Here is a 128,158-nt window from a genome sequence, read left to right on the forward strand (position 1 = left end):
GTGCATGGAGGTTAAATTAGTGGGCTTCAGAAGCACAGTCAGAAAGGTAATGCATGTCAACAAAATTAAGAAGGGCATGCAAAGGCTTATCTGATTTTCATATATATGTTGTATGTGTATGATATATTATTTTATTTCATTTGATTTCCAGGCCAACTCAGAGTGGGGGTGGGTCTTAGCTAATTTTGTAGATTGTATGCTAAGTTTGGTTGAAACCTGGTGGGTGATGTAATGACAGGCAATGAGATGGGGTATATCTTGGTAATGTAGAATAGGCCTATTGACAAAGCTGGGGGACAGGGTTTCTGCCTCTCTGAGTTTCTACTTCTCTTTTTAGGAGAAATATCCTGCCTTTTTAATATTTCCTAAAATATTTCATTTTCTAGGAGAGGGGTAGGTTTTAACTTCCTGCAGTACCTTTCTCTCTAGAGGACATGGTGGTACCAAAGCCTGAGTCTCTTTTCCTGCTTGTCAGCTGATCTGGAGAAGAAAGTGGGGTGGGAGGGAATGAAAGGCAGGTGATTCTGTTTTTTTTTTTTTTTGAAAGATTATGTTATTCTGCAACTATAGAAAATTTATCTTATGACAATGAGATATTTCCAGTCTGAGTGTTTTTGAAAGTAAAATATTGATTATGTAGTTATTTCTCTCTGTATTTTTGTTCTTCGGTGCAAGTTCTGAAATTAAGATTGAATGTTGCTCCTTTTGTTTTGAAACAAGGAATTAAAGAGCATAATGTTGTCCAAACTCCATTACATTTTGATAGAACAGGTAGAATAAGAGGCATAAAGTTTCATTCTTAAAACTGTTGCTGAGACAAGGTTTCTTTCCATCCAGGAACGCTGACGTTGCCAAAATGCTCAGAGGCTCTATTATTAAGCTTATATTTTTCAGTTTCCCATATCCACACCTATTTAAAAATGCAAACAAGTATTTGGTTGTAAAAGACAATAAAAGCAATATGTTGATTGGATTTCCCCCACTCCCCCAGTCCTCCTCGCATGCTGCAGGCCAAATCTTTCCATTAATCGAATGAAAGTAACCTTGTAAGTCAAGAATATTTCACCACACAATTTCAGTTAAGAAATCAATTACTCTCAGACTGATCATGCAGCAAACCATGTGGAAATGTATAAGATTTAACTAATTTGGTAGATGTATTCTTACACACTGGCTAGGAAGAAAGTGCTGCAAATCAAATGATAATTACTGATTGCAGTATGCTGAAAGGATTCTTTAATAGTGGAGTCCTTGGCCTGAGCTACAGATATTCCTTTCTATGCTTTAATAGTTTAGCATGATTAGATACTTAATGGAGATAGTGTACTGCTGATTAAAATAAAGTTCCAATTGTCAGAACTGTTTGTTTTCTCATGCTCTGAATCAGTGGTGGGATCCTGCTGGTTTCACAACCAGTTTGGTTATTGTGTGCTTCGCATCAGGCGTGCTCTGCAGATGTACATAGCTTTAACAAAACTTAGCTTCCATGTTACTTCTGGGGAGTAACACAGATGAGGCTCAGCAATCCGTTCTCCCGCACAGATCAGCTGAGAGGTTCTAGGTAAATAAAGCCCAGGGGTGGGTGGGCGGCCCTACCTGATCATTGGAGTGAACTGGTACGCTCCCAGCTGATTGTCGGAGCTACCAGTTTGCCTGAATCTGTCCAAACTGGCTGAATCACGCTCCTGCTCTGAATGGGCGAAATTCAGTCACGCAAATAGAAATCTATTATAGGACATTATTTTCCTTTCCTTTTCCATGTTGCCCTCAACATTCTTACCCAATGTCCAAAGTATCCCCAAATCTCTAGAACAGATGTTGAGAATGCAACATGGGAATCACTCAGCCCCATTTCATTGATGGATGTAGCTATGCTAGCATAAGAACCGCTTAATTGGAAAGCACTGTTTATGTACATCAGAACATCCAAAAATATTCCCAGAGAGACTAAATCAAGGGCATATGCTAGAAAGGTCAAGAACCAGTTCTTAACTATTAATATTTTGCAATCTGTCACTCTAAATACTGGATATGATTTTGACGCTTTCTCTTTAATAAAAATACATTTTCTCTGTATATTTGCCAAAGAAATTCAGGTAAAAAACATGTGCATATTATAGTTATTGGTAGCAGCATCTGGGTGCCAATGCAACAATAAACCTTTCCAAGATAATGCATATGCCCATGTCTTATAGGAAGTATATTTAGCTTTAAATCGACTGTGAAAAGTTATAGTGGCATGGTTATAAAAAGGGTGTAAAATTATTAATAACACATTTTAAGGGAATGAGATAATGGTCACTGATGAGTATCAAAGATTTATCTTTTTCTGCAAAATCAATAGCCTCTACCTTCCTTTTAAAGGGACAAATCTTACACTGAGCTGACTCGTTGCTTTGGCTAGATATATTGACATAAATTATAGGTTATAGGTTATAGGTTTATTTCATTTATATGCCGCCCTATTCCCGGAGGGACTCAGGGTGGCTAACAAACCCAGGGGAGAGGGGTAATACAAACAAGGCAAAAACAACAAACAGGATACAGAGAAAATTTAAAAACAATCAACAGTCACACAGTTCGAGCAGGGAAGGGAACTCATCAACCCCAGGCCTGCCGGAACGGCCAGGTTTTAACAGCTTTACGGAAAGCCTGAAGGGAGGTGAGGGTCCGGATCTCTGCGGGGAGTTCGTTCCAAAGGGCCGGAGCAGCCACAGAGAAGGCCCTCCTCCGGGTGGTCGCCAATCAACATTGGCCAGTAGATGGAATCCGGAGGAGGCCTAATCTGTGGGATCTGATGGGTCTTTGAGAGGTAATTGGCAGCAGGCGGTCTCTCAAGTACCCAGGTCCAATACCATGAAGGGCTTTATAAGTGACAACTAGCACCTTGAAGCATATTTTAAAGCCATGGATGCTTCGGCATTGCCTCTTGGGTCTCAATATCGATACATGAGACTGCATTGGCTGCAAGTCATGGAAAGTTCACATAACATTTTGATTTGTACATAACTTGAAGACATATTTGAATTCACAAAAATGGGTTGAATTTATACTGAGTGGAACTCTGAGTGGAATGATGTTTGAACCTTATCAGAAATTCATGATGGTCCAGTTTGGTACATCAAAGCAGCTATGGAAAGTTTGGAAGATGCTAGTTCCTCTGGTTAAAGTAAAGCCTAAAACAGCTTTCTCCAGCTCACTGACCTTCAAAGAAGGCAACAGTAGTATATAGAAAATTTATGTAAGTTGCAGTTCCAGTGAGATGAAAGATACTACAGCAATCAGTTTGTCTACCTATTGGAAAAACTGATTGGAACTGCCTGGGGGAGTAGAGAGGTGTCAGGGAATTAACATTTTGGTGCTTAGTTTAGAATGTCAAATTAATTTGATGAATTGTCCTCAATAATGCTTTCATTGTTGTTGAAATCAAGACCATCCTTCTGGCCATCCTATTTCTTTCCACTTTTCCCAGCATTGTGGTCTTCTTGAGGGAACTGGATCTTTGCGTAATGGGTCCAAAGTATGATCATTTGAGTCTGATTATTCATGCCTTGACTGAGACTTGTGCATTGATTTGTTCTATTGCCCATTCATTTTTGAACTCTCCATGGTATTCTTCAAAAGTCTTTTCCAAGGCTAAAGATTAAACATATCAATACACTTTTTCTTCTGCTATTTCAAAGTACAACTTTTGCATCCATAGAGGTCACAGGGGAAACCATTTCTGGTCAGTTCTAATCTTTGTTATGTATACAGATATCATGGCATTTGGATATTGAGCTATCCTTTACTAAAATATGTATTTATTTAAAATGGTTTGCATCCCGATTAGGAACAGCATGAGGAAATGTAAGATAATAGCCTAATTAATAACCAAAATGCTATTTGGAATCACCATGGGATGTAATTGCCACTAGACCCGATAGTCTAGATTCACCATATTGCCTCTTTCCCAAAAGAAGAAACTGCAGAGACAGAAATATACATCAGTATCTACCCACTCATATCAGAATATGTTAGAATGTATGTGCATGAATGCAGGATGTCCATATAGAACAAGGAAAAATAAAAGACATAATGTCATTACCTGCATCCATAGTCAGTCAGTTAGTATATAGTCAAAGGGAAAGGCAGAGTTAAAAGGTGGAGTTAAATGGAGTAGAAAGACATATCCATTAGATCAGCAGCCCCCAAACTTTTAGGTATCAAGGACCAGTTCCATGGGAAGAGGTTTTTCCACAGACAGAAGGGGGTGTGATTTCACGTGCTGCCTGCATCTGTAGATGGGACTGCTTATTTACATGGACCAGTTCTGGCATGCTGTGGACCGGTGCCAGTCTATGGATCGGGGGTTGGGGACTCCTGCATTAGATTTATCAAGTTTACATTGGTATACAATACAATACAATACAATACAATACAATACAATACAATACAATACAATACAATACAATACAATACAATACAATACAATACAATACAATACAATACAATACAATAGCAGAGTTGGAAGGGACCTTGGAGGTCTTCTAATCCAACCCCCTGCCTAGGCAGGAAACCCTATACCATTCCAGACAAATGACTATCCAACATCTTCTTAAAGACTTCCAGTGTTGGAGCATTCACAACCTCTGGAGGCAAGCTGTTCCACTGATTAATTGTTCTAACTGTCAGGAAATTTCTCCTCAGTTCTAAGTTGCTTTTCTCCTTGATTAGTTTCCACCCATTGCTTCTTGTTCTACCCTCAGGTGCCTTGGAGAATAGTTTGACTCCCTCTTCTTTGTGGCAACCCTTGAGATATTGGAACACTGCTATCATGTCTCCCCTCGTCCTTTTTTCATCATCTTGTGGATCTTCTTGTGGATCTTCTTGTGGATCTTCTTGTGGATTGCGTGTTTTGCTATTATTGATAGTAATACCTAAAGTACAGAGCCCATCAGGTTTAGTGTGGCATCAGACTATGGCATCAGACTAGACACTGGGAGTCCATGAGTTCTAGTCCTGCCTTAGCCACAAAGCCAGCTGGTTGATCAATGCAGAAGTGTATGGGTATGTACTGGACTGGAGGCTTCTACAGCTCTAGAAACAACCGTGGTTTCCTATTTACTTTCTGGTGTCCATTGGATAAAGAGCAAGAATATGTTATTTCTTGCTCTAAACTAAAGCCTTACTTCTTTTGCGAAGAAGACAAAACTGAAGAAGTTTGGGAAAAGCTTATCTTGCAGAGGGAAAAGAAGCAAACATAACAAAACAAAAGCAAATGTAACGGAAGAAAAGTAATAGAAAACAGATTATAAAGCTTCTAGAAATAGGAGGGCATGAGCATAAATTACATGACATGATGTGAATGGTGGTTTTCTACAAGATGTGTGATGTTCACAGACATTGCAAATGCAAACCAATCCTCAATCTCTTAATTTAAGGAATAATAGAATCCAATCCAGCCAGCTGGAAATTTCAGGAATGAAAATGAGGACATGTCCTAGAAAAGCTGCATTATATGATAACTGCGAGATAGCTAGGAAATCTAAAAACATTAAAAAAATCCTCAAGGGCAGTAAAAGGAAAAGGGATGCATGAAAAATTTAGCATCAGCGATAAGTCAGAATTGGATAATTTATCTCTCTCTCTTCTGGCCTATTTAGAAAAATACAGAATAATTAAAAAAAAAAACCCTCACTGGCATGATCCATGTCCTGAATTGGACTCCTAAGTTATCATTCATAATAATTCGCTGAGGAAGTCTGGGCAGTGTTCTGTCATTTCAGTGACCATCTGGCTTTCTGCTGCCTCAAAGCAATGTTCCTTAGTAAATAAAATAGAAATTATCCACACAGCAGGCACCAGTGTCCCGGCTTGTATGAAATCTGGGATTCCTTGGTAGAGTCTTATGAAGTCATCTGGGGCAAATGCCAAAAGAATAATAACAGGGGGGAAAAAAATAAGAGCAAAAGCCCAAGCTGTCAGCCTTTGTTCAGCTGAATCCTTATATTAGATCTGAATCAGTCAAGTCAGTCAACCTGAGCCAGTCTGTTTGATAACTTTGTGCTTTCATAGCATCCTAATGGACAGCAGTGTACAAAACAAACCTACATTGTTAAAAGAAATTCCACTCTCATATTCCATTTCAGAAAGACAGCATTATTTGCTTTTTAAAAGCTGTCATTTAGAGAGCAAGTTGAAATCTCCATACAAGATCACTTGGAAAGCTTCCCAACGATGCTATAGCATGATGTACTATTATGCTGGTTGGGAATAATAGTTATAATAATAGTTTTATATTGGTGAACATTTTTTGGGGGGGTCCTTGATTCTCTCTGAGCTTGGTTGTATTCTTGCAGACGTTTCATTACCCAAACTAGGTAACATCATCAGCAATGTAATGAAATGTCTGCTAGAAAGCAACCAAGCTCAGAGAACACCAAGTACCTTTCATTTTGACCCCAAGCTACAATTATTCTCCTTTATTGGCATTATTGTAAAACTCAAAGGCCTAGCTTAGCATTCTACTTTAGACCCTACACCAAGTGTCTTGGATAAGGGGCTAGAAAATGTGATGATCAGCTGCAGTGGTGGGATTCAATTTTTTTTACTACCGGTTCTGTGGGTGTGTCTTGGTGGGCATGGTGTGGCTTGGGGGTTATGGCTTGGTGGGCGTGGCAGGGGAAGGATACTATAAAATACCCATTTTCCTCCCGATCTGCTGGGACTCGGAAGGAAGAGAATAGATGGGGGCAGAGCCAGTCAGAGGTGGTATTTACCAGTTCTCCAAACTATTCAAAATTTCTGCTGCTGGTTCTCCAGAACTGGTCAGAAGCTGCTGAATTCCACCTCTGATCAGCTGTGTAGATGATACAAAGATATAGGATGTAGCAAATACATAATCAATAGTATCAAGACCCAGGAGGAACGTGATAACCTGGAACAAGGGGCAAAACCAGCAAAATGAATATATTCCAATAGTGTTGAGCTTTATGACAAGTGCAAAAAAAGATACTGAAAAACAACTTGGTTATTGTATTTCTTGCAGATTTTTAATATGAATTATCTAGTTTTTACAATCCACACTGGTGTAATATATCAACCAAAAATCAAAACAAAACCCTGCCTTGAATTCAATTTTCTCTGAGTGCAATATTTGCAGTAAATTTAATCTTCCATTGGTATACCCACTGTGGCATATCAGTAGTCCTGCTTAGATTTGCCATTCATTTAATCATTATATCTTTGACTTGTTCAATTTCTGAATCACACTTCAGCAACAGATAACAAATAAACCCCAAGAGATGTTCTCAATTTTATAAGCTTTTCAAATTTAGTCAGATATTTGAAAGTTCTATCTTGTAGTTTCTTTTAACTTTGCTATTTATTTGAATACTTCATAACTGGGGAGGCATTTTTGACCCTTCTGAGGGTGGGGTCTATTGTTTTATTAAATCTTGCTATCTATATGAATTATTAGCAGCAGCAGCATGTCCTGGTTAAGAAGAATATCAATAGGAAAAATCACCATTCTACCAAGGATTTACTTTCTATAACAAATGAGTTCAGTACAAATTGAAGAAAAGATACTGGTGTGTACCAAGGACCCGTGGGTAGCCAGAAGAACTGAGGCAGAGACAGGAATAAAAGGCTAACAAGTTTATTCCCTTAAAGTACAAGCTAACACTTCAGAACCGGCTTAGATAGGAACGCGCGCTGCTCGTTTGGACAGCTCCCTATTTATAGAGGAGCTGTCAAACGATCAGCCAATCGGCTGTCGAGCGCTTTCCCGCTCAAACCTTTAGTCAGCGCAAACTCAGAACACAACACTCCTCCCCCCTTAAGTTCGCGCAGGCGTAGTCCTGCAAGTAAGCTGGACGCCGCCTGATGCGGCCTGATGCCCTAGGCCCTTCTGCTTCGCTTGGAGGCTCTGGCTGTTCGACCGAGGACTCTGCATCGGAGGACGGCGATCGCCTGGGCCGCTGGAGAACGCAGGATGGTGCTGGCCCACCAGGTAAGTCGCCGCTTCGGTTTGGGACTGAGGCTGCCGGATCGCGGTTGACCTCCTCGTTTCCTGGCTCTGCGTTGGTTGTCGTGCCCGTCTGGGTTGGCAGGTCGGTTGACTGCTGCTGGCTTGTTGGAGGTTGGTGCCTGCTCCGCAACTGGTCGCAATGGCGCTTCCAGACTCTGCCGTCGAGGAGCCTGACCCTGTAGGAGCAGGGCCCGGTCTGATCGGTTATTATGCCCGGTAGCCACAAGGGATGTCCTACATAATTCCGGGCATACACTGCCTCCCCCTGGCTGAAGGAACGGGGTCCCCCCCGGGAATCTAACGGGGTGGCCACGGAGTAAGTGGGGTGCAAACGGTCTAAGGTTGTCCGCAGTCGGCGTCCCATAAGGAGCTCGGCCGGGCTAGTGTTAGTCTCTGGCGAGGGAGTCGTATGTTGGGCGAGTAAAAAAGCGTCAATCCTTTCCTGCCAGGGAAGGTGGTCTAGCTTGGCCAGAGACTCTTTGACGGAGCGGACAGCGCGCTCCGCCGAGCCATTGCTAGCGGGGTGGAACGGGGAGGTGAGGGCATGTCGGATGCCTTGGGAAGCAAGGAAGGCTTCAAACTTGGCAGCTGTCAGTTGCGGTCCATTGTCGGACACCAACACGTCGGGCAGGCCATGGGTGGCAAATAAGCGACGCAGGGTCGCTATTAGCGCATCTGCAGTGGTAGTGGACATGTGGACGACCTCGAGCCATTTCGAGAAAGCATCCACAACGACAAGGAGCATGTGGCCGTGAATAGGGCCAGCAAAATCAATGTGAATGCGGGACCATGGAGCCGAAGGTGGCTCCCACGATCGCGGCTCAGCTTTTGGTGGCAGCGCCTGGGCACTTTGGCATTTCAGGCAGCCGGCGACATGGTCGGCGATGCCTTGGTCTAGCTTAGGCCACCATACATAACTTCTACCTAAGGCTTTCATCCGGACAATTCCCGGGTGAGCGTGATGAAGCTGCCGCAAGACAGTAGTCCTCAGTGAGGCAGGTACGACAACCCTATGGCCCCATAGCAAACAGCCGCGCTGAACGGAGAGCTCCGCTAGGCGAGATTTAAAGGGAAGGTAAACGGTGTCTACGGGGTCCTTTGGCCACCCCCGCTTAACCCAGTCTAGCACCCGGGAAATTACCTGATCCCTTGCGGACTCCCGGGCGATGTCGGCGGCAGAGAGAGGAAGATTGAGGTCGTCGATTAGGAAGACCGGCGCGGCAGCAGCAGGGTCGTCCACGGCCTCTGGCAGGGGGCAGCGGCTGAGAGCATCAGCGTGGGCGATCTGCTTCCCTGGTCTGTAGTTCAGCTGATAATCGTAGGAGGCCAGGAACACAAACCAGCGGGTCATGCGTGGGGAGAGAACCTGTGGGGCAGGGCGATCTCCTGCCATCAGCCCTAGCAGGGGCTGGTGATCGGTGACAATTTGGAATGGGCGGCCGTACAAGTAATGGTGGAACCGGCGCACCCCAGCCACAATGGCAAGAGCCTCTTTATCAATTTGGGCATAGTTACGTTCAGCGGCAGAGAGCGTGCGGGAAAAATAGGCAACTGGCACCTCTGCTCCGCTGGGTAACTGATGGGATAGGACGGCGCCCACCCCATAGGGTGAAGCGTCACAAGCGAGCACAAGGGGCAAATGCTCGCTGTACTGCACCAGCACATCGTTGGAAACAAGCAGGTGCTTGACTGCTATGAATGCGGATGCTTCCCGGCGGCCCCACACCCAAGGGGCACCCGAGTCAAGGAGGCGATGCAGTGGCTCAGCGACTGTCGCCTTGTGGGGAAGGAAGACAGCGTAAAAATTAAGTAGGCCTAAAAAGGCCTGTAATTCAGCTCTGTTTTTCGGAGCAGGGGCCTCAACGATGGCTTTGGTTTTGGCAGCCGTGGGGTGGATGCCCTTGCCATCGATGAGGAACCCTAAGAATTCTATCTGGGATACCGCAACCTGGCATTTGTCTCTCTTAACCTTCAGGCCCACTTTCTGGAATCTTTGGAGAACCATGCGCAAACGTGCCATGAGTTCCTCCATGGAGGTGGCTGAAACAAGGACGTCGTCGAAATAGGGGACGACGCCTTGTAGTCCTTGGAGCAGCCTCTCCATTAAGCTCTGGAACAGTCCCGGGGCAATGCTGACCCCAAACTGCAGTCTGCGGCAACGGAACGCACCTCGGTGCGTGACAATTGTCTGTGCTTCAGCGGCTTCATCGTCCACGACCAGCTGTTGATAGGCTTGGGCGAGGTCGAGCTTCGCGAACACAGTCCCCTCGCCCAAGGTGTGCAGCAGATGTTGAACCACCGGTACTGGGTATGCGTGGGAAGGCAAGGCACGGTTGATGGAGCAGCGGTAATCAGCGCAAATCCTCACGCTGCCATCCGGCTTGATGGGTAGCACAATGGGTGTTTCCCATCTGGCATGGTCCACTGGCTCCAAAATGCCCTGAGCCACTAACTTGTCCAGTTCAGCGTCCACTTTTGGTTTGAGGGCGATGGGCACCCGGCGAGGCTTCATCCGCACCGGCTGTACGGACGGGTCGAGGTTAAAGGAAACCGGCGTGCCCGTGTACTTGCCTAATCTGCCATCGAAGACTTCGGGGAACTCGTTGACCAGGCAGTCGAGTGCGTTGGAGCTGAGGTGGTGAATTCCGTTGATCTGCAGACCCAGGGACTGGAACCAGTCGAGGCCGAGAAGGCTGGGCAGCCGTCCGTCGACTACGATGAGGGGTAGGCGGCCGTCAAACCCCTTGAACTGCACTCTGACCTTGCGGGTGCCAATTATTGGGATCAGGTTGCCCTGATAGTCTCTCAGTGTGATATGGCAATCGTTCAGCTGGCGTTTCGAAAGCTGCGGCACGATGCGTTTGATGGTGCTCCATGACACGATGGATGTGGCAGACCCAGTGTCGAGCTCCATCTCGCAGGGCTTCCCCTCGACCATGACTGTCAGTTGAATTTTCTTCTGAAGTTGGTTGCACGAGAGACTATGGTGAGAGTTACGGAGAATGGAATGGCAGTCCACTCTCGCTTTCTTAGGGCCCTCTGTTCTGGGACGATATGGCCGCGACCTCTCAGTCTGTGACTCGGACGAGGACATGGGCTGTGCGGCTCGGCACACTCGAGCGATGTGACCTTTCCTGCCACAGCGCTGGCAGAGGGCTTGCCTGAATCTGCACTCAGCTCTTTCGTGGTTACCTCCGCAACCACTACATGCAGATTTAGGCCTGCCCTTTTTCCGTTGCCAGCTCTTTCTGCTCGCCTCATCAAGGCGGTTGATGTCCTCATTATCTGCTTCAGCATCGGAATCTTCGCTTTCCGAGTCTGGCTGACTGGTTACTGTGTTAAAGGCATTGGCAGGCTGCGCGGCGTTGGCGGCCCGGGCTTTCGCGATGGTGGCTAGGGAAGCAGCAGCTATTTCGGAGGCTCGAACTTCTTCGAAGGCCTTCTGGAACGACAAGTCTGATTTTGTTAGCAGCCTCTTCTGTAATTTGAGGTCGCGGAGGCCACACACTAAACGGTCGAGAAGGGCTTCATCTAAGTCCCGGAACTCGCAGTGCAGGGCGGCGGATCGTAGGGCAGCAACGTAGGCACTCACAGACTCCCCCTCAGCTTGGCTGCGCTGATGGAAGGCGTGCCGGCTGGCTATCTTAGACGGGGACGGAGCGTAATGGCTCTTCAGTTTGGCCATTAGCTCAGGCCACGGAACGGCCTTTATCGGGTCAGGAGCTGTCAGAGCTCTGGCTGTGTGGAAAACGTCTGAGCCACACACCGACAAGAAAAACGCACATTTCCTCTCATCTGTCAGCTCGGTAAGGTCGTGTGCGACCAGGAAGCATTCAAATCGAGCCGTGTACGACTCCCATGTCTCGGCTCCATAGTTGAATGGCGCGAAATTTAACGTGGCCATTCCTGTCAGAACCAACGACGTCTCGTCGCGGTATGATTAAGCGCGGTTCTAGTGACTCAGCGAGTGACTTCAGCTATCAGTGACTTCAGCTTCTCGTACCTCAGTTTGGCAATCCCACCCTCGTCGCCAGTGGTGTGTACCAAGGACCCGTGGGTAGCCAGAAGAACTGAGGCAGAGACAGGAATAAAAGGCTAACAAGTTTATTCCCTTAAAGTACAAGCTAACACTTCAGAACCGGCTTAGATAGGAACGCGCGCTGCTCGTTTGGACAGCTCCCTATTTATAGAGGAGCTGTCAAACGATCAGCCAATCGGCTGTCGAGCGCTTTCCCGCTCAAACCTTTAGTCAGCGCAAACTCAGAACACAACAGATACCATATTGAATGAGTGACTAAGATAAATTACTAGCTTTATTTGAATAAAAGACTAAGGATTAAATTAAGGATGTTTCAAGTTGTGAAACAAGGAGGACCACTGTTATAATTTATACATACGTATGTATGTATGTATGTATGTATGTATGTATGTATGTATGTATGTATGTATGTAAGTAAGTAAGTAAATAAATTGCCATATTGCTGGGGACATTGTATTGAAGGAACTGGACTCTCAAAAGGATTGCATAAATATCTTTGGGTAGATAAAAAGAGAAGTACCCAGACTTTTAAGATATTATTTAGTTATAAACAGTATTATATATCATATTTATTAAAGATTTTAATTAAGTAATAAAACTAAATGTAGAGAAATGAAAGTAAAAAGAGAGTAAAAATTGCAAATAAAGGAAAGTAAAAAAGAAGAAACACCAAAAAAAAGAGTGAAATAAAGAAAAAAATATATAAACAAGTGGCTTTCAATATTCGTCACAATAAGTATAAACATATTTGGTAGCTCTTCTCCCCTATAAGATTCCAAACAGACCCCTCTTTTTCCCATAGCCCATTCCTTATCTACAAGCAAATCCATAACTTTCCAATCCTGGCATCAGCAAAAAAAAGTCCATAAAAAGTTTAACAAATCTCTTTTGTAAATCCAATATAAGGCCATTCTTATATATAGGGGCTCTATAGTAAAGTTTATCTGCATTAGATAGGGTGTTGGACAAGATATTTTCATTTCCCTTCCAATCCTTAATTCATATGATTCGATGGGACATACAGAATGCAAGAGATTAAGGAAAGTCCACAGGTTTTTGGTCTCATCTTTTTCCAGAAGGTTCATGCACATCCTGCACCTGGAAAAAGCCAGTGCCATTTCCTCATGTTCTATATATAACAAAAGTAGTACTGTTTATCTGACATAAATATTTATAGTTGATGACACTTTAAGGATTAATATGTTCCTTTGGAAACTACAGGTATCACTTCAATTTCAGGATGTGTTAGCCACAAATGGCACATGTCCACTTCAACCTCCTGAAAGATTATGAAATCAGATTCTAACAGCACCACAAATTTATGAAGATATTGTCAGCCAGCAATCGGTAGTCTGAGGCCTCCTTTATGAAAAACCTTTAAAAACAAATATCTCCCTTTGATCGCATAAATGCATGCTGACAAAAATAATGGATTCTCAAACACAACCCTTTTCCTCTATGGAAAATTTAATTTCAAATTTATCACAGTAACAGGTACAAATAAACACATTTAGATACATGTTTAGCAGATTGTGATTAGCATAACGAAAACTAATTGGTTTTTACTTTAAAATTACAGTGTCAAGAAATAACAACTAGCAGCAAAGAGAACATTTCCAAACTGTAGGTTCTCTGTGGAGGCTATTTGGTTCAAATAAGCATAAAAATATTAAGGTATCACTTATTCAGATTAACTACTACAGTGTACTATTATTTTTATATGACAACCTTTTAATTATTTTGCAACACCACTGTACATAAATATTGGAAGCATTATTGTGACTATTTTTAAAAAATCTGGAATCATTAAAATAGAGCACAGTCTCTCTGAAAATATATTCTAATACAGTTACAATAAGTTAGGTGAAAAAACATTTATCAGCAAAAGCTATGAATTTTAATTGCACTGACTCAGTGGGAGAAGGCTGATTTCTTGTGAGAGATAAATTGAATGCAAACTTGCAAGGTGTCTAGTTTTAAGGCAGCCAGAAGATTTGGTGCCCCCTCCCCGTGTGTGTGTGTGTGTGTGTGTGTGTGTTTAACTTCTTTTTTTGAGCTCATTAATATTGCAGGAAATTTTCCTCTACAGAAATATGCAGGTGTTCAGATTTTGTAAGATGAAAATGTATAAAAAATTGACTTCCTTAATTTCTTTGTCTCCCCCTCCCTCTTGAATTGAGTATTTTTGGTAAGTTATGCATAATAGTTATATGTGAACTAAAATTATAAAATCACAAGACTTGTTCGGACATTGTGGGTGCCCCATCTATGGAGGCTTTTAAGAAGAGACTGGACAGACATTTCTCAGAAATAGTATAGATCACCTGCATCAGCAAGGGGTTGGGCTAGTTGACCTCCAAGCAGTGGTGGGATTCAGCCAGTTCGCACCTATTCGGGAGAACCGGTTGGTAACTTTCTAAGTAGTTCAGAGAACCGATTGTTGGAAGAAATCTCCTTTTGTTTTTTTCCACTTTACAGGGCTAATCCTGTAAGGAAGGCAACATTCTAATGTTGTTTCTAGCCTAATCTTTATTGACCTCCTTACAGAAACTGCCTCCCCAGTTAACCCTTATTACATTGTAACAGCTAAGGTGAAGGGCCCATTGATCTGAGTGACTTGAGTTGACCAAGCCTACCCAGTCACATGACTACTGAGCCCCAGCTACCCAGATGGTCATTAGGGCAGATAACTGGTTGTTAAAATTATTTGAATCCCACCACTGCCTCCAAGGTCCCTTCCGACTGTTACTTTTTAAAAAGTAACTGTAAATGCAACACGCATGTATGTAATTGTGCCATGTAAATAATACAAAATGGATTGTTCAGTGGATGCTGTCTGTAGGAAAGAACAGTGTTGTTAGTTATTTTAACTAAGGATCCATTGTTTTTATTGTCCCTTGCAATTTAATACTTGGGGGGTGGATGATGGCATCAAATCCAAATTTGGCTACCTTGAGCTGCAAAGGCAGCAGAGAAGTTCATTTAACGTGAGCAAAACACTGTATGCTTCTGGACTCTTCCCCAGTTTTGCAACAAGCTCATGCAGTCAAGAACTGAAATAAAAGTCCTCTGCACCTTGTGGTATAGGAAGACTGGTGTGCATCATATATAAGGAGTGTTGGAAAGAAATCTTATCAGGTTCTTGATATGTGATGTCTCACGTCCTGAGATGGCTCATGGTTTTCTTCCTCAGTGATGGTTTTTGGTACCCATAATTACTTTTTCCAGAAGTCCCAGATTGCTAGATTTCCTATGCCCCCTCCCCGCATTGTATTGTCAGAAAGAAACAAATCTTGTCAGTTTTATTTCTGAGCCAGGAATAAAGAATACAGACAGTTGTTTGAATCAGAGGTGAATGTCTATGGAGATTTCCAGTCGTCCAGGTCATGGTTGTCCCATAGGTGCTTTTTTCAAGAGGCAACTGGACTTTCTGGTTTTTTTTTTCTTTGAAGATGTTTCGCTTCTCATCCAAGAAGCTTCTTCAGCTCTCTTTGAAGATGTTCCACTCTCAAGAAGCTGAAGAAGCTTCTTGGATGAGAAGTGAAACGTTTTCAAAGAAAAAAAAAACCAGAAAGTCCAGTTGCCTCTTGAAAAAAGCACCTTTGGGACAATCAGAGGTGAAGTTTATTCTCAGAGTGCAATATACAAAATCAGCTGTTCAAGGCAGTTGCAAGTCTTCTTCAAAAATCCATTATATAGAAAACTGTCCCCATCATGATCAAAATGATTGTAAATGATTGTAAAATGAGTCAGTAACATGGCCAACTTGTTTTCAAGACTTTTTTTTTGGCAGTGATTGTTAAGTGAACCAATGATTTGCTATGGCATGCAGAAAACTGGAAGTAAATACCAGTTTTTGGCAAAGCCGTTGTAAAATGCAGTCACGTGATGCTGCAAATAGCTGTAAATGAGGCCTGGTTGCCAAGCACCTGAAGTTCAGTCACATGACTGCAGGGATGGGGACTGTCAGACCTTTGAATCCAGGTCATAAGTAGCCCCCAGGTAGGTCCGTGATGACTTCAAATGGTTGCTAAGCGACTGGTCATAAGTTGAAGACTAATAAATGAAACGTTTGTTTGATTACATTTGTGTTTCCCATTGCATTTAATCCTTGTCTAGACTCATTCTAATTTGTGATTTTGATCCTTTTATCCTGTTATGGTGGGAAGAATGTATGGTGGGAGGACTTGATTTCCGTCTCACAGAGGCTAAGACAGCATACGAAAGTTCATCCACAGTTTTTGCCCTACTACTTTCAGATGCGTTTGTTGAGTGGATTAAACTCTTTACTTGTTTAGGATTCCGAAGTTAAAAGCATGTTTATTTCTATTGCAGCTGAGGCCCAAAATTCTACAGTTGAAATGTCAATGGTTGATTTTTTTTTTAAGTAGCATTTTTCAACTGGTTGCATCCATTTAATTTTAATGCCTAAGATTTTCTTTCACTGAACAGGAAATATCTACACTGGAGCTTTGTGTTAGCCCCAGATTAGCTCAGTATCTGTATGCTCTCTGTTTGGCACTAACTTGATTTAATTCTGATTTAGCTGAAAATTGTATTTGCTGACACTTGAGATTCTGAAGTTTTAAAAAACTAAGGGGCCAGCTGCTTTCCCACAATGGGACCTCTTACATCACCCCAGCTTCTGTTCTTAGCTCAGCATTTCCCTACCTGCTCAAGCTATTCACCTGCCATAACTTCTCCCGAACACATAATTATTCAACAGGAAGAAGTAATATATTAATGGTTTGAAGCTTCATTCCCTAATAGAAGGCAGCGTGTTTTGGATGTGTAGGAAGTTAGCACCCACCCCTCTCCTAGAAAAATGAAATATTTTAGAAAATATTAAAAGGGCAGAATATTTCCCCTAAAAAGGAGGCAGAAACTCAGCCCCTCCCCCACCTTTGTCAATGGGCCATTAAGGTCTGAGCCAGTCTATTCTACATAACAAAGATCTACCTCCTTTAGGCAGAGCCATTATAGAAATATCAAAGCCCTTTCATTACATCATCACCCAGCAAGGCTCAACCAAGCTTGGGATCAAAACCTACAACCTACAAAGTTATCCCTGCATGGCCCCATGGGTGTCTGACAACCAATCAGAATACAAGCTCAAATTCAAAAGCCCAAAGAGAGCAAAAAACCCAGGCACTCACAGCATTTCTTCCCTTTTTTGCCCAGGATCTCAAACCAAGTGGTCCTGCCCACCACCATTAAACCATCTTTCCAAGCAGTCTCCATGTTTCCAGTGTCTTTCTTCCCACTTGGAACTGAACCCAGATAAACATTTCTTCCAACAGAAGGAAAGTAACTAAGCAAATGCCCATAATATGAAATAAAATGTTAATGGAAGGAGGAAGGACACTGCTTTGAATGCTGTATTTTGCATATTTTGATTGCTCTAATGGGGAGAGTGCACTGATTAGGTTTCTCCTCTTTTCAAATTATTAGTAGCTTAGATAGCAATAGCAATAGCAGTTAGACTTATATACCGCTTCATAGGGCTTTCAGCCCTCTCTAAGTAGTTTACAGAGTCAGCATATCGCCCCCACAGTCTGGGTCCTCATTTCACCCACCTTGGAAGGATGGAAGGCTGAGTCAACCTTGAGCCAGTGAGATTAGAACCGCTGAACCGCAGACAACAGTCAGCTGGCCTGCAGTACTGCACCCTAACCACTGCGCCATCTCGGCTCTAGATGATGGGAAGTCAGTTGCTTTGCATGAACTGTTGCTTTGCTTGAACCGTTGGGCGATAACAAAATCCCATAAGAATTAAAGTTACACTTGCAAAGTGTAAGACCTAGAATTGGTGTTTCCTAAAAAATAATGCCAAAGAAATGGTCAACTATCTTAGTTACTGGGGCTGTGTACCATTTTGGAGTGGGAGAGGGGGATGGCACAAGCATAACACTTGTCTGTAACTTCTTAAGTTCCCCACAACCTTTCCTGGGATCACTGCCACTGCTTGATTCTGAGAAAAGACAATTTTATAAGGTATCAAAAACAAATGCTATTTGTGTTCCTATGCACTCTGAAGCACCTACTTATCTTTGAATCCAACATGCTGCCCTAGCCATATTTTTTGGACTATAAGACGTACCGATCTATAAGATGTACCTAAATTTACAGAAGGAAAACAAGAAAAAATAGTTTTTGACTTCCACATGTCGTATTTTCGCCCTCCCTGGTCCCCAGAAGCACTCTGCAGTGCTCCACATGCCATGTTTAGCTAAAAACAGGCCCATTTTTGCCTAAAACAAGCCTGTTTTTTTGCCTACGGAGTGCTTTTTGGGGAAATGTGAAAATGAAATGCACAGAGGGTTTGGGAAGCCAAAAATGCCCATAATTGGTCTACAAGATGCACCTAAATTTCCACCCACTTTTTTTTGGGGGGGGGGGGGAAGCATGCCTTATACTCCAAAAATATGGTAGTTTCCCAAACCATTGAATGTCCCTGGGACTAACTGACTGACTTATTTATTGTATAGGTTGGCTACTTGTAGAGCAACTGTGGATGGCTAACAGGATTGAAATATCTTACAAAACAACAGTAAGGGAATAAAATGCACACTGCATTTGTAACACAATTATAGTATCTTATATGGAGAGAATGCTTACATGTCAATCTGTCCCAATAGTTGGGAGAAGTTGTTAGTCTACCGTGTAGGCCCAGTCAGATGACCTTGTTTAATTGATGGGACCCAGAGTTTCCTAGCCCTGTTAGATTTTGTAGGACAGGCAGAAATAATTGTAGAGAGACAGTTCCTCAAATATGTAGGTTTTCTTCCTCTAACACTAATTGATCTGAGAAAGTCTTGCTAATTCTGTCCCTCACTAAAATCTGTCAAAATGATTAAGACTTTGTTTCCAAGGCCCATACTTAAAGCAAACTGAAATGTATTTAGACATTCCATCTTTGCTATAACTAAATGAACATCACGTTGTTCAAAAAGGAATATTAGAATGGGCTGGGGAATACAGAATAACAGTTAAGGGACCTTTGAGGTATACTAGTCCAACTCTTTGCTCAAGCAGGAGATCCTATACCATTCCAGACAAATGGCTGTCCAATTTCTTTTTAAAAACCTCCAGTGATGGAGTACTCACAAAGTCTGAAGGCAAGCCATTCCACTGATTAATTGTCCTCAGTGACAAGAAATTTCTCCTTAGTGCTAGGTTGGATCTGTTTGATAAGCTTCCAACCATTACTTCTTGTTCTGTCCTCCGGTGCTTTGGAACCTCATTTATATTTAAATAGACAGAAGTAAAACAGGAACTACCAGTCCCGCCAAAGTGGTATGCATTCAGGAATACCTTTTGTCCACTCTGTTAGTCTTTCTTTACTAGATCTAATCAGCCAAAATGATCAAAAGCCATATCTACATTTGTGGAGAGACCTAATTTTAATTGGGCTTGGGGATATCTTTTTAACTTTTGTAGTATGTGTTTCTTTTAATGTTGTACGCCGCCCTGAGTCCTTGGGAGAAGGGCGGCATATAAATTGAATAAACCTCAACCTCAACCTGATTCAATTGTAATGTCCACTTCCTTAGGTTGAAACAAATGAAACTGATCTCCAAATCCTCTCATGGAAGGGGTCTGTACTACAAGTTCCTTGAGATGGATCTCTACAGTTTTTGCCACCTGAAACAACTTTTGTGGATAACCCTTAAGTATATAAAAATAAAATAAAGCTATAATAATAATAAACCCCTTCATTGTCATGTAGTGAGAAAACCATAGTAATATATACTGTTGTTGATCAAATCTGTTTCCTGATTAGTGTTACTTATGCTTGGGGTTGGGTTTTTTTTTTTGAATAATGGCCTTCCTATATCCTTTGAAATATGGCAGCAGAGCAGTGGTGGGTTTCAAAAATTGTTCGAACCTACTCTGTGGGTGTGGCCTCCTTTGTGGGAGTGGCTTGCTGCCCATGTGACCGGATGGGAGTGGCTTGCCGCCCATGTGACCGGATATGAAGATGCTGATGACACTTGTCAGAATCACCTTACATTACCTCACACACAGCACTGGCATGCATAAAAATATGATGTAAACTTGTTTTTTTTAAAGGCATCTTTGGTTTGCATTAAAACAACTTCAACACACGCAATGTTCTGATTGCACCACAAACGCAGTAGTCATTCTTTCCTTTCACAGAGGCACTGAGTTTTATAAATATGAGCATGATAGTGTAGAATAATCATATCCAAGGACCAGTGGTGGGTTTCAAAAATCTTTGGAACCTCTTCTGTAGGTGTGGCCTGCTTTCCGGGTCCACTGGTGGAACCTCTTCTAACTGGTTTGGTAGATTTGACGAACCGGTTCTACCAAATAGGTGCAAACTGGTAGGAACCCACCTCTGCAGCAGAGGGGGATAGCTCAAAAAGTAAAGGGGATGAATATTCTTTGAATTCTTGTGATCTAAATACTGAAACTGAACCCTTCACCTTCAGAGACCATGTGTCAGGCTTCACACTAGGACTTGCCAGTAAATCACAGCATTTCCATCAATGCTTAGCCCCTTGTTCAGTTTTTGGCTTGACTCAGGAGACTCTCGGAAGTGATCCAGCTAGATTAGAATTCTTATTGCAGACAGGAATAAAGCCTCAACATAATAATCAATTACCTGCTGCAGCGCAAAGAAGAGTTCAAACTTATTTTTTTTCTTTTTTCTTTTCAGAGTTAGTGGGCAGTGTTCTGGAGGGCCAAGAGAGGTTTTCATAATGACTTCTTGTCTTGGAATTGCTGCCTCCTGCCTCATCCACTTCAGCCATGAGATTATGAGTTGAAGACATTGGACAGACACGACCATGGGAGCCTGGCCAGTTGACAAACAGGAAATTAGACTAGATGCACTTCTAATCATCAGGTCTCTCATTTTATTCTTGAACTGTGTGATTGAAATCTTCAGGCAGATCTTCCAGTGTTGGGGCATTCACAACTTCTGGAGGCAGTGGAACAGCTTGCCTCCAGAAGTTGTGAATTCCCCAACACTGCAAGTCTTTAAGAAGATGTTGGATAGCCATTTGTCTGGAATGATATAGGGTTTCCTGCCTAGGCAGGGGGTTGGACTAGAAGACCTCCAAGGTCCCTTCCAACTCTGCTATTGTATTGCATTATAAATATAGACATCTCTTTCTCCAGAGATGTTCATGGGACATTCATTCTTTGGTACCCCAAAAGCACAGGGAACACCAGATACTTTTCAAGAACCAATTTAAATTAGGACAATTCCAGTGAACTTTTGACTCTTCGTTTGGTTTTGATGACCACCCCTGGTAGCCAAAAATTTCAAAATGGAGTTTACAATTGCAGAGTTCATTTTTGAGCCTTCCTCCAATAATGGCCCTGATTTTTATTACTTACGTAGTTGTTTTATTGCATACTGCAACACTGTGTTTGGTCAAGTGGTTAAGGCACCAGGCTAGTATTGTATGTCAATCTTGATTTAGCATTTGTGCGTCTGGGAGACTTTTCCCACTTCCATTTAGTATTGTATGAAGGAATATGAAATTTATAAGAGTGACCTTCTCAAATACATGACTCTGAGTGACTGACAATTAAAAATAGAATAAGTAAGCAACAGGATTATAAATCACACAAACAGTTGAAAAATTAACTCACAACAACACTGATAAGCATCCTAGTCAGCACATCCAAGAAACTAACTCACCCACACAATCATAGTTTCCTAGTAAATTCATGACTTTGGCTTCATATTATCCCCAACTCATAATGACATACCTTAGAGCAGGGGAAGTCAACCTTTTTATACCTACCGCCCACATTTGTATTTCTGTTAGCAGTAAAATTTTCTATCTGCCCACTGGTTCCACAATAATGGTGATTTATAAAGTAGGGAAGTAACTTTACTTTATAAAATTTATAAAGCAGAGTTACAGCAAACCCCTACCACCCACCATGAAAGCTGGAACGCCCACTAGTGGGTGGTAGGGACCAGGTTGACTACCACTGCCTTAGAGTTTTCCTGAGCTGTTTCAACTTTCTTTTATAAAGAGTGAGGAAACCATGACAATTTTTCCATAAGTGCAAACTCATATGCTTTATTCACCATTTGGTTAATTTCTAGAGGTGAGATCCACCAGATGACTGTTAAATATTTTTGGCTAAGATGTTATCTCTCTCTTTCCCATATAGGAAGTTATCATCCAGCCCTCTCGCAGAAAAATGAAATATGGAAAAGGCAGAATATTTCTCTGGATGTGAAAAGGGAGAGACATATTTTATAGACAGATGCCCAACCCAGTCCCTTTACATAATAAAGAGTTCTCCCCTTCAGCTCAGCTCCCCTTCAGGCATGATTAGCCTTCACCCAGTCAGCACATGGCATCTGAGAACTCAATCAAACCTGGATTCAAAACACAGCCTAGAAAGTTACCCCTGCATGGCCTCATGGGCATCTGACAACCAATCAGAATACAAGCTCAAGATCAAAGGCCGGAGAGGGCATAAAACCAAGGACTTTCAGCATCTCAGCCCTGCCTTCTCTTCTTCTCCACTAACATTGAAGCATGTGATCACCTTTTCTGTTCAGGACTCAATCCATGTGGTTCTGTCCACCAATAAACCATCTTTCCAAGCAGCCTCCATGTATCCAGTGTCTTTTTTCCCACTTGGATCTGAACCCAGAAGGACATTTCTTTCAACACCCACAACTGCTGGTGCTTGGACAATGTTCTACACAAGGTCATCCTTTGAGCAACGATACTGGGCTCTTCCTTATACGCTTATAGACAATTCCACTAGTAAAGTAGGAGAACCTCAGCTGTTTTATTGGGCAGATCTCCTCCTTAGCCAGCCTTGACTGATCTCAGATCATCAGAATTGCAATTAAGGGATAGTTTCCAACCAGTTGCTGACAGAAAGGGGGCAGAAAAGCTGGATGGTTTGATCACTTAACATTCCTGCATATCCTGAATCAGGAGATCATCATCCAGTAGCAGGCCACAATAAAGTTTTTTAAAGGCAGATTAAAGATTGGCCATATTGGTACAGCAAATGTTATAACAGTATAATTTTCTGAAAAGTGTAGCTAGAGAGTACCTTAACATGGTAGTGTGGAAAGCCACTTTCTGGAATATTACTACAGAATAATTTGAAGAATTACTAAAATAATGTGAATGAAAAAATGTTGCGTATAGGTTTATTATTTGGTGTATTTTATTAAGATTATTTATTGAACAAAGTCCTGCAGATTTACTATAATGGGCCAGGAAGGCTTCAGGTTAGAAAACAATGATTCTTGAGGCTGGAGTTCTGTTTTAAAAGAGTCTGAACAAACTCCTACAGTTGTCACATCACCTGATTATTCTTTTTCATGTTTCCTTTGCTCCAGGGGATGCAGAACACATTGCAGAATCTATAATAAGTTATTCCAAGGCAGCCTCCATGCTGATACCATGGATTTCAATTTCCATACTTTCCCCTCCAGACTGTTTCTAACTAATATCCTCATTTTTGCAACACCCCTAAGGGAATACTTTCACACTGTTCTCTCTCCTTCTGGGATTAACAGAAATTCAGTTTATTAATGGAAAACAATTTCTGAAACTGTCAGTAGTTTTCAGAGCAAGTTTCTTTCCTTGTAGCAAAATTAAACAGTTGGTGAAGAAAAATGTAATTTAATTCATTTTAATAGACATGCAGTACTTTGTGGTCTTCAGCCATCAACCAAAAGGTCTAAGAGAACTTTTTTTTGTGTAGTTTATCCTCAGAAATCCCTGTACAATATTTAAACTAGAGTAGGGAACCTGTGGCAAAATATGCCTTTGTCCAATGTTATGTGGTTTTTGTGCCATATTGTAGATTCCAATAATTTTAACTTTGGCTCTATCCAAACTTGATTGTCATCCTGAAATACACATCCAGCTGGTTTTTATCAAATAATCTGGATTTCTGCCTGGAAAAATTGTCCATTTGTATATCGAATTCAATGGCAAATGCAGAACAATTATACAGGTAAATATCTTTTTTTGGCAGACAGGTTCATTTTCAGCCCCAAGGCTTGTCTGCCAGAAACCATCCACTGAATCTTTAAACTAGGAAACATTTATGTCTGTTCCTTCTCCTCCATTATCCTACCCAACTGTCATTTCCCACCCTTAATCATTTTATATAGTTTTTATTGGCCCTTTGAATCCAAAGCGTTACATGGTTAATTATAAACTGCTCAACTGTAATATTGAAGAGATTCCCAGGAAATAAATAGAGGAGTCATAAAGGTTACAAATTTATTTGTAACTAAGACCATCATGCTAATGCCAACATAAAAGCAAGCATGAAGTGTTTGTTACTTGGGTGGGGCAATGAGAAACGATCTACAACCGAAAATCTGCATTTTTGGGTTGGCATTGTGAATCAATATAAATGTCTTGGGAAATATAATCTATAATGCTTAGGCAGTTTGTGAAATATGCAAATGAAAAGAGAGCAAGACTATTTGTTAATATGTTTTTGGACTGCCAAATTCAATTTTGTAGAGGCACCCATTCAACAATTTATCAAGGATTGTCAAAACATGCTTTTATAAACTGCCTTAGTTTCAGATTGATTAGTGAGGGAGATGGAATTATATGGAACCGACAAGCAAAGATACGGCAAGAAATAACCAAAGCTATTAATACACCAATAATGGATTCCTAAATGATATTGTTTAAAAGAGCTTGTTTATTCAAAACAGAAGTGATGTTTCATTAAACCCACTTATCTTCAAGAGGATTCATTTGGGATATTTTAAACATCACCATAGTCAAATCTAGGCTTGCAAGCAATGGTTGTATCAGAAAAGTAGCCTTACAGGAAGCAAAAGCGATTGGACTTTAATTTGTTGCAAAAAGTACTGTAGTACTTTTCAGATGTAAATAGGGCATAATGGATATATGGTAGGGTAGGAGATGGGTTTCAGTTACAGCTCTGACCACCATATGTTCAAATAGACTACTTTGTATATCATGAGTAACAAGTATAATCAGCTGAACCTGTGATCAGTGTTTGAAGCTGTCGTGACACTAGACTACAGCATCCAAAGTCAACACTGTACAGATGGGTTTAAAAACTGGTTAGGCATTTCTCTTCCTCCCCACTGACTAAAGTTTCACAAATACTGATAAGGGTTTATATCTATTTCTGATGGGAGGAAATTGTCCTTTTCTGCTTGCTCCCCAGCCCCAACCCCAAAGTCTTTTTGCCACACTTCTGCAATTTCATTTCATTTCATTTAAGTTTATTTATAGGCCGCCCTTTTCCCTGAGGGGACTCAGGGCGGCTTACAACTCATGTAGGAAGGGGAAACATATAATGACATTTAGGACAATACATAATTAAAAAGAATAAAGCAACATTCATCATTCGGGCGGGGATAGATTATAATCTTTAACCCCAGGCCTGACGGGATAGCCAGGTCTTGAGGGCTGTGCGGAAGGTCTGGAGGGTGGTGAGGGTACGAATCTCCATGGGGAGATCGTTCCAAAGGGTCGGAGCTGCTACTGAAAAGGCTCTCCTCCGCGTAGTTGCCAGTCGACACTGACTGGCAGATGGAACTTGGAGGAGGCCCAATCTATGCGATCTAATGGGTCGCGAGGAGGTAATTGGCAGGAGGCGGTCTCTCAAGCAATGAGGTCGGGAAAGTTGCTGTCTGCACAGAGAGTAATCAGGATTACTTTCTGGATAGTAATTAGTTAAATAGCTCTCCCATTGCCTTCCCTACTATGGCCACTATAGATTCTCATTGCTGGTTTAAGGGCAATCCTGTGTGCTCTTTATCCTAGATATCTGCTGCTCCTATCTTTGAACAACCAGTATTGCCAAAATATGTTTAGAAGTGGCTGGACTGTCAAAAGAACTAGCCACATAGCCAGGCGAGCAGGATCCGCCCACCTGGGAGGAACCATTCCAGGAGGTTTCCAGCTTCTCTTCCAATTTTAGGTGGGGAAACCACATTCTTAAAGTCCTACACCAGTCACACAAATCTTAGCTAAAGGGAAATGTGGTCCTCTAATTTTGGCTTTAGGTGTGATCTTAAAAAGAGTCACATTTGACTTAAAAAAATGGCCAGATGGGAGAGGCAATCCTGGAACAGGCTGGTGGAAGGTCTACAGAATGCCAATCTTAGGAAGAACTCTTCTTCAGATGACACAAAACACTCATCTAGATTTTTTTCCTTGCTTTTCTATGGGGAAAACACTTTCCTACAACAGTAGATCACCTTGATCTGGCTTCAGCTTGCCTCAGGGCCAGGCTGGTACCAAATGGAATCACAATTGATGTATCCTCAATAAGTTGAAAGTGGATTGTCTTGGGGTAGAAGGAAGGAGGTTGTGTTGATGGGACTTTAGGAATTGTCTGGAAAATCTGGGATTTACTTTACTTTGCAATGTATTTCAGATTCTATCATATATTAAACAAAACAAGGTAGAAGAATATAAGTGCAGTTGACTATACTGTACCTGTGCATTTTGTTTTTCTTTCCTAAATGTAGAACCTTACTCTTTTCACCATTGAATTTCATTTTATTAGATAGTGCCCAATGTTCAAGTTTGTCAAGATCCTTCTGTATCTTAAGCCTCTCTTCTGGAGTGTTGGCTATTCCTGCCAGCTTGGTGTCATCTGCAAATTTGATGAGTTCCCCATTTATTCCGTCATCCAAATCATAGATGAAGATGTTGAAGAGTACTGGGTCTAAAACAGAGCCTTGGGGTACTCCACTGCATACTTCCCTCTATGTAGATGCAGCTCCGTTGAGGACTACACGTTGAGTGCGGTTGGTCAGCCAGTTACGAATCCATCTGGTGGTGGTGATGCTGTCCAACCCACATTCGTCTACTTTATCTAGTAGTAGGTTATGGTCTACCTTATCAAATGCCTTATTGAAGTCCAAGTAAACTATATCGCCTAAATAAAGGTACTTCATGTGGAAGTACAAATCCAACTGGTGCTGGACCTGACCGAATGTGAGCCCAAATATTAGGAGACATTGGTGGAAGGAAAAAGCCCAGGATGAATGCTGTAGGCCATTTTGAGTGTGGAGTTAGTTTGCCCCCTGTGGTGCACTCTGGATAGCAGGTGAGTGTGAACCGAACAGACTAGCAATTTTAGGCAGCCAAACAACTATTTTGTATTAACACTGTAATGTCCTGACTAATGTAGCATCACCATATGCTAAATAAATAAACTTGAATGATATAAAACAAAATGGGCCACTTCAAAGGTTTCTTTTGAACAGGTTTCTTTTCTTATGTGCTTCTTTCCATTATGGCTCAAGTACAATAGAAATGTCAGACATTAACATGCCACTTGGTAATAAAACATATATCTCAACTATACAGAACATGCTGAGCCTTTTACAGAAAAACTGCAACATGCAGAAGGATCCGTGACAGAAGAATTCCAGTCTTACCTCCAGGTGCAAATGAGGGGAACTGGGGGAAAAGAGTGAGATGTATGAAAGTCTCCAAAGTGAAACTTGGAGATGGATGTGGAGGAGAACAAAATAAAAGGCAATGTTCCAAGTTTTTGGTGAAAGCATAACTAGAAAATTTCTCTACAATATTTCAATTTGTGGCTTAATTCATAGAATATTTTACTGTATAAGAATGGACCCAAGGGCCATGTTTACAAACCAGCCTTCTCCAATGTAGTGCCCTCAGATATATTGGACAACAACCAGCTTTCCCAAATTGTCATTTAAACAAGGACACCAGGTTGGATAAGCCTGTTGTGGACTAAAGTTAATTAAAGGATCTATCATTGGTGACATTTTATCACAAGTTTTAACGATTACTACTGTTATGGCCACTACTTTATTTCCAGTTGTCTTTTCTTCCCATTCATTTTTGTTCTTGACTATTCCCAATTTTTATTTTTTTCATCTCCCCAGTCCCTGAACATCTTTCTCCTGACCTAGCAATGTTTAGAGTCCTTTTATCTTTGGGACATCATTCAATTATTTTCTAGCTGATGCCAGCACTTCCAAATTTCATATAGATGGGAGTGTTGAACCACTATTCAAAATTAAATCTCTATGGCAGCCCTTAGCACTTATTTATTAGTGTGTTCATTTCCCTGAATTGTCTAAAAGACTCACTAGAAGCATAAGAAAAACATCAGTGTTCTTAATTATCATCCTTTGAGTGAGTTAACAAACAAAATACATCTACTGTGTAAGTTTTGGGAGGAAACATAATCAAAGATATATCCCTGAAATAAAAGCAACTATTTCTTACTGATTTTGCACATTTCTTATACTGTACATCTGATCCTCCCAAATTTAAGCCGACAGTTATCTTCTATACTTCAGTAACTAATAACACCCTCAAGGAGGGAAAGACAGAATTAAATTTTCTGCCCCAGGAAATGAGAGTTCTTGGTTTCAGAAGGATAAGTAAAATTAAACACTTGTGTTTTGTGGACATACTTAGAAATGTACTTCACAATGAAACAACATAGGTTGGGGAAAAATATATAGCTTGAATTAATTATTACCCCTAAAGGAACATGTTATTTTTTGCACATTGTTTCTCAGTTCAGAATCCAGTTTGTTGTTTACTATCTGCCTTGATGATGGAAGCTTACATACTTACTTTTATGTTACAATTGTTACACTATCCATCTCTAAGAAATTGGGGCAGTTTCCAAGCACATTAAAACATTTAATAGTTGAATTATCAATAATAAAAAAAGGAGAACACACATTCTTTTTTTAAAAAAATGCACTGTACACATCTTTTACTATCCAGTGATTGCATGAATAGAAAAGGCTTATAATATTTTCAAGAGGTCTGAAGATTAAAGTATAGGCGGGCTGCTATTAAAATAAATCCTGCGTGAAGAGCAAGCTGATTTAGAGAAAGTCATTCTGCCTAATATAGATGACCATGATTTAACTATGACATACTCAACTTCTTACCATGAGGCTACAGAAGTATCATGGATTATATGAGAATAGATTTTAATATAGTAATCCTAGCACCTTCTATGGCACCCAGAAGCATACTATGTATTACTGGCGCATTGCTAGTGGTGAGCAGGGAAGGTTTTTTTTTTTTAAATCAGCTTTCAAGTTATTTCCATGATATTCTTTTCTTTCAGTCCAAGGCTAAGGGCAATGAGAGATTCAGAATGGAGATTTAAGACACAATAAAAATGGCATTATATTTAACTGGATGCAATGTACTGAGCCTCCCAATACTGAATTATCTAACTAACAAATGTATGCATACTTACCATACGGCGGACCCAATAGAATCCTAAAAATCTCAAAATGAAGAAATAACAAAACTTGATGATTGTTCTTAGGTGTGAAGAGATCACTGCAATATTACCCATATTTGATTTGATTTAGGCTGAGTGTCTGCAATAGCCATAGAAATAAATATCTGGACTTATAAAAACTGAAATAGCAAAAATCTGTATGCAATTTAATTATGTATGTGTCTGTACAACACTAGACACTAAAAGGTTGCCATTTTATGTAGAAATGTTACTGGTGGTTTTAGAACCATTTTTAACTGGACTAATCCCAATAATTGATCTGACCTGTGGGAAATTTTAATACAGGTGTTTCTTATTTAACAATCACTTGTTTAGCAATTGTTATAATAGTGCTGCAAATGGGGAGACTTTTGACTCGGTCCTTGTAGTTGCCACTGTCCCAGCAGTCACATGATCATAATTTGGAAACTTGATGGCTGGTTTGCAACTATAATAGTCACAGTTTCCTCTGTTCATGTCACTATTTGTGACATTCAGTGCCAGCATTCGACAAGCAAAGAAGCCAGCAGAAAGTCACAAATGGTAATCATGTGATGTCATGCTTAATGACCACGCAGGAGTCATTTAACAACAGCAACTGGAACTGCCATAACTGCCAGCATGGCGAAGTGACATTGTGCTTAACAATTGTATTGCTTAGTGATGGAGTTGCTGGTCCCAATTATTGTAGTTAAGCAAGAACTACCTGTTGATTCCATATGATGTCACACAGAATAGAATTTTTATATATGATAAAAAGTAATCATACTGCATTATCTCTTGATGGGTTTTGCATGTCATAATAAAACCTGAAATAATATTAATTCATTCTATTTGATACTGTAGTATGCATCCTAAAACATAATTAAAAAATAGAAGGTCCAGAGGATTTCCCCAAAGCTGTTCAATTAGAATGACTATAATTACATACTTTTTCTGCCTCTTCTTTAAAGCAGGTGTTATGTTATAACTGAAGTGACAGCTGAATATGATTCTTCAAAGATGAATGAGATGACACTGTAGGGAAAATCTGACATAGAAGAGAACTCTAGGTGGAGAGGCAAACTGTATGAGAATGGCTCTGAAAGAGAGCTATGGGGAAAGCTGGCTTTGTATGGTACTCACAGATGAATTGATCTTGTAGCTAGACTTTCTGGCTCAAAATAGAAACATCTTGACAAATACCCTAATGAAAGTTTTTCAATGAACATTCCCCCATTTTCTTCTCTTTTACCGTGTGCTCTGAACAAGACCGGGGCTTAGTCCCAATAGGAAATTGAACCTCACAAATGGCAGATTTAGCTCACAAGTAAATTGGTCTGAGAACAAGCTGAAGACTTTTTTTTTAAAAAAATCCCATTTTCCTCTTTTGTTCTCGGCAGTCTCAAAATCCAGGCTGTTCAAGCATGCACTCATTTTTGCATGAAGGTGTTTTTTTAAAAAATAGCTTGTCAGGCTATAATGCAAAGTAGGTCAGTGTTCATTCAAAAAAAAAGTCTATACAATTCATTTGAATGTGTGTGTGTGTGTGTGTGTGTGGGAGCTCCTTTTCAGTCTTTGTAAGCATGTTGTCCTTTATGGCATTTAAAGCACTTAATCCAGGAGGTTTATCCATTGGGGAAGAATGACATTTTATGTAACAGTCTTTATTATACATGCCCACCTTTAGAAAGGTAAGCAATCAGTGTTACAATCACTCCAACATATACCCCTGTGCCGATGGTAATTGATAGTGCAGCAAGGAAGAGTGCTCGTCGAGAAGCTGAGCTTGCCTGGTGAAAGTCCCCCTTGGAGATGGCCTTACTTGTCTGGAAACAAACAAAGAAATACTTAGGTTACTGTATTGTATATTATTCACTATAACTTGTTATAGTGCATAACATCAGTTGTTTTTCAGCAAAGGAATCTTTCTTGCCTACTGAAAATTAGTTCTGACTGTGGCTGGATTAGATGAATAAAGCAATTTAATTCTATTATAGTCTTAGATTGAAAACTAATGTGAAGTTATGATTCTGGCATAGACCAGAGAAACCCAGGTTCAAATCATCACTCAGCGATAAACTTTATTGGATAAGCTTGAGTCAATCAATATAACTAAGCTGACAGGATTCCTATGAAGATTTTCTCTTTCCACTCATCTCATTTTTAATATACAAATTATAAATCAATTGCAAGATAAATAAACATTTTGCAATCTATCTGTCAATCAATATCACACATCCTGTCCAAGGATTAGAGATTAAAGTCTGGCTATGATTTCCAGAAATGCTGAGAGTTGTTTGTTGGCTGCATTGCCAAATAATATGGAATGTTCAATTCCTCCCTGGTCCAACACTTCTCTATTCCTTCAGTAGTGGTATGTTATTGCTTCTACAAATATTTTATTTGAAATAAATTGATCCAATGTCACCAAAATACTTACACATTGTGTTCATATAAGAAGCATAACCCAGCCAGTTTCTTAATGACAATTCTAGAAGCACATCTTTTAAATGTGCAGGCCTACTCCAATTTGTTTTTTTAAAAAAATAATAATTTCCATTTTCATAACATACACTCACATGTATACTATACATAGCCAGCATCATATAGTATTAAATAATAATTACATCAGTTCCTCTTGTCAACAATGCCCAGAAAAATAAAAACCCATTATAGCTCTTCTGCTCTCCATACACCTCTTTCTTCTACCTCTCTCCAACTTTCTATCTTCCCTCCATCATCCTTTCCTACTCTACTTCCCCTTCCTTTCTCCTTCTCCTCTCTCTACATTCCATTCCTCCTTATCCTCATCCTCCTCATCTTCCCCCCTTACCCTCTCTCCTATCCCTCTCTTCCCATCTTTCTTCTCCCTTCTGTTTCCCACTCCTCCTCTCATTGGTGTACTTCCGCTTTATGTCAATATGCTTAACATATCCTAGTTTTAAAGAAAATAATAATAATAATAGTAATGAAAATATAAGAGAAAACAGTATACATGTAGAGTCAAATTACATTAAAATCTAACATGTCTCGTCAAACCTGATATACATCCCTCCCCCCTCCCCCCCAACTTCCCCCCCCAACTTCCCAGAACCCGTACACGGTATAGATTTTTAACAAAAACAATCTAAAATATATTGGAAAAAAGAATAAAAAAATTGATAACATCTTTACATTGAACTTAGCTCCTCCTTGCTAAACTAACTTTAAACAATTTAAATCATTCCTGATCTTAAGCATAAGCTATCTGGAATTTCTTAGTCCCATATTTATTTTGTATATAATCAATCCATTTTTTCCAGTCTCATTTATATCTCTCGTTTGAGTGGTCCTTAAGATATGCCGATATTTTAGCCATCTCGGCTAAATTTGTGACTTTCAATGTCCATTCTTGAATTGTAGGCAAGTCTTCCTTCTTCCAGTGTTGCGCCACCAACAATCTTGCTGCAGTTATTAAGTGCAAAATCAAATTAATCTCTACAGATGGAATAGGGGCTTGCTCCGTCCACTCCAGCATTGGCCTGGTATTGCAGTACCTCCAGGAACGGCCTACTCCAATTTGTGTGTATAACATGTAACAATTATAGCAGAATAAGGCAAAACCAAGCATCCAGAAAAAAAGCCAACCTTGTGGCCACAACCAACTACTCAAGCCCAAGGCCTGGGAGAAGAACCAGCTTTTAAGGGCTCATTTGAATAGGGCGGGGGGGGGAGGAAATGCAAATCTCAGGGAGGGCATCATTTTAGATGGCAGATACTTCAATCAAGAAAGTCCACTTCCTGTAGTCCATCAGATGACCTTTTTAATTGATGGAACCCAAGGATTACCACTGTATGTTGCTTGATAATATGAAGATGGGCAGAAACCACTGAAGACAGTCCTTCATGTACCATTAGGCTTTATACCATGAAAGGTTTTATAGATGAAAACAAGCACCTGTCGAGAGCTGCCAGCTACCTTGAATTACATCTGGAAGCCTACTAGTAACAGATCAGTTCATGAAGGAAAGGTACTAGGTAGAAATACTACGGCATACCCATAACCGTCCATTCCACTGCATTCTGAACCAGCAGCAGCCTTCAAGTGGCTTTCAAAAATAGCTGCATGTACGGCATATGCAATAGTTCAAATGCAAGTGGCAAAACATCAGTGACAGTTCTAGGTGCCTCTTAGTCCAGGTATGGGTGCAATTGGCAGAATCCATGTGTATGTCTAGTAAATTTTCCACCTGGGAGGTCTTCTGCTGGGATAAGAGAGGAGGTGTTATTTCCCTACCAGAACCTGTAAAGGCAACTTTGGTCTGGAGACGGATGACCCTAAAGTCTATCCTCTTTGTGCTTTAAATGGCTGCTAACTAAATTTTGTGTCTTATGCTAATTGGTCATTGTAAATTATATTTGGCATTTTGGGTGGGAGGTATAAGGGCCTCAGTGTGGGTTCATGCAGAGTGAGCGAGACTGTGTCACATTGATGGGTAGAGCTAAGCTCAAAATTAAGGAAGAATACTGACTTAAGTCTTATTTTGGCTATCATTAGATCTGAGGAAAGAAGTACACATTTGCTCACTACTGAGTCTCTCTTTCCTGGAGCAATTGGGTTGCAGTGTTAAAAGGTTTTACCAGTAGGCTCTTTTATTGCTCCTCTCTAATGCATTTTGTATGTCTGTGTATGTCTATGCATGTGAGTTGGTTCCGGACTCTGCTTCTTATAGATAAAAGGTTTTTTCCCTTCCCCAAGATGTTTCTCATTTAGAGGCTCCATTGATGGAAAGAAGGAGGTGATCTTGACTGAATATTTCCTCCTGTTTCTAAATGGAGGGTTAGAAGAGAGGAGAAGGTAATACTGGGGACTGAAAAGGAGAAAAGGAGGTAAGAAAGATGGTTCTCTCTTTCTCTCTGTTCCCCCCACCCCCAGCCCAGTTCTTGGTACTTTTCTGAATGAACTCTGCATTCAGACAATATGGCAGTAATGCAAAAGAATTTGCATTCAATCTATTGCTTTTTGAAATGATGGTTGTATAGCTTGATTTTGTATTATAAATAATTTTCAAACTACACATTATAGATATAATAAAAATCCTATATAGAAAGTTGAGTTGAATCTTAGCATACCCTATATTTAAATACTCTGAAAGACTAAAACTAATACAGATAATTCTTGTATTTATATATTATTATTTTCCTAGATTTTAATTTCTCCAGGATCAATCTGATAGCATATTTCAGTAGAAACCAATTGGCAAGGACATGTAAAAAGTAACCTTCATATTGCATTTTGCACATATTTTAGAGAGCCAATTTGATCTCTCAATTAGAAGGCAATTAGAAGCAAGAAGACTGAGTCTTAATCCTGCCTCAGCAATTAAAGCCACATTTTAAAAAAAGTAAACAGCAAACCAGCCAGGTCAGGACAGCATCATTAACGGCCATTGTTTGAAGATCTCAAAACAAGCTCTCTAAATTTCAAGCTTAGCGTCCCAAATTTGGAGTCAACAGTTATATTCTGTTGACATCAGTCAACATTTTGTAAGCATCAGAAAGAAAATTACTTCTTAAACTGAATACAGTGGTGGTTAAAAAGCAGCAGACAAACTATTTTACCCCTCTGGTTAAAAAGATACAAGTGCACTTGTTAACAATCAGTCTTGGAACCTATTTAAAAAACCTATGAAACAAGAAGTTGCTAGTAAAATTTGTGAATGGCACCAGGCCTATTAAGTACTGGATATTAAATAAAATGGAATAAAATAATACATTGTGGGACAATGTTACAGGCAGTCATCTGTTAACAATGGTAATTGGGAGAGGAATTCCTGTTGCTCAGCAATGCAATTGTACAGTACTACATCACATGACTTCATGGCTTAGTGATGGCAATCCCTGCAGTGCCCACTGCTATTGTCAGGATTGTGGGTGGTTAAGCAAGGGCCTCCTTGCAACTTCTTGCTAGCTTTCAACCACAAAGTAGGAAGCCAACAGGAAGTTGAAAGTTGCAGGTGCCTTGCAAACGGGCTGGCAGGCAGATGGGGGGGCTGTGCAAGGTGTATCAAGTAAGGGGCTGTGTCAAGCACCCTAGAGCCACAAGTCTGTGGCATGAAACCCTGGAGTTGCAGCACCTTCCATGCTGATCAGATGGTGACCCCGGGAGACAGTAGTCTGGGAAAGATGAGGAAGGTGAGCTCGGGGGTGGGCGGGATTAGGGGGTATGGATATAGATGCAGGCTGGCTCAATTTTTTATCACATGATGATGGGGGCATTGCAATGGTCAAAAATTAAAGATTCAGTCACAACTCCATTTTTTCAGCACTGCTGTAAGTTCAAATGATTGGTGAGCAAGGGCTACCTGCGTATTGATTGATTGATTTGTATCTCATCATTATAAAATATTTTTACAAGGTGGCAAACATTCCAACACACCTTCCTCCTATTTTCCCCACAATAACAATCCTTTGAGGTGAGATGGCCTGGGAGAAAGTGTCTGCACCCACCTGGCTTTCATGGCTAAGCGAGACTTATTTATAGTTTTGAATGCAGAAATATTGATATTCTGCATAGATTGTTGTAGTCTTTTTTGAAAAGCAATTAGCAGTTTTTTATTGCCAGTCTTCAATTTTAAATGGATGCTTCCTTTATGAAAGGCTTGTGATGGAATGTTATTGCTGTGCAAGACTGGATATTTTACTTCTGGTTCCAAATAATTTTTCAGGAATGGGGCTTTGATATGAGTAAGGTAATTATATGAAAAGGAGTATTAGTTCTGACAGTATATTATTAGAATGCTCACCTTTATCATAGCAGCTCTATGGTAAAGAGGTATTTTGTATTTTAAAAGTCCAGTTTTTTGGTCTATCTTTGTTTTGAACACCCTGAGCACAATTGTTCAGAATTCCTTTAATACAACGTAGTGTCTATCCTAGAAGGCTCCAGATTGGTTTAGGACTAGGTGCAGTCCTCAGTGTAAGTTTATGCAGTTCTAGACACATTTCAAAAGTTTTTTTCTATAGCTGTTTCAATTACTGGTAACAGAGATCTATTCTTCTTTCTTGACAGGCAGGGAAGAAAAGAGAGTGAGAAAGATACACGCAGGTGTGTGTTTGAGAAAAAGAGGAAAATAGGTTTAATCACCTTTGGTTCTTCCCTGTCCACTATAGGTTTCATGTCTTTTCCATACCTGCATGTAACTCAGACAGGTAATATTCCTGAGCATGAGTCTCATGAAGAGGCAAGGCGAGCAAATGACAAATACACATCAGGACATTATGACATAAACCTTGCCTCTTAAGTATTTGCATGCAACATCAGAAAGTAAGAAAGAATGGAGTTTGGGTTATGATATACATTAAATCTTTTTGATCTCATGAAGGTTAGATACAGATGGCAATGCTCTTCAGGATATTAAGCCCACAGTGGGGAAAAAAACACATTTCTTAAAGAACAGATGATAATTCGTAAAATTCGTAATTTAATAAACTTATATGGCGCCCAATCCCGTAGGACTCCAGGTGGCTTACAAATACAAAGATAAAACAAAAATAAAAAAATAGGGGAAAGACGAGAACAATTTAAAAGGAACACACCATACACTCGACTTAGCTGGGGGCTGGACCTCATTCATGGGTCAGCAGCCCCAGGTTTTGGTGGCTTTTTGGAAGGCCGCGAGAGTGGGAAGGGTCCGGATCTCTGTGGATAAATCCTGAGTCTCACCTGTTTATTAACTTAAATCCAAGCAGATATCTAGATATCTGCAAAACTGAGAAGTCTAATATTTCTCTCTTGTTCAGACACAGACATTATTCATTAGTCATGAGAAGATCTGAGCTTTCTACAGACAGAAGTCAGTAGAACTACAAGTCAGACGGAAGTAACATAAGAGCAATTATTTCATGTATATATTGTTCACTAGCATAAGTAGCAACATTGTGGCCCCCTCCCATCACTCATTGACTCTAGCTATGTTTTTTTCTTTAAAGAAAAAAAATCTATACAGGGAGCATTTTGTATCTCAGGAAAATCCCAAGTAATTTTAGATTAGATTTATTACTATGAAATAGTAAATAGAAACAATGAGTAGTTAGACTTGGTAGGGTTCATATATAAAGACATTTAGTAAGTCAAGACTAATTTACATACACGCATATTGTATATTAATAGATGTGCAGTCTTACCCCTTGAGAAAAACAGAAGGCAGCAATTCCCAGGGGCCAAAAACAGCAGAGCATTGAGAAAATGGCTAAGCCTAGGTGGTCTCGTGGAGGAAGCATCAGAAAATTATCTTCACTCTCGCTATCACTTGAAGAGTCACTCTGGAAAGTAAATTAATTTGAAAATAATGACCAATAGCAAACTGTAAGATTGCCCCACAAAGCATCCAGCAAGACTAGAAATCCAAACACTATGCATTTTTAATGTTGTTGTCTTGACAACATACTGCATTTCTCCTGATACCTGGTAGGCAAATAATTTTCACCTGGCAGGAAACTTCCCAAATGAGGAATGTAGTATTGTCTCAATATTTTATTTATTTGGATGGATTAGGCAGATATGCCAGACTCTTCTAGACAGATGGAATAATAATAATAAAAGAGATCAAGATCTGAAAATGAATAGTTGAAACATTATGGCATAAATTGGTTTCTGTGACTGGGTGCCATGTAAACCAACTGGGTGCCATGTCAAAAAACCTTGTATGGCACTTAGAAAACCTGTGTATTGATAACATTTCTATCAGTCAATTGCAAAAGGTGACACTGCTTAGACCCACATCTGTACTGTGCTGATACATTGTGATATTGAAGGTTCTTGGGAAGAATTTGATGCATATGATGGGATTTCACATTTTTGAATATACAAGAATAATAAAAGATATGCATCAAGAAAGAACATATAAAACAGAACCAAAACATGCCACACAAAAACTTACAGGAGCTCACCTACCACCCTGCCCTAAGGCCTGGGAAAATAGCTAAGTTTTCAGTGCTTTATGGAACATCTTCAGGATGAGTGTCATATTACTATTCCAGAGGGCAGGTGTTGCAACAGAGAAGGCAGTAAGTCCAGCCCAAACTCAAGGAATAGAGTCAATCTCCAGGCTCCAGGCTCCTTACCTGCCACATAACTGACATTAATATGAATAATCCTCTGAGAACAGAGATCTAAAAGATGGTATTTGGCATAGTCTTCACCACTGGTGTCTGTCTTAAAAATGAAAATACCTGGCATTGCCAGGGAAGTAGTTATGCTATCAGTGGGCTGACTGAGAAATTTCTCCTTGACTTCAGTCCATATCTTATTTAGTTTGAATGTCTAACAGTATTTTATAGATTTTAGTAGGATTTCATTCAGACAATACTACACAAACGATTTTCAACAATTACAGGTAATCCTCAAATTACAACCCAAATTGAGCCCAGAATTATGGTCATAAGTGGTAGAAGTTATTAAATGAGGTGCCAACATAATAACTGCACTTAATGACCATAATGCTGATTTTCTCCATTGTGGTTGTCAAGTGATTACATTAGTTGTTTAGTGGAGCACAGGGTGCCTTGGTGGATGGAGGAGGCTCTGTGACATGGCGTGTAGGCTTGCACTGCCTGAGCTGCCAAAGCTCACACATGGCCTGCCCCAGGCCTCCCAGGACCTCCTCCACCACCTAAGACACTGCTTGCATGGCTTCCCATTCTGTTGGGTTCCACACCCTTGGGCCTCCCCCGTCACACCTTGCTCCACTTAGTTTTCCAAAGATCACCTTTCCCAATGAGAAGCAGCTGATCTACCATGTGGCCTTCTTAAACAGAGGTTGCCTGTTGCCCTCCTGTAGTGGCTGCTTCCATCTGGGATGACACCATGTGGCTTCCATAGGGAAGGTCACATGGTGATTTGGCTACTTCTCTTTCTAAAAGGCTACACAGCAGATTAGCTTACTCTCCTTGGGAAAGATGATCTTTGGAAAAGGTATATGCAGGGAGGCATGATAGGGAATTTTTCAATTAAAGCTGAAAACCTAAACACGATGAAGTAATAGGTTGAATAAAATAAGTAAAAATAATAAAACCTGAGCAGGAAGTTTTCAGGAGAAGCCTGCTTCAGAGTATGATCCTGGTAGAGAAGAATATCAATTTCTTGCTGTTTCCCAAATTTCCTGTTTGGTTAGATTCCAACGTTAGCAGAGAGTGCTGCAGGTATCTGATCAGAGGTGGGTTTCTGACGGCTCGCCCCGGATTGGGTGAACCGGTAGTGGTGGGAGGCTCCGCCCACCTGCCTGGATGCTTCTGCGCATGCACAGAAGTGTTGCACATGCACACGCGCACTAGGAAACTGATAGTAAAATAAATTGAAACCCACCACTGTATCTTATGCCTTGTAGGGTTTTATTGACCAAACTAGGACTATAAATTGTTGTCACAAATTTAGACTGTCCAGTGCAATATCTGCAATGAAGATGCTGGGTTAAAAGGGGGGGCTTTTATTTGCTAACACACAGGTTCCTTTTTCTGCTGAATCTACCAACAGTTGCCTGCTTCTGTCATTCCATGACCAAGAAAAATATCTTCAGGATCAACCTTCTGGTCCTGCCAACCTGCAAATCTTCACTTATCCAACCATATATGTTTGATACTCTTGGGCAAGCATTAAAAAAAACACCACTTAGACTAGCCTTTTTCCCACTAACTCAAGCACCCATATCACTCTCATGCCTCACTTGCCATTCCTTCCATTAATAAGAATCTTTTCAGAAGCTCATCCTACCACTCTACTTTCACTGGAACTGACCAAGATGGATTTCTCTACCTCCCATTTCTTTTACTTGTGAAGAGATGCTTCTTTCTTGCCCAGTCTCTAAAACTGTGCATCATCAACCCACCAACATGTCCTTTGCCCCTCCCTATAATATTAAGTACCACACACCTCACTAACCAAAGTCTTTTCTAGTCTTACACAACAATAGTGGCTAAAAGCATAAAATGTGCCTGTAGGTAAACAAGTAATCAGAATACAAATCTAATCTAGTTCTAATGGTGTGTAAGGAAGGGGGGAAATTTAATGTTATATCAGGAGCAAAGATATTGAAATGCACGTCTTCAAATAATTGATTTCAATTTTTATGGGCAACTCTTTTAAGAAGTCCCATGATTTGAGCAGAAATCTGACCTCTAGGAAAATAAAAAAGGAAGATAATGCTAACAGCTTGAGTTGTACTATATTAGAGGACCTTTATTGCTTTTATAGCTTAGTGTCAAATATATGGGTTAGCAAAAAGTTCAGCTTCCTTCATCTGAACTTGTTTTCTAATTATTCATACTTAGTGTCACAATCTTTTGTTATTAAATAACTCCCTGTGAACTAGTAAAACAAAAAATTACAATGATAATAATAATAGTGATGATCATGGTAATAGCAATACAGAAACAAAGTAATAACAGCATTCACTGCTGTCAGCTTCCACCCCTAATGCAAAGCAGTTGGCATCCTATTGATTTTTGTTTTTTCCCACTGAAACCTTCTTCTTCTGCATTACCTTGCTATAATATTTCTAGGACATCTATTATTACCTTGGCATTTAAGTACAGTAGCATTCTCAGCCTCCTAGTTTTCCTTTTATGAAGTATTTTGCAGTCCTTTCCTTCATACTTTCATTTGACCTTCTTTCCAGCTGCATTTTCATATACTTCCCCCACCCCTTCTTAATACTGTAGTGTCATACTGGGAGGAAAAATGGATTTTATAATTTCTGTAAGCCATATCCTCTCATTCCCCTCAGTTAGAGGCAAAATGCTAACATTAAAAGTTCTTGAATTAAAAGGTATTTCTGTTTTTCCTCTCAAGCTGAATGCTCACTTTATTAGTCGGGGATTTGGGATTTCACTGGAAAATTATTTTTCCTGAGTATTGATAAAATGGAGCCATTTTTCATATTTAAGTACATTCCACGTTTAGATTCTAAGGTCCTAAGCTACTAAAAAAAATATTAGTCATGTTATTCTTAATTAATTATGCTTTAATTTCTAATTCTCTAAAATAAAGACAGATGTCTCTTGGGAAGAAACAGTTATTGTGTTATATATAATCTCTGTTTTGTGTATTATTATTGTTTTTATATTAAGCATTTAGAATTGTTATTTAAAAATTAGTCCTAAGAATGTGTACTCAGAAGTTTCTGAGTGTATATTATGAATGAATCCTTAGAAGTTTACCTCATATTCCTGCAATTCCTCTTCCTCTACTTCATAAGATACTGTCTGGATTTTGATATCATTTTCCATTAGAGATCTTCCCTGTGTTTCTTGCTCATCAGAAACATCAGCAGATGTGTCTTTGTTTTCCATGAAGGTTGTCTCACAGTTGTCACCTTTGTTGTCCTTGACTTTGACACTGCTTTCATCCTTCACCAGAATGAAATTTGGACCATACAGCGCTTCAACAGCTAGTTGAAGAGAACTGGCATCCAACAACTGGTGTGTCCTTGCATTACCTGAATTTTGGAAGATATAGGAATATAATTTGCCATGACAACGATGACCATGGTAATCCTGGTGATAAGTACAGCTACCATGAAGGTGTCCATTGTTCTTGGACAACAGTGGATTCTGAAGTTCACTCACACTTTCCATTTTCCTTTAAAACTCAATGGCAGATGCTTCTAAGATAAATCAGTATTCTGAAAGAAAACAAACAAATAAAAGCCCAGTGATTCATAAACTGTAGAAATGAATTAAAGAATTCAGCAATGATTATATCTATAATAAAGAGAAGTCTGTACTAGTGGAAATCCAAGGACTGCAGTCAGATAGGTTCTAGGTTGTACTTGACCCTTAGCACCTGAGCAATGCTCTTTAGATAAAAATTGAGGAAGCTCCCTATCTAAACTAAACATCAACCTTCCTTTGTTTGTTCCTGTTCAAAAGTATCACTAAAAAGAATAAAATACAGAAGAACAAGTCATGATAAAAAGAAATCAACATGGTTTTCAGAGAGGAAAATCATGTCATACTAACCTTTTTGCTTTTTTGAATGTCAGTGTAGACATGGATGATCAAAGAGTTATATGCTTGGAATTTTCAGAAAGCCTTGGACAAATCTCAAGTACCACGGGATTGTAGAGCATCTGATTAAAAAAACAGAAAGGAGGAATACATGGACACTTTTCAGATGAGATTATAAAGTGGGTTTTCTCATAAAATTATATTGTGGTTTGTTACATTCTCCCTCCCCCTCCCTCCCCCCCCCTCTCTCTCTCGTGTGTGTGTGTGTGTGTGTGTGTGTGTGTGTGTGTGTAAAGTTTAATGGTTTTGGCCTTAGGCTGCTATTGGTTAGCTCCAGATTTGTAATAAGATCACATTTGTTTACAAGCTGATTTTGCATAAATGAGCAGACATGGCATGCATTACCAAAATGTACTAATGCTTACTACCCAGGTATGGCCTTGTCCAAGATTTGCCTTCTGGGTTTGAGGTTCTTCATCAGCCACAGCTCCAAAGCCTAACCAGAGTGCTGTTTGACAAATGATGAAATTGATTACTTTATAGCAAAAGTTAGAGATATTCCTCATGTTTTCCCCCCTCTGCTGCTTTTTAGTTTTATTGCAAATTTATATGCCGCCCTTTTCCCTGAGGGGACTCAGGGCGGCTTACAGCAATAAAGGGAAGGGGGTGCAAGACAAAACTTAAAAAGAAAAAAAAAAATCGTGATTAAAGGAAATTGGTCATAAAAACACAACATTCACTCAACATTCGGGCGGGGTGAGAGTAATCCTATCCCCAGGCCTGACGGGATAGCCAGTTCTTGAGGGCTGTGCGGAAGGCCTGGACTGTGGTGAGGGTACGGATCTCCACGGGGAGGTTGTTCCATAATGTCGGAGCTGCAACTGAGAAGGCTCTCCTCCGCGTAGTCGCCAGTCGGCACTGACTGGCGGATGGAATTCGGAGGAGGCCTACTCTGTGCGATCTGATGGGACGCAGGGAGGTAATTGGCAGGAGGCGGTCTCTCAAATAGTCAGATCCACTACCATGGAGCGCTTTATAGGTGGTAAGTAAGACCTTGAAGTGCACCCGACGATCAACAGGTAGCCAGCGCAGCTCACGGAGGATTGGTGTTATATGGGCGAACCGTGGTGCGCCCATGATCACTCGCGCGGCCGCGTTCTGGACTAGCTGAAGTCGCCGGATGCTCTTCAAGGGCAGCCCCATGTAGAGCACATTGCAGTATTCCAGCCTAGAGATCACAAGGGCTCGAGTGACTGTTGTGAGAGCCTCCCGGTTCAGGTAGGGCCGCAACTGGCGCACCAGGCGAACCTGGGCAAATGCCCCCCTGGTCACAGCCGACAGATGGTGGTCAAAACTCAGCTGTGGATCCAGGAGGACTCCCAAGTTGCGGACCCTATCTGAGGGGAATAGATTTTGCCCCCCCAGCCTGATTGATGGAACGTTAACCAAATTTTTGGGAGGAAAACACAACAGCCACTCGGTCTTTTCCGGGTTGAGTACCAGTTTGTTAGCTCTCATCCAGTCTTTAACAGCCTCAAGGCCCCGGTTCATCACGTCCACCGCTTCATTGAGTTGGCACGGGGCGGACAGATACAACTGCGTATCGTCCGCATATTGATGGTACTTAATCCCGTGCCTCCGAATGATCTCGCCCAGCGGTTTCATGTATATGTTAAATAGCAGGGGGGACAGAACCGAACCCTGCGGCACCCCATAGGTTAGGGGCCTCGGGGACGATCTCTCCCTCCCCACCAACACCGACTGCGACCTGTCCGAGAGGTAGGAGGAGAACCACTGTAAAACAGTGCCGCTCACCCCCACCTCCCGCAGTCGTCGCAGAAGGATACCATGGTCGATGGTATCGAAAGCCGCTGAGAGGTCAAGGAGAACCAGGATGGATGCATAGCCTCCATCTCTGGCTCTCCAGAGATCATCGGTCAATGCGACCAAAGCGGTTTCAGTGCTGTAACCGGGCCTGAAGCCAGACTGGAAGGGGTCAAGATAGTTAGCTTCCTCCAAGGTACGCTGAAGCTGTAAGTTTCTTTACTGAGCTCCTCAATATTATTGCCAATTTCCTTGATGAAGGTGGGGTTTGGCAAGAGTCAAGAATTCATGGCCTCAATGGCAACCATCTGATTGTTCTAGATAATCTCTAGTCTAATCCATATGGATGGCCATATTTGAATCTTATGTTTAACTTGGAGAAGTTGGTCGGTCTGACACATTTAATAGACCTGGATAGGATCTGGAAAGAGTAACTGGAGCAACATCTTGAACCTGGAAGCATTTTTGCTTGTGCAATTCTATCATGTATCAATTGATTCCCTCTTGGGACTTAAGGCAATGCATGATCCAGAATACTTGCCTGCCTTTTTACTTACTTACTTATTTATCTCCCCTAAAAGGTCACTTCTTTGGGAGAAGTGTCTTTCCTAAAGACGCCTTCTTCAGATTCAGCAACTGGAGAACTACTGCTCCATTTCCACTTCCTCTTTTGGGTAAAGTTTGGGGGTGTCATTTGGAAAACATCATGGCTAAAGTGGATTATCTGTTCCTCTTTGAGTTTGGACCTAGACTTGGCACTGAAATGGTTGCTTCGGTAAATAAATGGCTAGGGAAACTCAACTTTATATTTCTTGGCAGTGTTTGATACAGCATCATTCTGGATCACCTATGACAATTGAAAGCAGGGGCACTATTTTGTAATACTTCCGAGACTTCTTGAACAAACAGCATCAGTCACTGTGATTGTCAGCCCTTCAAGGTAGGCCAAATCAAGAAACAGGCTCCACTGAAATTCTAGGAATGTTACTTTATTGGTGTAGGGTATATCAACAGAATCTTGAAAGTCTGTTGAAACCCTTCACTGCCTCCTTTTAAGACATCGGTCAAAGCAGAGCTTTTCTGAGTCTCTTTCTAATGTCTTCTCCTTTCTCTGGATTGAGCAACTGTTTCCCCACTCCCATTGTCAGCCTCTGCTTTGCTACTGCTTCGGCTGCCATTGAAACGGGGAGGGGGGGCATGGTATTTGGGTGGGGAATCATTGTTGTGCTGGAGGAAGTTTCGAGAGGCTGAACTGACCACCTTACTGCGCATGTGGAGGAGTGTTTCCCACCAACGCCAACAGTCCAGCATTCCATCCTGGTGATGCCTTTCGAAGTTATCTCACATCTGACATTTGGGAGAATTATGATTGGACTGTGCACAGGGATGCCAAGGGGAGGGGGTTGAATTATACATTATATTATTCACTTTCGCACCTAATTAACCAGACTTAGCTTAGCTTTGCAACTGTTCATTTATGATTAGTAAAAGTACACCCCTGATTTCAATACAAATGGAGTCCAGTGGTTTTCTTTCCTGATTACTGAATGAAGTGCTGCTGACACCCATCTTCTTCTCAAGGCCAGACTGAAATACCTGTAAAGTGGCAAGAGGGACTCAACTCTCCCATCCTTGCTTTTTAACATCTATGGCAATTCACTTGAAGAAGTCATCCATTGATTTGGAATGAGGTACCATTGATATGTTAATGACAGTTAGTTGCACATTTCTATTCTAGGCCAAACTGGAAATCTAGTAATCTTGTCCTGATGCGTGGAAGATGTGGAGGCCTGAATTGGACAAACTGAAATAGAACAATCTGGAATCCATCACTTCCAATTTTGACTCTAATGGAATTAGATTTCCTCTGAAAGGCCAAATCTATGACTTTGAGGTTCCCCTAGAATGGCTACTGCTGGAGATGCAGATGGGACATAGTAGCCAATTGTTACAGTGAAATTTATGAATATTTCCATGTGTTCCAATGGGCTTCCAGGTCCAATTGAAAAGCTGGTTTTAACTATTAAAGCTTATGTGGCTTGGCTCCCAGAATTGCCTCCAGGTAGAACTGTCATAACCTGTTTCTCCCAGGTCTCTCCCATTTGTGAAGTTTGTAGAGGAGTGGCCCAGATACAATGCCTCTCTGTGTGTAATTCCTTTTCCCTGGCATAATGTCTAGCTAGAGGTGAGGCTGGTGGGTATTCTGCTTTTGTTTAGGATGGCTGTGAAAATTGTGTTCTTTGAAAACACTTTGGGTCTAGGACAGTTGCCGTGAGATTACAGATAGAACTCTTAATATAAAATATACTTTCTATCTTGAAAAGGATATTATAGAGTTAAAAAGGCATCAAAATGGCATCCAAAATATATAAGCACCTGGAACAGCTACCTTACAATTGGCAACTGGAAATGTTTAGTGTTGCATTAAAGAAGACAAGGAGAGATATAAAAGTCAATAAAATCAGCATAGCATAGATAAATACACACAGAGAAGTGGTTTCATCCTTCTCTCACAATGTTAGAATTCAAGGTCGCCCACAGACTAATTACAAGGAGACTGAATCACCCAAAAGAAATCTATTTTCATATAGCACATAAACTATGCAATTCACTGTTAGAAGTTGTGGTAATGGCAGCCAGTTTGGAAAGCTTTATGGAGAATCGGGTTACCATTTCCTACTCATATGGATGCTTATTTACCCTTTTCTGAGTTGTAACAATTATGTAATAAATACTGGTTGCCTACCCATCCATGCATATGAGTTTTCCAAATGGCACAAGGATATGCAGAATGCTAAACAAGTTGGACCTATCTGTTATAGTCTTGTCTGCTACAAGCCCAACAGAACAAAGAACTCCTTTGGCTTGTAAGGTTTAGTTGGAGACAACATATCATAATGCATTTAATCCAAGAAAAAAAATGCTGGAAGTTACTAAAGTCTGCCTGGTGGTAGAACTATAGTTGAGGATTCTGGCATAAACATTTCTACTAATGGTGTAATTTTAAAGTACTATTGGTAGTAGTAGAAGAGCCTTGAAGGTTTATTTGGTGATGGTGGTGGTGGGGAAAGGTTACCTAAGTAGTTAGTGCATTTGGAGATTATGAATTCCTGGCACATCAGTCCTTTTCTTTAATCTTACATTTAAAATGAATGGTTTATTTCTGTTTCCTCTCTTGCATTTCTTTAGATCATCCAATGTCATCCCAGGGCTGTCCAGGTCCTACATAACTATATCAATTTCTTGCAACCACCTTACTTAATATTGTATTAAAAACTGATAAACAGGCTATGAAAATGCTTCAGGGAAACAACAGATCTGAAATGTACGATACTGGAATTCATTATCAAAGTGCTAAAGATCTGGGCTGCATGTTGCATAGTTCTTTGAGAACACAGAAAAAAGGAAAGTATAGTCATTAGAAAGTGGAACAGAGTGTGGACTTACCTTAGTTTTGATAGAAAATGACAGTATTTGGCAGCATAATTGGGCATGAGAGCTTGTACTTCTCTACTCTCTGCCAGAATATTGTCTGAACACTGACTTTATTTGAGTCCTTATGCCAGCCTCATTATGGCAGGTAGTGAAATCAGACTATGAATCATATGAAAATATGAGAAGGTCAAAGCTATCATGATGGTTAGAATGTGTTGAACATTGCCCTTTCTTTTTGGCAGCTTGAGATGGAGAACAGTAGTTGATGTAAATGCATAGTGCATTCTTTATGCTGGATCATAACTTCCTGCAGAGTTACAGTGAATGGCAGATGGTCTCAGCACAGATCTGAGTCTGGCATCCCCTGAAGAAACCTTCTATGCATGATAAACAAGTGAGGAGCACAATGAATTACAGCCCTTTCAGTTGCAATTGGTTCCAGTAAGCGTGATCTATTTTGCATGCTAAAGGACTGCTAAAGAGTTCTTCAGTGCTAATGGACTACTAGAGAGTTCTTCAGTGTTTTGACAGAAACTTGCAAGGAAAGAGTGGAAATCAAGAAAGAAAAAGGAATGAACAGCTGCCTGACATGAAACATCTTCTATCTGTGCCATGCTACATTTATAACAAATGTCCCCTTTGCAGTGACAGTGCATATAAATTATAAGAAACACATATCTGGGGTGCCTTTTAGTTGAGCTTGATGACATCAGCATATTATATTGCATATTATTGTAACATTCTAAGAATTGTAATTCATTGGCAAAGCCAATGTATTTAAGTAGGGCCAATAGCTATATTATTATCTTCTTTTTTTAAAAAAATAGTTATCATACAGGCTCACTTTCTTTTCTAAAAAAAAAGGCAAAATCAAATGGAAGCCAACAGAAAGATAGTTAGATGCACACTAGGGCAAGATTTTGATTATTTTGCACACATTCTGATTAGTTGGATGGCCCACAATTGTTTTGGCAACTTGTGATTTTAAGTATGGGAAAATATTTTGGTAATGGGCAAATGGGAATTTTTTAGAAGAATCGCATCACTAATTTTTAGTCAATTACTAAATTAGTCTATGGGATACAGTTGTTTTTGATATAGCCATGTAAAAAGGTTCCATCAAAATAGGGCTTATACATTTAAAATAGCAAGACCTGCTACAATGAGAGCTTTGTGCTTATCTTCAGCAGGAGCAGAATTACAATTCATGACAATTTACTATTATATTGTCATATGTCCAAAGATATCCAACTGTCAGCTCATTGTAAACAGGTTTCAGAAAGAAAGCAGGAAAGGGATTTAGACAATAACTTTTATATAAATGTAAATTTTATTTTAATAAAACATTAGATCAGCTATTAAGCGAAATTGCTTATCTGTAGCATATGAATCAAAAGAAGTTGGAGAGGAATGCCTCTTGCTCAAACAATTGCATATTTTAACAAGTCCTTGGCAGCTGAGTTTATGACAATTTCCTGCCAGCATTGTCTTAAATTGAGATAGATGGGAAATCATTGTGTGAACTGATGGCTGCCTGAAGGACTGATAAAGAGCCTTCTGTGGAGTTGTCAAAAGTATTTTGCTGGCTACAGCATGTTTGAATGTTCTGTTGGTGCTTTACAGGAGGGCATTGTTAATAGGTTTTTTGGGGGGTGGGGAAAGGCTAAGGCACAAATTAATGAAATCATTTGAATGGAAAAATATTGTCACAAAAAACAATATCAGTAACTGAAGAAAATTAAAATATTACTAGAAGGTTTTGATTAAACACAAAGCAGCTAAAACCTGGGGGGCTGCTGGAGAAACCATTCTTGTATACTTGAAAAGTACGGTAGATGTAGGAAGCCTCTTAACAAAGTTTTCTTCTAAATATACAAAGCAGCAAATCTGCCAGTGCCAATACATTTATATAGGGTTCTTTTTCTTCACCCCTGAATATCAACAAGCTGCAAACAATACTAAAGAAGAAAGTTCCTTAGTTGAGAAGTATTTTTTGTAAACAACTCCATACTTCATGTCTAATAGAAACTCATCAGTGATGGGATTCAAATTTTTTTACTACTGGTTCTGTGGGCGTGGCTTGGTAGGCATGCATGGCTTGGTGGGTATGGTAGGGGAAGGATACTGTAAAATCTCCATTTGCTCCCCATTCCAGGGGAAGGTTACTGAAAAATCCCCATTCCCACCTGATCAGGTGGGACTTGGGAGGCAGAGAATAGATGGGGGTGGTGCCAATCAGAGGTGGTATTTATTGGTTCTTCGAACTACTCAAAGTTTCTGCTACCAGTTCTCCAGAACTGGTCAGAACCTGCTGAATACCACCTCTGAAACTTCTTGCCAGTACACCTTTAAAAAGCTCAAGAAACACCCTATCATGTTAGCTGGCTTCTTAAGTATGGAGCTGGGAACACCTTTTCCATCTTCCTTAGGTAGCACAGAAATGAAGAAGACTTGACATCCATCCCCTTTCCATCAATTATTACTTAAATTTAATATTAGTTTTATGTCAAGTTCAGCTTTTGGGGAATTCATGGAAACAGTCACTTATGTTTCTTTGCAGCAACACTGAATGCAAGTTATCATCTTCCAGGATTCTAAAAAGATTTTTCTAGCAATTATTCCCTCCTGTTATAGAATTGAGCTGAATACAGTATGTAAAGGTGTAATTTTGAAAGAATCAGAAAACAAATGTCTTTAGTTGATCTGACTAAAAATTTGTGCCATACAATATTTCCTTACCAGATAGCAGGTACTAGGAAGCTCAGCAGGTTCAGACCAAATACTTGCATGTGAGAAGACCTTAGAAGATCAGGATTATAGGCTGGTTTGGAAAATTGAAAAAAATGTTTCAACCTTCAGATAAAAGTTATTTATCAAATTTATATCACTCTTCTTGTGGTCAGTGTCACCACTAGAAAGGATGCTTTCACCCTTGAAGAGCTACGGATTTGACTGGAACTATCAGTCTGAAAAGGAGAGATATATAGATTGATCAGAAGATTCTTTAGGATGAACAAATGTGTGGCATCATTGCAAACCCTCTGTCAACTTGGCAAAGGAAGTCCTAATCAATTAAAGAACACTGGTAGATGCACACACAAAACTACAGAATGTCCTTCTTCACTGATGACAGAAATACTTATTTTAGATAATTCTTTAGGGCAAGAATGTCTCTAGATGCAAGAAGCTGCCACTATTACTTTGTTTTTTCTTCAATATGAGAAAAGGTCAGAAATGGCAAATCATTACACATCATTTTCTAAAAAGTGAAGTTGTTGACAAAAACAGCTTATGACATGTCTGAGTTAGGTTACAGGAGGCTCAGTTCGGGGTTTAGATGCCCCCATCCCTCAGATGATAGTCATTTAAAACTTATGATGAGCTACACAATTTAATAGCACATACATTACATACGAAACATCCACATTCCAGCCTCAGGTATTTCCAAAAAGGGCATGAAAATATATTGCTTGAAACTTTAGGAAATTTGCTGCTAATCACTGTTAATGATAATTGGTGAGTGCAATGGCTTAACTCAGTGTAAGGCATTTCCTGGGTTCCTAGCAGAGATGGTATTCAGCTGGTTCTCTCTGGTTCAGGCGAACTGGTAGCAGCGGCTGAGGGAGGCTCTGCCACCCCACCCCAATGTAATGTGCAAGCACTGTGCATGCGCAGAAGGCAGCATGCATGTGCAGGCATGGCATGTGCTAGTGAAGTGAGCATGCACGCATGGTCATATTTGTGAACCCATAGGAAGGTAAGTAAATCCCACTGCTGGTTCCTGGCATATCAGTGCAGAGTAACCTTCTCCAGTCTATGGATCTTGGACTTCTATTTTGCCAAATCCAGCCAGCATTGCAAATAGAAATAACGAGAAATGTATATCTCAGGTTAAAGAATGGCTGTCATGGTGCCTTTTTCATACTTCTGGGGAAAATCTTCTGGTTTTAATTTGATGATAACAGATATTCAGACAGAAATACCTTTCTCGCCAATCATTTTAAAAAAATAGTTTCAAGCTTTTGTTTTCTGCAAAATTTAATTGGGGTGACAGAGAGAAAGAGAGGATGGGCAAGATGGATGTAGTTTTACATATGTTAGTCATTGTACAATTGAATTCTTGAGTAGGTTGCAAAAGGAAAAACACATTAGATATATCTAGGGGAGTCTGTTGTTCAGGAATTAGTGTTAAATTATCCCACAGGAAGTTTGGAGGGGATATAGAGAAGTAAACTGCAAATAAAGAAAAACCAAAGTCCACTATTTTTGCAAATGCAACCTTTAGTAGTCAAAATCCACATTATTTCTGTGCATTATTTCCACATTATTCCCATTATGTGCAAGAAGTATGAATCTCTTCTTAGTGCATAGCAGCCCAGAAATCATCTCTGAAGATTTTATATTTACAGAGCTTTTATATTTACAAATTCTTGGTAAGTTAAAGCCAAATTAATCAATATTATTTAATAATTTATAACGACATTTCAAATCTTGGGAGACTAAGGACCTCACAAAGACACTCGTTATTTACATAGAGCCTGAAACTATGACTGCCAATTCCAGAAAGTTTTATGATCATCAAATACAAGTACCAAGGATATGAAATGCAATGACTGGAGAAGAAATGAAAGATGAGAACATGGCCAACCAGGACTCATACAATATGCAAAGAAACTATGCAGCACAGCTATATCAACATGGTCTCATTAATTAGTGTTTGCAAGCTATACCTAGGAGAGCCATTCACTGTGATGTCCATTTCCCATCAGTGCTGTGGTCAGCCTTATTCTGATGTAAGCCACAGGTGTGCTTCCTGCATTAATATCAGCAGGTTCTCTAAAAATATCCCTCAATTTCTCACCCAAAAGAAACATATTAATGGAGGGAAGGGGAAAAGAAAGAAAAAGATGAATGTGGAGTGGCACATTTCTTTTATTTGTGATAGTTGCCGACTGCTTTGACAAAATGTGATTGCCAAGAACAAAGCTTCTTTTGGGGCAGCAATCCTGCTGGCCTAAGAAAGATCTGATTTAGGCTAGAAAGAGGAATCCTCTGTAGAGGGAATACATGGTAAAGCAGAGATAATGCTGATCATATCACACATGGATCTGCAAAGCAGATTGGACATTTCTTGTGCTAAAATGTATTTTGTTTAAATTGGATTTTATTACTCAACATCAGGCTTTCAAGATATAAAAAATCAAAATCAATTCAAAGTGAAGCAGCTTTGAAGCAGATAAAATTTGCTGAAAGCAGCCACAATCCATTCTCATTTTAAATCCATCTCTGTAAGCCAGCAGAAGGCATTGGTATTCTCAATCCATAGCATTAGAATCTAGAGTGCTTGCAACTAACGCTAGTTCATAGCACAAGAAAAGCTAAATGTACATGCCAAGGGAAAAGCTGGTGTTAAAAATGAATGACACAAACATGGATTGCATTCAGATGAGACTGTGTACTTTTCAATTACTTGGGGATATTACAATGTATCCAATAATGTCCCTTATGACTGGCAACTTATTAAAAGAGAATATGTTGCATTGAAGCTGATACTAGATCTACGAAGATACAAGGAGCTGCATCAGTATATGTTGCATCATTTGCTAGTTTGTTTGATTTGATTTGTTTGTTTGATTTCTATAGCAGCCCATCTCAGCAAATGACTGAGAGGCTTAGATTTAGGAAAGTCTAATATTCCAGTCTAACATTTGACTCATGTTGTGTTAGAATATAATAAAACAAATAAACATTGGACCAAGGAGTTTTTGCTAAGAATCTATCATAGGATAATGTTTTTGCCCAGTAAATATCCAGTTTTTCACTTACACATACTGTTTGCACTGTGTGTATACCTCAGATGTTAGACTCCTTAGCCTCATGAACTTTTGGGCAATAAGGAAATTAAGTGCAAATTAGTTAATCTTGACATTTCAAAAGAATATAACATTCATATTGGGAACATGTTGGAAAAAGTGAAAGTTAATTTGCTTGTTTCAACCAAATTAAACACTCTATCACATATGAACTTCAGAGCTATGGATCCAATTATGAAAGTATTATACAGAAGAAGACAAGGCAAATCTTTGCTTCTATCTGAAATAATTCAAATTATAATTATATTAATATGTATTAATTTACTACATATTATACTTTATACTACATTATATATATACTACATTATATATATATTATATATACATTATACATATTATACTACATTAATATTATATACATATAATATATAGTAGCATGTGTATGTGCCTGCTCTCTCTCTCTCTCTCTCTCTCTCTCTCTCTCTCTCTCTCTCTCTCTCTCTCACACACACACACACACACACACACACACAGACCTCAGAACCTAATTGGACCGTATAGGCTGGAAACATGTGAAAGACATTGATAGGCAATGGCTAAAATGATGATGATGACAATGATTATATTTACATTCATTATTATATAGAGTTTCTGTAATCTATTATGCCTTGATTGGGCAACTTGCAACCTAAGGGATTATATACTATCCTGCTGAAATTTGGCCTGCAATTTCCCACTAGTTTATTCTCCTGTGATACGTAAGTGCTTCAGTTTGTTTACTAAGCTTACTGTATTATAAGGATGCTTTTGAGGCTTACTTTATTGATAGAAGTGAGGAAATAACTGAATTATGAGAAACCCAGGAATCTCAAGTTGATTTATTTGAAAGACAAGAAATCAATAAAGGAGAACACATTCACACATACCACCTTGACAGTAAGTAAACACATCACTGTATTCCATTGATAAAATTCCCTCAAAATCTTCTTTCCTTTTTGAGAGACAAAGCAAATTCCCTTTCATCATAATGATAGGAAAAAATGTAGGATTTCCCCATCCCCTGAATGTGGTGTAGAATGCCACAGGGTGCTTTTATGCTGGGAATGCACTCTTGTCATGATAGCGTGGTGCCAACAGTCACAACTGTCTGGCAACCTGCAGGAATCCAACAATCTGAAGCAGGTTTGCTGAAAGTAAGGAGAAATTATATGCACTATTTCTCTTCACAGCAACCCTGCTCAAAATGATTGGGATCCCGCCAGCAGTAGAAATAAGTGCATCCTTTGAGGGCTAAAATTTTGCTCATCCTGCTTTAATAATCAGACTTCTCACAGTTTGTTGCTTTTCTGATGCTACATAGATAAAATAATTTTTATAGTCCTGGGGAAAATTGCATTACACCACCCTTTTTTCTGGTTATCATAGGCATAGGAGTCATCCTCCCCACACCATTTTATTATTATTGAATAGGCAGACCTAGAAGATGTCATGTATGCTTGCAGTTTCATCCATGGTGTGTACAAAGTAAATCCACAAAAACAAAAAAACAGCTATTTTATTGGGCAATTTATTCTCTTACACATTTTAGAAGGTTTTCTTTTGTTTAACATTGACGATGGAATGGTTTCAGGCCAGGGGTGGGATTCAGCCAGTTTGAAACTACCGATTTGGTGAACCGAATGTAAAATTAATTTTACATTCGGTTCACCAAATCGGTAGTTTCAAGGACTGGCTGGCCCTCCCCACCCCTCTCCTCCCAGGAGTCTCCGTGTGGCCCGTTCATCATGCCAGGTAAGTGGAGGCCTGTGCGAAGGCTCTGGGAGGCAAAAAACGGGGCTCTCAGAAGTCAGAAGGAAACATTTCTGGCCTCTGGAGGCCCTCCGGAGTCCAGAGGAGGCCATTTTTGCCCTCCTGGAGGCTTGAGTAAAGCCTCCGGAGCCTGAGAAGGGCAAAAAACGGGCCTACCAGAAGTACAAAATCAGGCCTCTGGAGGCTGGGGAAGACCATTTTTGTCCTCCTGGGGGCTCAAGGAAACGCTCCGAAGCCTGCCCCCGTGGTGCAGGAGGCCAAATAGGCCACGCCCACTCTGCAACCAGGCAGAGAACCAATTGCTAACATTTTTCAACCCCATCCATTTCAAACTACCTACCAGAGTTGAAATCTGGGGACATTGTTATTTCAGTGACTTTCTTCTTTCTTTTGTGTGTGGTTCTAATTGATAGTGAAGGAGGAGATATTAAGATCTGGGACAGTCCAGTGTGAGATACTCCAGGATTTGGCTTCTTCTCCATTTTACTGATGTGTTTGATTATACAATTTATATGTTTACCCCCTCTTACTATTTTAACTCTTGCGGTTGACACCTCTTGCTCTGATTAATGCTATATTCTTTACCTAGGAACGCTCTTGAAGATGCGACAGAAGTTACAGGTTCTAGTACAGCATAGTGATACCTAGGTAGTTAAGGACTCCATTGGTTAACAAGCAGTTTCAGGGCCTAATTCAAAGCATTGATTATTACTGATGCAATATTTTTGCATTCAATTTTTGGGGGGTGCCTTCATAGCAAAAAATGCCATATAATCATAGGCAGCTGTTTTGAATGGTCACTGGTTGAATAACTGATAAGAGGACTTTTACTAAATGGTATTACTGCTTTATGGAATGTAAGGCAGTAGCAAATGAATGAATGAGTGTAGCCATTCTCTTCTTCCTTTTCCCACATACAAATGAAGCCTATTCTAATTTCTTCAAGAATATAGATACAAATTCCTTAGATATTTGACTATGTGTCTCTAATCAAATGTACTAAGTGGCCATCTGCAGTGGTCTGAAATTGTTCTTCATATGTTGCCAGGGAACAAAATAGAATTTCCTTACCTACATTAATGATTACCAAGAAGAACCATGTTAGAAAAGGATTTTCAATGCAAGAAGAAATGAGCACCTGATGTAGCGGTAATATGAAAGGTGTTGCTAATGCAGGATTAAACCAACAGGAAGATTAGGGAGTTGAGAAGTCTATGGGGGAGTTTGGTTAATTCACCTATGTGAAAGTACTCATTCAACAAAGCTGGGAAAGAATGCCTAGTAATAGCAATAGAATCAACTGCCCCTATGATGGGTTTCTGGATCTGACAGAGACTAAATTGCTTTGAGAATTGGGATATTATGTGTTGTTGTTTAGAGATACACTAGTTAAATTGGCCGATGTTCAGATGGGAATAAAATCTTTATTCTCACTGATAAAAATGTTTTTTTTTGGCAGAGGCATTTTGCTTACTGCCAAGACTTCTCTGTTAATGGTGAAAAACTAAAATGAGGTGCAGAATTCTTGATGAGGCCTAAAGATAAAGTTCCTGAAAGTGCTGGCATCTCAGTGGAGAGTAGTCAAAAGTTTTCTTTTACTGTCATAAATTCTCCAGTTACATTTTAAATATATATATCCTGCAATCTTGCTTGGCTCTTTCTTAGACCTAGCTGAAAACAATTAAAGTTGGGGGATGGAGAGGAGTTATGCCGATTCCTGCAAAACTATGAAGTCATGAGAAAAGATATAGTTACTATACAGTATTTCTTTTCCCAGTTGCAGTCAAGCAAAATTGGAATTCAATTTCTCTACAGTGGAATGAAGGATAAATAAGGCTCCTGCTTGTGCTGCTGCAAGATAGGCCATGGAGAAGTTGACATAGGACAACCTCTATAAAGCCAGAATGTTAAATTTTAGACCAATATGAACTTCAGTACAAAGAAAAGTGTCAATGTTTAAAAAAACAACATGTATTTATAACCTTTCTTTCTTCAGAGTTTAATATATTAGAGTTGCACATATTTTGTAAATGGTCCACTCAATGTAATTCCTGAACAGCAGAATGCAGAAGCCTGAAAAAGATCATACTGCTTTAATGAATAGCATTCTTTGCTGTGTAAGATCAAAAGGATTTATTAACCATTTTCAAAGCACATGCAGACCTTTTTTCCCACTGCCCCATTATTATCTTCAGAGATTTTTAACCATTCAGTGGTACCTGGTAATAACCAGGACTAAGTAAAAACTAGTTTCTCCACCACTTCTCCAATATTATTACTGGCTACATCATGGGTGTCAAACTCATGGACTGCAGGCTGGATGTATCACGTGCTGGCCACCCCACCCCCATTTTAGTGAAGTGGAAAAAGTCGCTTGACATGATGGTGCGAGTTTGTTACCCCTGGTCTACATCATTGGTTTGTTGTTCATTGCAACCTAAATGGGAGTCTGAATTTGGATTCATCAAGTAATTGCATCATGTATCCTGTCCATTGCGGGAAGATCTTTTGGGGAACTGGATGGGTAAGAAATTGGGCAAAACCATAATGGAGTTCACTAATTCTGAATTAATGAATTGTATGAGCCCAATCATTGTGGTTTTTAAATAATCTATGACGTAGTACATGTGAACCTGGGCCTTGAAAAAGGTATTTAGATATTAAGATCAGTGGTGGGCTGATGCTGGTTTAACAACCAGTTCGGTGAGTGCGCGCTTTGCACGTGTACTTGCCTAAAGCATTTGCATGCAGCACTGGAAATAGAGCATTTAGAAGCTCAGCTCCTTACCTTCCAAGTCAGCAATGGTAAGTAGAACAGCGAGGAAGGGGATCAGCTGTGCCGCATGATTGAGATGAACTAGAAAGCAGGAAATAAAGGACAGGATAGGATGGGTGTGAGTGGGTAGGGCCAGCTGATAATCGAAGCTACTGGTTCGCCCAAACTGGTCCGAACTGGCTGAACACCATCTTTGACTAGGTTGTATCTATATGTATAAAGATCAGAATTGTACAATCAGTGGTTTTCCCCTGGTGATCCTTTTATGGGAGCAAAACTTGGATTTTGAAGAACCAGGATAGAAGAAAAACCGATGCTTTAGAACTTTGATGTTAAAGAAAATTCCATAGAATACCATGGATAACCAGGAGAGCAAAAATTACATCATTGAACAAATCAAACTAGGATTTCCACTCGAGGCAAAAATGACCAATCTCAAATTATTATACTTTGGACACATTATATAAAGACCTAGCTCTCTCAGGGAGTCTGCAGTGTTAGGAAAGTTGAAAGGAAAGACAAGATGACCATCGGCAATCTGGATGGACTCAGTTACTCAAGGAGATGGGTGCACCATTGGAAGACCCGAAGAAACAGTTTGGGCGCAGATTGTAATGGAGAAAATCTATTGCCAAGAGTTGACACCGACTTGATGGCACATAATCAGTCAATATGTGAACTGTTTGTCATATTTTAAAAATCATAGTTTAATATCTTGAAGCCAACCATGTGGCATAGTTGGAGGTGAATTTTCATTCTAATCTGTTTTCTAAAGACTTTCAATGAAGTGACAACAGCAGCAGTAGCTGCAGGGTTTCTCTGGAGTTACTGCATCTGTTTAGTTATAAAGCTATAAAGCTGTTCATCTCTCTCTACCTCAATTCTGCAGCCAATCTATTTGCATTAAAAAAAATCTGTATATTAACATATTAATCTTCAGTTCTCCCTTTTCCTGCAATGGAAGTTAGGACCTTAGCAGGTCTTGAAAGTCTTGCAGTGAAGACTTTATAAGAATACAAATGAAGGATCAGGTCTGCAGTGAATGATCTATTGACTCTTTTCTAGGAGATAATGAGCAGCCATAATTGCTGGCAGTCATTGATAGTCTTCTTTTTCATGAATTCGCATAATTCCAACTTAAAATCAGCCACATTGTTTGCTATTTTGCAGCTTTTGAAAATGAATTCTACAGGTTAACAATAAGCAGCTCCAGAATCCCAGGAAAAGAAGCAGCTGCTTTAAAAAGTGTTAGACAGGTGCCGAATTAGCTTTTTGAGGACACCTTCTGAAGTTAAAATTGATGTGCTGCATATCCCAGTTGTGTGAAGGGTAGTTCTTTATTATTTTGAATTGCTCTTGAGTCACTCCTATACAATAATTTAGGTGTGGACAGGCCAAAAGTGGGTTGCTGCTGGTTTAGCCCGGTTTGGCCGAACCGGTGGTGGAATTCAGGCCTGGGTCACAGAACCAGCAGTGACCCAGGCCTGCCACACCCTCGAACCGTTTCCCTCGCTGCCGCTTGTCCACTGCCATTTTGGATTTTAGTGACTGCGTGTGCACAATTCACTAAATTGTTCTTTGCATGCACGTTGCACCCAGGTTGTGAACCGGAAGTAATGCCAGCAGCAAACCACCCCTGGAACAAGTCTTAAACTGGTACAAAGGCATTATAACAATAACATTAAATTCATGGAATAAGATAGAATTATTGGCTTTAAAAATAGTCAAATATTTTCATGAATAGCAAATCTTTAAACAGCCACAAATGACACCCTGAATTATAGAACAGATAATTAATACAATTTCTATTTGTTCACTAGAGGTCTCTGTTGCTCTATATTACCCTCTAGTTTGATTTCTAAAGGAGTTCTGAGTAAGAATAATTTTGTTTTGGAGATCTGGAAGTCAGATCTGCCTGATTCAACCAAATATTGACATTAGAAAACTCTTTGTAAGTACCCTCTCAGTAACTACCTTTCTTACTAACAATTCAATTTCTCAGTGAATACTGCCATTGTTCTACAGCATAATCAGTATAATTATGTGGAGCTTTTACTGGTCAATAGTCACAAAGCTTTTTACAGCATTGGAAAGGAAATATATAGAGTCTGGCAGAATGCTCCTCCAACCCACAATCTGATTCATTGGGAATGTGCCACAGCCTTTTATATATTCTCTGTCTATGGCCTAAAGTGCTGCAATGGACTCTTCCATTAAAATTTTTACCATCTCTTTGAGCTGTTTGTTTAGAAGAAAACCAAGTTCAACTTTTTTTCAGGATTTAAATTAATCTCAGCAAATTTCTTGGTGTTTCTAGTTTTCTGGGACACAAACATTACTGATTTGTGGCAATGCTTGTTCCTCAAATACAAATCTGGATACTTGAGAATAAAACTATTTTGTTTCTAGCCCATGGTAACCTAGTATGTGATCCATGCCAAGAATTATTATAGAAGTCTTGACAACATATCATGAATGGGAGCACAGTAGACATTGAGGGCCATCTTCCACATTGAGGGACAGTGTTATATTTAGCAGTATATTAAAAAAAAAAGGAAATCCAATGCAGACTGGGTTTCAGCATTGAACAGTAAGGGATTCAGAGTTTTAAAAAAGAGATTCAGGGTTTTCCATGACCCACAAATTCTAGCTTGCCCACTCTAATCTAACATTAGTAGTGTAATATCTGGCTTTTATCTAGATGACAAAGGTAATTGATTTGCCATTGACAGACACCCATAGGCAGAATGAGAGTGTTGTCTCAAGCAACAGATTCTACATATTTTCAAAAGACATCAAATTCTTAATTGCTTAGTTGAAGATAGCTAATTTTTCATTCTTATATTTCTATGTTCAAGAGTGGAGTACCAGGAGCACCAAATAACTTAAATGGTTTTGAGTACTGTGCACCTTGACTTAGGAGGCATCTGTTGCTGCTGCTCATACGTTAAAATGTCTGGAAATTCCTGTTGCTGCTGCTCATATGTTAAAATGCCTGGAAATTCCATTATAGTTATTCAGCCTTTCACAAGCCTTACTATTATGGTATTTAATGAAATGGGATAAAATTGTGGGTGTCAGGTTTGTACAGCTAGAAAATTGTTGACAGCAAAGCTCTTGGCTTTAGGGGTTTTTTAAAGTCAAAGGTGAAAGATAAACTAAAGAAGTTGAAATAGTTCTATGCAGAAGTGGGCTGCACATACGTTAACAACCGGTTTGTTGGAAATGTGAGCGTGTGCGCCTTCCTCACTTTCGCGTGGCTTCAAACACATAGCAAATCTTCTCAGGCAGCCGCAGTGAGTGCAGCAGATGAGACAGGGCAATCAGCTGGGCTTTGTGGGCGGGGAACAAAGCCAGAGAGTGAGATAAATAGGACAGGCTAGCACTGGGATGGGTGGGTTCCCACCTCTGGTTCTTTGTGCATATGATAAAACTGGTATACAGTAGGAAAACCCAGAAACTGAAATAAAAAGAAGTTATAAAACTGTTCAGTTTTAATGAGATGTTTTAATAGCATGTATTATTGCTAATGGTGGTCATAGCTAACAACCCACAGATGACTATTATACTTGTGCAATCACATACCACACACTGCTCACTAGTGAATTTTAGGCAGTTGCCTTGCAAAAAGAGTACAACTTCTTGAACTGCAAAATGCTCTATGTTGTAGATTTAGAAAGCATCATATTCCCACAACAAGAGTACAACCTCTGTAAATGATGCAGAATAAAAGAGTAACATATGCAAATTTACTGAATAAAAACTGATAAACTGTAAGCCCATATTAAACCAGAATAATAGATCCATTCTTCAGATTCTGCAGATCCATTCACTTTAGAAATTCAAGCGGGAGATCATACAACCAGGTTGAAAGACAGAATTCCAGTCTAATAGTAACTCAGCTGAGCTGGCAGGAAGGCAGCCCACCAACTGTGTATGATGGTGTACAAAGTACTTAATGAATCTCCCATTTTAGAATGCCTGTAGGGACCTTGAAGCACATAGATGGCCACAGTATCTTTTATATGCACAGGAACATCTGCTGGGTGGCTTTCAAAAGAGATCCAGTGTGGTTTCTTATGCTAGTTAACATAAAAGAACAGTTTGATAATCTGACATTATTGCCTCCATAAAAGCAGCCATACTAAGGCAAAAACAACCATACTATTGACTCCATAAAAGCAGCCATACTACAGATGTAAATTGGAACACAATTTAGAACATTAGCCTGCTTGGTTTATGAACCTAATTAGCAAAACAAACAAGATAAAGCCAACAAAATAACTACAGGTGCATAATTTTTAAAGTGTGAAACTGAAATCAACTGAGTTGAGTAACAAATGGTTGCTAAGAGTAAGCAAACTAAATCCTGACCCTAATACTATGTTTACACACTCAGTATGCATTTACTTTTAAATGAATGTTTTCACCAAGTGCCTTGGACTGAGCCGAATAGTCACAACAGAGGAGGCTATCATTTTTAAATTATGAGCTATACTTTCAGTATTTGCAACCATTTCCTGCTTTTTTTCTTCTTCTTCCAGTCACCATGATTTAAATGCACAAAAGGTCTTAACTGAAGTCAACTGCATATATCTTCCTTATTAAATCAATATGGCTTTTCTTTGTATACACTTATCAATCACATAGTTGAAGCACTGACAGATTACTGTGTCTATATACAAGGCTTGTAGTAAGTCATAATTTACATTATCAAGTTTGGGTTGTGGCTGCAGCTTTCAAATGTGTACCTCTTGGTTCTCATCCAACACCCTATATCACCTGGCTAGCGAATTTTGGGAACTGAAGTCTACACATATTAAAATAGAGAAACACTAACTTACATTTGTTACGCCATGCTGATTTTCCTTTGGATTAGTTAACTCAGGTTTGGGCTCTGGATTTGTGCTTATACTTTCAGCTGTGCCTGTTAAGTCCATATGGTCTTGATTTTTCTGTCTGTATATAAGTACTTTTCCAGAAACTAGAAATTCTATGATTGTTAGTTCTTGAAAAAAATATTCCTATAGGGAGAACCTTTATTTCTCAAAGTAAACTTTCTCAAAGTAAACTGTGAACTGGGACCAGTCTGTGGCATGCCAGAAACCAGGCTACACAACCAAGCGAAGCCCCATTAACGGGATGCAGGCAGCACACAAAACCCTCTTATCCATGGAACCATCCCTAGTGCCAAAAGGTTGGGGAAATTGTTCTAGACCAGGGGTGTCAAACACCCCGGCCTGCAGGCTGCTTAGATTTGGCCCACGGGGCTGCTTGGAAATAGCAAAGGACCAGCCCATGGTACCTCTGCTAGCAAAAATTGGGTGTAGGTGGCTGCCTACGCATATCCCATCCCCATCTCCATCTGACCGCCAGAGTGCTGCAAGAGACCTTCCAGGCCCAAAACGCCCCCCCCCAGTGCTCCAAGAGACCTTCCAGGCTCAAAACAGGGCCTCCGGAGTGCTGCAGGAGAATGTCCTTGATTATAAAAGGGAGGAAAATTAAAATATTTTACCTTTCAGGCTTAAATTATTCTGCTACTATAGCCTATGTCAATAATTGATAGTTCTAGTCTTCCTATGGAGTCAGCTTCTTGATCTGGTTTCTCTTTTATAAAGTGATCAAGTAAGTATTAAAAAAATAAAATCACAGAAATGTACGCCTCTCTATTTTTATAAGTGTATAAAACCATGTCTGCGGAGGTGCGGTCCCATGTCATGCCCACATGTCCACCCCCATCCCCAACCACCACGGCCCTCTATTATCAAGCACAACCCTGATGTGGCCTTCTTCTAGACTTTCCTAAATAAGCATTCTTGCTCTGTCATCTTTACTACCACACCTTACCAATCCAGAAGTCCACTTCAGTTCTGCTTCATACTACTAGTTTAGTGTTCCAATCCTAACACTGGGACTCTTCTGAAGAGATACACAGGATATGTTAAATTTATATACACATATTTGTCATGCTGGCAAAGTGCCTTTGACTTGAGTTGAAATAATACTGCATTATTTTGCCAAGAGCACTGTCCTCATAAAAAGCTTGTTGCTGGGGTTGGAATAAAATTGGCCAGCTGCTCCTAGCAAATGTGAAACAGCTTGTGTTTGTGAGCTGTATGCTGATTGCATGCATTATTCGATATTGTGTGCAAACCTCCCTCAGATATTCATGCCACCACTTATCTCTGAAGTCCATGACATACATTTGATCTCTTGGAGAGCACCATACCTACTTGGAGATCGTTCTGGATTCTTTATTAATAGCAATAGCAGTAGACTTATATACCGCTTCATAGGGCTTTCAGCCCTCTCTAAGCGGTTTACAGAGAGTCAGCATATTGCCCCCAACAATCTGGGTCCTCATTTTACCCACCTCGGAAGGATGGAAGGCTGAGTCAACCCTGAGCCGGTGAGATTTGAACCGCTGAACTGCTGATCTAGCAGTAGCCTGCAGTGCTGCATTTAACCACTGCGCCACCTCGGCTCTTTGGACAAGGATTTCCTTGTCCTAGAGAACTCCTCCACTTACATTTCATTGAAGCACCTTTAAATCAACTGGTTCAAAAGTCTCCATAGCTGAATTTCTCCTTACTTATTTTATATTATTTATTTATTTATTAATTAGACTTATATACCGCTTCATAGAGCTTTCAGTCCTCTCTAAGCGGTTTACAGATTTTTAGCAAATTGAGTCAGCATATCGCCCCCACAGTCTGGGTCCTCATTTCACCCACCTCCGAAGGATGGAAGGCTGAGTCAACCTTGAGCACCGCTGAACTGCGGATAACAGTCAGCTGAAGTGGCCTGCAGTGGCCCTTTATCACTTATAAATATTTTATATTTATATTATATATAATCAATAAAAACTCACAGGTCATATTGCTATACCACTTATTCCATGGATCAAAATTTTCGTCTGTTGTCTCTGTTCCACTTTGTCCAAGCATGCAGTGTTTCAGCCAAAGGCAGTTGCCCTGAGTGAGTAGAGCTGCTGATGCTTAGGTGGGATTCTGGCAGAAAGCAAGAGTGTTGGTTTTTTTGTGGACAAAAGTGAAGATGGAATCGTGCACGTACAGCTAGCTGGGAAGTATTAGGCAAAGTTTTAACATGAGCTGAGTCACCAAACATTATAGCAGCTGGACTTGAAAGAAGTGTGAATTATTCAACACCTCTCTCCCCAGGACCTCTTTCCCCATATCTTCATGAGGCGGCCCTGAAAATCATATTTCACAAGTTCAGATTTTGTAATTCAAGACAGTGAAGACACAGAGACAATCACTGATTTAATATTATTATAGTATATTCCTATACGTATCTAATATGTGTCTGGCAAGCAGCCTTAATTAACAGAAGCTGGGTAAATTCTCATGCATTTCAACAAATGAGTGAGGTTGTTGATGATAAAATTATGAAGATATTGGACAAAGCATAATAGAATTAGATAGCATATATAGATTCTATTGCAATTAATAGACAATTGATTTCACCCTTTGAGAACCCAACCCTGAAGTGGTTTAATTGGCATATAATGAATGTTTCAGTGCTCTTGAAGTGTGCCTACTTTATGTGCTGTGGTCCAATTTGTGTCATTTAAAATAGAATCCATGGACTGATGTGATAATATAAAAGGACAAGAATCTGCACAAATATTGACTTCTTGTTTGGTTTTCTGTTACTTCTTAAGTCTGTAGTGCAACCAGAACACTGTCCTAATATTCTTCATTAAAAGAAAAATAAAATAAATTTGGAAAGGGATTATGCAGAGATATTTTTTTCTAAAGAATAACAACCAAACATCCATGTTTGCAGGGAAGAGGTGGCCAAATAACGTTGCATGTATCACGATAACATTGCACAAATGACTTGAATTATGTACTTGTATCATTTTTCACTAAGTTGATTAATACATCATTTGCACAATTACATCATGATGTCATCCAGATGCCAATACTGCCAAATTCTACTTTTTACCATCTCTGACAGAATGAAATTTGATAGCAGATAGTTTTATTCCTTTTGCTATTCCTATTATTGTTTCAGGCATAAGACTAATTATAAATTGATTTGAATATATTGTTCCTTGCGTTATCTTTTATACATCTTAACATCAACCTTTTTTTAAAAAAAAGAGCAAATGATAAGTCAAATTGGTGGCATATATTTATTTTTAGAAATATATGCATTCTACTCACATAGAATGCTATTTTCCCTTTTGTATAACTAGGTTCCCTTTTATCTACCTTTTTAAATTATTCTCTATTTTTGATACCATTGTTCTTTCTTCATTTCATCCTTCAGATGACAGGGATTATTGCTGTAATTGTCTTTGCATAACCAGAATACATTGCTGCTGAGTAACAATAATAATTCTGTATATTTAAGGAACATATCAGCAACAACTTATTTTTAGATTTATTCTGCTGTCAAATGTAAAACCATACATTCTATTTTGAAATCAGCATATATTCATGGAGCTCTTGGAATTTCTGAAACATGTTTCATAAATTCAAAGGTTGGAACATAAAAGATTTTTTTTCAGAGTAAAAGAAGAAGAAATTCTCTTGCTTGCTAAAAGTGCTGAGAATAATGTGCTTGTGTCCTGACTTCAGAAATAAGGCCTATTGAGCCCATTAGAATTAGGATGTCTGTGAATGCATCATAATGGAAATGAATTAGAAAAAAAAAGGCTGTATATTTGCATACATTTTATATATGTTAAAATATATGCCAAGGGGGAGCAGTCTGTGGCCCCAGGGTTATATGTAGCTCTATGGCATTTTTTCTTTTGGAGACCTTGAAATTCCTTTTAACTGTCATTGCTGAAAATTGGCTATATTGTTTTCTGCCATTTTGACTGAAGGAATCACATTTAAGTTATAGTGTAGGTCATAAATAGGCTTAAAATAACATTAACAAATATACCTACATACATGGCCACTAACTATTCCCTTTTGCAGTTATTACAGCAAGTGTGATACAGAGGTAGTGCTCAACTTACAACCAAAATTGAGCTCAAAATTTCTGTTGCTAAGTGAAACATTTGTTAACTGAGTTTTGCTCTACTTCAAGATTTTTCTTGTTATAATTGTTAAGTGAATCACTGCAGTTGATAAATTTGTAACACGGTTGTTAAGTAAATCTGGCTCCCTCATTGACTTTGCTTGCCAGAAGATCGCAAGAGGAAATCACATGACTCTGGGACACTGCAACTGTCACAAATATGAGCCAGTTGCCAAGCACCTGAATTTTGATAATGTGACGACAGAGATGCTGCAACATTCATAAGTCTGAAAAATGGTCATGTCATTTTTTTCAGTGACGTAACTTTGAACGGTCACTAAATAAACTTTTGTAACTTGAGGTATCAGGCTAGAAATTGGGAAACTGTGACTTCTACTCCAATTTTTAGTACAAAGTCAGCTGGGTGATTTTGACAGTCACTTTCTCTCTGTCCTATGAAGGAGGCAATGGCAAAACACTTCTGGAAAAAAAAAGTTGCCAAAAAAACCAACAGATTTTTCCAGGCAGTCTCCAAGTATCATATGAGGTTGAATGGAGGAAAAAAATATTTTCCTTTAATTTCACAATGTTCAGTTCCACATATCAAAGTGGATAGAAGCATGCTTGCATTCAAAACTATTTTTGTTTCTTTTAACAAACATTCATCCCTTGCATCAAATCATTTACAATCAATTCAATTTCTATCAACACTAGAATGTCTAAAATCTAATAACTTTCCCATCCTTAATACTAAATATTCTACCAAAATACATATATATTGTCTATATACTTCTGGTTTTTCAGCATTAATATATAGCTTGTGAATGTTCATTACATTTCATCCCTCCCGGACTTTTTTTTAAGCAGTAATTATCATACTTACACTTTGTGTATCCAACACTTGCTATCAGCCATTCATGTTCTTAGCAAACAGTACAGCTGATTTAAAAGTTCATGTGTATTCATGTTTTCCATCAATGCACTTCTAATGTGTTACATAAGCATTCCTGATAACATTTGTAAACACCATCTTCTTTTATTCCCTGAGCAATGTTGAATCATTTGCTATGTAATTTATTTACTACCACACATATTTTTACTTCTACCATATAATCACTTTTATCATATTCAGCATCCTAACTTTCAACTCCATACTTTTGCAGGACATTTCATAACTAAAATCCTTTTACTTTATATAAATCAACAAATGTACACTAATCCTTTTTTTCTCTCATTTGTATAGTGATGTGCTGAAGAGCAAAAATCTGAGCTGCACAACTCTGGCTTCGCATAAAGTCACATTGCATTTCACAAATTTTGCTTGCCTTGTTTTGATCAGAATTCTGCCAAAGGCTTCCCAGACGTACTTAAGAAACTACTCCATTTATAATTTCAGCATTCATTCTTGCTGCCTTTCTCTCCGCATAGAATGCAGTCTTGACATGCATATTAAGTAAGTTGGGCAGCAACAACCTTTCTATAGTTACACTATTTACACCTGGGGCTACATTTAGCATTCCCATTAATATATATGCCTCCACTTTCACCACTTTTTTTCTTGGACACCAATATTTCTATCATTTGTTTCAATTGTACAGTTTAAATTATCTTACATGATAAATCTCTAAAATTATTGGATCCCCTCTCTTCCACTTAATCTCATTTTGCTTTCATCCACCCTGTTGAAAGCTCCTTCTATAGCCCTCTTTGTTACTCCTGAAATAATATTTTACTTCCATCCAAATCTTTATTTTTTGTAAACCCTTTAAAGAATTTCTTGCTGTCTTTGGCTATAGTTTCTATCCATACGTGATACCCATCCTCCTTCTCTTCCTCCATCCCTCCCTCCCTCCCTCCCTTCCTCCATCCCTCCCTCCATCCCTTCTCTCTTTTTCTTGTTTTTCTTAGATGACTTTTTCAGGTACATAAAAATAAAGAAACATTTAATACTACCATTCTGACAAACAAAAACTAATACTCTGATATTTGCATCCTCACTTTGCTAATAACCAAATGTTGATCCTCAGCCATCAAGGGATTGCCCAACTTTCATAAGCAAAGGCAGCATCATAAGCAAAACAAATTTAAGACCAGCCTGGACATTGGCATATGAACTCTTGTAGGCAAAAGGAAAGAATGGCGTGCCAATGGGAAGGTGGAATGCAGTAGAAAGCAAGGCAGGCGCTGGTAGGCAACTTAGGTAGCAGCAGCAAAGCAGTCCACTAAAGTACTAGCAAATTCCAATAGACAACAAGGTTGAGAAAGGAAGGGTGGTTATTTTAACTCCCACATTGAAAGGACAAAACATAAAAGATACTGGAAGAGCCAAACACACTAGATACACAAAAGGTATCAAAGTTGAAATGGGGGAAATGCAGTAGGCACAGGGGAAACCAGGATGAGTCACCTATTTTAGGTATAGGAAGAGTGACTGAGCTGGACGCATCTATCCAGATGGAGGTAAAAAGTGAAGGGAGTTCATAGGAAGGCTGAATACAGGGCATAGAGCTCTTCTTTGCATTCTTCCTAGTGTTTCAACATCTTTTTTTGTACTTGGGGGCCAAAATTAGATGCAGTATTCCAAGTATGGTCTTACCAAATCATTATCAAGTGGTACTAATACTTCATGTGATCTTGATCCAATCCCTCTGTTGATGCAGTCTAGGGCTGTATTGGCTTTTTTGGCAGCTGCAGTACACTGCTGGCTTATATTTAAGTGGTTGTTCACTCGGACTCCTAGATGTCCCTTACAGTTACTGCTGTTAAGCTAGGTACCACTTATTCTGTACCTGTGCATTTGGGTTGTCTTAGCTAAGTGTAAACCTTACTTTCACCCTGTTTTTTGGGATAGAGCCTAATGTTCAAGTCTGTCAATATCCTTCTGGATCTTGAGCTTATCTTCTAAAATGTTGGCTATTCCCTAGCTTGGTATCATCTGCAAATTTAATGAGTTCCCCTTCTATTCCCTCATCTAAACATTTATGAAGATGTTGAAGAGTACTGGGCCTAAGATAGAACCTTAGTGCCTCACTGCATGCTTTCCTCCATATAGATGTAGTTCCACTGAGGATCACACATTGAGTCCAGTTGATGAGCCAGTTATGAATCCATCTGGTGGTAATGCTATCTAACCAGTGTTTTTCTATTTTATCAAGTAATAGGTTGTGGTCTACTTTGTCAAATGCCTTAGCTAAAGTCCAAATATATTAGGTCCATGGCATTTTGCTGGTTGTTAGGCTAGATGTTAGCAGGAATACCAAAATAATGTACAAAAGTGGGGAAATTGGAAAGTAAGTGAGAGAGCATACTATTGTTCACTGGAAATAAAGTTTTTCTTTGTGGTGGCCTTATTCCAATGGCAATAGGAAGGTGGCTTTCATGGATTTGTCACCATGCCTGAATTACTGACTTACAGGAAGGTCTACTTGATTTTTAATGATTTAGGGTCATTCTCACATAACCCTAACATTCCATTCACACTTTACAAACATTCACATAATAAAAAGAGGTCTAACAAAGTTCAGCTTCATCTATTCTAACTCACTTTTGCAAGATGAAGACATAATTTTGCATTTTTTACAATTATAGACCATTAGTTGATTTACAAAGGTATCTCTGTGATAAAATAATTAAGACACATATGAATGAATTTCCCTTTAAAAATATGACATGTGTTCAACACTATTTTTCCTCAGAATGTGCTGGTGAAAATACAGTTAAGTGTAATAAATCAAAACACAATTGTTCAAAAAATCCTACAAGAAATTTTATGAAACACAGATGACAGAAAAAACTGTGATAGTCTCCTATTGTTTATTTTAAAATTTTTAGTGAAGAAATGCCACAATATTTTCAGCTTTCCATTTATATCTACAGATGTCCAAAGTCCTTGTTATTAAGGAACATCCTGGAAATATGGAGTGGAAAGTTATCACCCAGCCCTCTCCCAGAAAAATGAAATATCCTAGGAAATATTGAAATGGCAGAATATTATATTTCCATGTATGTGAAAAGGAAGAAACGTGTTTTAAAGAGAGAATAGCTCCCTGCAGCTTCCTGCCCCCACCCACTTTGTCAATGGCCCATTAAGAAGACCAAGCCAGTCCCTTTACATAATAAAGAGTTCTCCCCTTCATCTCCAGGGGGATGGGATTAAGGCATGATAATATTGACCCTTTACCCAACTCACCACATGGCATGTGAGAACTCAACCAAACCTGGATTCAAAACACAGCCTAGAGAGTTGCCCCTGCATGGCCCCATGGGAGTCTGACAACCAATCAGAATACAAGCTCAAGATCAAAGGCCAGAAAGGGCATAAAACCAGGGACTCAGCATCTCAGCCACCCTTCTCTTTTTCTCCACCAACATTGAAGTATGTGATCATCTTTTCTGTTCAGGACTCAAGCCATGTGGCCCTGTCCATCATTAAACCAACTTCCCAAGCAGCTTCCATGTTTCCAGTGCCTTTTTCCCCACTTGGAGCTGAATCCAGAAGGACATATCTTCCAACAATGGGATCTCTGGAAGGTTATATCACTCACCTGGATTTTTAGAACTTAATCTATGGATTTAACTTTTAAATAACATATCTCATTTATAAATTCATATTTTATGACACTGTTGATCTATAGCATACAGTCTGCAATTTCACATTATGATGAGCTCATTTTGTAATGATAAGGTTTTTACCCCAAGCAAATATTTTATATAAAAAAGAAAGCCTATCTGCTTGGGCAGATAACTTTTATTTAGGCATATTTTGCTCAGAGATAAAAATTGGAAAACTGACAGATTGTAAATATAAGAAAGGCACATTCAGATAAAGTATGTGAACAGAGGTGTGAAAGTATTTTGATTGGTCTGATGTAGCAACTCCAGTAGATATCTGAAGACTGGAACGGGAAACCAATGAGATTGAAAAATGACACTAAATCAGAATAACTTGCAAATCTCAGTGAGAGTAGAGAAATTCACATGCATCCATAGTTGTGTAAACCTACTAAAGAAAGTGACACCGAGAATGATACAGAGTTCAGTTCCGACTGGAATATAAATGAAAAGAAAGGACGCTCAAGGATCTCAGTGATGTACAAAGAAAATAAACCTTATAGTATAACATATCTAATTCATCAAATACTTTATTCTTCCCATCAACAAACCTACACATAGATCATTTTTTATATACTACAACTCAAGTGCACTAGATTCAGGAATGTTTGTTTTAATTATTATATAGAACTGTAAAATATTCCAACTGGATATTTCAGAAAATGATATTAATTAGTTTATATAAGAAAATGGAAGCATTCAAGGAAAATGAGAACCCTTTATTCTTATGAATATATTCTCATTTTATATTCTCTGTTATGCATAAGACAGGACTAGAACTCAAATTCTTCTGGTTTCTAGCCCAATGACTTAATCACTCCACTAATCTGGTTTTCTTGTTCTCATTCTTTTGTTGTTAGTTGCGAAGTCGTGTCTGACCCACTGCGAGCCCATGGACAATGTTCCTCAAGGCCCTCCTGTTCTCTACCATCCTCTGAAATCCATTTAAGTTCATGCCTACTGCTTTGGTAACTCCATCCAGCCACCTCAAAATAGCATGATAAGCTTTTTCTATATTGCCATATTGTTTTATATTAAAAATATATGTTTACATAATAGTGCATTGTTTTTTTATTGGGTGTATATGATACTTCATAATATCACTCTATTTTCAAATATAATAAATAAAAATACAGTAAAACTTCACTGGTTAGTCATACCCAAATGGCTAATTGATGTCATTATTTTATTTATTTTTACCCTGCCCTTATTATTTTTCTAAACTCAAGGCAGCAAACATGCCTAATACATCTTCATCCTCCTATTTTCACACAGCAACCATCCTGTGATCTGGGTTGGGCAGAGATGGTGTGACCAGCCTAAAGTCATCCAGACGGCTTTCACGGCTAAGATGGGAATAGAACTCATGGTCTCCTGGTTTCTAACCTGGTGCCTTAACCACTACATCAAAGTGATTAATTCCTCCAATCAAAGAAAAGGCGGAAAATGCACCCTTTCCACATGTATGGAAAGGGACTTACTTTGTAACTCTACATTTTTCTTGGAGCTATGGTCTCCACAAGAGATTTTAAAGCAGGAACTGAACAGCTGCATATCAGGAATGGTGAAGTTGGTAATCTTTGTATCAATTCAGGATGGATTAGACATCCTTGCAGATATCTCCCAAACAGTATGATTTTCCAATTGCACTAGACAGAGGTCACCCTTTCAAGAAGAGGAATTATCTATAAGATACCATTATAGAATTTTCTGCTTTCCAGAATATGAAACAGTGTGATTTCAAGCTGCCCAAACTATCAAACCTCTGGCTTTTCTTACTTTGGAATATAAGGACACAGGAAACATAGAAATACAGAGTAAAGACTAGTTCTTACTGGAATGTATTCTAATAATTTTATACAATTTACAGCTGAATATGTGAAACGATTTTATTAGTATCAATGAACTGGGAACATTATCTGAAATGTCAATTCAAGCCCAAACTGAGTGCTGCTGTCGTAAAATTAAGAGTATACAAACATGTATATTGATCTTTGTGTAAAATAGCAAAATGTCTTGAAATGCAGAAGAGATTGGACTCTTTCTCCATATGGGCCAATAATGTCTATTTAGGAAGAGATCTTCTTTATATGTTACTTGCTTTGTAACAAGAAATGTCAACAGCTGCCTCTAAGTCGTTTTGCATGCAAAACACAGCCTTTACCACTAGGTTTGGAAGCTGTAACAAGTAAATGTGCAATTCTACAGACACAACTGCTTTGCAAAGTATTTGGTGTTTTTTTTTTCTTATCTTGGGCCGCAGGAAAAAGACTGAAATGCAGGCACTGAACATTTGGCAGTATTCTAGAGAGGATTCTTCAATCTTTCTGCAATCATGGATTACTGAATGAACATTTTAAAAGTGCAAGCTCACCAATTAAAGAAACACACTTCTTCCTTGATTTTTTGCCTTTGAGAATACAGGCATTCCCTTTTTTGCTGAACTAGAAGTTTATGATTGTATTCGTTTATGTTTTTTCATCTTTTCAGTTATGAAGGCCCAGTTAAACTAAATTTTGTACCAGAAACTGAAAACAACATATTTATTTACCATTTGAAACACTATTAACAACTCTTTGTGCAAACTTTTTGAACAAAAATATTCTTCATAGAAAACCCTTGAGTGCTTAAGGAGCTACTGGCCAACATTTTTAAATATTCATCAACACTTTACCTAACTGCACTTTGGATGGCTTTTTTGACTGATTAGATTATTTAACACAGTGCATGAAGTATCATGACCTGTTCATTATTGTTAGTAGGATCTTTCCAGCTGATAGCTGACAAATGTAGGGAGACAGGTTGAAGAACAACTTTGGCCAGTTTGCTTGGGAAAGAGGATCTCTGAGGATAGTTTACCTGCTGAAAATCACAGAGCAAATGCACACAAGCACCTTGCTTTGGCCCTCTTTTCCATGCACATGTCTGAAAATATTTCTATATATCTCAGTGCAGCTGATCCAGGTCAAAAATCACTTAAAGTGATTGACACTTTGGAAGTGTATATAATTCATTTGAAATCTGCTCTCCTTTTTTTCTTCTCACTGCATCATTTGTCGGTCACTTTTTTGCCATTATTTTCTGTCAATCGGTCAATGGTTGAAGAATATGATTATCATATTTCATATGATATTTCAGCTCAAATGCTGAAACAACATTGGTAGTCATAGTTATAAATTCTACTGACTTCAATGAAAAGTACTGATCAAGCTGATCACATTAAATGCCAAACTACTCTCCACGTTTGAGCTTTCCTTTCTCCCAAGGTCTTGAATATTTGGTGTTTTAATGATTAGGGCTATGGAAAATTGGAGTTTGAAAGAGAAAGATGCACAAGAGTACCTATGCCACCCCTGCCAGCAACTATTTCAATTAAATGTCTCTTTTTGGAATCCTGCTGCAGCTAGTTTAAAGAACCACCAACAAGAATATGTGAGCACCCTTGCATGCTCCAAAGCACTCCTTTTTCTTGAAATCCACAGAGCATTACTTAAGAACCGCATAGGTAAGAAATCTCCAAGCAAGGCTCTGTGATCTAAAGATCTGTGCTTAATCTGTTCTAGATTTTTCTCTTGTGCATTCAGATAGTGGAAACAGTGACTCTTGAGATGAGGAAATGCCAGCAATATTATCGTGAGCATGCAGGTTATTCTAAAATGTAGGTTGTCTTGGAATACAAATATTGGATTGACTCATGGTTCTTAGTCCATTAACTCAACAAAATGTCTGTGTCTCTCAGATCTGTAATCTTCAGAGACCACCTTTGAAAATCTCTTTCTAAAAAAAGGAAAAGTTGAGGGAATAAAGCAAAATCTGACAAACATATTTCTCTTATAAAAGTCCTCATAAAACATCTCTCTGGGGAAATAATTTCCCAGATGCTCCACAGACACACTTCAGAAAGAAGGGATATTAGATTGGAAAAGAACATGAGAGTTTTTCAAAGTAATGTAATTTTAGAAAATGGCAAAGAAAGGGAGAAGGAAGTAGGTAATACAGTATTTTTAGGGATAGGCTAATGATAAGCATTTATTCCACTCTAGCTGAATTCCATACATTTGCTCTTTCAAATTTGCCTTTGGAATTGTTCTAGGAAGAGCAGATGATATTATAGAGGGAGGGTGAAGGAAGATGGAGAAGAAGTTAAGCAGTCCCTGTTCAGTTCTGCATTCTACAGTCTATCTGTTACCAGAAACAAAAAAAATGTTTGTTTTTAAAGAGTATGTTTTAGGCTTTTTCACAGAATGTAAATTGCATCTCATGTAGTTTTTCTTTTTACATTCATTTTTGATGTATACACCAACCTTCTCCAGCATGACACTTCAGGCTTATTCTGAGCGTTACAATCTGGAGATTGCCAGATTGGAGACAGCTGATATATGTATGGTTGTACATGAAAATTACAGAAGCTTTGTCACCATTTAAACTAGACAAACAAGGCGATTAATGCATGGAGCAGACCCCTTAATTGTGTGCTGAGAAAAATCACTATTGTAGCATTAAACAAATCTATGTAGACCACTATAGCATTTTTCCTATATATGATTATAGGGGATTATATAATTCCTTTTTATATAACCACATCAATTTTTGAATTTAAATATTAATCACATACTTGCCACCTAAAAAGCTGAGGATAGGTTATCTCTAGTCATCTTCTATTACCTAACCAACAGTTTCTTTCCCATATGCATTCTTACCAAATTATTACTTGCCTTGCTTCTCTAGCACAGACCCTTCATTCAACACTTTCTGTTAACAGAGCTCACCGTCACTTTTGTGTCCTACAACTCTGAACTGGGATTGGCAATAAGTGTATTGCAAAGCTGTATGTCCTTCTCCAATAGAATTGTATAATTTCCCTCCATCTTGAAACTATGAAGCATTTTTGACTCTCTTAGCAAAGTTAGAACAATAAATTTAAGATTTATGAGTGTTTGTGTGTTTAAGTCATTGTCTTTCCTCAAACCAGTCAAATGGTTGAAATTAAACTAGGTGCCAATTTAGTATACTTGAATCCTTGATAGAAAAAGGAAAAAATAAGGTTTCCACTAAGCACGTCTTAATTAAATAACAAACATACACTTGGAAATGTGAAGATAACCAGACTTGCATAGGTGATGAAAAGCAACTCCCCCCTTTTTTAGAACAGCAGTTTGAACAAAACTCGATTTGAACTTCACATTTTAAAGCTGCAATTAATTAATGAATCAGCATGCAACAATCCGGTAAACCAGCATGAGAAATCAGTCCCAGGAATAAAGATGAAAGCATAGCTGGGAACGACTTTTCTTGCAAGGAAGAAAGGATTCTATTCTATAAAGCAGTCTGGGAGGCAGGAGGGACATCACAAGAAGTGCCTGTTATAAAGCCAATTTTCCCAGAGTCAGAGAAAGAAAGTCTTCCAGGGTTTTACACCTGAGTTGCTGCACCCCCCTCCCCGCACACACACTCCAAATGACTCCATGCTAGTTTATATGATGATAGTCATGTCTCTAGTCCTGCTGTAATGAGAGGGAATGAGGAAGGGAGAAAGCTATTCTCCAGAAAGCTTCTGAGGAAAGTGGCAAAACTACCTCTGGGACAAAACTAACCTGCCTGGAGGAAACAGCTAGAAATGTGTCACAGCAACAAGCTTAGAGGGATATCCAGTCTCATACCCAGAAGCATGATAGGCTTCCGAAGAGCAGGACATGGTAGAGTTTGGTTGGCTCAGGCTTCACAGGGTGAGCCAAAGGAGATGGGGAAATGGAGTATGAGACTCTTGCAACACAGGGGCTACATTATGCAGGCAACAGAAGTGTCCCTGACTTTGTCTCTCCTCCTATGTGTGTAGAGGTGGATGTTCTTGAAGGCAGGTAGAAAGCAGCAGAGATCCTTTTTTAAAACGAATATTTGTTTTGCCAGTGTTAATTTTATATTCAGGATCTACTCTAAGTCGGTCACTGGGACTAAAGGTTTATTCTTCCAAGCTTTCAATTTTATATCCAATTAGAAGTTAATGTGAGCCAAAAGTAATGATGGATGCAGACTACGAAACACATATTTACAGGCTGTAAGCATCACTTCTGTAATGTTGCCATTGTGGTCCAATAGTTAATAGACCCCCAAAGCTGGGAGAGAGAAACGGGCTTTGCCTATCCTTAAATCCGATAAGCTCTTGCTCCTGTTTGGAAGGCTGGGCTCCTCAGAACTTCCTATCATACTTTTAATTGTTCTCAGGTGGCTTCTTCATCCAAGGTGTTTTGACTCCAGGCTTTCTCTAAATATCAACTATTTTGATATCTTCAGACTTATTAATCATTTAGATAACCTTAGATTAGACCAGCTCTTCATAATCTGGTGCCCTAAACATAGGTTGGGTCTGGCAGGGAATTCTAATCATTGCGATCCTGGCATGCCCAGAAAATGTCAGATTATAATGGCATAAATTAAAGTACAGTACATCAGGTGCAAACAAGCCTGTCCCAAGCTGGTGCTTTCCAGAGATCTCAAGACTGCGATGCCCAGAATGCACAGCCACAGCTGGGAATATTGGGACCAGAACTAACCCTTCTGAGGTGTGTCCAGATTTGAGGGAACCTGAGCTCCTGCTAAATACCAAGCATATCAACAGAAGGAATCTTGTTTAAACAGAGGAAAATAAACCCTAACTTTCCAGTTCTGGATTCAAATCCCTTCCACAGAGCGCAACCAACGGCTGAGGATAATCCTCTCCCTAATTAACCTCACAAGGAACTCCAATATCCTTCTGAAGTCCACAGGGTCTCTTCCCCTCCTCCAATCTAAGGTTTTTTCTTCAGAAACTGGATTTATAGAGTTTTTCCTCCACAAAGGTAACTGCCAAACCTGGGACTAGTGCCTTGCTCAGCTTTTAGGGTAAGGTTAGGGTTAGGGTTGAAACGGACACATATTGGTGTCCAAGAGACGGGCATCTGCTCGTCTCCAGCTGGAGCCCAGCGCCCACTGAGTCGTGCACAGGCTTCCCGAAGGCGGCAGCGGCTGAGTTTCAAAGCGGCCTTTCCAGCCCTTCCAGCAGGTGCGAGAGGCGGCCAGCGTCCGCGGCGTTCGAGGAAACGGCAGGGGGCTCTCCTCACCCGGATGCAGCGCAACTGCCCAGGAACAGCGTTTTAGGGCAAGCCGTTCCTGCAGGTTTGCCCGGCAGTAGCCCCGGTTCGGAACGACAAGCAGCCCACTAACCTTGCATGGTAACGGCAGCCCGGGCTCGCCCTCAGGTTCCTCGGCGTGGCGGGAAGCGAAGCCACCTTTCCCGCGCGTTCAAGGCTCCTGAGGGCGAGGCGAAAAGCGCCTCGCCGACCCCCCCCCCGAACTTCCGTCCGGGACTAGGCAAGAAACTCTCTCCCCGCCCTCCCCGCATTTGCCCGTCGGGTGCCCCCCTCCCCACCCCGCGGTCTGTCTTCCGACCACAGCCGCCCGGCTCTCGGCAAAGACTTGAGGGGAAGGGACGAAGCTGGAAACTTTCCGGGCTTGCTCGGGAAGCGCAGTCCCACAAAACAGCCGCCCGCTCAGGGAAAGGAGGGGAAAGGGAAGGCGCTTCCCGAAGCCTTACCTGGGCGGCGGCGGAGAAGGAGGCTGCCTCACCCGCCGAGCTGGAGGCAGGCGGGGCGGAGACTGCCGGGCGCAGGCATGACCCCCCGGTGGGCACGCTCGGCTGGTTCTCGGGCGGCGGCGGCGGGAGAATTTCGGGGAGCGGGCGAGCGTCCGCGGCTGGAAGCAGCGCGGAGCCCAAGAGGCAGGGCGGCGGCACAGGCGGAGTCAGAGCAGAGCTGGGGATGCGCCTGAGAGAGCAACGGGCGGAGATGTGCTGCTCCTCACGGCCCCTCCGGCTGCCGCAAAGCCTGGCTTCTCCTCCGGACGAGAGCGCCCGCCACTCGGCGCGCCCGCCGCCTCAGTGGGGCGCTGCCAACGCGGGGCTTCTGCTCCCGGCGCGCTTCTTCTCTTTTTTAACTTAAGGCAGAGCTTTTGCTTTTCCGTCCTGAGTCGCCTCCCTTTTCTTTCAGGGCTTCCAGCTCTGTTTTAGTCAACGGCAGTCAGGAAGCATAAGACCTCTTCCAGAGATGGTGCTCCATCTTTTTGCCCCCTCCCTTTTTTCACCCCCCCCCTCTCTGTTGTTGGAAGATCTTTAAACAACCCAGCCCCATGAATGTTTACTGTAATTTCAAAGTAAGATTCGTGGTCGTTAATGAAGCTTCCTTCTAACTGCACATCTCATTCAGCTTGTTGACTCGATTTATTGCATAAGCGAACCAAGTTTTATACCAAGCAGTTGCCTCTTATCCTGAAACAATTCACATCGGCGATTATCAGGAATATCAGTATATTTATACCAGTACAATTCAGCACCTCCCTTTACATGCCCCCTTCTTTCCTTGATGCAGAGCAGGATACGTCAGTCCAGTCCCACCAAAGTTGTAACCTCAAGATGTTCTCATCTGGGCCAGAGGATATTTTCAAGAAAGGGGATGAAGCAATTTACCTAATGTAACCCAAACTGGAGTTTTTAAAATGTTTGTTGAATGTTAATTTGCACCTCTCTCAGTATCTTTAACTGTAACATATAAACTAACTCATTACTATACTGATTCTAAGTGCAATTACCACAGAGTAAATTTCAGTTAATTCCATAGGTAAAGATTGGGTGCAGGAAAATTTTTAATCAATGGCAGTCTGAAGAATAAAGAATGTATAAAAAGTTAAGATTTTTTTAAAAATATGGCTAATTAATTCAGTCTATCTGCAAAGTTGTTTCGATTCAGTGATGGGCTGCTTGTAAAGATCCATCTTCTCCCAACCCCTTTGTTTGGTCAACCAAGGGAAGAGGGTGACGAGAAGAGTGTGGGATTATTCCAGAAGGTCAGTCAGATTCCTTTATGACTGCTGTGGGTATGCCAAATATTTTATGTAAACAGTTATCTCCTTTGTGATAAATGCCAAGCAGACCAACACCTGGAGGTGGGGAGTGGCTGGATGGGATAAATAACTTACCTATGTCTCTAAATTCTGTGTAAGTGAAAATAAATGCAAGTAAACTTCTACATCCTTATATCTTTGTAGAATCTCTGTTTTAGTTCCAGTAGGATTTTATTCCTCTGTTATTGAACAATTGTATGTGTGTGTATACTGCAGCTGTTTTATTGCAATGTCAAAGGGACCTCTTTTTTGATCAAACCAACAATAATCTAGGGTGTTTTTTGTGTTTTTTTGCCAACAGCCAGTTAGATCTCAATGAAACAACTTATGATGATACTGTGTTGCAGAAAGACTTGAGTAATTTCAACAGAGATTAGATTCATCAATTGCCATTGGCTATGACTTTTGTACTCTATGTATAGAGACAATCTATCCCTGATGAGCATAGGCTGATGATAAAAGTATGATTATGATGGCTGGTTACATTTGTTCAGCTTCAGCATCTGATTTCAGATGTTTCTGCTGAATATGGAAATTCAGTTTGGGGAAAGATCAATTATATCTTATATAGACAAGGTCCAATCTTCAGCACTTACACTTAAAAGAAAACAAGCAATGAGAAATTCTGCACTTAGGTTATAATAGGACAGAAAGGTGAGATAGATCAAGAAATCAAAGGCACTATTCATCAGAATGAACAAGAGGATATCAGATACAGTAAAGTGATATACCATTTGTATAGATCTTAACCCAGGGCATTTTTAAGGGCAACCATAAATGTTATTCCATCCTGTATTCCTTAACTTTCTCACTAAGCCTCAAAATTTGGTATATTAACAATTCTTTCTGCTCTGGTTTTTCCCTAGGGAGGAAGAGTGTGGAGTTGGTCTGCCTCAGCAATTAGAAGAGTCAAGAGCAGAATTTATCCCTTCCATGGAAATATATTTCCTATTTAAATAGCTTATTCATGTGGATTTTACTTATTACCTATTTTTGGAAAGTATTCTTAGGTGAAAATCTGGTTCAATTTACTATTATCTAACCTATTGTGTAATACATTTTGGCACAATGTTTAAAAAGGACATCCACTTCACTAAGAAGTTAAGAGGTTTTGCATTTTGGCTGTGTTGGACCCAAGAGTATTGTAGACAGAAATGCAGGGTTTATCTGGGAAAGGTAAATATGCCAAGAGTCCTTGTAAGACCCCTCATGAAATCCTCCTGCACCTTCTTGATTATAAAGATAATTGATACATGAAGGTCTTTGTCGGTTGCGCTTGCCTAGGTCCACAATGAAGCTATGAATGCATGATGTAACAAGGAATTTGTTCAGTTACAATTGTTATTATTCAGCTGCTCTTCTAGAAAAATATCAGCAGGTTCTTGGTCCACTTTGTTTATGACAGATTCTCTGAAATCATTAAAATCAGTCATGTACACCTACATTAATGAGAAAACTCCCATGCACTCACAAATACTCCTCCCCAAGTGCTTATTGCACTAATGTTGGTATTTAATTTGCTTCTTTTACATTATATATCATCCTTCCCTAACTTTCCTTTCCCTTTCCTCTCCATCCTTCTTAGCTGTTCTGAGAATTGAAAGTCCATTCTGGAGAATGCCCTATTGAGAAAGGCAGCCTTAAAGCATTCACTGACTTTATCTCTTCTATTTCCTGAACATTTTCAATCTAGCGTTCTCATTTTTTATCCCTGGGATCTAATATTTGCTTCTCACCTGTGCTATTCTTCAAGGTTCCCAAATAATTTTTGAGCAGCTACGTCATGCTGTTTTTATGCATCACAATTTTAAGATGTATGCCTAAGTAGTTAACTATACTTCCCATTTAAGCCTTTATAAAGAAAATAAGCTATGCAAATTTTGCAATGAGAAGTGAAATGTTTCTGTTGGGGAAAGGGAATGAGAGGGAAGGCTGATTAAAGCTTTATTTGTCATTTCTATGTTTTATATGATTCCTTACATTGTGGGGTCCTTGGCGCTCATTGAGCTTGATTGTTTTTTGCAGACATTTCATTATCCAATTAGGCAACATCATCAATTAGGTAACCCAACATCATTACTTGGGTAATGACCCCACAGTTCTACCCTGAGATAGAACTATTATCTTACATTGCTCCTTCCATTGTTTTCCTTATTAGGTCAAAATACATACTTTTTCCTTAATTTTAAATTTGGGGTGAGGGAATCATGGGGAGGGGAGCAACTTAACCTGGAAATATTGCAAATGGAGAAGAATGATATCCTTTCTCCTCGTTATTTAAGAAGCCCAAACCAAACTTTTCACTCAATCAGCTGAAAAGCTGCTCAGAGACAGTCCACTGAATTTATTGTCTACTTGGCCTCAAAGATTTTAGATGTATATCAGCATATTGCAAAGTCAGATTTTTTAATGGGTCAATATCAGAGAATATCAGTTCTACTTACTATTACTATTATCTCAACACTAACTCAAAACTACTTTTAAGTGATTGTTGTGCACAAAAGAGCCAAATATGTCCCAAGCATACTAAATTAAAGTATTATATCACATATTAGCCCACCTCAAGTTTATTAGTTTCCCCCCCCCAGGATTGGGACTCATAGACTCTTGTAAATGCAACTCAGACATGAAGAGAGTCATGATCTGTGAGACTTGATAAGTATTGAGTCATACAGGTCCAACAGAAGTATCTTGTCTAAAATAATCAAGACAACTCTCTGTCTGACAGTGAGAGATTCTCCAGGGCCTCCCAACTCTCAAGAACACGACCATCAACAATTGCACAACTATGCTACACAGCATGATTCCATGCTGGCCAGGGGACTTAGGTCTAAAGCAAATGCAACCATCAAGTTGGGGAGGACTGATATAAGTTTACAGGTTTCATTTCCTTTTTGTTATATTGAATCAGATCACTGGCTCCGTTTACGGCATTCAGTGTTGCTCTCAAGGGTTAAAGCAGAACACTTCCTCCATCACTCCTGATTAATTTTATTAAACCGCAGAGTCTGAACTGGGACTGTTCTGGTTCACGTATAGTATCACTTGGATATAGTTTCTGTTCAGTGAGCATTTTCAGGTTTTTGTTTCTGTTTTTGTGCTTTGTCTTTGTAGCAACATGACCTTCTACCTACTGGGACAACTCAGTTGTTATGCAAAGCAATTTTTAAATGAAAATACAACTGTGTTTATGATCTTACTTCAGTTTTCCTTTGCTTTACAGACCTGTGAAGGTCATAAAAGATTGGTCATAATGTTTCTTTTTCATCATTGTCTTAACTGTGAATGGTTCCTAAATAAGGCAATTGCTACATAAGGACTACTTGTCCTTGTATTGTTAAATTCCAGCTTTCCCTACCCAACATGGCCAATGATCAAGCATGATGAAATCTTTAGTATAACAGTGCCCATTTCTACTTTAGACTGCTGCAATCTTTTTCCATTTACCCTAAACACAACAATCATATCCCTAATGCCACATTTCCCAATGTCCAATATAAGGCAAGTAGCTCTAATTAACTATCACAACAAAAAGTGCAAGAGCTTTGCAAGAGAAACATTTCACATAAATATTACAGAAGAGGAGCTAATGGATTAATTGTTATTTGTTGTTAGTTGCGAAGTTGTGTCTGACCCTTTGTGACCTCATAGACAATGTTCCTCCAGGCCTTCCTGTCCTCTACCATCCTCTGGAGTCAATTTAAGCTCATGCCTACTGCTTCTGTGACTCCATCCAGTCACCTCATTCTCTGTCGTCCCCTTTTTCTTTTGCCCTCAATCTTTCCCAGCATTAGGCTCTTCTCCAATAAGACCTTCCTTCTCATTAGGTGGCCAAAGTATTTAAGTTTCATCTTCAGGATCTGGCCTTCTAAAGAGCAGTCAGGGTTGATCTCCTCTAGTACATATTGGTTTGATTTCCTTGTAGTCCAAATCTAATTGTTATAGGTAGACATTAATTCATGTCTTTCCAAAAAATTCTGCTAAAATAATTTTACAGAAGATAAATATGTTGTTGACTCAGGTTACTTCTAGTAACTTCATGGATCTATGTAAGTTTTTTGGTAGCAGCGCTGATATGGTTTCCATTTGCATTCTTCTGAGTTGTTTTATTTCCTGGTCTAGCCTACAGTCCTTGGATTTCCTGAGTAAATCTCAACTGAATGTGAACCAGACCTGATGCTGTTTAATTCCTGAGACCTAACAAGTTTACCAATGCATAAGTAAATCTCATAGTAAGTGATTTCAAATAAGACATGATTTCACCAATCTAGATTTTTCCTCAAACAATTACTTTTGCTGTATCAAGAGGTTTGCTACTAGGGCAAAGGCTAAAGCAGAGACAGGGGTTATGCTTTATTATAAGTGACAATTTTTTTATTCGTAATCATTTTGCAGGATTTTGGTTTTATGAGAATGAGAGACTGATTTATTTCATCCACATAATTACCATAGGGATATCCGCTTCATTGTGCTAAGTATGACAGGGGGAGGGAGAGGAACTTTACTTTTCAATGCAGGTTTTCAAAGACAACTCTTTCTAATCCTAGAAATTCGGAAAAATGTAATTTCATAAGAGCAAGATAGTAGAGCTGCTGGCATGTGATTTGGACATGACAAAGAGGATGCCATGACAATCATGATTCTAACAGAATAACAGAATTGGCAGGGATCTTGGAGGTCTTCTAGTCCAATCCTCTGCTCAAGCAGAAAATCTTATATCATTTCAGGCAAATGATTGTCCAATCTCTTCTTTAAACTCTCCAGAGCTGGAGCACCCACAACATCTGGAGGCAACTTTTCCCACTGATTAATTGTTCTGACAGGAAATTTCTCCTTAGTTCTAGGTTGCATTCTGCATATGTCCTCTAGTTTGCAGGTTGCAAGCAAGAAATTCTACCTTGGTGATCAGGTTATAATAATTTACTCCTAGAATGGAAAATCCAGAGTTCCCAGAAGTCTGACCAAGGAAAGTAGGATGATATCCATTCATTCCTTTCTAAATTCTTGCCCTTCGGGATAAGATGAGTGTCTGAAACTACTGCAGGGCAATTAGATATGTGCATGTGAGTATTTGAAGGAAAGCCAACTTTATTTAAAACTATTTGCAAGGAGTAGTGAACAAGCTCCAGATTTGTGGACGTTTTGACAAGGTGGTTGGTTGAAGATTCACTAACAGCCAAGTTATCTGGCACCTGAAGTTCAGAAACCACCTGTCATGCTAATTCCTGAAGGATTGTTTTGAAGCATTGTGGGAACTTTGTTGTGGGTGTTCACAGTGACCATAGATTTTCTTGGTGCCTGATGCTGTAGCCTGACAAGGTTATTTCTAAGAAAATATGAAGTAGGGGGAGCCCCAAATTTATACCTTCAGCATTATCTATGTGGCCCTTCCCTGATGCAAAATATAGTGAAAGCATATAGTACTGTACCAAATGGATAGCAGCTGCTAGTTGATATTAACTTGCAACAATGTGTATCACTTACTGAGTCACACCTCCTGCCTCCAACAATGCTCTTCTGATATTTACTGGTAAACACATGCTTTTCCACTCTTCCAGATGGCATGATGGGGTAGTCACCAACGTCACTGCTAACGCTTGTTCAAATCCTACATTTGCTGAACAGGAGGGCCTATGAATAAGGAACATGGGGTAGTTGTCCTGGGTTTTATGCAAGACATTTGAAATGATTGAACTGTAAAATAGAAGTAGTATAATATCAGTTTAATTCAGTATTTTATATTTCTTCATTTTCTGGGCCATTAACTTCAAGTGGATCAAGTAATGGAGAATAGATAGATAGATAGATAGATAGATAGATAGATAGATAGATAGATAGATAGATAGATAGATAGATAGATAGATAATAGACAGACAGATAGACAAACAGATAGATCTAGGATGTAGCAAGGTTTATGTGTCCTCAGGGTCACTTGACCCTGGTCCTGGTCAGAGTCCTGGTTCGTGTAGTCTGCAATTTGTTTTTCTGGAAATCCATTTCGACTCACATCATTCAAAGGGTGTTCATCCCAAATTGTATAGCTAAAAGTCTGTAGAGACTGTGGTCAAATGTAGAAGTTGTGGACAGTGTGGACCAATGCAAGCCAAGAATCCTTTCTGACTGCCAGCAGCGCCTCAGGCTTTGAGAACAATTGACAATTGAGGTCAAGTGCTAGATAGCTAAAGATATCAGTGTGATATACATCTTTGCAATAGTCAGAGCAATGAGGCTTAAATGGCAACCTTATCTGCTTACAGAGAACAATGATCTGCCAGGCACTTCTGAAAACAGCAATTTGTCTGAGCTTCAACTGGTATGTGACCTGAGACATAATACTGAGCCCACCCTTATGTCTGAAGTTTGCTCTGGTTACCAAGAGGCTTCCAAGACATCTTTCAGAGAGGGTCCAATCTTGGTCAGCCACTGAGACCAGAGGTTTTGTCTTCTAAGCTTTTGGACTTATGCTGGAGCCCATCCTCAGGGAATTTCATTGTGCTTTGTGCTGTTATGTGTGCAGAATTTAAATGGTGGCTGTTGTGTGTAGCCTCTTAGATAAAGATTGGGGTATTGATGGATGGCTATTAAGTTGTTGGCTGTTGTTGCCTTGTGCTGCTAAGCCCCCCCCCCCCGCTTCCTAACTACTTAATAAACTGGGGGTAAATCAGCACTCCCTTTGATTGACCAGGGGGCCTGTTTCCTAGGCTTCAATCACCTCCCTGGCTGCTTTTGTGTCTGCTCATCCAACAAATTTAGCAGCTGCAAAATTGAATGTATGTCCTTGTTTATTGCAATGTGAGTCTATCAGTGAGTTTGGATCCCCTCATATGACTGCTTGATTGTGTTCTTGCTGTCTGGTGGTTAGCTTTCACCCTGTCTGTCCTACATAGTCACATGGGCAATTCATGCAATTCAATTAATTCGTGTAATCTGGTAGATTACATTGGAAATATTGCCAACTTCCAAAAGATCTTTATAGTGCATAATTTGTCCTAGCATAGTAGCTTCTGAATGATGCCTACTTGCAGATCTTGGAAGCTGTGTTCTACTGCTTTTGAAATGTTTTTGATGTATGGTAAGGCAGGGTATGCCATGTAGTTGGTCTTGTTCCTTGTTTCTCTCTTTCTCACCCCACCATGTTGCACAGACATCTTGTAAAAAATGATTGTGGGTACCCATTCTGCCTGATTTATTCATGTAGGTACCTCTCTCCATATGTTTGGCTTCCTGGGTGCTACAGTGAGTCACCCTGCTGTGTAGTGTTCTGATGCAACTCTTTCTGGATGGTTGATGTTGAAATTTAGAATGTGTGGGGTGTTGGTGACCTCGTGATAAACTCTAGTTTCTAGAGTTCCATATTCTTGTCTGTTGACAAGCATACCTTTCAAACAATTTGACTAATGAAATTTAAACAACTAAAGTGGATAAAGCCAATTTTAATCAAGGCAAGGGGTCAAATTTTGATGATCAGATCTTACCAATAATCTTCCAAAAAAGATAAGAAAAACAGTAAAGTTTGTTTGTTTTGAAAGTGTGTTATAGCAAAACTTATCTAGTATTATATTTGTCAGATTCTCATTCCCAAAGGTGTAAGTCACCACAAAATAGATTTCCCATCAGAAAAGCTATTCTCACATACAATTTGCTAATTTGCTTAAAAGCATCCTTGTTTCAAGAGTGCAACTCAGTGATAAGCTGCCAAAATATATATTCCAAAACACTGGGGGTATGGATGGATTTGCTGTCCATGGTGACCCATTGCCAGAATAGAACAATTTGTCCTAGATAGCATTTTAGTCCCAAATAGGTAGTTTGGCTTTCCTTAATGGGCTGCAGCATCTTTCACGTGAGTCACACACATTACCTGAAATAGAATTCAAATGCAGCAATTACCCAAAGTGGGAGCATATAGAGATTTGACTTGCAACAACAGACAATCCAGCCTTTGTGCTTGGAGTTAGTAGCAATAGATGGCTTTCACAAATCAAACAGCTGCATTCAAAGAGGATGTAGCTGGCAAGTGAAAAAGCTAGGAAATATACCAAAGGAGAAACAAATAGCATGTGCACAGTGTTTCTTGTATAAAAGCACTACAGATGATCATGGACATAAAGCATTTTACTTCTGTTCTTGTTGACATTCTAGGATTCTTTGGATCTCTATGATATTCAAGGATTAGGGCAGAAACAGGGATGCCCTGTCTGGAAGTTCAGCCGCACTATATGGTATACCCAAGAATTGTGGTGCCATGAGTTCCTGAAAACAATTTGGTGCTCAGCTAAAAAGATCTAAATATAGGACCAAATAATTTGAGGAACTGTCTTCATCCATATGAGAAATAAGATCTTCACTGGAGATCCAATTCAAGCTGCTACCAATAAGATCTATTTCCTGTAATTTTAACATTTAAGAGACCTTAGAAAAAGATGGGAACAATATAAGCTCTTCTCAATAAGAAGATAACTGGAAAGATGTGATATTGAAACAACCCAAGATAAACATGGAATCATGTGAAAGGAATACAGAAGGAAATATGAGGTGGAGTTATTGTTTATAAGGGAAACAAAAGAAATTGAATTATCTACACACAACACAATTTTTTGTTTCACCAGAACTCATTTGAGTCTTTGAGAATGACTAAAAGTGACTCATAAAAGAAGAAGAGATGTAAGTGCTCCCCTGATTGTACTTTAATGTGGGAAGATCTTCAAGAACAGCAAGGAAACTGGGGGGGGGGAGGGTGACCTCTCTCAGTCTCATTATCTTAAACACCATGTAATGTACTGCATTATTATTTGATAAGCTTTATAGATGACACAACTACTGCTGTGTTGGTTCCATCTGGGAAAAATAAGCTTTCTGTAGTTTGGAAAGACATGATAAAAAATAGTGCTAATGTACTGCAGTTTCCTATAGAGTTGGGAGTTGGCAAGTAATTCTTTGACAGAAAATTTTCATTGCTAACATGTGCAATGCTTTGCACTCTTCATCTAAAAACAACATATATAGCAACAAATGAATTCTATATGCTGAATTTGCATTATTGCAGGCCAAAAAAAAGGGAGATCACCCTGAATTAGACATTTGACTCCTGCCGAGGTAATAAGTAGATCTACAGCTTAGGAATTTCATGTCAGTGAGAGAAATGTTGTTAAAACCACAAAGTGTAATGGCTCATCTCCTAACTTGAGAAAGTAAAGACTCTTGAAACGGATTATTTCAAAAGGAACATTTAATCAAGCAGGATGGAAACCATTAGAAGCAAAGCAGCATCTGAAACCTTTAGGCCATGCAAATGGGATTAAGCTGATAATGACCCCTCCCCTTTGTCCGAATGCAGATTCTGACCAATACACAAGTGTGAAGGTGCTTCCTTTACTCTTCTGCCCTGGGAGTCAATAAAGCACATGGCTATCTCTAGTTAGACATCAAAGTTATATATCCCACATGGCTACCATAAACATCCCTCTAGAGATGTTGGGACCTTCAGTCTCCCGGTGACAGGAAACCAGTTGTTAAGTTGTAAAACTCAGTTGTTTCAGATGTAGCTAATGATTTAATTCCGAGGCTCCCCTCCTCCCAATTGAATGGCAGTATCACTTTTAGGGATCTGACACAAAGATAAAAATTTCTAGACAAAATTTTCACTGTTAAATGAAAATAAAGCATAATAATCACTCAAGCCATTAAATGTTTGCTGAACAAAATAGCTGTAATGTAGAAAAATAGACATGCAACTTTCTATGGGCATGATCCAAATGTAATTGCAAACTCAAGTGTCCCATTAAAATAAGTGGAATATAAAATATGAGTCAAACTGAGATTCTGCTGATGGCATCCCGGCAGTTTTCCTGGCAGTAAATAAAATACTGTAAGTTATTTGCTAGACTATAATAGTCTAATCATAGCCTCATTAACTGAAGCTTTAGGGATACCAAATTGTAAAAAAAAATAATGTCATGATAGACTGAATTTTTCCATTGCAGTGATGCCTGTTGAACCTGCATGGCTGGGAATGAATTAAAATAAAATCCAGAACATATGGAAAGCACTATTTTGCTAGAATACTAGACCTTGATTATGAACTGTGTTTATTTGTTGAAAATGACTGAATTACACTAACACTGAAATTAGAATCTGAGTTCTTACCAACTTGCCAACTCTTTCATTTGATACCAATTTATATTTCATTTTCCCTTTATTATACCTCCCTGTATTATTTCATAAGTAATTAAACAAAGCATTTCTCCCAACGAATGAGCTTGTTAATAAAACCAAATTTTGCAAGAAATTTGATATACTTCTATAAAACACTGTGAAATCAGAACAAAGAACTTTACAAGAATGTACTTTCTATAATATATGAATGAACACATTTTGCTGATTTCCCAAGCAAAATATATCTATATTAAAACCTAAGGAGTAGAATAATACACAGTTAGAGCCATGGTGGGAGGAGGGGGCATGATGAAACAGGCAGCAAAACCTGCAGCTTATGTATTTGCATTTTTTGTTGGGGCAGAGCTATAGAAATGAATTTTCTCATAATTCTACCATGTAGTCCATGTCAGACTTTTGATATAATCTCAGTGTTTTTTTGCCTATGTTTTTTAGCCTTATATCAGTGAAAGTTTTAAACTAGCAACTCTGCCCTACAAATACATTTCATTACTAAAAGTATTAAAATACCACAAATGTTTCTGTGCATGACAATACCTGTAAAGAACATGTGTTTTGCTCTAATTTCAATATGGCACCAAAGGAGAAAATGAATCATAAAAATAAAAGAGGAGTGAAGTAACAATTGAATGTCCTAATGATCTTCAACAGGTAAAAGAGTTGCAAAGATTTATTACCAATGTATTTATTGAATTAATGAACTTATATGCCATCTCAATCAACGGCAATTCCAGGCAACTTATGTAATAGCATTACAACTCCCAACATAATAACAATAAAAATGAAAACCATCTGCACATTGAAAAAGAACAAAATAAAAACAAAAACAGATGATGACTGGATAATCTTGCCCAGGAGTAGAGATAGTGTTGAGCCTGTGTGACCACACATGGCAAGGGTCTCAGGCTCAATTTATTTCCCCCAACTAAAAAAACCACCCAGAAAAAGCAGCACCAGTGTGCAATACAAGGCCTCTACTGCCAAACTCCAGTTTAGATAGTTACCAGTATTAATGCTATCAGAAGCTGCTGACAGATTAAACAAGACAAGGAGAGCAGCCCCATTGTCTGGAGTCTTGCAAGGGATAATCTATAAGCATCATTAATACTGTTTTAGTAGTGGACACAGGTTGGTCTTCCCTTCCAGGATAAGATCATGGATGGATGAAGATTTGTTACAGGCAGATCTGATGTTAAGCAGGAATTGCCATGAGAATCCAGTGACCTGGATCCAGGGATGAGCACAGTAGGCTAGATGAGAGAGATAAGTAATATAACATAACATAACATAACATAACATAACATAACATAACATAACATAACATAACATAACATAATAATATAATATACTGTAATGTAACATAACGCAACGCTACGCTACAATACAATACAATATTTTATTGTCAGTGCAAAACATATGTATAATGAGATTGGTTGAGCTCCCTCAGTGCATACCCCCACCCAAGTGTAAGATACCAAATCCCCCTTCCCTGAGAATTCCACCTCCCATTATAACTTTCTCTGTTTCCACCAAAATACTACTTGCCTTCACATCTTAATTCAAATGGGAAGCTTATCAAATGAGGTTGAGTAAGTTTATTCACTCTTAGGTGAATGTTTTTCACAGGACGATGAAATGCACCAGCAAAATATTAGGATAAAAATATGCCATGAAGAAATACATCCCTTAGAAGGAATAGTTATTTTGCACTGTTACTAATTACAGTTGCCCAGTTTGTAATTATTTAAGAATGGAAAAGATCAGGGCAACCTGTGACGTATCTACTTGTTTGAAAATAGAGCCTCATGGCTTAATGGATGCATAGTATCAATTCAGCATATGAGATTCGAAGCTTTGGGGATCAAGTAATAACTCTTGGCAGGAGACCAACTCTCTGGAAATAAGGCTTTACATATCACTAGAGCTTGAGTTTAAATTAAATGAAAGAAATAATCTTGGGAATAAGACATGAGGTGGGAACTGTATTGTCAATATAGTATACTTATCCACTTCAGCTTATTTGAAGGGAGCTGCACTCAATACGTAACTGAGCCTGTAATGCAAATAAGGTATGTATGTCCAATAGAACCAGTTTGCCAATTAGTGGTTCAAGGTTTGAGGTACAAAGCTCTCAATGCCTCAGCCTAATGGGACTGAGAGAAAAACTTCATACCTGACATTGTATTCTATAGCAGTCTTCCCATCTATCCATCTTTATAGGATCTGGTCCAACATGCCTAGAGCGCACCAGATTGGGGAAAGTCAATCTGTAAATAAACCTTCCAAGGACCAAACTAGAACTGTAAAGGCAGGGAAAGATGCATTTTAGCAATGATAATCCGCACTAAATCTGGGACTTTAAAGTGTGTTCACTATCTTAGGCTGGGTAGCCAAAAGAAGCAGATTGTAAATCTAAATGTTGGATCTCACTACTGGCTTCCTGGGAAAAAAAAGCAGCTTATAGAGGTTAGAAGAAGATAACTATTACCCTATAAGGATACTGTAATTGAAGACCAGTTAGAAGTAAAATGTGTAACTTGTATCAGTACTGTAACTCTTGAGAGCTGGTGTCAGTTTTAATCAAGCATAGTGTAATCAGAGCTCTTGTGTAATTGCATTAGAAACAAAATGGTTTAATCTTTGAATAGTTCTATAAACGAATCCCTATCAAAATATAGTCCTTCTGAAGCCGTAAAATGTCCAATAGATAGCTGGAAAAAACATCCTTTAGAGCAGGGGTGTCAGACTCTTGGGGTGCTTAGATCTGGCCCATGGGGCTGCCCTGGAAACAGCAAAGGACCAGTTTGCAGTGCCTCAGCCAATGAAAATGGAGCTTGGGAAAGAGCATGGCAGCTGTTCCAGGCTTTTTTGGCAGCAACACCCCCTCCGACCGCGGCCCCTCCAAGCTCTGTTTTCACTCGCAAAGGGCTGCAAGAGGCCGTCACAGCTGAAAATGGGGCCCAGGAACCTGTTTTCTCTGGCAGAGCTCTCAGGCCCCCACAGGTGTCCCTGACATGAGTGACATCATGCTGGCCATTCCCCCTGGCCACACCCACTCTGGCTACCCAAGGTCAAACACAACCTTGATGTGGCCTTCAATGAAATCAAGTTTGACACCCTGCTTTAGAGTGACAGAATGAAGGTCCTACTCTTTCAGAAGATTAAATTATGTTGAAATGGGTTACTTTGAAAAGTCATCTCACCAGTTGAAATATGTTGGGTACTTCATTGTTTTGTAATGCTTAACTTTTGATAATAATTCCTTTTCAGATTTGTTTTGAGATTGTAATTGCTTTTGCTTCTATTTATGTTCCTGCAGGTCACTGAACAGTTTATCTATTTATTAATATTTTATATTTCTAAACTGTCCATTTCCCTCATTTTAATACATTATATTAAAAAGAAAGAATGTTGTGACACTGTAAAGATTAATACATTGTATAATGACATTTAGGCAGCCTCTTTCAGCCTAATTCTTTCTGTCCTGATGAGAGATGTTAGGAGTTATGATCTGAATCTATGTAAAGTATCAAGTTGTGAAAAGTTGGCATAATTTTCATGTATTATGAGATGGATAAAATGTAATTTCTTATTTATCTGGCACCCATGAAGCTATAAAGAAAAAAGAGAGCGACTGGAGTTAAGTAGCAATGAAATACAATATATACAACCTCTAACAATTGAACTGGAGCCAATAATAACTCTTTATGACCATCACAGCATTACAATGTCATATAATGTGGATTATCTGAGGTCATATTGGAGGCTGGAAAAGCAATTGTCTCTGTTCCTCTTGAACTCAACTGAATTTCAAATAATTTTTCTCAGAACTTCAGCTTTTGTGGGAATAGGAATATTGTTTTTTGGCCAAGTGTGATTGGATACACAAGGAATTTATCTCCAGTGCATAAGTTCTCAGTGTACATACAAAAACAAGTTGGTAAGTCATAGGTTATAAATCAAAAGATACAAACAACAAATGATAAATCATAAGATACCAGTAGGAGAAGGTAGTAGGAAAGATGAGAAGAATAGAAAAGTATTTTTCTAGGATACTGTTTTCATCTTAAGAATGGAGCTTTATATATATTAAATATATAAACACAGGTTTATGAACTCATGCCCAATGCTTAGACACAGTAAATATCAGAACAGAGTTGCCTGTGAAATGAGCCAAGTACATAACCGATGTTCAAAGCAAGGCAGCTTCAGAGCCCTTTGTAATCAGCTCGGCTCCTCTCAGTGACTACCAAAACAAATTATGGGAAAGAATCAGACAAACAACATTATTCTCAGTCTGCCCAACACTTTGTTTGGAACTCCCACTTCCTGAAGCAAAAGGAAGCTTCACGAGCAACTTTCACTGCATCAGTTGCATTGTGCAGAGAGAATGGAGGAAGGGGAAGACGGAAGATGGTGAAATATCTGCTTACTTAAAGAGATAAGTGGAAGCCAAGATGAGACTGGATATGCTGTGTAAGAACAGGAAATGAATGGAAAGAAATTATGCTTAAAATTGTGTCCAGAGAGAAATGGCAGCAGTGCCCCCCAAAGTTGTTGAATGCTAGTCTCTATAAAACAAAGTGGATTCCTCTATCTACAAAAGGGAAAAAAAATCTAGCCTCTGTCATGACCATAGCTAATCAACAATTGTAGCAAGCCCAATTGATTAATAAGCTGCTGAAAACTTAAAGACAAGGGATTATATCCTATTGTCACTTGGTACAATAGGGTAGCAATTCATTCTCCTAATAACTGAATGCATATTACAGCTGCTATTTCTAATCTTCTTACATACATTTGTGTTAGATTTCTCATCACTCTTAGCTAGCACAGCCATCGACCATATTCATGGCATGACATTATTTGAATTGATCTTCAGTCCTTCTGAAGAGTCTAAGATGAAGTAGATAGTGCAACATCTTAATCAGTGTTTAAGGATGATGGAATTACAGTTCAGTAGCATATGGCAAGCCCTATATGCCATAGCCTCCTTTTTTATAATACAGATTCGAAGAGTATCTTCATTCTAAATTACATCAAATTTCTGTGTAATGTTTGCTGTATATTGCCAGCAGGTTTATCCATCGTACCATACCAATGACAACATGTCCTGATGAAATATTAAAGTAATGAAAGACTGAAATTTTTGTGACAATACATAATAATTTTCTAGGGCATAACTTTTTATGTGGGAAAAACCCAGAGGTCCTTCAAAAGAAAGAAAGAAAGAAAGAAAGAAAAGAAAGAAAGAAAGAAAGAAAGAAAGTAAAATGAAGGGAAAAAAAAGAAAAACAAGTTGAAATGCTGGAATTTTCTTCACCAGAATGCTGAAAGGAATTACAGATTTTCATGGCAGCAATAAGATATCTGGGTCAAATTCTTATTTGTTTGTTTATTAAATTTGTATTCCAATGAAACTTTCCAAAGTCCTGGTAGTCTACAATAATAATTATATATTATAATAAAATGTCCACAATAATAAATCATGACCCTATTCAACCCCCACCCCTCATATAATGTGAAAAACTAGGGAAATATTGATACAGATCCACAATCATCATAATTTACCAAATGCAAATTAAAAATTACGAAACAATTTTGAAAGGCCCCCTGGAAGAGTTAAGAGTGCCAATATAATACATCATTGGAAAATATTTTGTAAAGCTTGAAACTAGAAATAACCATTGATCCCAGAGAGTAGAATTCAGAATAATTCAGTACTCTAACCCTAATAAACCTGGTTCTGTGCCTGGGCCTGGGTTGTGTGTGCAGGGACTTACTTCTTGGTTGCATTTGTGATTTGGGTTTGATGTTTCTCAGCTACTTGGTATTTCTGTAATGTTTCTAATTGTTTTGTCTTATTTTAATTCTGTTCACTACCCAGAGTCACTTGTTGAGATGAGCAGCATATAAATAAAATAAATAATTAATTAAATTACAGCTAATAAGATAATTAATTAATTAAATTACAGCTTCAGCTGTCTTATCTGAAATCTTATAGTTTCAGCTGTCCTATCTGAAATCTTGTAACCAAGTGATAGCTAAGAATTGTAAGAATAATGATAAAATTATAATGCTGTAATCTCTGCGTCTTATCCCTTTTTCTCAGAATGTAGTTAATATTCTGCAATTCTACAGCATGTACTGTATGTCAGGCTTGCCTGTTGGGATTCATATTGCCAGCAAAGCAGGCAGTCTATTATCCTGCTAGTGATAATCATGTTGAGGAATCTGCAGGCAAGACAGATGTTACCGCTTGTTACCCAAGAGAAAATTATGTATTTCTTTTAAAGTGTGACTTATATACTCTGGGAATATATGCAACCCACCTTTAGAGTCTAAATCATTCACATGCCTTCTTCCTCTTATTTTCTTCCGCCTTCTCTTTGACTCAGCAGAAAAGAAACAAAAATAAAGAGTTAGGAATAGGGTGGAAGTTCTTACAACCTTACAAATATTTCTTGGAAGCACAGCCGGCTGCCATTAAGGCCTTTTTTCATAGCCACATTAACATTTTGGGACCTCTTGGACTGCAGACCCAATTTGATTGTAGAAAGTTAGTACCCACCCTTCTCCTAGAAGAATGAAATACTCTAGGAAATATTGAAAGGGCAAAATATTATACCTCCCTGGATGAGAAAAGGAGAAACATGGTCTTGGAAAGCAGTCCCCATCTTTGTTAATAGCCCCAGAAAGACTGGTGCCAACCTATCTACAAGACAAAAGACTGAACCATCTTATCTACAAGAGATCTTCAGCTCCAGGATGATAGGATTAGCCCTCACTCAAGCTCCAAACCTGGATAAAGTCATTAAGCCATAATAGGAATTGCCCAAAGCCCCTTCATTACATCACCCAGCAAGAGTCAACCAAGCCTGGAACTCAAGACAACCTACATAGTTATCCCTGCATGGCCCCATGGGAGTCTGACAGCCAATCAGAATACAATTCTTACACAGCAACAGGAAGGTCCAAGGTGGGGCCCAAGAGAGGGTATAAATCTTTCTTACCCATGTGCTCAATTGCCCAGGACCTCAAACCATGTGGCCCTGTCCACCATTAAACCATTTTTCCAAGTAGCCTCCATGTTTCCAGTGACTTTCTCCCCACTTGAAACTGAACCCAGATGGACATTTCTTCCAACGTGATAATTATGCAGAGCAGAACAGCAAAACACAGGGTTGTGTACATCACGAGGTCTGATTTGAACTTCCCAAACCAGCATCCCCAACAGCCATGCTGAAAATGTTTCCCTGACAATTCTGTTGATTATGTAAGTATGGAAACAGGGAGAAGGAGGGAATCCTCCTGAATGCCCTAGGCCCGGGATGGCGAACCTATGGCACGTGTACCACAGGTGGCCCGCGGAGCCATTTGTCAGGACACGTGAAGCGTTGCCCTGTCAGCTGGCCAGTGCCCATGCGGGCACTGGCAAGCTGAGTTTAGCCTTTTTAAAAGCCATTCTTCCCTCCCCAGCCTCCAGAGGCTTTATAGGAGCCTGGGAAGGGTGAAAACAGCCTCCCCGACCCCCCCCGGAGGCCCTCCGGAGGCTTCAGGGAGGCTCCTGAAGCTCTGGAGGGCAAAAAATGACCCTACGAGCAAAGCGGAAGTCATTTCTGGGTTGCTTGTAGGGCCGATTTTAGCCCTCCAGAGCATTCAGGAGCCCTCAGGAGGCTTCCCTGAAGGCTCCGAGGACAAAAAACGACCCTACGAGAAACCAGAAGTGACTTCGGATGAATTGGTAGTTGCGAGTAAACCGGTAGTTGTGATTTGTGGGTGGGCCAGTCCACCTGCCTCGGTGCTATGCCGTCCTATTTAGCCTTGGTTTTGATGCTGCACACCAGAGGTGGTTTCCTACCAGTTTGGCCCAGTTTGGCCAAATCGGTAGCGGTATGCCTGCCTGGGCCGCAGAACCGGCAGCAACCTCCAAACCGGTTCCCCGGTCACCGCCGTAACTGCCACCATCTTTTTTTTTTAGTTCCGCGCATGCGGAACAATTTCCATTGAAGGGTGCATGCGTGCACAATGCGCATCCAGTGCTCGCACGAGCGAACTGGCAGTAACACCAGAGACTTTAGCTGTTCTTTAAGGCTCCTACACAGTTGTTTCTATTTCAATTAATTACTCTGTTTCAACCTACATATGTAATTGATGATCATTAGCACCTGCTTGGTATAATTGGTTAATCATACACCTGACTCTAATCCTACAAAATCCCTGGCTTTGTGCAAGTGTGCATGTGTAAGAATTGATGCTGTTTTGAAGGCAAAGGGTGATCACACCAAACATTGATTTGATTTGGATTTCTCTTCTGTTCATTTACTTTCCATTTTGTTAATTGAAAAATAAATAAATTATTAACACTTTTATTTCTGAAAGCATTCTTAATTTACAGCATTTCTGCATAACTGCCTAACACTTTTGCACAGTACTGTACCTTTAGTCCAAGCAAGGCTCTATGGATCCATTTCTTAATATTTTATCATATTTAGTATGACCTTTGTTGAATGGACCTTAGTTAGCCAATTTTGGATTTAACAAACAAAATCTGAATCCAGAAATCATCCTCACCTAATAACTCACTAACAATAGTATCTTTTTACTGGCATAAACAGGTAATGTACATTTATTGTATAAACTGACATAATTTGCATAAATATTTCATAATTTTTATTACAAAATCACACACTTTAGTAGATTTTTGGACAGCACGGAATCCCCTTTTCCTGAATGATTGGTATACTTGCAAGCTAGGTTTGCACAATCCACTAAACCCTAAATGTAGTTTCACTGGTTTACTATGTTCACCTAGCATACAACACTTGTAAGATTAATTATGTATAAACAGAATATGTTTCAATACTAAGATAAAAGCATTGAAAGGGATTATCTAGTCCCTGTCCATCCTTACATATTTGTCATGTTTATAAGCAAATTTATAAAACCTGTTTGCTATAAACTAAAATTCGATGTTCGTACACACCAGGAGTACTGATTATTATTTCAATCCATCTTCAACGCCTGGAGTGGGAGAAAATGATTATTTTTCCCAGCCTAAGAGAGAGGTTTCTTACTGTCAGTTTTTGGTCACCTCTATGTGACTGAAATTTTAATACCATTCACCATTTGGGATTTCTCTGACTGAAGTATCATTCTTAGGGCAACTGAACATGTACAAAATAATTATAATCAGGTATTAAAGTTTAAAGTTTAAATTGATCTAAAGAAAGCATTAGCTAGTGTGGATTTTGGAAGATTTCCTGTTTGATATGCCAACATGGCTGTTATTTTAGTTTTTGTTCTTTGTGGCCTTATTTTTCTTCGTTTTTTAAATTTTAATCATTCCTAGGGTATACTTTCATATCTTTTAACATTTAAAATAAGACTTTATTTTTTGCAAATTACTTTATATGTTGTTATTTTAAAGCAAACATTTCATGTGGCAAATTCTTCTTTTCTTCTTTTCAGTTTTGAGATATTGGAACACTATGAGTTCTAAACCTCTCTTGAGCACAAAACTGGCTGGTGAACTTGGGCCAGTCTTTCTCGCAGCCCACTTCAAAAGTTTGTTGTGGGAATAATAGGAGGAGGAATCAGTACACCACCATAAGTCATACAAATTAAAGGGACATTTGCAGTATGCAAAATAGCAAAAGCAATAGCACTTAGACTTATATACAGCATTACAGTGATTTACAGCCTTCTCTAAGTGGTTTACCGAGTCAGCATACTGCCCCCAACAATTTGAGTCCTCATTTTACCCACCTTGGAAGGATGAAAGGCTGAGTCAACCTTGAGCCTGGTGAGATTTGAACTGCCAAATTGCAGGCAGCTGGCATTCAGCAAAAGTAGCCTGTAGTACTGCACTCTAACCAGTGCGCCACTGTGGCTCAGTAGGGGATATAAATGTAATAATAAATTTAATAAAAAACTACTGATCTTATTGTAGATTGGAGTCATAAATATAGCTTTAGAGGGATAGATTAAAAAGAAAAATGGATTTGAAAGATTAAGAAAGCAAGATCCCTAGGGACAAAAACAATACCCATACAAATACTGATATATCAACACAAATTATTTGGGAGGAACAAACAAACATAAATAAATAAATATTGTGTTTTGTCTGTGATATTGAGATCTATTTTAAAGCCAGAAAATGGCAAAATCTGCAGCATGCAGAAAAACGTGACTGGGAACCTTTTGAAAAGAACCAAAGAGATAAACTAACAATATTTTAAAGAAGTAATTTTGAAGAGAACTTAAGAGGGTATTGGTTTCTCTCAGATATTCAATAGCCACAGGTAACCAACCATGAAGGCCTATTGAACTATTTGAATTTTCCATCTTTCTTCAGAATATAATATAAGTTTTATTGTTAACTGGATCACATTAGTATGTTTTAAAATAAATACACTCGGTTCTAGCAGTATCAAGACCAAATTAAAGGCAACATGCTGCTGCAAGCCTCTTTTTCTTATTTTTTTCTAATGAAAAGCAGCCTCAGGAAACACTGAGTTTGAGGGGAAAATGGGTTGGAGGGAGAGGGAAGGAGGGAAAGGTAGAAATTATTTCTTTCCTAAATTTTTCCTTTCTAATCTGAGATTTGGAGAGGGGGGATGAGGTTGGAGTTAATGATGAGCAAATGATATGAAGGGGTTAAATAGCTATTCAATGCTCTTCTGCTCCTAGCTGCAGGATCCCAAGGATTTCATGAAATGAACCAATTGGTTTAAAGCGAGGAGATGAGAGGAAGAGATATGGTCGCTATTCAGACATTCAGTTGAATGTGAAGAAGGTGCAAAGTGAGTATAGAATGAACTGTATATTCAATCATACACACTGTTCTTCCCAACTTCCAGGAGTTTAGCTGGAAGCATGAAAGACAACTTTAGACTCTGAGATATCCGGGACTTTTATAAAACAGCATCTCATGCATAGAGATTAGGGTAAGGGCCAAATGCCTATTTTCAGTCCTTTTTGAAACTGAATATGATTAGGTTTATTAAGAGGATTGTGCCGAGTTTGGATTATGAACTGGTAGAAAAAAAGCTATCTCCCCCTACAAACTTTTATTTCAAGTGTTCTTTCTTATACACTTTCAGTTTAATTTAATTTGTTAGGAGTGTCAAAATTATAGTCCCACAGAAAGCCTATTTTACCCTCATCTTTCCTATGAGAATAATAATACTAGACTATTCATATACATACATACACATACATACGTACACACACACACACACACTATATATATATACAATTTTATATCAGCTATTTCAATTCTAGTGTCTTACTACTGATTTTAAAACTTCATTGTAAATTACTTCAAAACATTTTACAGCAATCAGAAGGTAATTCACAGTTTCACATTTGTAAAAAAACTAACTGCCCCTCCAACATCAAAGCTTCCATTCAGAACCAAAATTCACTTTGTTTCATAAGGAAATATTGTACGGCTGCCACAGGAACTAGCAAATTCTGGTACTGTATTAGAGGATGTGATTGCCATTATGTTAGTGATATTTTCAATTTTGAAAGTACCTCAGTCTAAGTTAGTAGTAACTATTGAATACATGGCTAATTTTCTGAAATCATTTCTTTTCTGCCCAACAGTCTGCAACAGTATATTTTCCATGTGATGATATTCAATAGGAGTATATATGCCTATTTCATTACATATTACATGGTAGAAATCCAAATCCACTTGTATATTTATAATATAAAGATATTATTCAATAAAAAACATAGGAGAATCATAAGTAAATAACTTTTGTTTAAATCTCAGTCAATGAAATGTCACATAATTAAACCCAATTAATTCCCACAAAAGTTTATTACAAAATGTTGAACATTAGAGTTGTGCAGAAAATATGCCACAGAATGTGTGTCATGGCAGGATTAAATATGTGTTTGGTTATACAAAATTCAGTAAGAATCTTACCTGAGTAGACAAATGAACACCTTCAGTTACAGAATTTAACTCAGGTTTGATGCAAAGATACTACAGTGGTTAAGGCACCTGGTTTTAAACCAGGAGACTTTGAGTTCTAGTCCTGCCTTAAACAAGAAAGCCAGTTGGATGAATATGGGACATTATTGTCTCAGTCTCTCAGTCCAACTCATTTCACAGGGATGTTGTCGCTAGTGAAAGAAGAGGAGGAAGGTATATTCGGTATGTTCATTTCCTTGAGTTATTTATAAGAAACAATAAAGATGGGATTAAAAAAAATCTTTAAAAATGCACAACTGATTGCTTTCAACTCTTTTTAACACTTTATCTTGCAAAGGTATTAAATATTCATTTATCCTAGTATTAAAGGTAGCTCTAATTTACCTTATTCTTACCATCCATTTATCATTTACTATATTCTCTCTCATGTCTAATTTGTTCAGTCTCTTCATAAATAATCTCATTTTGCTCTGTCCCAACTCCCCTTTTACAGTATACATTCAATTTATTGGTGTAGAAAAGTCCTAAATTATCTCTCAGGTCTGACGTAACTTTTTCTACAATTCCTTTAAAAAACGGCATCATCAACTTTGGGCAATTAATGATAATTATCTGCATTTTTTTTTACACATATCCAGTCACTTTTTTGACATAATGCTCTCAATGAAACATGATTAACTATGCTAAATAGCCTTCTTAAATTCAAATGGATTACAAAACAATGAAATGCAGGACCCAGAAAACCAGTGTTTAGCTCCGTCTCTTCTACTTTACATATAGATTAGGCCAGATTAGCTGTCTTTAAATAAACAGAAATGGAAACCACCTGACAAAGCAGTGCCCTTATCTTTCCTTAGCTTCCAAAGGATTTATTCTCTATAAATATATAGACTCTAGTGAGAAAAGTCTTACTTCATTATCTCTGTCAGTCAGCTCCCTTTACTAGGCTCGGTTGGAAGACAGAAACGTAATTTCATTAAAATCTGTAAAGGAAATGTTACGTTTAGTTCTTCAGATTAAATAGTTGAAAAAGTTGGGAAGAAAATCCTAATAAGAGCACAACCCAATATCAGGCAAAAATGTATAAAAGCGATAGTCTGTCAATCTTTCCTTCACATAGCTAGAGAATGAAAGGGCAACTAGAGATTCCCATATACCAGAATCACATGATTTATTTTGTGATATCAATTCCAGCAATTCTATCTATCTATCTATCTGTCTGTCTGTCTGTCTGTCTGTCTGTGATGGTTGTGCCCCACTTGACAGAAAGTCAGATACCCTTAGTATACTTTAAATTGAGCCTTTTCCATAATTACAGTTGAAGAAAATGTGATCGTAGTACTTTTAGTGAAACCAGTAAGCTTTTCTGCAGTGATTTTATATTTTGGCCCCCTATGGATCACTGCTTTATTACCGTTCACTACCATTTAGCAAACCTGAAGTAAGCACTAAATTTTTCTCTCCTGCCCGTTTTGTTTATTATAAAATGTATGTACACCTTCGTTTGGGAAATTCATTGCAGTGTACAAGAAAATTTCCATTTAATTTTCACAGCAACAGTGTTACGGGATACGTTGGATTTAGTGATAGGTTATCTATGAACTCCTTAATTAAATGGGGACTGATTTTCTCAGTCCCAGTCTATTAGCTGAGTTCAGTAACCTAACTCCTACATCATATTGACTTAAACTCATTTCCCTTTGGCACATCATTTTTTGTGACCTATTTCTTCCAATGCTCAATGTCAGCTGTAAGGAAGAATGAAGGAAGCTAAACAGAGTGGCACACCATCTCAGAAGTCACACATGTTTTCTACTGCAAGCCATCACAGAAGACCTTTTCCCTGATCTTAACCAGCAATTGTTTCACTTAGAGTAGAAAAAATGAGGCAAAGAGAGATAACAGATTTTGCATGGCTTAACCATCACAGCACCACATTTCCTTGTGAGTTTCTACTAATAATATCAGCTTTTTAAGGAGCAATAATATTAATTTTATAAGTGCACCAAAAACATACTTTCTGCACTTTTAAAGCACTATGTGTTTTAAAGGAAGAGATACAAATGAAGTGAACTGATAGTCTGTCTTTGATTTCATTATATGTACAAAAGATGACAACTACAACTAGTGCCGTATGAATCATTTTTCTCCAACCAAACCTTATAAATAAGCAAAAGAAATATACATGTATGAAATATGTGCTTATAGAAGCAAATGTCATTTTCACACTTAATCACTTTAAGCTAGTTTTTATGTTGAATCTCCAGCTATTATTGGTTATAGATTTCATTGCCCTGAGATTTGGTCATGCAGTTGGAATTAGGTAAGACAGATCTGGAGATCCAACTGTACACATAGATGTACACACAAACCTCCATAGGGTGGGTGGTTTGATGGGTTTAAATCAGGGGGTCTCCAAACTTTTTGCCATGAGGGCCAGTTTTGGTGAGGTGAAAATGTGTGGGGCCGACCATTCAGCCTCACATTCTTTGAACCATTACCATTAAATGCAAATGAACTATTTTATGAAAGACTAAACAAATAAGTCCAGTGGGGAGAAGAGGCTGCAAGCTTCTTGAAATTTGAAAATAAGCCGCAATTGGCCCCCGGGCCAGACTTTGGACATGCCTGGATTAAATGCAATGTTGCTTGAGAGAAGAACCTACAAACCAGTATTATCAGTATTTTGGAAATACTTTCTTCCCTTTTGTCCATATCACTCATTGGAATAAAAGACAACATCCTAACTCACTTGCTTGTCTGGTCTTTGCGTGGGCTTTGCCCTTATTTACAGAATTTTGTGGTGACCTTGTAAAAATGACATAAATCCACATGGCCACAACATTTGGCTCAATTATTGTAATTTCACTCAGCAGGCCCTTTTATCAGCTCTCACTTTGTTCAGAAACAAGCAGCATGTTCACACACTGGTTTTAGCTACCCTGATCATATTAGCTTCACTCCAGCTGCCTATAATACACTGAATTTACTAAACTGGCCCTGTCATTCTTAAAAGCCCTTCACTGTGCAAGTCTTCACTGATCTTAAGGCATGGGAGTGTACCAGCCTAGACCTGATCGAAATGCCCTTTCAAAATCTATTTGTCAAGCTGCTTCTCACTCGTCACACTGATCACTCCTCCAAAGGACAGCTACAATACAATATATAAAGAGTGTGTGGGCATGTGTTTTAAAAATAAAGGATAGAACCACCAACATGTTCTTCCTTTAAGGTACCCGTGGTCATCTGCATATGCTTATTGTGCTTCCCAAATGGTCATAGTGCGTCAAACTGGACGCCAACAGACACTTGATACACCAGAAAATGTCTATGTATGGGAATGCAATATAAATTCCCTTCTTCTCTATTTGATATAGTTTGATTTTTAAATATTTTTTCCTCACCTTAGGTATACTTGCTGAACAATCTAAGCTCCAAGAGTACAAGGGACTCAGTGCCAATGCAAGGAAAATTCAGTTGGAAGGAACTGGGGGGGAAATTCCAAGCAATAGACCAAACATCATAATATATTGGGTCACATTTATTACTGTTGGACATCACTGGAAGCTATTTTCGATGCCTTAGTATAAAGATGAATGCGTGCCATGTGCAGTTCAAGTCACACCTGAAAGAGTGGATAACTGCAGCAGAACTAGCACCATGGACAGCAACACCAGTGACACTAGCAAAAGCTTGGTATCATTTCCACTAATCCCTATTGAGGTGTGTCATATATAACTATAACTATAACTATAACTATAACTATAACTATAACTATAACTATAACTATAACTATAACTATAACTATAACTATAACTATAACTATAACTATAACTATAACTATAACTATAACTATAACTATAACTATAACTATAACTATAACTATAACTATAACTATAACTAACTATAACTATAACTATAACTATAACTATAACTATAACTATAACTATAACTATAACTATAACTATAACTATAACTATAACTATAACTATAACTATAACTATAACTATAACTATAACTATAACTATAACTATAACTATATATATATATAACCTTAATCATAAAATATTCAAAATACATGAGCACTGAAGATGCAAAATAATATGGTCTTCATACTACAAATAAATAGTTTTTACTCAGTTGTAGTGTTGATTATTTGCATTTATTATTATGCACAGGTTTTTAAGTTTAGTCAATGGCTATTGATGTTTGATCATCCTCAGTAGAAAACAACCAATTAGTAGAAATACAGCTAACAACAGGAAAGACTTGTAGATAAACAGGAATAAACTGTGGTTTTGTTTTTTTTCTATAAATCTCCTTTCGATATTGCATAATCCCATTTTCTTTTTCCTGACTTATTGATTTGATCTGTCAAAGAAGGCTCATAAATACAATAAGTTTTTGCTAAGAATAAGAATAGCCTAGATGAAATAGACTTGATAAATATAGCATGAAATCTACCTTCACTAATTAAAGCTCACATACAGGATCAGGAACCAGGATACCTATGAATGTAACATTTTCAGTGGAATAAGAACTGCTGAACCATGCAGAATGAGACAAAGTTGTTCTTCTATCTTGCTTTATATATAGAGCATACATTTCACTTTAAAGCAACATGTATGAGAGCATACATCTCAAACTAAGTCTTCTTCAACAGTTAGCTATCATCCTAACACTTTAGGATTAGAATTATTTTGGGAAGGGAGATGTTTTCTAGGATGCAAAATTATACTCATTATTTGGGTATACCTCATGATGTAGACACACCTCATGAAGCAATCCAGCCAAGCAGATTTAAGAAGGTAAACACAAATATTTTAAAAAATTGCTAAGTATATCAGTTGAACTTAGAGTAAATGTGAGATGGAGTATCCATTTCTTCTCCTAGTTCTCTGAGGCAAGAGTCTGCATTTACATTGGAAGAGAATTTGCGTTGGGATTGAATGTGCCTACAATTTCACTGAATTCACAAAATGACAATACAAAAAGGGTGGGAACTTTAACATATCTGAAAAGTATTAATATTTCTGAAATGCAGTTTCTGAAATGCAGATTTTATTGAATGGAAAATTATATGGCTGAAAACATATACAGGTATAATTGCTTGGGCCTAATGAAAACAAAGGAAGAATTGTAATAAATACATTAAACATTTTTTTTCTGAACCTAAATTTTTTGTTACAATTTTCATTTCAGAGTTTACACACACACACACACACACACACACACACACATTACTAATTCATTGTTCCTCGTAATGTTTTGTTTCTTATGATGCTGAATAAAGGGGTTTATTGGCAACCCTCTAAATACTCACAGCCAAGCCAAATAATTTATATCACCTGGAAAACAGAGACACAAACACATGCCACCACCAATATTGCCATCTCTAAGAGAGTGAAATAACAAAATGGATCTAGTGTTTGACCTTTGAATAGACAGTTTGAGAGCAAATATGATCAATTACATAGGTATCAAATCCAGCAATATCCACCGTTTTCTTCCCTCTGTGTTTTGGTCTGAACTCACTAAAAGAAAAATATTATGTATTTTAATGAGATAACAGATGACAGGCAGAAACCAGCTGCTATTAAACAGACCAAAATAGTAAAATAAATCACCCCAAAAAGCTTCCCAGGGAATTGAGCATGAAGCATATCTAATATATAGTGAACCACTAGAACCTGCACACACTATGAAGGGGCCATAGGTCAGTCGTACAGCACATCTTCCGCATGCAGAAGATCTCAAGGTCAATCCATTGTAGGGCTGCAAATGTTTCAGACTTGAAATTCTGAGGACTGTTATCAGTCCCTCTATATCATTGCAATTCTATTCAAGTTCAAAGAAGTGACATTCAGGGTCCATTTCCCAAAGAAGATAGATCAGGATAAAGTGGTGGACGGAAGGCACTTCCCTTAAATTTGAATGGATATCATTTATTTTGCGATTTAACTAATGACATAACATAACTACCTTCCATGTATTTAGGAATAGGAATGTCACAAATTATAATTTAACGTAACTTTTATATAGGCTATGCTTTTGAATGAAAACTTTCAAGGGCTACATGTAGCTTTGGGACGTCAAGTTATACATTTCTGTGTAGATAATGCAAAGCCAGATGGACCAAGGATTTGGCTCGGCATAAGGGTCATTCTCCTATGTGCATATTAATACATTAAAGAAGAACTTTGCAAACATTACCATCACTCTGATAAGGTAGGTGTGTGTGTGTGTGTGTGTGTGTGTGTATGTATATGCAACACAAATGTAACAAGGCAACATAAAAAAATGACTTTCTGCCTGGACGGCTCCCAGAGTGAGCTGATAAACAGAAAAGGGAAGCAGCAAAAGGGAAGAGCAGCAAAAGGGAAGAGCCAAGGTGGCGCAGTGGTTAAATGCAGCACTGCAGGCTACTGCTAGATCAGCAGGTCAGCGGTTCAAATCTCACCGGCTCAGGGTTGACTCAGCCTTCCATCCTTCCGAGGTGGGTAAAATGAGGACCCAGATTGTTGGGGGCAATATGCTGACTCTCTGTAAACCGCTTAGAGAGGCCTGAAAGGCCTATGAAGCGGTATATAAGTCTACTGCTATTGCTATTGCTATTGCTATTAGCATGCTCCCTCCCATATTTGGGCATACCAGGTGTTGTGACATAATACATACCTATTTCCCTGGCTTAGCTGATAGAGTCTGAGGCTTAATGGCTAATATAACTGCCTAATATGTAATACAGCCCAGGTTTGATTCCCAGTAAGGGTATGGCTATCTGATGAGAGCTAAATAGCTTGAAATAGATCTATACTAGTCTCCCTTTATTTATTTATCAGCACAAATACAACAAATGTAACAAAAAGGCAACAGTAAAAATATTGGGTTTCTGCCTGGATGGTCTCTTGTGACGAGCCGAAGGACAGAGAATGGAAGTAGTGATCTTCCGCCCATATTTGGGCATACCGGGGGTTGTAAAATCTAAGATATATATATATATATAGTTGAATTCAACAAAATTTATGTTATTAATACTTCACTGCCATGAGATTAGAAGAGTATTGTGGGGGATCTAAATAATGTAGGCATGATTTTTGTAGGGAATACTTTCATAATATTCATAGTTTCTACAGTATCTTTCATACACCCCCATCTACACTTCAAAACATTAGTATTGTAAAGAAAACTCTTCTGCTGAATATTTTCCTTTCATCAACTTTCCTTGCTGCTTGCAAGCAAGTATTTTTATTTATCTTGAAACTATCCATTCACTTAATGGCTCTAAATGGATGATGGACTATTCATAAATTAATGATGACAGAATGCTTATTAGCCAATGATCACTTCAAATGAACTCTCCCAGCCAATAATAGGGAAGACTGCAATGTGTGGGTTTCCTTTATATCTTTTGTTGTATATTTCTTTATTTTGTCAGTAAACTGTTTCCTTGTCACAATTTTAATCTGATCCTTTATTAGTTTCATTGAAACTGTAACAAATAAACCAACAAATATACCTGCTATTACTAGGTGACCAGTGCAAAAGAAAATCATTGGATTGAGTGAATTGGAATCAAACCAGTCTCTATCAGAATTGTTTCTTGATTGGTAAGTATCACCCATTAGGGATTAGGCTCAAAATTTAGGAGTCTTTCTGGAACAGCAGATGGTAGTCATATTTAAGGGGGCCTTGTTACCATAGCACATCAGTTGTGACCCTATGAAGGGCAGGGGGACCTAACTTATCAACAACTGATTAGACTATTGTAATGCACCTCACTTGGGACTGCCTACAGCAATTACCTGGATGCCATAGTTAGTCCAAAATGCACTAGGTCACATAATTTCCTGTTGTTATCATTGGGAGCATATAATACCAGTTTTGAAGATCCTCTATCTGTATATGAATATGTAAGCATGTACCATACAGTATTTTGCAACTTTTTAATCCTGCTACCATTTTGATATGACTATGTATTTCTTTGCTTCCAGATATTGTCTTTTCAAATGATGCAGATCACTTGTCCTGAATCAGACATAACTCAGTTTTTGGAATAAACTCTTAAGATGGGCAAGTAAAAACATTATATCTTCGTGTTTAAAGTGGCAAACAGAATTACTTTGAAAGAGGTTGTCTTTATAATCAAATCCTAACTTGTGCAGGGAAATGATAAAAAAATAGAATCTGAATAGGATGTATGCTTTACAAACAGGCTAAGTTTTTTAAATAATAGTAAAAGCTTTTGAGTTGCATGTAATTCTTTTGGGGCAAATTACATTTTCTTACAAATGAAAAGCTTTATTCTGCAGTTGGGTAAAATAAAATTGTTTCAGAAAATATCTTTCTATCTATGTAACCCATTATTTACCAAACAAAGATATTTACTTTGGATTTAGTTTAATTTTTTCTAAGCTCACTTGCCTAAAAAATGCCATTGCTTCACAAGAGGAAAACTGGATTTAGAGGTCTCAAAGGAATGCAGACACTTCGCTTCCAATCTGAACAGATAGTAACCGTTTCATAGTGATTAAACCCCTATTGCCTCAATTAAAATTTACCTAAAAGTAAAAAAGCACTGGCACTATTATCATTTTTACATTAAAAAGTAGATTTAAAGTAAAATTTAAATAGATTAAATAGATGAACTGTGAATATTTTTGCTTTCTTGAAGCTGAGTAGCAGTATCAGTAGACATAATACTCTACTCCCATGGTAGCTCCATAAATTCCACATTATATCTAGGCCAGATGGCTTGGGACGAAAGAACTCAGCGATATTTCAATAGTTCAGTTTCTTATAACTTGCCTCAACAAGGCATTGTTAGCTACGGTACGTGAACTATTAGTGTTTATTGATTGTCTTTTTAACTAACAGCCCAAGGCAGTATTCACTTTGAAGAGGAACTTTTCCATTTTTATATCACTGATGTGAATGAATGTATAAATAAAACAAAACCCAGGGCTCTTGCATATGGCTATGATGGATAGAACACGATCAAGCATCCTGCTCCCTTAACTGTGCCAAGGTAGGGATTCACATATTTGCACTCTCTTTTGTTGTTACATCCCCATGGCAACTGCCCAGTGGACAGAATCACCCTGCACTTCTGAACAAAGATGAAACCTCAATCAAATGTGAGCTTTGACTCTCCACTTTTATGGCCTCTCATCTCACGCTTCGCCTCTTTGAAAATGAAATTTATGAGCAGAGCCATGAACTTTACCACATCACTAATTTTATGGCTGCCCTTGTCGAACTGTTTCCTTGCTGTTCATTAGGAACACATTGAAAGGAAGAGGATGGTGGTGAAATGCTGAGGCCTTGATGCATAGCTATTAGCAGGGGTAATAGCAGTGTGATAAGTGATAGTTTGCTATGCTGGGACGAGCTCAGATTTGTGAGTGAAAGGCTGTCCTTCTATCCCCATCTATTTAAAGAGGGGATTAAAAAAAGCCATTGAACCATTATTTTTATTTATTGCAATGCAATCCTTTCCAAGGTGGCTTGTGAGTAACATAAAGTTTGTAACAACATCCAAATAAAACTCATAAGGATCCTTCCCTTAGGATTGTTGACAGATCAAGGCCCTATGAGACTTGGGGAATGACAGTCAAGCTACTGCAGGCTCTGAGAAATGCTTATTTACCCCCGTCCACCAGCAGGAATTATTCCAACAAAGCCCCTGGGAATGGCGGCTGCTGCTGATAGGAAGTCAAAGGTGATTTTTGCCTGCCTGCTGCCTCTCTCTATTCTCTTAGCTCATAATGTAGCCGAAGCACCAGGACAAATAACATAACGTCAAGGTTTGCTTCCATTCACAGATCTTAAATGCTACAATACACCAAAGAGGTAAGTCATGACCAGTGGTGGGTGAGGAAAACTATATCAATTAAACCTACCTCTTCCAAATTACATGTGTTATACTTTTGATCAGAAAAGATAAATGCATCGTCCTAAGCCTGTGTCTTTCTTAGGACTGATTTCTCCTTGATAAAGAAATCAGTCCTAATTTTATCCTCTAATGCATGCATCACTGTCCCATTTCCAGGACTGATTCAGTTATTACATGTTAAGCCAAGTGATATCCAGCACTCACTGCTGATGGTAAGGACAGTGTCAGTCAGGTAGTTGCTTCTAAGTACCAATTTGGGATAACAACCACCAGAATGGGATATTGCTGGCCTAATTGTGGACTTCCTTAGTACAATTTACTGACCATGGTGGGAAACAGAATGAATTTTTGGTCTGATCTAGCATACATCATGTTATATTTTTAAGGTGATTGTTGTCCTGAACACACACACAGAGACACACACACATACAAAACAGGTAATTTCAGTACCAATTAACATACATTAAAAAGTTAAGATGTATTTACTCTAATATACTCCAGTAGGTTGAATTGGTCATCTCTAATTAATTCTAGACTGAACTGAGAATGAACTCACTCAGCTGCATCCATGTGGCCCATTCTTTATAACATTAGGTGGTTGGTGGGATACCAAATGTGTGTCATTATAATACATGCTTGAATAAATTGTTGAGATGTGGGCAATAGTATGCTGGCTTGCAAGATTGTCTCTAGATTAGCAATATTAGCTTATATATAATAGTATGAATATGCTTGAATAAAACTGGGCTTTAGTTGTCCTTTTTGAATACTAGGTCAAACATTGCTAAAAATGCCAGATGCTGTCTTTACTATTAGCTGTGACTGATGCATGTTCCTTGGATATATCTGAGGATGTTATTCTAGTCTACTGCTCTTTTATCTTTCTGAAAAGCATTATGTGAAAGCTTTAATTGACTGAAGCCATAAGTGCCAACAGAAATCAATATTTATGGGGGCCTCTAGTGATGACTATGGCATAAAGATGACCTGACTGGGAACCCAAAATGAGTAAATAGAAAACCTCCTGAATTAATTAATGGACGAAAGTAGTAGATATTGAAAGAAGGCTGTAGTAGATAAGAATGGCATGATCTTTTGGAATAGGTCTGACGAATACACGCAGGGGAATAAATATATAGCTTTAATTCCAAATGGATTAAATGTCAGCAACTATTAATTGTTATAATCTACTGTACGTTTTGGTTGGTCTATATGAAAGAGGAAATCTGCAAACTGATGATGGTTTCATTTTACACACCAGTGTATATTATAATGAAAGCATCAGGGATGAATTCTGGAAAACATAAGCAATAGTTTGAATACTGGAGAACAGAATGTGATCCCGGCACTTGAATGATTGAAATAGCCGCCAATCTTTGAATGTTACTTCCACTTTTCATCTGTATAGGTAGTCTTCGACTTATGACTGTAATACAGCCTGCCCATGATGGAAGTAAGTCATGATGGTTGTAAAGCAGGTAACTCATGTGATGAATCTGTTTTATGATCTTGATGTGGTGGTCTTTAAGCGAACCCATTGTTCTTTATGGGATATTTTTGCCAAAAACCAGAAGTAAAGACAAAAATGTTGTAAACTGTGGTCATATGACCATGAAATGCTGCAAGCAGCCATAAATGTGGGCTTGTTGCTGAGCATCTGAAGTGCAGCCATGTGACCATGTGGCGGGGCAGCTATCAGAATTTCAGAACTGGTTCTAAGAACCTTTTGTGGGGGTCCATTGTAACTTCAAACAGCCACTGAGTGACCAGTCCTAAGTTGGAGATTATCTTTTAGGCTATTTGCTCATCACTTTTGGAGACTGTGGACTCCACCAGTGGAGGTCCGATGAACGCGCATGTGCGGGTTTGGAATGGCGACCGGGCTTTTTCGCTCCACATTAACCTGGCGAAAAAGCACCGGGAAGCCTCCAAACGGACCGCAAAAACTGTTGGGAACAGCTCCTGGGAGAGCCCAAGAGCTCCGGAACCCATAGGACCTCCTGAAATCCGGAGGCTCGCATTTTTACTATAGCGGCAGCCCGGGCTACCCAGCTGTGCGAGGACGGCGGCGACGGCGGCGCGCGGCGGTGAGAGCGGCGCGCGGGCGTTCGGAGCGTTCGGAGCCTGTTCGGAGCCTCCCCTACCACCTTACCATCTCTGGTTTTTTTTCTGGTAGCCCCTGGTGCTGCTGGTGAGCCCCCTGGCCAATTATCTGCTGGCCCCTGGTCCTAGCAGTCATCCCAGAGCAGCGGAACAGCGGCTGCTGAGGTTGGAAGGAAAGCGTGGAGGGAAGCATGGAGGAAATGGCGGCGCCAAACAGCTGACTCACAGCATTACATCTTTACATCCTCCTTTCCGGCCAGTTTGCTGACTACGCTGGAGCTGAGTGGTTGTGACTGAGATTGTGAGTCTTGGTGACTAGTGAGCTGAGAGGGGCGAATTTTTTAACTTAGTTTACTTTAAAGAAGGGGGCTGTCGGAAGCTGTTGGAGGCTGCACTGAATCTACAGATTGAATGGACGTGCTTGCTATTGCCCTAGACGCCCCCCCCCTCGGATCTATCTCTGCTCACTTTACTATCTGTTACCTATTTTACTATTTATCATCTGCTGCTTTACTATTTATCATCGTTGTAGCCCCCTCCGGACCTTGCTCCCTGCTCACTTAACCATTAGGAGGAGTAGGACTGTGGCCAACTGGCAGGGAGCAATAGAGGATGGCGACTGCAGGGACAAGGACTGAGCCCCGAAAATACCAGCATTTTTCCTTCCATCTGCAAGAGCGGTGCAAGTTAGCCTCGAACTCTGGTCTCCTACATTGGGGCCCTTATATATCTTTGGGAAAGAGACTCTCGAATATACAGCCCGCTAACCTCCACCAGTGGGGCAAGACTATACGGATGCCGGTTACGAACTTTGGAGCTTTATACTCAATCTTGTTTGTCTACAGCCACCTTATATACTACGTACTTTTGACTTGGTGGCTAAGGACATTTCCCCAGGACATAAGAAGGGAGAGGAGCAGACCATCGCTCCCTCCATTGTTTCCATATTATTATATACTATAACTGCGCAATTTTAAATAGAATGCTGAGTGTATGGGAGTTGGCTGGAATTGAATGAATGGCCCACTTTTAGTAATTGTTACCTTTGTATTTTATATGTTTTAAATTTTTACGTGGGAATTGTTAGAGTGGATAAATGAGAATGCTTGACTCGGAGGACCTGCTGGGGAAGGCGGGAGGAACCGGGGTGGTTGGGGGGACCATGGACATGGGAGTGGGTCGGAGCATAGCGGTCGTGACAGGGAGAGGCAGATACGGCGGGGACCTTAGGGCTGGCCATTACCGGGGAAGGAGGGTTCGCTACATTACAGAGATCCCTCCTTCCGGCCCTAGGAGTCCCACTCCAAGACCAGATGGCGCGAGTAGTCAGGACCCTGGTCTCAGGCTGTTGTCGCTAAATGCCAGGTCTGTTGTTCACAAAGCTCCCCTCGTCCGGGACTTAATTGTTGACGAGAGGGCAGACCTGGCATGTATTACTGAAACCTGGCTGGGCACAGAAGGAGGAGTCCCCCTTGTAGAGATGTGCCCAGAGGGATTTCAGGTGCTTCATCAGCCGAGAGCCCAGGGAAGGGGTGGCGGTGTGGCTATTGTAATCCGGGAGTCTCTGTTACCTCGTAGGGTCCCTGCTCCGGAGCTTGTCGGGTGTGAGTCTCTGCTGATAAAGTTGGACCTCAAGGGTCAAGTGGGTTTGCTGCTAACGTACCTGCCTCCCAACTGCGTTGCAGCATCCCTCCCCTCGCTCCTCGAGTCAGTAGCCGAGCTGGCAGTTGAGTTCCCCAGGCTTATAGTTCTGGGGGATTTCAACTTGCCATCGCTCGGTGAACGCTCTGATGGGGCGCAGGAGTTCATGGCTTCCATGACGGCCATGGGCTTGACCCAAGTAATTCGGGGCCCAACCCACGCAGCGGGTCACATGCTCGACCTCGTATTCCTCTCGGAGCAGTGGATGTGTGATCTTGGTCTGAGGGGTAATGAGATCATACCCCTGTCGTGGTCAGACCATTGCCTACTGAGGCTTGACTTCCGGAGGCCAAACCCCCACCGTAGGGAGGAGGAACCGACCAGGTGGTTCCGCCCCAGGCGACTTATGGACCCTCTGAGGTTCCAGACGGAGCTTGGGGTTATTCCTGATACTCTCGCCCACAGTTCGGCGGAGACTCTGGCCGCCGCCTGGTACTCGGCGGCGTCGGAGTCTCTCGACCGGATTGCGCCACTACGGCCCCTCCGGGTCAGTGGATCCCGGAGAGTTCCCTGGTTCACCGAGGAACTCCGGGAGAAGAAACGCCGGAGGAGATGCCTAGAGCACCAGTGGAGGTCCGATAGGTCCGAGGCAAACCGAGCGCTCTTAACTACCTGCACCAAGGACTATGTCCGAGCATTAAGAACTGCAAAAAGATCATATATTTCTTCCTTGGTTGCGTCCGCCGAGTCACGCCCAGCCGCCCTGTTCAGGATAACCCTCTCCCTCCTTAATAGGAGGGATGCGGGAAACCCCTTGCAGGGTAGGGCTGAGGATTATGCTCAATTCTTGGCGGACAAAGTAGCTCGGTTTCGATCGGACTTGGACTCCACCGCAGTAGACCCAGCTGAGACACAGGAGGATCATTTGCCACATCAGCTCTGGGTTGAGTTCCAGGAAGTTGCCTCTGGGGATGTGGACAAGGCCATCCGAGCTGTAAGTGCCTCCACTTGTATTCTGGACCCGTGTCCCTCCTGGCTGGTGGCTAACAGCAGGGAGGTGACACATGGCTGGATCCAGGCGGTTGTCACCGCCTCCCTTCGGGAGGGGCACTTCCCCGCCGTACTCAAAACGGCGGTGGTGAGACCCCTCCTGAAGAAACCATCGTTAGATCCAGCCATCTTAAACAACTTTCGTCCTGTCTCCAACCTTCCCTTTATCGGGAAGGTTGTTGAGAAGGTGGTGGCCTTTCAGCTTCAACGGGCCTTGGAGGAAGCTAGCTATCTTGACCCCTTCCAGTCCGGCTTCAGACCTGGTTACAGCACAGAAACCGCTTTGGTCGCATTGACCGATGATCTCTGGAGGGCCAGAGATGGAGGCTATGCGTCCATCCTGGTTCTCCTTGACCTCTCAGCGGCTTTCGATACCATCGACCATGGTATCCTTCTGCGACGACTGCGGGAGGTGGGAGTGGGAGGCACTGTTCTGCGGTGGTTCTCCTCCTACCTCTCGGACAGGTCGCAGTCGGTGTTAGTCGGGGGGCAGAGATCGTCCCTGAGGCCCCTAACATGTGGGGTACCCCAGGGTTCGGTCCTATCACCCCTACTATTTAACATATACATGAAACCGCTGGGCGAGATCATTCGGAGGCACGGGATAAAATACCACCAATATGCGGACGATACACAATTGTATCTGTCCGCCCCGTGCCAATTCAATGAAGCGGTGGACGTGATGAACCAGGGTCTGGAGGCCGTTAAGAACTGGATGAGTGCTAACAAACTGGTACTCAACCCGGATAAGACCGAGTGGCTGTTGTGTTTCCCCCCCAATAATTTGGCTAATACACCAACGCTTAGGCTGGGGGGTCAAATTCTATACCCCTCAGATAGGGTCCGCAACTTAGGAGTCCTCCTGGATCCACAGCTGACTTTTGATCACCAGCTGTCAGCTGTGACCAGGGGGGCATTTGCCCAGGTTCGCCTGGTCCGCCAGTTGCGGCCCTACCTAGATCGGGGGGCTCTCACAACAGTCACTCAAGCCCTTGTGATCTCTAGACTGGAATACTGCAATGGGCTCTACATGGGGTTGCCCCTGAAGTGCATCCGGCGACTACAGCTAGTCCAAAATGCAGCCGTGCGAGTGATAGTGGGTGCACCGCGGTTCGCCCACGTAACACCTGTCCTCCGCGAGCTGCACTGGCTACCTGTTGGTCTCCGGGTGCGCTTCAGGATACTGATGACCATCTTTAAAGCACTCCATGGTAGTGGATCTGGGTACTTGAGAGACCGCCTTCTGCCGATTACCTCCCTAAATCGACCAATTAGATCGCACAGACTGGGCCTCCTCCGAATTCCATCTGCCAGTCAATGCCGACTGGCGACCACACGGAGGAGAGCCTTTTCTGTTGCTGCCCCGACCCTATGGAACGAGCTCCCCATGGAGATCCGCACCCTCACCACTATCCAGACCTTCCGCGCAGCCCTCAAGATCTGGCTCTCCCAGCAGGCCTGGGGATAGGCTCCTAATTACCCGCCCGAGTGTTTGATTGCTGAATGAAAGTTGGGTTTTACTATTTTTCTGTTGTTCACATATTGTTTCGTTCTGACCTTGCACCTCCCCTCCCCTGTGGTTGTAAGCCGCCCTGAGTCCCCTCAGGGAAAAGGGCGGCATATAAATCCCAATAAATACCTATATAAAAAAAAATAAAATACTTTTCCTGTCACACCTCCCTTCCCTTCCAATTCTATCTTACCATTCACTCTTGTAAGCTCAAAAGACTGAGTGGGTTAGGGTTGCCTCTGGACATCAACCTGTTCAGGGTGTAGCTCAATTATCCAGAGACTTGGAACACCATCTTGGAGGCCTATGAGTAAAGCTCTTTGGTAATGCCTGAATGTATGAGGGAAGTACGTGTGGGAACTGTGTCTGCATGGCAGCAATTGGTTTTTAAAAGTACGGACAACAACCCCAACCTCACTCCTTCACACTGCCATTCAGGAAAAGATGTTGCAAAGGCAAAATTACACTGGGAACCTGAAACATAAGAAGCGTATGGGAGCATACAGGAAAGGTCAATAAAGTGAAAGATGAAATGAATCAACTACACTTTGACATTTTAGGCATCAGCACAGTGAAGGGGACTTAAATTGAGCACCTTCTCAACAGGTCTACAGGTTGCAAAAAAAGCAAAGAAGGAAACATTGCTATGATAGGAAGGATATAACAAAAACTGTACTAGAATATAATACAGTCAATGTATTAGATTTTCCCTAATGTGACTGTTATTGGAACACTTTACGTGCCATACATAAAAGAAGGAAGAGGAAGTTGTTGAGTTTTATGGTCAATCTAAAATTAACAGAATATGCAAGCAAGATGTGTTGCTTGTGCTTGGGGATTGGAAATAATAAGGAAAAATGTAGCTGAATTACATATGGCCTAGAAAACAGAATATTCTTATCATTTTCTGACAGTTTGATGCTTTCTTCATTGCCAACATATTCTTTGATCAACTAAAACACTGCCTATATATATATATATTACAGATGGAATACACATCACTCAAGTTGACTGTATAATTTTTTTACTAAGCAAATTTAAACAGCCATCCAACTCACTTATGGTAACTCTGGGAGGCTTCCAGAAATAAAACCTCATGCAAAATGCAATAAAACCCTGTCCCATGGCAAACAATCAAACCAACCACTTGATGGGCCTCATGTCTCCCTGGGGTCCCAGGCCCACTCAAAACCATCTTTTCAGAACCTTTTAAAACAGTGTCAAGTTTGAGCCCCAATCTTACTTCTGAAGGGATGGTCTTCTTCTTGGCCCCACTAGATGGACTTCCTTAGAAGAAGGGGCCCATAACATCCCCTGCCTCCTGCTCTGGTGGATCAGGGTGATATAACTGGGAATACATGGTCCTTTGAATAATCTGATCCCACGTTCATGTAGGGCTTTAAAGGTGACACCAGCACCTTGAATTGGACCCAGAAGCAAATCAACAACCAATGCAGCTTTTGGAAGACAGATGACATATGTGCAAATCTAGACTTGCAGAAAACCACATGGTATGACAAATTTTTGAATCAATGGAAGTTTCTGGGTACTTTTCAGGGCAGCCCCATGTAGAGTGCATTGCAGTAGTCAATGATTAGGGCATGAATGTTTATGAATAGGGCTTGAAAGTGGAAGAGCTTAGTATAACAGCAAAGATATTGTTTGATATCTCTTTGATATTCCAAAAAGCCCTTAAAACTTGTCCATATTATCAACCCTTGGGGTTTCCAGGCAAACAGAAACTTAGATGGCTCCATTGTTGAGGTGGGCATTTCCATCTTCTCTTTCCATATGATGTGTATCTTTGTATATGTATTAATATGAATCTTTATGCTTTATACTCTTGTTTTTACATTTGTTGTTTTTTCTGTTTTTTCTGCATTACCCAGAATTGGTTACAGTGAGTTAGGCAGCTATATTAATTTGATCAATAAATAAAATAAATAAATACATAAGATAAAGAAATGGCTGGGGCTGAGTGTGGAAATAATGAACTGCTTATGTGCAAGTTCCAACCCAAGCTGAAGTGGAAGAACAAAGCAAGTTTTCACATTACGAGCTTGTGCATATATTAAACATTAGGAATTAGTTTGAAGTTCTGAATCTCATTTATCAGGGGCCACAGCAACTATGTAACAAGATCAACTAAGTTGTTAAGGATGAATGTGAAAGAAAATTGCCAAGGATCAAGGAACAAAAGAAAACAAACTGGATATCTGAACAAATTATGGAAATTCTGTAAGGTAGAGTTTTCAAAATCTAAGATATTGTAGAAAAAAATCCAACAACCTCTAATCTTAGAAAGTGACATTAAATCAAATGGTGATAATAATGACTTCAGTCATTATCATGTCAGAAAGCTACAGGAAATGGTGAAATATTTATGTAAATTGGGTAAGCAACAGAAAAATTAATAAAGTTTTTAACCAAATTATGCCAACAAGTCTGAAGAAGACCACATTGGCCAACAGATTGAAAGAAGATCAGTCTACATATCAATACCAAAGAAAAGGCATTTAACAGAGTATACAAATTATTGTACAATAGCTTTAATTCCACAAACTAGCAAATTCTTAGGATCACTCAACATAGACTGGAGCTCTACTTTGAAAAGGAGATGGCAGATGTTTAAGAAATCACAATTCAGCAGTGAAATAGACTGGCTTTGGGGCAGCAAAGGAGTTATGGCAACATATTTTTTTTAAAAGATGCTTGGTGGAATTCTGATGTGAAAGAACACAAATGTAGCATACAAAATTGCAAAATTTGGGATGAAGAAATATATTGCATGATGTATAAGAAAAGAAAAAAATTGTTTTTTGATTAAATAAAAAAACTGTTTTGAAAATGTGTGAAGACAACTGAATAAAGTGCCTCCAGCAGGGTTACTAAAAATGAAAGTGATTAAAAGATTTTAGATGAAGCTGAAGTGATGAAATACTAGGAGTATTTTAAAGATTTGTATGGAAGTTACAGTGATATACTGAAGAATGAAATGGAAAAGAAAGCTATAAAGGTTAGTGTCCAAGAAAAATATATATGAAAAAAGTCATAAATGCTATAAGAATATTGAATAGTCTAAAGGCTACATGTGTTGACAGTGTAACTGAATAAAGATTAAATAATTCTGCTGACCTTGTGATGTAGAAGTGAGGATTGGATATTTCCATTGAAACATGAAACTAAACTCAGTGCTCTGAGGGTTGGTTAAGTAGTAATATAGCAGTTTTTTGTTTATGTAGTAAAACAAGAAGATTTATGGTGAAGAATAAATGTATTGAACAGAAAAGAAACTAATCTGTTGGAAAGAAGGACATTGAAATTGTTTGGTTTATGGAAAGTATGAATGAAAATCAAATTGCAAAACAAAACTATAAAGAAGCATATTATCTGGCATTTGTTGTTAGTTGCAAAGTTGTGTCCGACCCATTGTGACTCCATGGACAATGTTCCTCCAGGCCTTCCTGTCCTCTACAATCTTCTGGAATCCATTTAAGCTCACACCAACTGCTTCTGTGACTCCATCCAGCCACCACATTCTTTGTCGTCCCTTCTTCTTTTGCCCTCAATCTTTCCCAGCATTAGGCTCTTCTACACTGAGTCCTTTCTTCTCATTAGGTGGCCAAAATATTATCTGACTTAGGGGAAGACAATGCAATCAGAGGGGAAGACGCAGCAAAGAGTTGCTGAGACCCTTCAGAAGAGAAGGGTGAAAAAATTAAACAACACCCGCCCCCCAACCACACTATGATGCAGAAGGCAAGTGAACTTTCTTGGGTTTTTTCTCCCTTGAAAACATTTCACTTCTCATCCAAGAATCTTCCTCAGTTCTCTGAAGAACAGAACTGAAGAAGTTTCTTGGAGGAGAAGTGAAACATTTTCAAAGGGAAAAAAACCCAAGAAAGTTCAGTTGCCTTTTGAACAGCACCTTTGGGAAAACCGTCACCTGGCTGATTGAGAATCTCCATAGATAGCATGGAGCATAGAATAGACATGGCTGAAGCAAAGACCTGATTTCCTCTAGCTTACTACTTTTTTTCTTTTTTCTTTTAACATTGCTTACCTTGAATGGGATGGCATGATGACTATGTATACATACTGTATATAATTTTTAACAAACTGTTATTTCTGGGTAGGATGATTCTTTCAACTTTTAAACATAGTAAGAAAAATATAGTTCCACTTAAAACAGAAACTACCTATTATATATTATATATCTACTGGTACAAATTCCCTGTTCTGCTGTGGAAAGCAATATCCGATGTTGCTATTCAAAAGGGAATTTTTCAGCAGAAGGAAAAAAGTCGTTTGTTATCAACAAGCTGTCCAAGTACTGCACTACAGTGAAAGATGGAAAATTGATCTGAGAAAATACCATGAACCTCTAAGCACAGGGTAATATAGCCAAAATGAAATTGAATTGGCTCTGCACAGTGAACTTCTCAAATTAATCTCCAATTTAAACTAATGCAGTAACATTTGTTTTCTTGCTTTTATTCTTTTCTTCACTGCAGTATTTCGAAAACTAAAAGGAACCATAGAAGAATTTCTATATTTCACACCCCTTGTGTAGTTCCCAGGAAAAGCAATACCCCTAATTTCACTTCCTATGTTGCCTATCACGTTCTTTGTAAAAACCAAACACATACGCACATTGGCATGCCATATATCAAATAATCAGAGTCCAGCAGCATTTTCATTTACAAGAATGCCTCTAGGCCCCTCATGAACCACACGGGCATTCATTATTGGAAAATCAAACAGAAGCTAGAGACCTGCACTTTATTTGGAAACAGGCTCATCTGTTGAGGCAAAGGAAAAGCTAAGTTGTGGGGAGCTGGCACTTCCCTGCTTATATTGTGACTAGGCACATCCTCCATGGCAGCCATTTTATGAACAGCCAATTCTGTCTATGGCAACTGTTTGCAGTAGAGGTCAGTCCAAGCCATATTATAATAATAGCCCCCACAAAATTAAAAAGAAAAAAAAGTGTTTTAAATCCATTAAGGAAGGCCGGATGTTTAGGTTCAAGGCACATTATTACATTAAATACTTTCCGTATAGGTTGATTTTGAACTGTATAGTATTATTTAATTGTATAGAGCCATGATGTCGAACCTATAGCCCGCGTTCCAGAGGTGGCATGCAGAGTCTTCTCTGCTGGCATATGCACCATCGTCCCAGGTCAGATCTCCGTGGCGTTTCTTTTGTGAGCTTCTGTTTCCCTGCAAACGATGAAACAGAAGCTCACGAAAGAAAAAGATCTTACCTTTTGCCATGCTGCTGGTGCCAGCCAACGGATCTTCAGGTCTCTGCTGCGCATGTGCGCATGTCCATGCATGTGCATGCATGCACATGTCTGCACAAACATCTTTCTGTTTGGGCATGTGCGCACAGTTTGGGCACTTGTTGTCTAAAAGATTTGCCATCACTGGTGGTTTTTTTTTTGTATAGTTAGAAAAGGTCATCTATGTCTCTCTGTAGTGAGGAATACTATTTTTAAGAACATTCTCCAAAATATTTAGAAAGGCAATTTTCCTCCAGAGCCTCAAAAAAGTGTCACACCATTTTAGCTCTGGTGAAGGGGTTGATGTATGTGTGAGAGAGGAAAATTACAATACACACACACACACACACACACACACACACACACAGAGGCAGACACTGTTACTCATCAAGAACCATTCTTCTGCAAAATCAGAGCTGTTTTAAAGGGTCACATTTCTTTTAAAAAATCTCCACAAGGATCTTTATGCAAGGATCTCTCCAAATAATCAACATACCATACATTTAGTGTTAACCTGAGAAAGGCTTTTGTTCCATAGACTCTAAATCAGAGATTTTCAAACTTGGCAACTTTTTAAGACTTGTGGACAGCTATGCTGGCTGGAGAATTCTGGGAGTTGAAGTCCACAAGTCTTAAAGTTGCCAAATTTGGGGAGCCCTACTCTAAATGGTTCTTTAGTTACCAGTATATTACATTTACTTTATCTTCATATCACATCTTCTCATTAAGAAAATACATTTTGTTCTCAAATTAGTTCAAGTACTATAAACACTATGCTGGTGGAAGCATTATATAAGTATTATGACATCCCTTGGTTAGATGTTTCTGCACACAATGCCAAATATAACTACCAGAATAAGACAATGGGAAATATCTTCTATGCAGAGCAGACAACAAGAAATTGGGCCAGGTAACATGCCACAATTTAAAATACACACATTCGGCTTGTGGACAAGGAACTCAAAAGGAAGAGAGTATTCATTTTATAAACATAGAAAATCTTAAAGCAAAGCTAACCTTCATTAGTAGGACATGGTAGGAGTACTGCTTTTTTTTTCTCCTAATCCCTTTTAAAAACAGAGCATAGCTTGTGATGTGCTCAGACATTATTTTATGTACTTTTTCAGATAATTGTACACAAGACAAATTCATTCATTCATTATTTCTTTCCTCATCTGAAACAAAACGGTTCCAAGCCTGAGATGCCTATTTCCCCCATCAACTTTTAACTCTCCATGACCATAATTTTCATTCAGTCTTTGAAGGATTTGGAAAGCAGACATACTTATACTTGTTGAATGTTGGTTATTGCCCTAATAATATTGCTGCAATTGAACCATTTCTGTTGGCTATGCCATCCCTCTCCATCAAATTGTTTGTGATGCAGAATAGAGAAAGGGCCACCTGATGTCCTATTTTCCATCTTTGTTCTTTTAATATTTTGTACAACAAGAGGTTAAGGCTGGAATAACTAAAGACATTCCCTTTGTCCATCCTAATAACCATCTTATTGTTTGCAGTGGCCATGGAAAGTTCTATGCCTTGATATATAATTAGATTAGATTAGAGTGTAAAATAGATAGGCGGATGGCTACAGTAAATTCCTATACATTGCTTATGTCTTCCTCTCTTTGTTTTTGCCCATTTTGCCAGTTAAATATTTTTTGATGTTGGCTGATGTTTAATAAATACTGTAAGTATCAATATATATGTTAGCTGAGTGGCATATACTCATGTCCTTGCTCTAATCTAGATATGGGGATTGACTGGGTGTGAGCTAAACTAGAAGTTATCCACAGTAATTTTCCATCTTCAATCAGTGAGTGGAGGAACAATTTCCACTCCCAAAGATACATTGGTATGGATTGTGAGTTGATTCCTTGAATTTTGGTGCTCAAAATGACTACATGCATTAAAGAACAGAACTAGTCTTCCATCTGTTCAGCAGCTTATCTCATCCAACTAAGACATCACAGGCATGAAATATTTTTCCAGATTTGTAGTTACCTACTTCCAGACACAGCATGTTCTCTCAGCATCCAGTCAGCTAAAAAAATCAACAGTGGGCATCATTGAAGCTATCAGTTGAGAGAGCTGCTGCAGATTTGCTGAAAACAGAAAATGACTCAGATAATATAAAAGAGGAAAGGAAATAAAAGGACCTACAGGTGATCTTTGCAAATTGTCATTTGTAGAAGCACTGGGAAGTTCAAACTCAAAACTTTTTTAGATTTTAGAATGACAAGTATTAGAATAAAACATTGAAACAGCACTTTGGTGGTGAACCCAGTCAGCCACTCTCTTACCATTTATCTTACAAATATAATTCAAATATTAGATTCTTGCATTGCAAGTTTAATTATACAAACATAATTTTAATCTCATCCTGTGTAAGGGTAGCTGAGTAAATATATTTATTACTTCATAGAAAAGTCTACTAAATAACAATAAACAGCTTCACCTTATTCAGGCATTATCAGAATATGTGCCTTCTTTCTTTCTTTCTTTCTTTCTTTCTTTCTTTCTTTCTTTCTTTCTCTCTTTCTTTCTTTCTTTCTTTGTTGGGGCTATTATCTATCTATCTATCTATCTATCTATCTATCTATCTATCTATCTATCTATCTATCTATCATCCATCCCATCATCCATCCATCCATCCATCCATCCATCCATCCATCCATCCATCCATCCATCCATCCATCCATCCATCCATCTATCTATCTATCTATCTATCTATCTATCTATCTATCTATCTATCTATCTATCTATCTATCCTGCCTTTATTAATTTTACAACTAGTTTAAGGCAGCAAACCTTATCTAATACTCCTTCCTGCTCCTATTTTCTCCAGAATTAAACATTTATTCTTGTATTTGCTGAAAGGCTTAGATTAGAACATCCTTTCTTCTAAACATTTAATTCCTTGTAAGCCTTGGAACTTCACCAGACATGGGGAAAAATGAATGCCAAACTAATATTGAACTGTTTATGCATGGTATTATCTATTGACGTGCAGTTCACTAGAATTGCATGGAATTTGGTGATATGCATTCTCCCCATTCTGCTACTGTCTGATCATGCCAGCACTATTTATGATTTCTTTAAAAAAGCAGTGTAACACCCAATTCAGTTTTGCTAGGTATCTTGGACCCATTTTTCATCAATAATCCAGAGCCTTCTCACTGAAGGTCTGCTTGTTCATCTAACTTGGAATGGTGCTCTCTTCTGTATTACCATGTTTTTTCTCATATATCAGAGATATTTACATTTCATCCATTTAAAAAAAATATTTTTTTAAACTTTGTTATTTTCTTTTGCCTGCTTGCTATATCTATATCTATATTTTTATTTAGTTTCTCTCTGTCTCTTGTTCAATTGTTTTTTTTCTTTGGAAAACAGCTAAATAAATTTGCTTCATTGGCAATCACAATAAAGATATTCAAGGACAAAAGTCTCTCTTTCTTCTCTTCAGTCTAAAATTTTTATTTAGTTTATTCCCTATTTTAAAAGCATGCAGACTTCAAATGAAGCAAGCAGGCACTGGGAAAATTAGCATTATTTCAGAGGCTAAAATATTAATAGAGAAGTCAGTAAGTGGGTAAAATGCTCAATCAGAGCCAGGCCACCTTGAATAGTAATTGATCATGAAGATTAGCATAGATTATAATAACATTTTTCCTGTTGTACCCACATGCCACCTTAGACTTAAAATTCATGTTTTATTTACCTTTGGGTAAATGTTTTTGTTCCAGGTGCTGTCATTTCATCAGTTCCTCTGAACAGCATGTTAGCCTGAACAGGGAAGCTCACTCAAACCATGATTTATTTCTTTAAACAGCAAGGATTGAGTAAAATGTGGGTCACACATTTGAAACAACACTGAAAGAATAACTAGCAAGGCTTTTGATTATGCTTAAGAGCTGGGCTTTGCTGTCTCTTCCTATTGTCCTTTCTCTGAATAATTGACTAAAGACAATATAGGAAAGAGAAGAACAAACAGCTTCTACTTGCTTCATCCTTTGCCTCTGGGTGACTCAATATAGGCACTTCATGTGGAACT

General features: G+C 39.4%; 1 protein-coding gene and 1 long non-coding RNA gene across 3 annotated transcripts; one reads left to right on the forward strand and one right to left on the reverse strand.

Moving 5' to 3' along the window:
- Positions 1-25,508: 25,508 nt before the first annotated feature.
- SYNDIG1L (synapse differentiation inducing 1 like) lies at positions 25,509-79,389 on the reverse strand. 2 transcript variants are annotated; one of them, XM_087724166.1, is made up of 5 exons: positions 79,129-79,389; positions 42,303-42,412; positions 41,502-41,965; positions 37,473-37,610; positions 25,509-31,132 (listed from the first exon to the last, which is right to left on the reverse strand). In XM_087724166.1, exons 3-5 carry the CDS (start codon positions 41,916-41,918, stop codon positions 30,974-30,976), a joined length of 714 nt encoding a protein of 237 aa, XP_087580292.1. In that variant the 5' UTR covers positions 41,919-41,965; positions 42,303-42,412; positions 79,129-79,389; the 3' UTR covers positions 25,509-30,973. The 2 variants fall into 2 exon arrangements, with proteins under 2 accessions (XP_087580292.1, XP_087580297.1); XM_087724171.1 differs by lacking the exon at positions 79,129-79,389 and adding an exon at positions 50,289-50,366.
- A 135-nt stretch (positions 79,390-79,524) lies between these two features.
- On the forward strand, positions 79,525-106,359 carry LOC148049724 (uncharacterized). The gene is made up of 5 exons (XR_015697866.1): positions 79,525-80,432; positions 81,356-81,499; positions 100,137-100,305; positions 101,358-101,470; positions 106,025-106,359. It is a non-coding gene; the product is annotated as an uncharacterized LOC148049724 (long non-coding RNA).
- Positions 106,360-128,158: the final 21,799 nt, after the last annotated feature.

Source organism: Thamnophis sirtalis, unplaced genomic scaffold, assembly GCF_051295495.1.
Source record: "Thamnophis sirtalis isolate CommonGarterSnake01/CBP01778 unplaced genomic scaffold, rThaSir2_p1.2 scaffold_1, whole genome shotgun sequence".
In the NCBI taxonomy this organism is placed as follows: Eukaryota; Metazoa; Chordata; class Lepidosauria; order Squamata; family Natricidae; genus Thamnophis; species Thamnophis sirtalis.

What these genes read in the sequence shown, in the direction of transcription:
- SYNDIG1L (XM_087724166.1), bottom strand. Translation starts at nt 41,918, where the DNA reads ATGGAAAGTGTGAGTGAACTTCAGAATCCACTGTTGTCCAAGAACAAT. An exon ending in AGGAATTGCAGGAATATGAG is followed by an intron (nt 37,611 to 41,501) that starts GTAAACTTCTAA and finishes TTTACTTTCCAG; the next exon opens with AGTGACTCTTCAAGTGATAG. An exon ending in CCTTCTGTTTTTCTCAAGGG is followed by an intron (nt 31,133 to 37,472) that starts GTAAGACTGCAC and finishes GTTTGTTTCCAG; the next exon opens with ACAAGTAAGGCCATCTCCAA.